Source organism: Schistocerca serialis, chromosome 3 (assembly GCF_023864345.2).
Source record: "Schistocerca serialis cubense isolate TAMUIC-IGC-003099 chromosome 3, iqSchSeri2.2, whole genome shotgun sequence".
Lineage (NCBI taxonomy): Eukaryota > Metazoa > Arthropoda > Insecta > Orthoptera > Acrididae > Schistocerca > Schistocerca serialis.
Window position 1 is genome coordinate 211,449,125 of NC_064640.1, and position 144,179 is coordinate 211,593,303.

A 144,179-nucleotide genomic window follows, 5' to 3' on the forward strand; every position below is an offset into this window, starting at 1 on the left:
CTGAAGCCCTACATTCCTCCCATGGTGTAGCGAGGGAGGAAACGATTTACAGTCATATGTGTCAGCATTGTACTCGATCTTACCCATCTTAGAGACTGCTGGTGCCATAAGGTCACCAGCAAGAAATGACATAGTCCGCTTCATGGCGGGTCATCTGCCCTGAATGCCACCCACTCCGATCAGGGGATCTCCCCACGGGTGCCAACCAGCCACAGCGAAGGCCACGTGGCATGATGACCGTTGCTGGGAGTCCTGATGCCCCAAGAAGACAGACATCTACTCCTTGGCTTATGTGGGGAGTTTACAGCTCAGCCGTCAGCAACGTGATCCATGTGTTGTCAGGGGGCTACCACCAAAGCGGTACATGACAGCCCCACCACAACAGACTGGCTACCGTGCTGGATACTGGATGCAGAGAAATCCAATATTGTCATGGGGGCCAAAGAGGACAGGAGACAATGGAAGATGACATACCCAGGGAAGTGTCCTCACCAAAACAGTTGAATTGCAGCTGAAGATGCAAAGCCATGACAAGAGGTTCAGGAGATCGAATCTAAGGGCACTCTGGATAACTAGTGCACCACGTAAGGCGTCCTTCCCCATATGACCTGCACTTCAGTAGAATTTATAAAGTGGCAGGTCAAACCATAAAATGTGACCTGAACTTACAGGGTCCAAAAGTGTGAGACTCCTTTTAGTCACCTCTTATGACAAGCAGGGATACCTCGGGACTATTCTAACCCCCGAACCCGCAGGGGGAAGCACCCTGTTGTAGTGGTCTTTCAGTAGGCTTTAATTAGACTCCTGTTGCTTGAATTAGTACTTTATTCTGTTGTTATATAGTGCTACATGATACGAGATGGATGAGAATTGTGCTTTTTGTGAGTGGTTAGAGCTAGAAGCTGTGTAGGCCATAGCTGACGGGCTTCAGTGTGCCGCCTTCAATTCCAGGGATATTGGTGAATCTGTGGCAAAGGCTCTGGCATCTTTGTTACTGACTAACAACCATGAGGTACCTGCACTTTCTGATGTGGATAGCCAGGCCAATTCATCCTCTCCAGTAGGTCAATGCAAGTAAGAGTGGATTTGCAAATCTCTGGGTGTAAGGCAAAACTGAGCACTGCGTACAAGATTGTCTCCTTCCTCCTTAGCAACAGACACAATGTACTGCCCATTGTTGAAAGGACATCTGAGCTAGTACAGGATGCATTGTTCACTGGGCATTTAGTCAATTTTCATGCACATAAAAGGTCCACAAAAGTACACAAAATGGATATGTCAAACATTGGGAGCCTGAGTGTTGTGTCAGGTAATAGAACTCCTCACAAAAATAGCAAGTGCATCTACTGCAGAGTCTTCTACAAGATGTGGAGTTGGCTATTTAATGCACCGAGTCGAACCAATTGAAAATTGTATATCATGCATGAATGATACTTGCCAATTATGTTCAGCGGCCATCCTAGTTCCTTCTGATGGCCAGCTGAATCATTGGAAACAGGTAGCGTCAAACACAAGGCACAAACAACTCAAAATTTGCAGCATTATACCCAAAAATGATCATGATCCTCTTGTTTAGAGCTGAGTGGAGGGCTTCAATAGAAGTTTATGATATTTTGTAATGATTTTGGCTGTGAATTTGTTAACCTCCACAATCAGGCAGATTATTGTAGGACCCCGTTAATAGGTCAAGCTTGTACTACATACAGGAAGTAGCTACTTAGGTATTTGAGTAATTATGGCCTGCGTATTTACATTTTTAGGTTAGTGTGCTATAACCACAAAAATTACTAATCAGCCACATTAATTATAGAGACGAACATTTGTCTTTACATATGAGAAAAGGAAAATAATATTGTGGTAGCAGTTAACTGCACAAACATTCATGCAAGGTCCTAAAATCGGTGTCCCTCTACGATGCCACCATAGTAAATAGAGCACAAAGCTTGCCGAAACCTGATGTGGAGAGCTGTGCAATCAAATTCCGATTGGATTATATATCACAAGGATATAGTGGATACCAATGGAGTTGGTTTATTTATTATGCAAAACGCTCAATAGTATCAAAGTTGTTACACATTCTCTAAATGCAAAATAGTATGCGTGAAAATGCAAGCATAAAAGGTAAGTCTAACATGGTAATTCAAGGCTATTATACTCTACTAGTCTTGGGACCCATAGTGTCAGAATGATCAAAGGAAAACCTGTAGACTGTCACACACATATTTCCTTAGCATTTTATGGTAATAAAGTGAGATTTGAACTTACACGTTATAGAGTTGCTCTTGTGGTCAGTCGCAAATGTGGGAGCCAATTTGGTAAAATGAAGAAATGGCACCACAGTTGCTGAACCAATCATATTGTTTACATGCCCAGTTTCAGAACACTACATTCCATCATCTGGCATAAACTGTAGTAATGGAAATATTGTGTTACAGAACAATCGGAGGGAACCCACAAGTTTTTTTAAGTGTCAGATAAGCAGCTATACAGTTAGAATTTCTAAAATAAAATAGAGAACAGGATGTTACATACAAATAAAATTACTTAATCATCTGTCATCTTCCCCCAATGCTGTCATAGGACAAAAGTTCCATGTCAATAGAGTGAAAAGTGGGACTTAAAAAACACTGAATGTCACCAGAATCATAAAACATGTAAGATTCAGTAAAGATGAGAGCAAAAAACACAGTGTGTAAAAGTGCTTACATAGATTCCATAAAAGCTTGTCTCCCATGCCACCTGCATGGGAAAACACTCAGAAGACAGAACCATCACAACATTAGGAGGTAAGATAACCTGTTCAACTAAAAACAAGGAAAAATATTAAGTCACATATACACCTCAATTTGCTCGAATAACGTCATAGTTACCGAAAATATTTGTGTGTACAGGTCAGTGCATTCATTAATGGCATCAAGATTTCAATTTGTTCCGGGACACTGAGGATTGTAACTCACTCTGCTGTGTGTAACACAGTTCTGTTATCATTACCCTCCTGAAGTTGAAGCGGGTTGTCAGTCAAATGCTTTGTCAAAGCTGTCTTGGAATTGGCCAGAACTAAAATACTAGTGAAGGGTGGGGAGGGCGTATACATATTGGAGAGGATGGGAAAGAAACTTGTCAGCCAACATAGTTCCAGCATTTTTTGCATACCAGAAGATTTGTGCAGTAGGTTAAAGAATGATATAGTTTTCAGAAAGGATACTTTCACCTATACTTGCACGTATTGTATTGAGTAAGCCAGATGTGAAAGAGCAAATATATTGACCAGACAGGTAGCAATTTTGATACTAGATTCAAACACCAAGATCTCCCCAATTCCATGACAGCTTTTACAAAGCATTTGATTAGCAATCAATATCACCTTTAGCAGGTTAGTGACAACTTAACTGTCTTACACACTGCAGAGACATGTTGGATACTTAGTGTCCTGGAAGAAATTGAAATCTTAAGAAAGTATGTATTCCTATCCTCTCAGTACTTTTAATGAACACACTGACCTGCATGAAACAAATATTTTAAGTGTTTACTAATCACATATCTGATTCATACTGTGCCTGTGTTATGTGTCGCATGCACTCTCAATACTCAGGCTAGCAAGTACCTACTATTACATAGTTTTTGTGGTGGTGTTCCCAGTTGGGCAGCACAAGGAACAGTTTTCATGGAATTTATGTGAACAATTCCACACAATTTGAGTTTTTCCATCTAGTCTTCATGTTTCCATCTAGTCATCATGTTTTATAATTCTGGTGAGTTCTGGTGTCTGCTTGTGATGTCTTTATTATTATTATTTTATGTCCCCTTCTTACTCTCCTGATACAGAACTTTTGTTCCATGACAACATTAGGAGGAGGATGACCTCAGATTGTTAAGTGATTTTATTTGTAAATGATGTCCTGTTCTCTCTTTTATTTTATTTTAGTAACTCTTAGTGCATAGTTCCTCATCTGACATTTTTATAAAAAAACCTTGAGAAGACCCTCCCTTTGTCTTTTAACCCAAAATTTCCATTATTACAGTTCACACCAGGTGATGGAACTTTTAGTGTCCTGAAATTAGTTGTGTATGCAATAAAAGATTTATTCAACTGTTATGCAATTTCTTGATGTTACAAAATTATATGCTTTAGATTGAGAGAATGTAGTGATTTAAAAAGGTTCCAGGGATAGGGATTCAAGTGAGACTGTTACGAATGTCTTTCCTGAAACTTACTATTAGACGCGGAACTGAATTTTGACGGCAAAGTCCTATTACTGTTTTGGAGAATGAATCTGTTCACTGTACGCTCTGTTTGACCTTGAGGTACAGAATTCTGTAAATAATTGGACTCCGCAGTTGATACTGTCTTCCTTGACTTCTGGAAGGGATTTGATACTCTCAGCTAGAATAAAAATGAGCTTATAAAATACTGGCTCAGCTTTGTGACTGGATTCCAGCAAAATGCATGATATCCCCAACAGACAAAAAAAGTAATTTTGGGCCCATCCCACAAAAGTGTTATAGTGCCATTACTATTCAAAACATACATACCGGAACTGGTGCACACCTCTAGCATTCTGAGGCTGTATGTGGCTGTCACTATATACAGGAAAGTTGGAATGCTAGAAACCTGTAGTGAATGCAGGAAGACCTTTGTGAGGGACTGACAGATAGGAGGAAGGATGATCAGAGGGGGGACTACAGATACAGGTATCTGTAACAGGAAGGGAGAAGGGTGAGGCTAGGTGTGAGTGTGCTTATCAGGAAGGCCAGTGCATGTGCATGTGCATGTTTGGCAGGTAAAGAGTGAATATGGACATACCCCACAATGAAAAAGACATTCCAAGGGATGAAGAGGCTTCAAAACAATGCTTGCACTTGGCAGAGGGTAGAAGGTCTGAGAGAAAACCTTTCATTAAAATGACTTTAAAGAAAGTAGTCACATAGGCTCTAGACCCACATTACCAGTAAACTGTGTGGTTTTCTCAGTTTCAGTTTTGGGTGCCATAAAAAATACGTATGAAAAACATGCAGATGCATACAATCAGATGTGTCATCTGACTCATGTTTTACAAAAATTAATAAACGATGAAATAAATTACACACTGGTATAAAGAGTTATATGCAGGGGCAGAAACAAAGTTTAAGAACAAAAATTGACAAACACTTTTATTTTAATATAAAACATGAAATTTTTCAACATAAGAAATCTTCAACAAACTTTAAATATCATATACAAATTAATGTCTGTCACATATCTGACAGCTGCTACCTGCCAGATTCATACTTTACTATTCTCTCAATTGAGCAGCACACAAATAGATCTGCAACTTTTTCTCCCCAAAATCAAAGTATTTACCTGTTTGCTAGTTATTCTACAAACATAGTAGTTCATAGTAAGGAAGCAATATGACATTACTATCGATGTTTAGTATTCATTCTGAACTGTCAAAAGTAGTAAATGATATGACATTGTCTTCATCAAGGCAACAACAAATTTCTTCCCCTATCACAGCTCACAAAAATTGATCTGAACTGATTACTAATACTGTCATTCAGAACATTATTTCTGCCTACACACTACAGATCATAATAGTTATTTTCATTTCTGTTTTCAAATTAGCAGCAGGTCTTCAAAGTACCTGACAATCTCCTTATTGCTCATCTGGATTTGCTATGCTTCAACTTTTGAGATGTTTGTTCATATCTAAAAATTTAACCTTGTCTTTTTTTACGAACTTTCCTTGTACTATCTCTTAGACTAAATTCATGTGTGTTTAATGGTAACAACTGACGTTGCCACAACTACTGACAGACACTAAATGTGGTGGATGTTTCTCAATATGCAGACTCCAAGGATGTAGCAAAATGAAAGACATAAATATGGCGATCAGTCAATCACTGGAGAAAACAAAACATCTTTTATGAACTTTTCTGTTATAGCTGCTTGTAATGATGTACAAATAAAATAGCTAAAATGAAGAAAGAACGTGCATTGTGATGTTGTAAACTTAGAATGATTGCTCAAGTTGTCTGAGCTGCAAAACTTCACTGTTGACTTTATTATGCTGGCATACTACGGAACTGCACTACATGGTGAGTGAACAATCATAGGTTTTTGACAAACTGAAGACTACCTGAGACTTGGAGTTTACATCCAAGAATACTGACTACATTGATTGGTTTAAATCCTGTTACCCACGGGATTGCACATCTTATGAAGGAATCTGCATTGACAGCAATACAGAGTATAATTCCTACATGCTGTGACATCGGACAACAGACCAACAAATACAGATTCAATCACAAGATGATACAGTCATCAAGTTATTGTCCAACAATACATCTTTCCACACCATGGCAAATTTTATCTCCAGAACATTTGGACTGCAAGCCACTTCTAAACAACTTTTACACCCATAAAAAGGAAATAGGCACTAATCACTGCCCAGACTAATAACTATTGTTCTTTCCCCCCATCCTTTTGTTATACTTACTGTGGCCATCTATTTCTACCTGTATTTGGTGGTTGAATTTTTATGTAACCTCAGGAGCTTGACTCTCTACATTCCTCAATGAATGGAAACCAATGAAGAGGTTAGTCAAACTCAAAGAAAAATCCAAATGTGTTTCTACGTGTAGTATGTCCACTAGAATTAAAACATTTAAAATTCTTTAGGAGATTGCACAAGAGTCTCAACAAATATGTACTCAGCCACATTATTTTGAATAAGCTGGAAGAAAAACAGACTTTAATCGCCCACCAATGACAATGTCATTACAGACAGAGCAAAAGCTCTGAATCAAAAAGGAAATCGAGTGGATTCTTTCAAACAAACCATTCTGGCATTCACTTTAAACAACTAATGGAAATAACTGGAAACCTAAATGTGGATGCCCACACAGGGATCTGAAATGCCACTCTCTCTAATACCAGTTCAGTGTCTTTACCACTGTGAAATGTCACTCAATCATAAGCTGCAATCACATCATCACAGAAACTGACATGGGACCTTATATGCGAAATCTTCAGTCCAACTTGGAATATATTCTTTAATACTTGAGGTATCCAAATTTTACTTGGGCATTACATATGGATTTTTATTCATAAATTTTATCTGGGCACTCATATTTGCTTTATCACTTCTCAACAATACTGTCCAATGAAACCATCCACAGCTCACTAACATAAATGGAGGCACAGATCCACTACTTAATTTTCTGTGTGAACAATGATGCAAACAGAATTATACTGAATTAAACAGCTCCAAAAAAGTTACATTTTCTACTTTTTCTCAACAGTACAATTATACAGACAACTCAGTTAGCCTTACAGTTAAATACCTGTTTTAAAACCACATCTGAATTTAGAAACTTTCATTACCCATTTTTAAGCACATTCACTAAATAAATTTACTATTTTCATCTCAAAAGACCTCAGATAGCACTCCATTAGATCAATTCTAACATAAAACTACAGAAGAAACACTCCCTGCACCATGTCTCAGCTGTATACAAATCGTTGTTTGCAGCTACTGAAGAAATGTTACTGTTCCCATCAGCTGTACTTCCAACAGAGTCTGAAGTTTTTGTACTTTCCACATGTGTTATTGTTTTTCAAATCCTTTTCCACTTTGTCAATCCTTTGCACTTTACTCCAAAACAGTTACATTTTCTACACTTTTTCTTAATTTTACAATTTTATGGGTAGCTCACTGCACATATTTGTTATATATGTTTTTGGTTAACAATTGGATTTCGTGACTATTATTAACTGGTTGTATGACTAAACACATCTTAAATATGCCAAAATTTGCTTTCACCAGTGATCTTTCCTGATACACATCCAAATTAACTTCAAACAATACCACTGAAATTATTGAAACATGAATTAACAATATAAGAATTTAAAAGCTTCAATTAAAACATTTTGGAGATTTCTTTTCCTCACAGGTCAGCCAGACAGCCCTTCAGGCATAGCTTGGCTTCTGCATGCCCTTTTCCCTGGCCACAAGCGAACAAACATGCACACATACACACTTTACATGTATATGATAACAAATTTTGAAATATCTGCACCATATAAAAATACATTTTCAGAGATAGTACTACTGTCTTTGGAAGTGGAAAGTGACTGAGTATTCTCTCAGATTTGGTGTTCACACAATTTCAGGTGTCACATGAACCATCACAAAAAATATGGTGTCGTCGTCCGAGGTGGTATAACTCGTTCAGAATCTGGAACAGCTTGGAAGAGTTTTGGTTCTTTGTTATCAATTGTGGTGAATTCAAGGATAGAAGCAATATTACCACATCGATAACAGTAATTTGGTGCTGACCAGACTGTGACCAACTTATCATCAAACATGTACTTGTAACCTGGAAGAACAACAAAAATCAAAATTAAGACTCATACAATATTAAGTTATAGCACTTTGCACTATTACTAGCAGTTTATTCTCACAAAGTCAATATAATGATAACCACCTAGAAAATTTGTCCTACATAAAGCTGGAAAGTAATGGTTTTGATTCAACCTGAATAAAAGATTTCACAACTTTCCTCCATCATGTGATGCCCTTATTCCATTCTAACTTTGAATTTCGTTTCCTTACAATTCTGTATAAATTGCCATAGCCTGTATGTCCACCTTTATTTACATTTTTACAGATCTTAAAAGAAAAATTTACAATGTCTGTTGAGTAAACTGAAAGTAGTATGAAAAGTTAATCCCTCGTAACATTTTTCACTCTTTTAGAAATGCTCTATATAGAGGAACTAATAACTTTGCTAAGATGCTTCCAATTACCTTAGAGATACTTTAAAAGATAAAAAGTAGACACTACCAAAACACTGTTAAAGTTGTTGCCACAGTTCCACTTCCTGCACACAAAATATAGCTTCTGCAAAAAGTTGGAACACACCACCACCTTAAAGCTAAACCATACTTCAGTGAGACATTTTTTTCTAACTATACAGAGATTTAGCAGACAGAAAAACTTTCTAATGACTGAAAATGTGCCCTTGTTCGCCAACCACACAAAAACGTGACAAAAAGGATTTAAATGGCTGTCAAGGAATCGCCCTTCTTCAAGTTATATACAAAATTTGATCAAAACGCCTCCTCCAAAACATCCAGGAACAAATCTTACAACAAAACTGGTGAATACCAAGCCAGCTTCTGCATTGGTCAAAATTGCATAGATCAAACATTCAAGTTAAAAACAATGCCTTCCGGAAAAAAACCAATCATATGCTTCTGTGCGACTTCAAGAATACATACTATTCAATCAAATGCTAATCCCTCTTTATTATCCCCCAGGAACAAGGACTTGATCTGAATCTAAATCTCATCAGACACATACATTTACCAGAATAACCTCTTAAGTAAAATTCATAGGTGAGGTGCAACTACAATTGATGATGAAAACTGGTATTCAGCAGGGTCATCTTCCTCCTAGCCTTTGTAATCTTGTTATGGATAAAGACATCAGAGATGGGAAAAAAATTACTGGAAACCAATCTAACATGGAAGACCTAAAACAAGCATCAATAATTTCTGCCTACCTTTTGCAGATCTGGCAATACTAATTGAGGAGAAGACAGCAATCAAAAGATAAAAACTCTCAACAAATGTGCTGAAAGAGCTGGTCTCCACATATCCTCCCAAAAAATCTAGTACACCTGCTGTGATGTTACCTTCTTGTCTACTTTCCAACAATCACTAGTGTATAGGACAGCCTTCACATTTGTATTAAAACTTCAAATTTCTGTTTCGCCATAAGGGATTCCATTGAATGAAGGTAGCATTTGCTTTCTTCACATGGTTCTTCATATAATCTCCAGCTACACCACCTTATGTCATCACACCACCCAGATACCACATAAATGGACAGTCTTGACTTTCTTCTTCACCATAAACAAAGGCATTTCCACATTCTCATAATTTACTCTAATTTTCTTTGCTTGGTTGGTTTTCATTAATCCGGAGGTAGTGACGTCCACCAAGAGGGGGAGAGGGGGGAGGGGGAGAGGGGGGAGGGGGAGAGGGGGGAGGGAGATGGGGAGTGGAGGGGGGAGAGATCATGGTAAGAAGACTGTGTAGTGGGAGCCACAAGGGGAGGAGAGTGTGAATTTGGTTTGGAAAAAAATGAGGTGGGGGAAAGATGGGGGGCGTTGGCTGTGACAGTCACGTAATTTGTAATCATATTAACAGGACATTGGCATTCTTATTTTTTCTGCATCTCATTTATATTCTTGTATCTTCTTTTCTTTCTCAAAGACTAGGTACATTGGTGAATGTGGAGGATGATGATCCACACAACTTACACACTAAGTCAGTTGTTCACAAGAACTAATTTTGTGGATTCACATATCTGAAGAGTTTTAGACTCTGCAGCAGAGGCAGCTTTAATCAGTGGCTATCCAGTGTTCATTTTTCTCAATGATTCAGCTTCTCCAAATTTATCTTCAATGAGTATCACAAAAAAATAATGATTTCATTGCAGTAAAAGTATCTTCACCTGTCCGAGAATGTACCAGGTGTTGGATATATTGTTTCATTCCCTATCGGCTTGTCTCTCTTCCCATAAGGTAGGCAGGGTAGGAAAAGCAGTAATGTTATAATTTCCTGCATTGAAATTTCTACTCTTGTCTGATGAGATGGCATGATCAGAATGGCCATTGTTCTGGCTCCATTTGACACGTTTCGTGTGTAATGTCTTCCCTGATGCCACCCACTCTGATCAAGGACTCTTTTCACAGGCGCCATCAGCCGTACTAAGGTCACCTGGGATGACAGTCATTGCCGGGAGACCTGATGTCCCAGGAAGGTGGGCATCTACTCCTTAGCACGCATGGGGACCTAGCAGCTCAGACATAAGCAATGTGATTCCTGTGTTGTCACGAGGATCTACCAAAAGAGTATGTAACGACCGAACCACAGCAGATTAGCTACTGTGTTGGCTTTTAAGCAGATATATGACTCTATGCAGTTATTGTGCAAAGAGTTTTAACACTGTATGCAAGAGGCACTATTTCAGGAGTTTTTCTCCAGTTGATCTATACTACACAAAAATTTTTGAGAATTAGGGTCAAACAGAAAACAGGGCAAAAAATTACTTCAGCCAAAAGGTGATGTAAAGTGAAGGAATGACAACAGTGAGCAAGGAAAGCAGACCCTAGGGGATAGCTGGCTCATCATCAAAAGTTGCCAACAAGAGAAAGTAAGAAAGAGAAGCAGGATAGTCTGAGCTAAGATTGCAGCACAAGTAGTAGTAGATGCTGCCCCATACTCACCGCGCATGTACTTGTGAAAGAGTTGTGAGGCCCTTGAGGGATCTCATTTCCTTTGTTTTATCTGTATTTACCTTGGGGTCAACAATCTCTGTGAGTTTAATTTAGCTCTCATAGCTGTCAGCTTTCGAGCTAATAAGACTATTAGATTTACCTTCTCAAGCCTGCTATGCCTCTTGTCATAAATGAGTCAAGGACAAGTAAAAAAGTGTCTGTGACACCTGCCAGACTCTGGTTATTATCTCTTTTTGCTCTGTGAAATTTCCCTTGTGGAGCACACATTTGTAGCCATCATACAGACCTTTAATGATGTTTAGAATCTTTTACAGTATAACGTACTTCTGCAACACCTGCCACAGCATTTGGCATCCAAGGGCTTTTCACAATCAATGAATGCCAGGTAGGTGGTCACAAGAAGTTCTTTATTCTGTTCAAAGATGATCCTTTGTGTATTAATAAGATAAACACAATTTTGCTGTTTCTGAAAACTGGCCCGTTCTTACGCAGTCAACTATCAAGTTAATCTTTAATCCTATTTAAAATAATTCTGGTGATGACATTAATGGGCACTAACAGCAATGTAATACCACACCAGTTGTTACAACTCAACAAATTTCCCTTTTTTAGGACCTTTACAACCATTCATTTTCCACTCCTTTGGAGATTTCTCTTCAAACCAAATATGTCTTAACAAGTGATAGTACATTTTAATAGTAATTCTGATATCACTTTTTAAGAGCTCTGGTGGTATGTTGTCTAGGCCTGGAGCCTTTGTATTGTTTAGGTTATCACACAATCCTAATTTTGTCCATTGTCGGGCACTGCACATTTATATCTTTATCTGTTTCTGCTTCTTCTGGAACATCTCCTACACATTCCTCATCATTATCTTCATGATTTAACAGCTACATGAAATGCTGCTCCCATCCTTTGCTCCCATCCTTATGGCTGTGCCTCCTGGGTCTTAACAACCCCATCCTTGCTCATAACTGGCCCTTCATGTCTTCAGTTCTTCATTGACAGCCATTTGGTAATATTTTACAGCTCCTGTCTTGCTGCCTCTTCTGCTAAGTGTGATTGCTCATCTATGTATTTTCTTTTATTTCTCCTCGTCCATATCTTCACTCTTCAGTTTGCCTCTGTATATTCTTTATGCACTTCAATCTTCTGCACTTTTGTTTTATGAAGATTTAATTTTTGTTTTAGTTCTGTCCTGCAGCTAATTTCATTCCATGTGTCACTGGAGATCCATTCATTCCTTTGATGTGTCTTACATCCTAAGACATTCTCTCCAACATCTAGGTAACTGTGCCTAAGTTTTTGTCAATCTGTTTGAATTACTTCAGGAATAAAGTTTTATTCAGAGAGGTTGAAAAATATGGAATTTGTTGTGGGACACAGTGGAATATTCCCACTTCAGCCTCTATGGTTTCATGAAGTTCCAATAGGTGGCAGCACTATATGTAGCCTTCAAAATGGCATCTGTAATGGAGGTGCATTCCAAGCAGAGAGCTGTCATAGTGTTTCTTTTGGCAGAGCATCACAGATATTCATAAGCACTTGCAGAATGTCTACGGAGATCTAACAGTGAAGAAAAGCACAGTGAGTCATTAGGCGGGGTGTTTGTCGTCATCGGAACGAGGTCAAGCAAACCTGTCCAATCTCCAGTGTGCTGGCCGGCTGCACTCAGCTGTGACTCCTTCAGTGCTGGAATGTGCAGACACACCCATTTGAGGTGATCAATGGACTGCAATCAAATGCCACACTGCTCAACTGGACATCTCTGTTGGTAATTTTGACACCCTAGTCCACCAGTTGGTGTACACAAAGGTGTGTGCCCACTGGGTTCCTCTCCACTGCCCAACAGAAGACCACAAATACCAACAAAGAATCATCTGTGCAGAATTGCTTGTGGGTTACGAGGCTGATCGTGACAATTTTTTGTCGAATGTTGTCAAAGGTGATGAAATATGGCTTTATCACAGAGGTGAAAACAAAATGGCAATCCAAGGAGAGGCACCACACCACCTGCCCCTGAACAAAATGTTCAACGCTGCACCCTCAGCTGCTTCTGGGACTTTGAAGGGGTTACTCTAATGTCCTCCCTCATGGTGCAGCAATCAACTCTGTAGTGTATTATGCTAGTCTCAGGAAATTGAAGAAATGACTTTAGCATGTTCATTGCCGCAAAACTGCGAAGGGGCTTCGCCTCCTCCACGACAATGCAAGGCCTCACAAGTCTGCGCACCTGAGAGGATCTCAAAAAACTTCACTGGACTGTCCTTCCTCATCCACCCTACAGCCTGGATCTTGTACCTTCCGATTTTGAGCTGTTTGGCCCAATTCAGGATGCAGTATGTAGATGATGGGGATTGATGGAACACAATGACAGCTCTCACATTGACCTGTAGAGGGGTACCTGATAAGGTGGCATAAAACCGTCACATTGAACAGAGTATTGTTTTGTAGCCACAAGATTGGGAAATAATATGCTGTTTTAGAGCCCTGAGTAAAACCAACCTGATTGTATATGGCTGTCTTCATCAAGCCAACTACATACTTCCTGCTCTATCACAGGTCACAAAAATGGCTCTGAACTGATTCAGAACACAATTTTTGCCTGCACATTGCAGATCACAAGAGTCCTTTTCATTGCTATCTTCATACTGGGTCTTCTAAATACCTGAAATCTTTTTATTGATCATCTGGATTCACTATTCTAAACATAAAATATGGGCAAATTGTGAGAATTCCATACTTTTTTAGGAATTTTAGCGAAATCCTGGAAAAAAATGATACCGAAAATTATCAGGTAAAACCTTAGAATAGCTTGCAGTCAAACATATACCATCATCTACAAAAAGTTTATGTACATACACATTGAAATCAGGCACTTTAACACAGTTATAAAGGCGTGAAGCCTCGTACACTAGCAAAACGCTTACACTCTACAGAAGTGGTGATCTGGAAGATAGCCTAGAAGAAGAACACAAAATTCTAAGAAAAGTACTTGGCCCCAAAAGAACAGAAGATAGACACAAAGTACAGTCCCAAAAAACAACTGAGGTAGTACCTTATCTTGCAGTAGCCATCAGAGAAAGAAGATTGAAATTTTATGGGCATATCTACTGACTCCCAGCAACAAGACTGACTCACAAAACTGAGATCCACATAGAACAACTCGAGATCATACCCTGGATCCAGAAGGTTAAAAATGATTTTGAAAAGCTCATTTAAGTCCATTAGACATTTTCAACACAAACTTGGAAACAAAAAATTAGCCAGAGAATAACGTCACCACTGGACCAGTACACAGTGGACTGAAGACTAGACTCCAAAGCTTTGTGGGATACAGCTGAACCTATTAATAATATGTGCATCTGATGATCATATGTTTTAGACTGCCAACACTAATGTCTATGTAAAAATTACATATGTACATAAGGAGTTGTGTGTCCTAGACATCCTCTCTCACAGTAAGCAAGCTAGGCATTGTGTGAAAAGAAGGCGTAATGGACTCCTTTGGAAACAATGCGCTGATGACCAATTCAGCATCCATTGTTTTTGGTGGCTAAAGTAGGTTACAATTTGATGTAAAATTATTTTTTTACAAGAGTTGCATGAAATAGTTCTTTGGCATGAAACAAGGGAACATTGTGCACCCAACTGTGTTCATATACACACACAATTTTTGGCAGAATACAACAAAGTTAATATATCTTTATCTGCATACATACTCTGTAACCCACCATACAGTGCATGATGGAGGGAACCTGTCGCACTGTTAGTCATTCCCTTTCCTTTTCCACTTGCAGACTGAGCAAAGGGACAGTGATTGTCTATATACTTCTGCACTAAATCTGATTTATCTTCATTTCATGATCCTTACAAGAGGTGTAAATTGGTGCAGTAAGATCATTTGGCAATGTATAATGAATGCTAGTTCTCTAAACTTTCTAAAGAGTGTTTCGCAGAAAGATCATCATCTTCCCTCCAAGGATTCCCCTCTGACTTCAAGGAGCATTTTTGTAATACTCAGTGTCACAATGTGCATACCTTCAGAGTAACAGTGACTGACAGTGGTTTATGCAAGATGACTGTAACTTGTGAACATACACTCTTATTTCTGAAATATGGCAGACTTCGATACGTCAGACAGAGTGCAAATCATCACGACCTGGAAGAGTGTCTCGCCTTTGGCCACCACCGTGCTCATGCACGTGCACACACTACATGCGGCCTTATTTAAATGAATATGCAGGCTGGTACAGCCAGTTCATCTTGCTTTGCTGTGTTATGTTGTTGCATATGCCATCGACAGAGTTACAACCACACTCTGAACTCTGGACTAGCATTTTGGTATATTCTACCATTAAATGTCTATGCTTTGTTAAACTAACTGGGCACTCTTTATCGGAATGGACTTTGGCTTGTGAATTGAACTTGTATTTTTGTGGTGCGGGTGTAAAATAAACATGTATCAATACTGAGTGTGTTCTTTCAGTCATAACAGTTAAAACCATTCTATATCTTTATTCGTCATGTCAACATATTTATTTCTCAACATAGTCACCACGCCGACAAATCCATTTATCCCAACAAGAGATCAGTTTGTTGTAATTGTCACGGTAGAATTTTGGACTTTGTTGACTGAGCCACAACCTCATCTCTGCTTGCACTCCTTAATCACTATCAACATGAAGTTCTCGAAGGTGTTCTTTACGTTTTGGAAACAGACGAAATCAGATGGGGCCAAGCCAGGAGTGCATGGAGGATAATCGAACCCAAGGCATCCGATCATTGATGATGTTGCAGTACTCGTGTATGGTCGGTCTGGCATTGTCAAGCTGAAGGAGATGGTGCTCCATGTGTGGACGAACTCTTTGAATTTAAAACTATTACAGCACACTTTCTCATGCACTAACATAGTTACATTACACTCCATCATGTTATACACTACAATTAGGAGCCCTTCAGCAGATAAGGGCTGCAAGTATGTGGACATGAAGAATAAAGATGTAGAATGTTAGTAACATTTGTTTTATTTAAAAAGCTTTAAGAGTTTTCACATAAAAAATCTGGAGTCATTATTTTTCAGTGTGCCTTCACATTTTATTTTTAGATGGACTGAGCAGCAAGAAATGTAGGTTTTATGAAGAATAGATGTGCTCTGAGAGGCATGATTTACAAAATCAGCATCATGAAGCAGTTGTACAAACATTTGTTGTAACAACTATAGGCACACAGAAGAAATGCTGCTGAGCCTGCTCTCACTGCAAATACATGGTGGTGGATGTGCATATTCCAAATTGTAACTCCTCCAATCCTTAACCAATGCAGTCATGGCAGTGTATATATGAGACTGTAGTTTGAATTTATTTGATGAGAGAATGGTGCGAAGTATAGCTGAATCAAATGGTTCAAATGGCTCTGAGCACTATGGGACTTAACTACTATGGTCATCAGTCCCCTAGAACTTAGAACTACTTAAACCTAACTAACCTAAGGACATCACACAACACCCAGTCACCACAAGGCAGAGAAAATGCCTGACCCCGCCGGGAATCGAACCCGGGAACCCGGGCGCGGGAAGCGAGAACGCTACCGCACGACCACGAGCTGCGGACATAGCTGAATCCTCTCTTTATAAATTTAATAGCAGCACTATTAGAATGGTCTCTCTAATGTAATAAATGACATCCAATTACCCTGCCACTTGCTCTTAAACTGCACTAAGCGCCTATACTGCAATACCGTTCACACTAATGACTATCTCAAATTCAATCACCACCAATACATAACAAAGATTGCTCATTATCTGTCAAGGTGAAACCTTTCACTAGTTCAAAACAATTCTTCCACTAATCTCTAAACACCTGATTTTTAACGTTTCTTCAAAATTAATCACCACAAATGTTTCCAGTTTGTTGTTCACATGTAATACCTATATATCAGTGTGTTCTCAAATTACCACCTGAGAAGCACTGCTCAAATCTATGGTGAATATCACCATTAAAATACTTTTTCAAAGATTTTTCTTTTTCTTTTATAGGACTGGTTTGTGTCTTTTGATTAATTCAAGTAATATTTTAAACTATAAGAAATATTTTAATCAAAGTGATTTTAAGAACAGAGGTTACTAACTTTTAAGACTTATTTCCTTCTACAGTGCTGATTCCACTTCCAAACCATTTTATACTTTGTAGCGCTTTCTCAGCCTGTGAATCATATATAGCATATTCAACACAAACTGTGGTTGTAAATGACTATTTTTATTGTTTTCAACCAAATGAAACTATTTTAAATGAAGTTTACTTACTCTGTAACGAATTGGTTTAGCACACTCAGATTTAAATACTCATGTAAAATAAGGCAACATTTTCTTGGTCCCAGAACGATAACTTGACTGTACACTTAAAAACCTATTGTACTACAGCTTATTTATTTTCCACACTGCACCTTTTTTTGTCTGTTTCACATCACCTCTGAATCTCACTTCTTAGAACACTATGCTGCCAGCGCAATGTGTCACATTGTAGATGTTTGAAGACAGAAGTTATGCAGATGAACATCATATATTTCCCCCTATCCCCATTTTCTCCAGTTAGTATGAAAGAGAGAGAGAGAGAGAGAGAGAGAGAGAGAGAGAGAGAGAGAGAGAGAGAGAGAGAGAGATGCAATGAATATGCTCTGCAATGCAGACATTGACCTTTCTTTGCCAATGTTTAAATAAATCTGATATCTTACATAATCATTTTTTCTAACGTGAAACTTCAGTATTTTCAGCCTTAAAAGTAGCTTTGGCTCAAATGGTCTCGTGGAATAATATGAATTGAACTAAAATTATTCACACCGAGCCACTGCATACTTCATTTGCATGCCTGAAGTATGAAATTTCTCCGTATTATTTCATCATTTATCCAAGCCTCACTTTCACATACAGCTTGTATTCCCATATATTTGTTGATTTCCTCTTTAACCTGCCTTGATTTGTGTCTGTGGAATCCCATGAGAGCTGCTTTTTGACTCCCTGAACAACTCCCCCCCCCCCCCCCTTTTTGCAACATCTCCCCTTCCCCTCTGACATTTTCTGTTAGATTAAAGACACATCTAGTAGTGGAATTTAATGTGGTTATTATGTTTTCTACGTCTGACTACATAAGATTTCACTAGCTTTTATCACCGAAATATATGAACTAACATAGCAATGAGTAAAACATTGTTTAAAACAATCATTAGTTATGACAATAAGGTATTTCATTATTTTTACCTTCATGAACGAGCTGATGTGCCCTGCATATCAATTTGAGGCTGTTTATAGACATGAACTCGTGTGTCACTTTTGCTCCAAATAACCATCCCGCTCCTCTTGGACTAGCAGCCCATGTCTCCACATCATCAGGATCAGACCACACCAAATCACAAAAGGCACCTAGAGAAAACACACAGCCTTTATTTAAAGCTTTGCACTACAGACTTATTAACTAAACAATATTAAAATGAATATTTTTGCAATACTTGCTTTTTAATGTACAATAAAGAAGAGCCATTTCGCTGAATAAATTACTTCTTCAGACACACGGTGGACTTATTTCTGTCAATTTTCAGTATCCAACATAATGCAATGAAATTCTGAGTACAAAATTCTGGTGGAACGTATTAGCATTGTGATTTCCAGATGGTTATATTGATTTCACCAATACTGCATATTTAATGGGCAGCAAATACTGAAATATTTTCACCTGGGTGGTGCAATGGTTCACTAGGGAAGCCAAAAGTAATGAAACGTTAGGTTGTACGTGACAACAACACTTTATGAGTCAAGCAATATGTCTTTAAAGAATTTTTTGTGCATGCTACACTTTAAGATACATCACACAAATGTGCCAGTAACATTTTTAACAGGCATCGGCATGCTTGCACAGCCACGATGACGCATGAATCCCGTACATTTGTACATGTAAAATATTATAAGATCTTACATTATGTCATAAAAGAAACAAGACATTAGAGGATACTCCAAGAGCATGGGAATTTTGTGAACCGTACTAAATGCATAATTTGGCTTAAAGTGCACATTTGTATGTCCAGATGCAGATGTAAATTTTCTTGGAGGATCAATACTGTATTGTCTCATGTTTGGTTCTTTATTATGGTATAATGCCATACGTACTAGAAGATGAAAACGTGAACTTGAAATGCAGCTAATAGTTGAAACTAGCCAATAGTCTGGAATTCAACAATAAGTTTCAAATAAATTGACTGCCTCAACAGAAAAGATTAATAAGAGTCAAATTTCTTTAACAAATCAACAAAAATAACTTCACTGTTCTGCAAGCCGATTACCGCTTGCAGTCATAAAGCTGGAAACGAAATAAAATTTGAAACTGATAACATATTTTAGCCTTCTGTAATTATGTGAGTGTATTTTAATTCACTCGATAGCGCCCGGCCACAGAAATCCATTTTGTTTTTATTTGACGTGAGAGCAATAAACGAAGAGGAAACAGCAAAATCACTTCACGTAAACACGGGTCACTTGGAGACTACCACCTCTCCACTATAACTCAGACTGCTCTGTGCATCAGGTCCAGATCTACAATATTTCTGAACTGGGGCAATATTAGATAGTGGTGCTCCACCTCTCTCGAGTGTTTGAGGTAGGACACCAAATATTTAAAAAAGTTGACTTTTCAAAAACATCATCTATTTTGTAGTGCACATCTTTCTGAAGAATCTGATATATAAAATATATATGTTTGATGGAACGTAAGATATGTTATTTGGTTTTAAGTGTGCCAAAGTGCAGTGCTAGGCCTCTTCACACAGCATTCTTCCATCGCATGTCTCTGTATTTCGCTCTGTGGAATTAAAAGGTGTAATATTTTGTAATGGGTTCCATCAAACTATATTCAGGACAATAGAAATTAAAATGTTCTGTGGTGCCTCTCCTGTTCCCAGTAGGCCAGTTTGACATCCTTCCCCTCTTTTTTTAAAAAAGAAAAAAAAAACCCTCACAATTAATACTGGATGGGATTACTTGTAATCGGCAGAACAAGAACTCTTCAGAAAATTTGCAGTCTTTACTGCCTATTAGCTAATAACTTGCTGTTTTGTGTGACATAAAATTAAATATGGGATACATAAAACGAGTAAAGACAAGAGACAAGCAAGACAGTACACATTTCTTCAATCCTTAAGCCCTAGGTTCTCTGTTAGGCTTTATTCCGCGCAAGTCGCATAGACCCATCCACTTTTGTCAGCAGGAAAGTTTATTTCTAGATGTGACGGGGATTCCCCTGGCGGAGACATCATGTACACTATGCATGCATTCAAAAATCAACTTATGATTCATTCAGAAATCAACTTAGAATTTGTTCAAAAATGATCAAAAACCAACAGGGATGCATTCAACATCATATGAGTAATTGATACACCAATGTGTGCTGGATGCTACGCACAAGGTCTTTTTCCTCAATAATACGAATTTGATGCCCCCGCCACCACCCTCCCCCCCCCCCCCCCCCCCCCCCTTTCCAGAAACTGCCGCCAGGGGCAGATACCCCAGTTTTCCCGCACCCCCTAGTTCCGGTCCTGTTGCGCATATGTGAATCTGGCAGCTTAGGCACACCAGTAAAATTTTTCTGGATAGCATCTGGCAGCTTGCTGCTATTGCTTACACAGCTAACTGCCGCACTTCTGTAGCCAGAAGCAGGAGAAGGTAGTACTTATATGCGACTCAACTGCACATGCGCATAAGCTTGCTCGCAACCGCTCAAACGAATCAAATGTAAACAGTTGGGACATCACGCTCATCGGAGGTAATTTGTTGTTATGAAATACTGCATAGTCTTTCTAAAGCCTTTGACTCATTTTGCTGTTGGCAGACACTTGTTAGAGCACTGTGTTTTGTTGTTTTATTTGGTGCATTTCCTTTGCAACATAAGTTTTATTTTCGTTTCTTTTCCTCTCGTTCATTTTTTATTTTCTCAAAATACATGAGAGACTGATTATGTAGGGTCGGTAGCTCTCTCAGCTTGCTCTTAACAATGTCATCTCCTGTGTGTGTGTGTGTGTGTGTGTGTGTGTGTGTGTGTGTGTGTGTGTGTGTGTGTGTGGGCACGCGCGCAGAGGGGGGGGGGGGGGATCTATTTTCCATTAACGCACATTTCCAAATCTCTCTGTCAAAAAATTATCCAAGAAATGTCACCTTATGTGATGTAAAAATTGAGGGCCAGAAATTAATTCTGAATACTCGCTTTAAATTCACCCAAGGGCCATAAGACGATGTTTCCGAACTCACGAAATCCGTATGTTCAGAGTCTTGCCTTGCCAGTCTCTGGCATTACTCATTTCAGTGAGAACTTTTTGCTTGATTCTGTTGTCAGGTACATGTGGACTGTACCAATGTAAAAAAGAGCAAATACACAAGTTCACAGGTATAACCAAGGACTCACTGGATTCCCATTACATACACAACTTTTGGGCATGATGACTTATCTACCAATACAATGATTGATCAGTTTGTGAGCTGAATACTGATGCAAAATTTATTAAAGCTTTTTACAGCCACCACTTTTCCTTTAATGCAGCATATTTGCAACTGTATACACTGAAACACCCAATTTTTTCCTTTCATACTCCGTAGACTCACAAAAAATACTTTCATCAAAAGCCATCATATCCCTAGAGACGGTGCTACAGTGCTACACTACAACAGGAACATTGTGCACCCAACTTCTGTGCTACATCATGGCTTTACACCCCTGCAAGCTTTATTAAGGGGGAACCACTGACCAAGTAGGAAACCACTGCAGCGCTATCATTCTCAGACTTCGTCGCAAAACTTCTGTGGGACTGGAGGAAGCAGTATAGCACTCACATAACAATGTCACGCTGACTTCTATGTATGCAACCCTCAGCATTGGACTCGTATTCACTCAATTTCTGATCTCTAGTACAAATTCAGTAACAGTGTCAACGTAAAAAGATGTTACAACTTAAGAACACTTTTTTTTTTTTTTTTTTTAAATTGCACGTACAAAAATCATATGTACCTTTATGAGGGATTTCTTGATTTCGTTCTATACTTCGAATCTGGTCCAATGTTACAATGTCAGGAGAGAGTCCACCATGAACACACAGAACCTGCTCATCTATGAGCTGCAGGAGAAAACAATAAAATTAAAATTACAGTACTTTCAAATGTGCAAACACATACACACAATTAGTATTAAGTTACATGTTTGTTTTACGCAATATCTCCCAGGAAGTTAGGTCAATATTCTGGGAGGTGATAATCATCTGAAGCATGAAGGTTGATGTAGTTAGTGAGTCAGACACGAAAATACTTATCATACTTAAGAAATAGATTTATTTTTATATGCCCATTCTTTCTTTGTTAGACTATAAATGTAAAGCAGCTTGTAGTACATTTTCAAACACAGACAAGATTTCTGCAGAAGTGTGAGGAACATTCGGATATGTAAATAATAGCTGCGTGCTACACAAAACACGACGTGCTACAGGCTCTTAGTGAGTTCCATACCAACATCAGACAGTTAACTTCAGTGCCTGCAGTTATCTCATACAGTGTTCTGAAGACTAACTTCTGATGCAGCAGTCACTATTTACAACTTCAATTATTAACAGTGTGTCTGCAAACATTACATCAGTGATACTTGCAGTACCATACAATACCGAAGTTAAGCACTATTTCATAACATACTCCTTCAAATGTTACTTCTTATTATGTTACCACATCTTTGTTACAGCGCTGCCCTATCAGACAAGTGTTCAAACATCATAGTGTGCGAACAACCACCAGTAAAGAACTGTTGCAGGGGAACATTTTTCTCGTACCGTGGATGTTTGGGCTGAATTAAGAGTAGCATTCCACCACTACATTCACAACGGGTGAATTTTTGAATACATATTATATGTATGTGTTTCATCATTCAATTTGAAGTTACAAGCAAACTACGTGTGTGAAAGGTCAGTATGAAGCCATAAACCCACTGAAGTATTTTCTCTTTAATAAAAAAGGACATCCACATTTTAGTGAGATATTGAAAACATGAACCACTGAACATTATGATAAATAACTTGTTTTATTTTTATTAATGGAAATGCACACAACATGTAAATGCAAAACTGAGTCACGTTACTCTAGTTTTAATTCTACGAGGGCAGTTCAGTAAGTAATGCAACACATTTTTTTTCTCGGCCAATTTTGGTTGAAAAACCGGAAATTTCTTGTGGAATATTTTTAAACATTCCCGCTTCGTCTCGTATAGTTTCATTGACTTCCGACAGGTGGCAGCGCTGTATGGAGCTGTTAAAATGGAGTCTGTAACGGATGTGCGTTGCAAACAACGGGCAGTGATCGAGTTTCTTTTGGCGGAAAACCAGGGCATCTCAGATATTCATAGGCGCTTGCAGAATGTCTACGGTGATCTGGCAGTGGACAAAAGCACGGTGAGTCGTTGGGCAAAGCGTGTGTCATCATCGCCGCAAGGTCAAGCAAGACTGTCTGATCTCCCGCGTGCGGGCCGGCCGTGCACAGCTGTGACTCCTGCAATGGCGGAGCGTGCGAACACACTCGTTCGAGATGATCGACGGATCACCATCAAACAACTCAGTGCTCAACTTGAAATCTCTGTTGGTAGTGCTGTCAGAATTGTTCGCCAGTTGGGATATTCAAAGATTTGTTCCCGCTGGGTCCCTCGTTGTCTAACCGAACACCATAAAGAGCAAAGGAGAACCATCTGTGCAGAATTGCTTGCTCATCATGTGGCTGAGGGTGAGAATTTCTTGTCAAAGATTGTTACAGGCGATGAAACATGGGTTCATCACTTCGAACCTGAAACAAAACGGCAATCAATGGAGTGGCGCCACACCCACTCCCCTACCAAGAAAAAGTTTAAAGCCATACCGTCAGCCGGTAAAGTCATGGTTACAGTCTTCTGGGACGCTGAAGGGGTTATTCTGTTCGATGTCCTTCCCCATGGTCAAACGATCAACTCTGAAGTGTATTGTGCTACTCTTCAGAAATTGAAGAAACGACTTCAGCGTGTTCGTAGGCACAAAAATCTGAACGAACTTCTCCTTCTTCATGACAACACAAGACCTCACACAAGTCTTCGCACCCGAGAGGAGCTCACAAAACTTCAGTGGACTGTTCTTCCTCGTGCACCCTACAGCCCCAATCTCGCACCGTCGGATTTCCATATGTTTGGCCCAATGAAGGACGCAATCCGTGGGAGGCACTACGCGGATGATGAAGTTACTGATGCAGTATGACGTTGGCTCCCACATCGGCCAGTGGAATGGTACCGTGCAGGCATACAGGCCCTCATTTCAAGGTGGCGTAAGGCCGTAGCATTGATTGGAGATTACGTTGAAAAATAGTGTTGTGTAGCTAAAAGATTGGGGAATAACCTGGTGTATTTCAATGCTGAATAAAACAACCCCTGTTTCAGAAAAAAAATGTGTTGCATTACTTATTGAACTGCCCTCGTATTATTTACATTCGTCTTTTCTGCAAAAACATAAGACTAACTAACTTGTGGGACTGGTTTACTGTCCATTCTCAATGCAGTGAGTGTATGGAAACAGTCACATTCCCTACATGAAGTCAGAAGAAACTTCAAATGTTTTTAAATAAATCCTTCTCTTAACTCCGTGAAGCCTCTGGCAATTATCTACAATAATTGGAGTTTCAAGCACTTTGAAATTATGTCTTAAAATTACAATTTGGAATCAGTGTATATTTTAGCCTAGTGTACTGAGTTACTGAATTTGGAATTCATCTAGTCCACATTTATTTGATAATGTTTATTACGTATCTCCACTGTGATATCATAGCCAATGTCTTACATGAAAATAATACAGGATAAATTTGTAATGTTATAAATCAGATATTGAATTAATTGCATTCTCTACATTTCATTTCACAAATGCTGGAAACTTTTCATACTTTTATTTTCCATTTTATGTAACAATTTAAAAAATTAGAATGGCTTCAAGATTTCTTCTTACTGATCTCTATGGCCTTAAATTCCAAGTTTCAGCTTTAATCATTATTACACTGCTTCTTAGTGGAGCTTCCTTCTGAAGTTCTTGAACATTCTTTAAGGTAAAATTTGGAGAGTGCTGATATGATGCTGTTTATTACTCTGTAGCTTCAAAAATGTTGAGCACAGTTATTTTTTCTTTCATGTATCTCTAAATGCAAATAACATTAATTCCAGGTGATGACATCAGGATTTCTCCTCTTTAAATATTTTAATAACTTTTCCTAACATGCTATCGTATTCATTACAGTGATATCAATGGTACACCTCTACTTGTCCTAACCACACAGTAAATTTCCCTTTCATTCCAACATATAATTTCAGAACTGTGTTGTGCGAGTGCCACATGTAATTGTTTCCTTCAGGAAAAGTGAGCTAAGTGAAAAACATATATCACATTTTTGGTGCACATCACTTGCTGCTACCTTCTTTTTACTTTTTAGTGTTTCCAGTTGTGAAATTGTTAACTGCTTTTAGTTTTTAAACTGATATTTCATTTGACGAACTGAGATATTAACATTATTATTTGATCAACTTGACAACAGAATTTTAACATTTGTTAAACTCGTTTAAAATGTTTTATTTTTCTGCTCAAACTCAGTATAGATGTGCCAAAAAATTAACAAGTAGTAATACTGTTTTGGCATACAAATACCTTTATTCTCTTCAAGATATTTTATTCAGAAAATACATACCAAAATTGCCAGAAATTAACATAAGTGGTGAACTGGGCAAAGTCCAGTTTTTTTTAATTATAAGAAAATTAACCAATTTGGATCTGTAGTACTACACTGTATCACTCCAAAGTTGTTATAGACAAAAAATGAGCAGTTTTGTTTAACTCTGATCCTGTAATTATTTTCCACATTAATTTGGTATAGCACAAAGCACCTATTAAAGTAACAACAAATGTCACTTGCAGATATTCTGAAGGTTACTGTCACCAAATAATGCATGAATTTTTTTAAGTCTTTTTGACTAAAAAGTCTTTTTAACAATTAAGTCTCTGTATAGAGCTAGCCAACCATACAGCATAATGACACAGAATTGATACACAGTGAATGTAAATATCTAAAAGTTCTCTTGTTAAGGTGTAAGCCAATGTTTCAAGGGGCCTACGGCCTCTAGTACCTTGCTGGAGATTATGAATTAGGCTGATGACCCCACAAAGAAAATGATTACCAATTGTCGCTGTCTCTATTTAGAAGCAGTTCAAAATTTCAGTAAATTGCACAAATGAGTATCACGAACTCTTTACGATCCTCTTCGGTGTCTACATGACTGTTGTAAATCTGCAGCTAATATGATCTTAGCAAGCAAACTAATGGTAATGTCCTAAATGAAACTCTTATTCCCCTAAACTTGTCAAAAGTGATTAAGTTGGACCTCTTAGGCAACCAAAGTGACCAGCCATCCTTGACCAAACTATATGTAAGTCCAGTCTCTAACTGTACCTAAAAATTACGTCACTGTTGCTGGTAGCCCATGCAGAACATGTAGGAGGGCATGTTCTAGGAATATTTTACAAGTAATTACTTCCCATTTATACATATGGTCAACTGACAGTAGCTATGATTAAGCCATACATTTTAAGACTATTTCAGCTAGAAATCTAGGTGTAGAAATGTGAACTGGATCACTGTACCACTGTACTAGATGTCGAGCTAGCTGGCACCTGAAGTTACTGATTTACCTTCTAATCCACTAATAGATTGCCATTACACATATAGCAAATAGTTGCAAATGTGCATATCTACCTCACCTTGATGACGGGAAGCACTTAGCCTTGTTGTACATGAATTACGACACTGATTATTTGGGACTTTTGCCATATTGGAGAGTTACATCAAAACATGAAAAGACTCTGTAAATAAAAGCAGTAAACAGAGCTGAATATACTCTCCCTGGCAACTTTCTAGATTGTGTACAATACAGAAGCTGAAATAGTTAGTTCTCCACTTGTCAAACACATTTGCTAATTGCATCCAATATGGAAACTTCCACAGCAGTAATATTTGAACCTCCTACTGATGATACAGTTGTAAACTGTGATTGTGTAGACAGAAAAACAGACTAGTAGTTGGCTTACATTTGCCTGTATGACTATTTGCAGGATTGTCGAAACTCAGACAGTAGCAATCTCTCTTCTTCATGACAATTCTACAGCTGCATTATGCACAGACATAAGCAGTACAGTCATTTTTATGGCCATAGTTCTGTATAATGTTATCTAACAGCTTACACATGAATTGATAAAAAGAAGAAAAATTATCACTAAAAATCATCAAAATACTCAAGCATTACCCTTGGCTACTTCCTCAAAAAATTTTAGCACATTTTTATATCTGCCTCAATTTTCAGAACATTTCGATATCTGCCTGTACAGTAGTACAACTAACTGTTTGCCATAACTACATCATCTCTAATCAGCTTGCTCACAGTTAAGTGAAACAGTCTCAATCCTGAGAACCTATGGATCCATTAGGGTTAAAAGTCAAAAGAAACTGAAGAACTAGTTTACAGCCATCTAAGGAAAATAACGTTATGCTGTGTCCCAGAAACAAATGTTTTAGTCTGAAGCATATGCTACAAGCCAGATACAAAGGGCAATCCCTACCTGAACTATTCATATTGCTTAGAAAACTACAGATACAGTGAAGTAAACTTAAGGGGAGTGCGTATGGCGGAATTGGTCAAAAAGTGACATTTTCAGATTATTATCTCTTATTAATATTTGATCTCTCCTGAATAATTTGATGCATTATTTGTCGAAAAATTCCAATTGGAAGTGTAGTTTTTATCATTTCAAAGTTAATAGTGCGTGTGTAAAATTATCCGGTCGTTCTGCACTGACTTTCCTAAGTATTTCTATCTCGAACTATTCAATCTAGAAGGCTGTGGTTTTCAGCTATTTATTCCTTGAAATCATGTTAATGTTCATGTTAAGAGGTTGGATGCACTGTGTAAACAGAAATGGCGGTATAGTACATGCATTTTGTTTATTTACTTTGTGGTTGTCGCGTTTCATAAGTTTTGAACTGAAAACATAGCGGTTTGGTGTGTTGTTATACGCTCTTATACCTCTTTTCAACATGACAAAAAGAAAGGGTTGTTTTAAGAAGCGACGTTTCCGTGGATATCAGCATATCACAAAATCTGAATCCAGTGTTGATCCTGAAATAGATTTTTCACAGACCTGTGATAAGGACACGCCTGCTAGTGCTTCGAAGAGGAAACTTTGAGACCATGAGGATTTATTTATTGGCAAAGATCAAAACAGTTTAGGTTATGTTCTTTTAGATTTGAGTATGTTAGGATAAGTTTTGCAAGATGTAAGGTTTGTGGTGGGCAGATTAGCATGTCTGAGGACTCGTCTGCAAGGACTGAACTGGCTAACAAACTTGATATTCAGTGCACAGTTTGCAGGCAATCGACATCATTTTGGACTTCTGAAAAGTGCAAAAATGACTTGTTTGAGAGCTATGTTAGATTCCTGTATGGAATGAGGTGCATTAGGAAAGGATTGACTGCAGCTGAAGTATTATGTGCAATGCTGAACTTGCCAAACCCACCAACCAGATCAAGTACGTACACAGAAGTAATTGGTGAATGTGTCAAATCTGTTGCTGTTGCTTCTATGAAAGCTGCTGCTAAAGAAGCAGTAGAATTAAATAACACAACAGACTTAACTGTGGCAGTTGATGGCACATGGCAGAAGAGAGGTCACACATCAAAAAATGCAGTTGCAACTGTCACTAGTGTTGACACAGGTAAAGTTTTAAACATTGAAGCGCTAACTAAATACTGTCGTCAGTGTAAATCAGTTGATGAAACAAGTGAAAGCCATAAAACAAATTGTGCTAAGAACTATGAGGGAACTAGTTGGGGTATGGAGGCTACTGCAGTTGTTTCTATGTTCAGACATTCACAACAGGAGAGAGGTGAGTGTTACACTGAGTACTTGGGGGATGGTGATTCAAAAGCTTACAGATCAGTAGTGGAAAGCCAACCTTATGGTAATAAGCAGATTGTTAAGATTGAATGTGGGCCACATTCAAAAACAGATGGGAACACGTCTCCAAAAATTAAAGCAGACAAAAGGAAAAGAGAAGTTATCAGATGGAAAGACTCTAAATGGTAAAGGAAGACTTGCAGACAAAACTATTGATGAACTCCAACATTATTATGGAACGGCAATAAGAAACAATACACATGACCTACAAGGGATGAAACGAGCAGTGTGGGCTACATTCTTCCACTGATGATACACCTATACATGGTCTTCGTCCAGCTGGTGCTGATTCATGGTGCAAGTACCACAAAGCTCAGGCAGCGGGTAGCGAGGAACAATTTAGGCACAAAAATAGCATACCATCTGCAGTGATGGAAGCTATTAAACCAATATACAGAGAATTAGCTCCTCCTGACCTCCTTTCCAAATGTCTCCATGGTCGAACACAAAACCCGAATGAGTCTTTCAATAATGTAATTTGGACCCGCATACCAAAAAATGTCTTTGTAGGAAGAAAAACTCTATGCTTGGGTGTTTGTGATGCTGTGATAACGTTTAATGATGGTATAAAGGGAAGAATTGGGGTACTAGAGGAACTTGGTATCACTCCAGGTGCCAACACACTGCAAACCTTTCAGCAAATGGATCGACTTAGGATCATGAAAGCCCAGCATGCAGCAGAGGAAATGACTAAAGAAGCAACAGGCAGGAAAAGAAGGAAGCTGCTAGGTTTGCAGGATAGTCAAGAACAGGATCCAGATAATGCTGATTATGGGCCAGGCTGTTTCTAGAAGCTGGCACACCTCCATGTGTAAGTTAATATCAAATAAAATGTTTGAACTTGATTTACCGGAAATGACATTTTTAAAATTATTTGACCCATTATCTCAGGAACTATTACAGATACATATCTCTAATTTTACACTATGTTACCACTTAGTATACTGCAGCTACTGAACCTCCCAAAACATCTCTACCTCTAACGGCTTCTTACTTATGGAAGAAAAAGTGGACTTTCAAAAGAAAATATTGAACAACATTTTTACAAAAATCATAACTAGCTAATTATTTCTCTGTACATTCTTATTCTAGTTCAGTAATCAGGAAAGGAGTGATACTATACATTCCAAAAATTTCAGATCTCTATCTGTCACAAGTTCTGAGATAATGGGTCATCAATATTGCAAATTTAACACTGTGGGTATAGGACGTACGTACTCCCTTAACCAAGTTAAAAAAAATTCCAAGTCCTTGGTAATACGACCTGAAAGGACAGCGAAAAAGAAAGCCGCATGTTAAATTATGGTTGAATGATTTTACACAAGAATGTAAACAAAATTTCAGTCAGTCATATGAATTTTTCCACACCCTACTGAATTCTTCACAGAACACTTTCTATTTGTGGAAGTATCTAAACTTCTGAACAGGCAGAAAAATTTAGTTTTGTCCGAACATGAGCACACACAAAACTTATGCAAATTAAAAGTAAAATCGGAGAAACTAACATCAAAATAACTATCAAAGCAGGTGCAAACTATACAAAAATTTCTTCTTTATTGACTAACAAAAACAGCAATAAGTTAGCAGAATGGCATTTTATGATTCAGCACCCTGTCGGCACGGAAGTCATTAGAGATGATGCACAACTTCAAACTGGGCAATGAATTTGGCCATCTTCTTTTCAGAAGAAAGATTCATCTTCTTTTCAGAAGAAAGATTCCAGCATTTGCCTCAAACAATTTTGAGAAACCATCCAAACTTACATATGAATAGTCAGGCAGGAATTTTAACACTTGGAAGATCAAAGCTTAGGCAGTGTTTTTCTCAATGGGCGAGCCATCTAGTGCTTGAAAACTGGACTCATTTTGTACAAGAACAATGTAAGGACATCTCGTTACCTGTCCCTTGACTGATCAATTTATAGGACTGAAAGAAACATTACATTTGCTAATGTCATGAATAGCTGAACAAATATGACCACACTGATATAATTCTGTGCATGTACTCACTGGGTTTCGCAGTTTGCTGAAATTCTGCTGCAAATAAATCACATTTGTTGTGAGAGCACGAAATTTTGGATGCTCAAGACAAAGAAATTGCTCAATAACTCATCTCCTACTTTTTTCTTGGGGGGGGGGGGGGGGGGGGGGGGGAGATAATTACATTTATTTATTTTAGCATTTGTAATCTATTATAGAACTAAAGTGAATACGAAAAATAAATCGCAGCACTAGGTCCTTTCTTAGTATGTGTTACTCTAAGAAACATCAACTACATATATGCCAATAATGTTTTAAATAACAGCATAAATGTTCAGTCTCCTACGCCCGATGTTCTTCTAAGTGATTGGTCTCCAAACTGTGAACCACCATCCTCCCAAACGTGAAACCTGTGTCTTAAGCAATGTGCCCCCTTGTCCAGCAGCTACTAGTTTAAGCACATTTACTTCTGTTCCTTTAGAAAACAGTCAGGGTGGTGTGAAAGCTCCACTCCACTGAATTTCAGATCGAATCTCACACTGGTATCAGTAACTTGCATTAAGCTCTCCTGCAAATCTTCCACTGATACTTCATTTGTTGACAGTGATTATGAGTCAAAAGTGTTACACAAAGTGGCACTTCAACACCAACCCTGACAAATCTCAAAGCGAAAGAAATGGATAACATTAAATAAAAACACATGTTCTCCCCACTCTCAATCTATTAACTGAAAACAAAGGAACCTTAAAATATAGTACAAAACTAAAACTTTAGTGATAATGTCACCCAAATTTCAAAGAAACTTTTTATGTATCTTATTTCACACATCATTGCAAAACTAACTGAATGGACAGTTAACTGTACTTTTATGTTCACATTTTATAAAGTGTGAACTTACATGTGTTTTCCTTCACAAGATTCACACAACAAGAACTTTTTTAATTGTTCAATAAAGAATGTAGAGTTAATCATAGTGAAACGTTTTGAGATACCACTCAAGTTACTTTTGGTTTGTTAAGATGCATTAATCTTAAGTAGTGATTGAGAAGTTTCACAAGCTTAGTTATCAAAAATATTCTAAAAGTGGTTGTGTAATCTGCATGTTTCACCACTTGGCTTCCTAAATTTAATCAGCTATGTGATTATTAGATTGAATTAGTATTATAAAGACTATTTTGATCCCTACTGTTACTCTAATTTGTGTGCAGCTTCTTGTCAATTTGCTGACCTTTGTATCTGACTGCATGTCAATAATCTGGAAACTGTCATAGGTCAGTACAAACTTGGGTAGGTCACAGTCCTCTCCTAGAACAGCAACTTTTGTAGTAGGAAAGATAATAGGATTTTACAGTGCAGTGCGAATGAAGAAACTAAGCACAAATATTTGAATCTGGAAACTGTCATAGGTCAGTACAAACTTGGGTAGGTCACAGTCCTCTCCTAGAACAGCAACTTTTGTAGTAGGAAAGATAATAGGATTTTACAGTGCAGTGCGAATGAAGAAACTAAGCACAAATATTTGAATTTAAATGCGTATTTCATAGCATCTGTGATTTCATATCAACGGATCACCTGAAGATAACATTCAAAAGAAATGACTACAATAATTGGCATAAACACAATGCACTATCGAGCAGACAGAACCTCCGTAAACCACTTCATGAGGAAGAGAATCCAAGAGCAACAATATCTCTCAGAATGGAAAGAGAGGGCGAAACAGAAGCCCCTGAAGATGAGAACCCAGGTATAATCTCTTAAGAAAACGAGTGTAGCGAAGCACTTGTGAGCTGAAGTCTCACATGTAAAACTCTATTTCTTTGCAATCTGTTAACAATGGGTGGCACTACTTTGTCAGCATAATGTTGAGATATCCACACTGATGCACCTTTAAGCTTTATGTCAGAAAGTAAGGGAAAGAGAAGAAATACTCATTACATATCTCGGTCTGAGTGATACTCTCAGAGTGAAATGATCCAACTGTGTAATCTGCAAAATCTTTAAGTCTGAGTACTGATTCTCAGTTAACAAGTGAAACTTTTAGTATACATGACAGTGGGTGTGGCCTAGACATAGACACTGGTGGTAACAAAGACCTGAGTAGTTGGAACAAAGCCCTAAAAAAAGTGAAGACGACATGACAGACAGTGATTAGGGCAAATATGTTGGGGCAGTGAAATGGCTGCGAAATGAAGTAGACTGGCAATGGGAAAAAGTAGACAGCTTGTACATGCCTTCAGAAACATGTATTTCCTGTAGTAGATGTGTGTAAGCCATTTTATTATTTTTTTTTTGCGCAGGGGGGGTTACACCCGAGAAGCAATTATGAGTAAAATAACTTGTTACAAATTTTAATTACATGAGGATTTATATAAAAGCACATTCCTGCCTTCATAATTAGAGGAATGTTTCTACAGATGAGTTGTGTGTCTTTTGCACTGCAGATATTGACAGGAATTTTTCGCAATCAGGCCATAAAATCCTATTTCAGCAAAAATCTACTTTTGACAGATTGAAATGGCTTTGCAGGCTTCTTCATTTTGGAAACCATGACAATATAATGCATTTCAGGGGAATAACAGATAGTTTAAACTGGGATCAGACATTCAACACCTTTAATATCTTTAAAAATTCAACCAACCCTTGAAAAAATACTTCTGTGGATGAATCACTTACATTATGAAAAGAATGGCTGGCGACAAAAACCTACCTACCTACCTACCTCTAGCAACAGTTAAATTTGGAATAAAGTCCTACAACATATGTGAATCACCAACAAGATAATGTGACACTGTGTGATTTATAAAGGAAGTTCCACAAGATAGAAACAAATTTATTTCTACTTATACTCTGAAAACCAGCTTGACTGTTGTAATGCTTGTTGAGCCTCTTTTCAATTTAGATCACATCCTCTGGATGGACAATTATAAAAGTGTACATTTGTCTCACTTTTTGAAGAAAAAAATTCTATGAATGCACCTAGGACACTTTGAACACAAACAAAAAATGTACCTGATGTCTTCAAAAATGCTACCGTGAAGAGAAGTGAACTTTTATCCTATTACACTGTGTTACAGTGCTAAAATGGATAGATAAGAGTGCCCTTAATATAAACATTCCATAATGATGCTGTTGCTACAGCAATCAAAAGGGAGCAACAAAATAAGAAAGCCTCAATGTATTAAGACATACAGTTCTAGTATGGGCAGTATAAATCTTCAGAGATCAGAAACTAAAACTTACTTTCATGCAAAGGAGGAAAGTGTTAAGTGCACCATCAGATTTTCAGAAAGACAAATATTTCAGTGTACAATGCATTTATTGTTTATCATGCTAGTGAGAAGGAAAAAGTACATGTAAATTCAGGCCACTTCTCTTAAAAGGACTGCTGGAACATGGTAAGAGGGTATCTCCACCTCAATGAGAATGACCTTAAAAAATAACAACACTAACTGCTTACAGCAATGTACATCATTGAGAAGGTACCACGTGCAAAGAAGAAGAGTACACTTACAAAGAGATGCTCACTGCAACACAATGGGGAAATGAAAAAGAGACATTGCTCTTACAGAAACTGTGTGTAGGATTCTGTTTTGAACGTTTCTTTAAGGTACACCACATTGAAAGTTCATTTTAAGTGGTCATTCATGTTTTAAATGTAATTAAGATCTACTGTTTACAATTTCTGAAAACTTTATTTGGAAATGATTCCTACACTAGTGTTATTTAAACAAGACACAGCATTGTTTTACCAGCTGGCTGTCTGAATAACCTACAGTGGATTAGGCAAGAACAAATAAACCAACTTAAAAGTTTTACTCTTAATTATTTCAGTTTATCAACAGTACTGCTTGGAAGTCTTAAGGAGTCTTTCATTGACACCAGTAGACCCAGGAGGAGGCCACTGCAACCATGGCCGAAACGTTGGTTTTTTTTCCTGCAGCAGTAGTTTTATAAATTATGACGCAGTACCATACCCAGAAAACTTTTACGTCGAGACTTTCATCATTGCTGACAGACTGCTTGTGACTCACCATCTGAATGCATTGCAATCATCATCTACAGGGTTAAAATCAAGAGACCTCACTGATCAGACCATGCAATTGGACACTAACAGCTGTTATGCCTGTCTCATATGGAGTCAGATTTGTTGGAATCTTACATGCCAGCTAATGCGATGGCTCCCTTGAGGGCTCTGTCATCTGCTACCTGACTGTCCTGCCGGGTGCTGTGGGTGTTTTCCGTAATAGGTCTGGTGCTATTTTACTTATGTGCCCTAGTTGGATTCCCTGCGTGCTACCGGCACAGGCCAATCAGGAGCCCCGTTTGGTGGCTGACATCACAGCCTACAGGGGTGGGAACTCTTGAGACAACACCAGTTAACTCTCGACACCAAACAGAATGTCACACGCTGTCAGCCGACCTGAAATCTTCCTCAAATGATTGTAAAAAAACTATCTGGTAAAAAAATTTGATTCATGCACATCTTATAACTTCATCAGCTTCATGATGAACTGCTTATGTTCTCATTAATGGTCATATTTATTATGGTACTTTACCATTAAGTAAACTGCGGCAAGAATTACAGAAAGTTTGCAGTGAAAACAGAAGTTGCTATGGATTCACATTTGGTGCATGTTAGGTCAATATTTTGCTGCATATGAAATGTAGTTAACACATTGAATTTTTCTCTAAACTTTGAAGGATATTGCTACCTATTATCAACTTAAAAAAAAAAAATGGTTCATATATAAAGCGCTTTGCCCCGAACTCGCGTGCCAGCAAAAAAGCCAGAATGAAATATTCACTAAACTTCTTGTATCTCTTAGACAGTGTATTTTACCATATGATTAAGATCAATATGTGAAACTTCCATATCAACTGTGATATTCCACCAACTACAGATTTTTTTCAGCGAAATGATATAATATCTAAGTAGTGTCGATAGCTGGTGAAACAAGAATTATTGTGGGTTTGAAACAATACATGTGAAGAAATAACATGTTTATTTGTATACTGAGACTGGGCATTTTCATGAACTATTGATATGGCTTTACATCAATTGTTATTTTATGCTTCTTTCACAATTTCAACTGCATTAGTATGTTAGTGAGATGAATATTTATAGGCTCAGCTGTATTTTGGTGATATAAACTAATTAATATGGCAACAAGGAGTCTTACGTATTGCTCAAAACTCACCACTGATAATGTTTCTCTGAACAAAAATGAAAGTGATGATAACTCAGGGGAAAATAATCACCACTTCTGTTGAAATTTCGGCAAAATCCCATACCACAGTTTATTTTTAACAATGAATGATATGGACTGAAACCAGGGAATGGATCTTATTTCTACATCTCAATAATTTAAGATATAGGTAAACAATTAACAGCACATATGGTCCCAGCTTTTCTTTCTGATCCATATACACAGTGAGGGATATTACTTTTTCACCACAAACATATTTGTCAGTCAAAGATATCGGTAACCTGTTTACACTTTGATAGTGTAGCTGACTGGATTTTTGCAAATTTAAACGTTTTCATAATTCTCAGCTTTCTACTTCGGGTTTCAGAAAGCTCTTAGTAGCAAGAATAATTTGAGTGCTACAAATTTCCTAGAGCACAGTAGATCTGGTAGTTTTGTTAAGGATTCTTCAATAATTTACTGATAAAATTTTGACAGTTGAAGTGTCTTTACTCTGAAAACAGCCCAATTTCGCTATCTGCATGTCAACTGGTGAGTGTTCATCAGTGTACCTCAAACTACTGCCTAGCCTAGAAAACCCTACATGTACATCACAAGCAGTCTGCTACCTGAGTAGCTGCTTCCTTTGTGTAGCACACCCACAACCTAGGAAGTGGAGTCCTACAATTCCCCACCCCACAACGCAGGTCCAGAAATCTGTAAGTGAATTTTATCCATAGTGGATGCTGTTGAACTCTGTGACTGTTCCTTTATAGGCTGTAGAAAAATTTCCGCTACCAGTCACAATAAAATATTATTTATTCGTCACATGACCGGTTTCAGTTTGTGCCCATCCTCAGGTGTTTATAATTCAAGTAGATGTTTATATTGCTGGAGATCACTGTATAGATACAAAGAACATTATTTGCTGGTGACTAAACAGATACAAGTGGAACAGTTTTAAGTGGCAAGGCAGCATTTGTCAAACATATATCTGTATTTACATAAAGATGAAGCATCACTCTTATAATTACACTGTGCTGACAGTTCTTGCACTTAGTTGAACATTTGTTATCATTTTCACATCCATGTTTGTTTTAGAAAATTTAGCTGCATTTTTCACTATTGTGATGTGCACTCGTGACATACCCTGCTTTTACAGAAAAACATGTAGACTACGGACAAAGAACTTAGACATAGGCAGTGCAAAGATGTTGCTCATACAGAAACATGTAGGTTATGGTCAAAGAACTTAGCCATAGGAAGTGCAGGGATGTTGCACACAGATACTTAAAAAGCTATTATAAATTTCGAAGTTTCTTGATCCACATTTTTTGCCAGAGAACTTAGATATATGATGTACAATGATGTTATACACATGAAATTTTTAAAGCTATTACAAATTACAAAAATGACAGTTAAAGTTTGTGTTTAGAATATGACTTTTACAAATTACGATAATGATACTTTAGCTATTGTGTGATTACTACATCAGATTTCTGTATCATGTAACTTTGTTATTATACACACATCAAAAAATGTTTTGCATCACCTCAGTTCCGAAACATGTACAGAAAATTGGAATAGAGATCAACAAACATCATTTTTGCTGTTTTTATTGCTCATGAAAACCACACATTTCATGTTGTACCACCATACAGCGAGACCTTCAGAGGTGGTGGTCCAGATTGCTGTACACTACAGTACCTCTAATACCCAGTAGCATGTCCTCTCGCATTGATGCATACCTGTATCTGTTGTGGTATACTATCCACAATTTCATCAAGGCACTGTTGGTCTAAATTGACCTACTCCTCAACAGCAATTCGGCGTATATCCTCAGAGTGGTCGGTGGGTCACTTCGTCCATAAGCAGCCCTTTTCAATCTATCCCAGGCATGTTCGATAGGGTTCATGTCTGGAGAACATGCTGGCCATTTTAGTTGAGTGATGTCATTATCCTGACTCCATGTAGTTCATGCTGACTGTCATATAGTGCATTGTTTGAATGTTAAGGAGGAGATGGCGTCGGACACGTCGGACCATGAGGCCGAAGCGGAAACTGTATGCATATCGTCGGATGAGGATGACGAATCGGTTTCGCCGTGCACGTCCAAGGCGATGGATTCGCCGACGGAACACTGTGACTAGGCCGTATTTTGGTAGGATGTGTAAATGGCGGACAGAGTACACACAGGCGGACGCTGTTAGGTTTGAATATGGAAAGATGGGAGCAGTTGAGAAATATGATGAGAATGCACATAACTTTACTACACTAAAACACTATGACATAACTGATGAATTTAAGTTCTTTTCTAACAAGTATGATGCTGTAATTATTAACAAAGTAGTCACGTATGTATATAGAATTAATGTAAGGGTTGAGCGACTGACATTGTCTGGTTGAAGGCATATGCGATACTCATTGGTGAAGAGAACGTGATGCAATATTGAGTGGTCCATTCGGCAAGTTTTTGGGCCCATCTGTAATGTGCTGCATGGTGTCATGGTTGCGAATATGGACCTCGCCAAGGATGTCGGGAGTGAAGTTGGGTATCAAGCAGCCTACTGTGCACAGTTTGAATCTTAACATGACGTCCTGTGGCTGCACGAAAAGCATTATTCAACATGGTGGCATTGCTGTCATGGTTCTTCAGAGCCGTAATCTGTAGGTAGCGGTCATCCACTGCAGTAGTAGCCGTTGGGCGGCCTGAACAAGGCATGTCATCGACAGTTCCTGTCTCTCTGTATCTCCTCCATGTCTGAACAACATCGCTTTGGTTCACTCCAAGACACCTGGACAGTTCCCTTGTTGAGAGCCCTTCTTGGCACAAAGTAACAATGCGGACACAATCAAACTGCGGTATTAACCATCTAGGCATGGTTGAACTACAGACAACACAAGCCGTGTACCTCCTTCCTGGTGGAATGACTGGAACTGATCGGCTGTCAGACCCCCTCCGTCTGATAGGCGCTGCTCATGCATGGTTGTTTACATCTTTGGGTGGGCTTAGTGAAATTTCTGAACAGTCAAAGGGATGTCTGTGATACAATATTCATAGTCAATGTCTATCTTCAGGAGTTCTAGGAACTGGAGTGATGCAAACCTTTTTTTGATGTGTGTATCAGAGGATAATGAGCTATTGTTTTCGAATATTTTATGAAATATGTGGAGACTAGATTTGTTTGCAAGCTCCACTTGTTCATTGAGAATAAGGTGCGGCGAGTTAGAGATGTGGATGTAAATTTCTAGCTCTTCGAGCAGATTCATTTTCTTTCCTTTGTCGACGGTGTGTAGTATTTGTAGGTTATCTGTAATGGCTGTGGCTGAGTGACCGTGGTCTTTTAAATGCATTGCAAAGGTGAATTTATCAAAGTTATTTAGCCGGAAGGCATCCATATGCTCACAGTACCTTGTAGTGAAACTCCTTCCAGTTTGGCCTATGTAGAACTGTGGGCAATTGTCACATAAGAGTTTGTAAGTACCTGATTTGTGGTGGCATTGGTTAGATGTCTTACTGGATGATGTGCTGTTGTAGCTTGTTGTTAGTGCTGAAAGAAATTTGAAAACCAGTTTTCTGAAAGAGGTTGGCAATTTGGTATGAAATTTTAAATTTTACCTATAAAGGGTATGCCGGCAAACAAATCTTATCTCCACATATTTCTTGAAATATTCAAAAAGAAAAGCTCATTATCCTCTGATATAATAACAAAGTTATATGATATGGAAATCTCATGTAGCAATCATACAACAGTTCAAGTGTCATTATCATAATTTGTAGAAGTCATATCGTAAACACAAGCTGTAACTGTCATTTTTTAAGTTCTCTGATGAAAATGCAGATAAAAAAACTTTGCAATTTATAACAACTTGTTAAGTTTCTGTGTGCAACATCCTTGCACTCCCTATGGCTAAGTTCTTTGTCCATAACCTATATGTTTCTGTATGAGCAACATCTTCAAATCTCCTACATCTAAGTTCTTTGAACAACATGTTTGTATGTAAACACAGTGTATATTGCGAGTGAATGATGCAACAGTGAAATATGCAGCTAATTTTTGTAAAATTGAAACATTGACGAGAAAATGGTAACAAATGTGCAACTAAGTGAAAGAACTGTCACTACAGCATAATTATAATAATTATGCTTCATCTTTATTTACGTACAGACATATTTTCAACAAATGCTGCATTGCAACTTACAACTGTTCCACTTGTATCCATTTAGTCACCAACAAATAATTTTCTTTGTATTTATACAGTGATCTCCAGCAATATGAACATGTACATGAATGTATGAACACCTGAGGATGGGCACAAGCCCAAAACTGGTAGTGTGGCGAATAAATAATATTTTATTGTGACTGATAGTGGAAATTTTTCTACAACCCAGAAATCTGCAACCAAAACTGTCACAGTGTTTGGCTGAGACTCTCCACTCGGCTGCAAACCCAAGGATCCCAATCAATTTTGCAATGAGGCTGAAATTGTGAGGAGCTCTGCTTGCAGCCTGCTTGTGCCGCCAGCAGTCTTCACCACTTCTGCCAGCCACCTGTATGAAGTAAAGATAGCATCACAACCCATGTGACAGGAGTCACTGGTGAGCCACAACTTGCAGACAACTGCACCCTGTATGCTCGACAGTTGCAAGTTGACTGACATACCATCATAAAGTGAATCATTTGAACTGTCACCCGGGCCTGTACATTTTCCTGATATGGAGAATCAGTCACATCAAAATGACCCTCTTTGAGTAGAAAAAAAATCATTTTTTTTTGGAATTTAGCTTCAATTCAATAAAGTTCTGCGTTGTCTCCACTTCTTTCAGCACTCTACTACCACAAGTCAACAATATATCACAAATATTACAGTTTTTTCCACTTGACATTGCACTTCAAATGCCAACATCACACATTATATTCATAAATGGAAAATTCAATATGTAACTTCAAGAACAATTCTAAAATTTCAAATGAAAAAATAAAAATTGACAAATGAACTTTTAAGTCAGAGTATCAAAATAAAAATGCTTTGAAGTAGTGCAGCAATCTAATTTTTCTCCATAATACACACTGGAATTTTCTTTGTGCCCCATGCTGGGAAAAAAAAGGGTCACGTTGCTACTGTTACTGTGTTTTGTTCACCCTTTTTACCACAGATACTTTGTATGGGAACTCAAACAGTGACAACTAATAATGTGCTTGCCAAAGTGAGAGCAGCAACATCTACATCTACATTCCACAAGCAACTGTATAGTGTACGGTACCTTGTACTACTGTTAGTCATTCCTTTTACTGTTGCACTCTCAAATAGAGTGAGGAGGGTGGAAATGACTGTCTATATGCCTCTGTATGAGCCCTAATCTCTCTTATCTTCATGGTCCTCACGTGAAATTCACATTGGCAGCAGTAGAATCATTCTGCAGTCATCTTCAAATGCTGGTTACCTAAATGTTCTCAACAGTGTTCCTCGAAAACAACATTGTCTTCCCTCCATGGACGCCCATTTGAGTTCACGAAGGATCTCCACAATAGTCGCACATTGATCAAACCTACCATTAATGAATCTAATAGCCTACCTCTGAATTGCTTCAACGTCTTCCATTAAACTGACGGTGGGGTTCACCTAAGTTTCAGAATTATTCTATAGCACAACACTTCAAACGCTTTGTTGTTGTTCTTGTTTTATGAAATTATTCACTCCCATACAAATGCTGTGCTCTAAACCAAAATTGGAGCTTATGTTTGATACTTTTAGACTTCTTTCAGCCAGGAATGCCCTCCAACTGTGCTACTCAGCTTTTCACGTCGTCCTTGCTTTGTCTGTCATGTGTTTCTTGCTTACAAGGCAGAAGAATTCCATCACTTTGCTTACTTCATGGTTTCCAATTTTGATGTCAACATTACTGCTACTCCTCATTACTCTCATCTTTCTTACATTTATATTAAGTATTTGGTGTGTACTTATTAGACTGCTTATTTAGTTCAACAGGTCCTGCAATCCTGCCTCACTTTCAATGAGGATAGCAATATCATCAAGAAAATCTTATCACTGATACCATTTCATCCTAAATTTAAATTGGTTGGTTGGGTGTTAATCTTGAATTAATGACATTAGCAAGAAATTTCATTGAATTATGAAAGCATGTAGGCATTTAATATCTAAGCATTGGAACCAACACTTATTATTTACTAAGAGGAGGCAGTAGATTACCCATTGTTCTATCTCTGAGGGGGGATAGGTCTTATTTGCAGCTGCAAATCTGCACCTTGGACGGTCAATGCTGATGTGCAAGTAGTCACTTTTCTAGCCAAATGGTCACCTTGTTCATTCCCCCTGATACCTATATGACTTAGGGACCAAAGACTGCTTCACACTTACTTGGCTGTGGTGATCAGTTATATAGTCTTATCGCCAGTTTCCTTTTCGACACTGACATTTTTGAACCAGTACTGAACAAACAAAACTTCTACAAATTTGAGAAATGCTCCTAGCAAATGTCTAGTTCGGCAAGTATTTGCTGCAAGATGCACGCAACTGTTCCCACTAAATTGCATAAGGTGTTAAAGAAGATTTGCTGGGGGTGCTTGTATGGAAAGAACTTGGAGAAGTAGCTTCTGCAAGTGCCTTGCCAAAGTCTACTTCCTAGTGGTCACACGCCTTGTGGCCAAACTGACTGTCATCTAACAGATCCTCAGTTTTCTTTTCTTAAGTGTATTACCTGTTCAAGCTAGTGGTGTGATAGTTCTGCATATATAGCAGGGGAAAAGCTCAAGTATAAGACAACACTTCCTCCAGATAATGTCCAGTCCCATAGTGTTATCAGTTTGTGCAAATAGCTAGACTTAAAATTATGAGGGTGGAGAAGTTTACTATTTCCTTAAGTAAACAGCTATGACTTAGTCAATATGGAGGACAGGTGGCAGCCAGGTGTTATGTCAAAGACTACTCATGGTCAGATTCAACAATTAATCTCTAACAAAGAAAATGTTAGCAAATTCACACGTTCGTTTACGAATTACCAAAACACACAATCCCATTGTAACATGAAACTAGGAACTTTAATAAAAGCAGAGTATTATTGAAGATAAATTGCCACGTGATTTAAAAAAAGATATTATTTACTAAAATGTTGACATACCGCTGCAACTGTAAGAAGATCAAACACCCGACAGCAGTAACGCCATGCATTTGGATTTCCATATTTGTTCTGGCACTCATCTGAAAAGTTAAAACAGACATGTATCTGTGTTTCGTAACACTAATTGCTTAACACAAACTGATGCACTGAATTGTTGCATCTGATGTACTGAAACTACATTACCAAGATTACTATGATGCAAGACTCATTTTGGAATTCTGGATCATTAGTTTCTTAACATAGTCATGTTAAAAGTAATCTTCACCATTACTACTACTACTACTACTACTACTACTACTACTACTACTACTACTTTCTGAAAGCAACATCCCTAATATGTTACCATGTTTTCTTCAATGTAACAATTTCGAAATTAATATGCAACAGTTGAGACCTGTTGCATCTGTATACAACTGAACTAAACCTGATTGAGTCAACACCCAAAAATTACATTAATGTAATTTCAATTACAGGCAAATGGAAGTGGAAGTTTAACACCACCAACAATAATAATCTGAATACATTTGTTTGTAGTCCCTTACAACATGGAACATCTGATATAGCCAGTATTAATTTTAAAAGACCTTTACTTATTGGCATTCAAATGTTCCAGAGACTGTAAACGAGGTTTCAAGCTATGTTTACCAGTTTTATTTTTGGCCATCCTGTGTAATTGCAAAATGATCCTTGGGCAAATAAATTACTGTACTGTTACAGAGCAAGGTATCTACAATATCAATTTTCAATGAAAACAAGAGTTTATCATTGGTATGGCAAATGTACCTCAAAAGTACAGGGAAGTGTACAAAATGAGAAACTCTTCAATTGTGCAACAGTTCTTTGTGATTATAGAATGGAGACTTACACGGCCATTACTTGCGTTACATCTACATGTAGAAGTAACACAAATAATGGCCATGAAAGCCTGAATTCTATAATTACAAAGACATTGTTGATATTTGTTTTGTGGGCATTAGGCCATGGTCCAAGGCATAGCACTCCGCCTAATCTTTCGTCTTCTAATGCTGGAGACACCATCAGAGGTTTTAATGACTCAGAAAGCAGTTGCAGTCTGAAACTTAGTAAACCAAACTGTTTCTGTGTATCCATGCAACGGTCAGTTCATGATGGCATCAGACCACTGTATAAGATCACGGAGTTGTGCCAATGTTATGGATCTAGTGGTGGAAAAGTTTTGTTTTATTTAGCACTAAGGCCCGCAACTTATCTAATTTCACACTGCATTAAAACCTGAGCTTTCTGTGGTCAAGGCATGTGACATGATGCAAGAGGTACCTAGTGCTGCTACAAGATGTCACACTCAATGCATAGTCTCGGTAAGAGTGGCCAGCACCATCACTGTACGGCAGCGTAAATGCAGAGGCACATAAAAATTGACAAAAGCAGAGCGCGAAATCTGGCACTGAGGCAAAACATAAGCAGAAATGGCAGAAAATATCTTAGTAAGCATGTTTTTAACTATTGTATGAATACGGGACCAAAAATAGATCACTCTAGCACTATATATGCTAACAATATATGGAGCTTAATACAGTGAAAGCAAAAGATACTTATGCAGTTACATATTTCTGCTTTGAAGCTTGTTCGGGAAACAAATCACTGAACTACCAAGAATACGGACAACAAATTTAGGTGTTTTAATACTTGTTTTCCATGACAAGTGGAAGTAGTTAAACATGAAACACATTACTCCAGATAAGATAAAACCATACAACATATATTAATGCCTTCATATAGACAGTAAATCCCTGTGTGTACTATTTATGGGACTACAAACTTTACAGATTTAAAGTGTTGTCAATCCTATTTTGTTCACCAAAATATCGTCAGGTGGACGTTCATTTACAGTAAACAGTGCTACAGCCACCAACTACAAAGGCAGAAAAAAGGCATCTAGTAGATTCAAGCATCTGGATATTCAAAAGGCTGGACTGTATCTACAGAATTGGCTGGTCAACTGCAAATGCATTTTCCCTGGGTGTTTTGTATCTCCTCCATTTACTGCTAATGCCCACTAATTTATTCTTTCTTTGTTCTGCAGAGAAACGAGTATACAAAATGCATCAGTATCATTGGTGTAAGTCATTTCACATGTCTGTATCAAATTTTAATTTGTTTCATGCAACCTTAACTGAAAATAAAATCATGTTACCTTCATTAGAAAATTATGATTCAATACTTGTTTGTTATTGTTTCTACCTGCCAAAAAATCCAGAATTTAAATAAAAATAAAACAAAATTATTGTATAGAGGTTTGAACCTGAAACGTGTTTTTGGTAAACGCACTGCGACGCTATTTATTAAGCTGTTGTAATGCACCACATTGCTTTCTACTTAAAAGCAGTTGGAAATCGTCTCATTTTTAGAGGTAACTCTTTTGACGTCTTCTTTTGTAAACTGTGTTGCAGTGTATTAGCAAACCGATACCTGGATACGGACTTCCATATCCCATAAATATAGATAAAAAATATCTGAAAGGGCCAGTCTATATGGTCCCCTTCCCAGACAAAAGTTCATGCACTGAAGTGCCAAAGAAACTGCTATAGGAATTTGTATTCAAATACAAAGATATGTAAACAGGCAGAATATGGCACTGCGGTCGGCAATGCCTATATAAAACAAGTGTCTGGCACAGTTGTTAGATAGGTTACTGCTGCTACAATGGTAGGTTATCAAGATTTAAATGAGTTTGAATGTGGTGTTATAGTCGGCACATGAGCAATGGGACACAGCATCTCTGAGGTAGCGATGAAGTGGAGATTTTCCCATACAAACATTTCACGAGTGTACTGTGAATATCAGGAATCCGGTAAAACATCAAATGACCAACATTGCTGCGGCCGGAAAAAGATCCTGTAAGAACGAAACCAAAAACGACTGAAGAAAATCGCTCAGCGAGAAGGATGTGCAACTCTTCTGCAAATTCCTGCAGATTTCAGTGTTGGGCCATCAACATATGTCAGCTTATAAAAACATTCAATGAATCATCATCGATATGGGCTTTTGGAGCAGAAAGGCCACTCATATACCTTTGATGACTGCATGACACACCGCTTTACGCCTTGCCTGGGCCCATCAATACTGACATTTTACTGTTCATGACTGGAAAAATGTTGCCTGCTCAGACAAGTCTCATTTCAAATTGTATCGAGCAGATGGACGTGTTCGGGTATGGAGACGACCTCATGAATCCATGGACCCTGCATGTCAGCAGGGGACTGTTTAAGTTGGTGGAAGCTCTAATGGTTGGTTGATTTAAAAGGGGGGAAAGGGACCAAACTGCTTGGTCATCCGTCCCTTGTTCCTGTTAAAACAGTCATACAGGGGAAAGAAGAAAACAAATGAGATGTAAAGCACAATACTGAAAGGAAGAAAATTCAACAAGAACGACAAAGGCAACAAACACTACAAAGAATAAAAGAGGACAATAAAATCACAGAGATGTAAGAAAGAGGTAGAAGAGATTAAAACTAGAAAGCAGATTACCATGGCTGGCTGACCATGAGAATAAAAAGGAGAAGCCAGCCACTCTGCAACACACAAAAAACTCCACCCTAAAAGCACTAGGGTGGAGAACACAGAGGGGCAAAGAACATTCGCTAACACTTACAAGGGGAGGCCGCCAATTGTGAAATTCAGATTCGATTCATATTGCGCATAATAAACGCTCATGGCCAAAGGTGTAATGTGGCAAAGCACCAAGATGCACTTCTCAGCCGTTGTCAAGAAAATCGACAGTTAAAAGAAACCGTTGTGGTGAAATGCTCTCTATGATTAATAATTTTCTACAGCGTCGTGGCGCAGCTGAAAGCGCTCGGGTTCGTAATCCGAAGGTCGCCAGATTGAATCTCGCGCCATGCAACTTTTTTTTTATTATTAATATATATCTCAATGAATTGCTTATGCATGTTGGTGAAGGCGGATCGCTCTCCAATTGTACCGCCTCCATTTTTCCCTTTTTTTTTTAACAGGGTGTACCAAAGCTCTCCCGTCCGCACTGATTTTCGACGATGTTATAAGTTACACTAGGGACCGCATCTACCTTCTTTCGAAGTTAGCACGCAACTACGCTGTTATGCGGCGGCTCGTTTCGGCCCATTCAACATCTGTCCTTCAAGTGTAACGAGCGAGTAACGGAGTTTATATTTCATACCTGCCACAGCAAATTTGTGTCCGTGGTGTCTCTATTCTAATTCGAATGTTTGAATTACGCTATACGTATTCGTTTTGGAATATCGTTTCTACGTCTTCTGTTAACTATACATGGATAACATTATGAAGATAATTTATAGCTGCGCCACGACACTGCAGAAAATTATTGATCGTAGAGGGTATTTCACTGCAACGGTTTCTTTTAACTGTCGATTTTCTCTACAACGGCTGAGAAGTGCATCTTGGTGCTTTGCCACATTACACCTCTGGCCATGAGCTTTTATTACGCGCAGTATGAATCGAATCTGAATTCCACAATTGGCGGCCTCACCTTGTTAGATAAAATGATAAAGCCCACCATCACGAATAAAATGTAAAACTAAAGCTGCTGTTGAGGCATTGTCACCCAACACCGAAGGTAGGGTCCTGGGAAAGTTAAAAGCCCGCCGCAGAGCGGCTAAAAGGGGGCAGTCCAGCAAGAGGTGGACAACAGTCATTTGTGAGCCACAGCGACACTGAGGTGGGTCCTTGCAATGGAGGAGGTAACCATGAGTTAACCATGTATGGCCAATGCGGAGCTGACAAAGGACAACTGATTCCCTGCAAGAAGCCCGCAGGGAAGACTTCCACACATTTGCAGTCTCCTTAATGACACACAGTTCGTTGTGTGTACTGTTATGCCATTCCGTCTCCCAAAGCCAATAAATCTTGCAGCATAAAACAGAACTCAATTCAGTTTCAGAAATGTCCATATCCAGAAGCGGTTTCCATGTAGCCTGTTTGGCCAGCCTGTCAGCAAGTTCCTTGAATGGGATTCCGACGTGTCCTGGGGACCACACAAACACCACTGAATGACTGGTCTGTTCCAGGGCAGAGATGGACTCCTGGATGGTTGCTACCAAAGGATGGGGAGGGTAGCACTGGTCGATAGCTTGTAAGCTGCTCAGGGAGTCAGAACGGAGAAGAAATAATGCACCAGAATAGGAATGGATGCACTGAAGTGCAAGAGATATGACCACAAGCTCTGCAGCGAATACACTGCAGCCAGCAGGCAAGCAATGCTGTTCAATACGGCCTCTGTGGACATAGGCGAAGCCAACATTACCATCAGCCATCGAGCCGTCTGTGTGAACTACTCAAGATCCCTGGAACACGTCAAGAAGCGAGAGGAAGTGGCAGTGGAGAGAAGCGGGGTTAACAGAGTCCTTAGGGCCTTGCAAAAGGTCCAGATGAACCTTTGGCTAAGGTGTACACCATGGAGGTGTACATGAATGGACAGCAAGTAGAGGTAATACAGAGAAGGGATCATACGCGAACCACAATCGTTAGCCCTGACCTGGGCTACTGATGCGGGAGATGAAGTGCCGCGGGTGGGAAAAGGAGACGATAATTCGGATCCTCAGGAGAACTACGAATGTGTGCAACATAACTGGTGAGCAGTTTTGCACATCACTACATCACTAACTGCAACAACTGGCGGGGCATTACCCTATTGTCAGTACTGAGCAAGGTACTTTCGAGGATCATTTTAAACCGTATTACGGATTCTATGGAAGCACAACTGAGAAGAGAGCAGGCAGGTTTTAGAAAACATAGAAGCAGCATGGACCTTATCAATACTCTCAGAATTATTCTGAAACGAAGCGCGGAGTGGCAACACTCCCTGTACCTTACCTTCATTGACTTTGAAAAGGCTTTCGACTCTCAATCTAAGAGACATGTCGGATACTTTTGCAAAACATGGCATTCCAACAACGATTATCATCATCATCAAGGAAATGTATGAAGACCATGAATGCCAAGTACTGCATAATGGAGAACTAACAGAGCCTTTCGAAGTTAATTCAGGAGTACAACAAGGGTGTATTCTTTCGTCAACACTATTTCTTTTGGTGTTGGACCACGTGATGAAGAGAGTTATTGGGGTGGGGGGTGGGGGGGGGGGGGCAGGAGAGAGGTGTACAATGAGGGATGTGGGATAGGCTCGAAGATTTAGACTTCACAGATGACATTTGCTTAATGGCACAATGATATCGAGACATCGAAGAGAGAGGTGGAAATTGCAGGCCTCAAGATAAATGTTCACAAAACTAAAGAAATGCGGATTAATTCGACCAACACAAATAGGCTGGCCGTTAATGAAGAGGATGTAGAACAGGTCCAATCTTTGCTTTATCTCAGAAGTATAGTCACAACTACAGGAGGCGCTGAGGAGGATATCCGTAGTCACATCCACGAAGCAAATGGTGCATTTCTACAACTGTACCCTGTCTGGAGAAATAGGAACATCTCAAATAAGACCAAACTCCAACTTTTCAATAGCAATGTGAAGGCCGTTCTGTTGTATGGTTGTGAAACTTGGAAGGCGACTAACCACATCGAAAACCAGCTCCAAGTTTTTATTAACCGTTGTCTCCGGCGTATTTTAAATGTGAGATGGCCAGATATAATGACAAATGAAGATCTTTGGAGGGAGACAAATCAGCAACCAATCAATACACAAGTCAAAGAAAGAAAATGGAACTGGATTGGGCACACGGCACACATTAAGGACACCTGATAAAGCTATTGAAAGGATGGCTTTGGATTGGAACCCTCAAGGAGTTAGAAAATGTGGTTGTCCCAAACAGACGTGGAAAAGGACGATCAAGTGAGAAGCTGCGAAGGGTGGGAAAACCTGGAGTGAAGTGAAGAAATCATACAAGGTGGAGGAATTTCGTCACAGTCCTATGTTCCAGAGGGAACAACAGGAACTAAGCAAGTAAGCAGTTTTGTACATCGGATCTGCAATGGAGAGACTCCGGCCTCCACCAAGACACTGGTCACTGGGCTCATTCTAACAGCTGCCGTCGCTGGGCAAATGCCACAAAGGTGGACTGGGTCGACTAAACGCAATGCTGAGGGTGCTGCTGAACCATAAACCAGACTCCCATAGTCAAGGCGGTATTGAACAAGGGCTCTGTAGTGCTGCAGCAGCGTAGAGCAATCTGCACCCCAGTTGTGTTGCTCAGGTAGCGGAGGGCATTGAGGTGCTGTCAGCACTTCCGCTTAAGCTGACGAAGGTGAGGTAGCCAAGACAATCGGGCATTGAAAACCAGTCCTAAGAATCAATGTGTCTCCACTACAGTGAGTGGATCGTCATTAAGGTAAAGTTCTGGTTCTGGATGAACGGTGCGACACCAACAGAAGTGCACGAAACACGACTTCGCGACTGAAAACTGGAAGCCGTGGGCTAGAGCCCATGACTGTGCCTTGTGAATGGCTCCATGTAGGTGCCGCTCAGCAAGAAAAGGAATTAAGAGGAAAGGAATTAAGAGGAGCAGTACAAAACGCAGAAGTCTCATCCGCATACAGAGAAGGTGAGACCGATGGCCCTACAGCTGCTGCTAGATCATTAATAGCCACTAAAAAGAGAGAGGCACTCAATACAGATACCTGCAGAACATCACTCTCCTGAATACGGGGTGAACTATGGGAGGCACTAACTTGTCCATGAAAGTACAGAGCAACAGGAAGTTTTCGATAAAAATTGGGAGCAGGCACTGGAGACCCCACACATACAATATGGCAAGGATATGATGTCGCCAGGTCGTGTCGTATGCTTTACGTAAGTCAAAAAAGATAGCAACCCGGTGTTGGCACATGGAAAAGCCTGTTTCGATGGCACACTTGGGGGAGACAAGATTATCAGAGGTAGAGCGACCCTGGTGAAAGCCGCCCTGACATGGAAATCACAAGGCCACGTGACTCCAGGACCCAACCCAGCCGCCGACACAACATACGTTCCAGCAGCTTACAAAGAATGTTGGCGAGGCTGATGGGCCGATAGCTATCCACATCAGCAGATTTTTACTGGGTTTGAGCAGCGGAATGATGGTGCTCTCCTACCATTGCGATGTAAATATGCCATCGCACCAGATCCGGTTGAAGATGACAAAAGAGATATTGCTTGTAGTCAAGATAAGAGATGTTTAATCATCTGACTGTGGAACCAATCTGGCCCAAGAGCTTTGTCGGGGCAATATGCAAGGGCACTGAGGAGCTCCCACTCTGTGAATGGGGCGCTATAGGGTCCATTGTGGCATGTAGTGACCGAGAAGACTTTCCTTTCCATGCGCCGTTTGAGGGTGCAGATGGCTGGGGGTAGTTCTCCGGCGCAGATGCTCAAGCATAGTGCTCAGCAAAGCTCTTGGCAATCGCATTTGCGTCGGTAGATAACATGCCATTGATGTTAATGTCACGGACACCAGTTGGGGTCTGGTACCCAAAAAGACGTCTGACCTTCACCCATACTTGGGAAGGTGATGTATGGAACCCAATGGTCGACACACACATCTCCCAACACTCCTGCTTCCATCATTTTATAAGCTGGTGAATGCGGGCACAGAGACGCTTAACGGCTATTAGGTGCTCTAGGTAAGGGTACCAGGGTACCATTTATGTTGCTGGAAAGCTCGCCTATGCCCTTTAATTGCCTCAGCGACTTCTGGCGACCACCAAGGGATTCTTTTGCCAGGGGCACCCTGAAGAATGAGGGATTGTGTTTTCCACCACAGAAACTATTGTTGTAGTGACGTGCTCAATAACAACATTAATGGCACCATGTGGGGGAGATTCAACGGTGACAGCAGAGGTGAAGGCTACCCAGTCTGCCCTGTTTAAACCCCATCTCGGTAGGCGTCCATGGGCATGACGCTGGAGGAGTGACAGGAAGATGTGGAAGCGGTCACTACCACACAGGTCGTCATGAGCTCTCCAGTGGATAGAGAGGAGAAGGCCAGGACTGCAGACAGAGAGATCAATGGCCAAATATGTGCCATGTGCCACACTGAAATGTGTGGGGGCACCTGTATTTAAGAGGCAGAGGTCAAACAGAGACAGTAAAATTTCAACATCGCTGCCTTGGCCAGTAAGCACAGTGCATCCCACAAGGGGTTATGAGCGTTAAAATCTCCCAAAAGTAGGAAAGGTTTAGGGAGTTGATCAATCAGTGCAGCCAATGCCTTCAGGGGTACTGCACCATCTGGAGGAAGATATACATTGCAGACAGTTATTTCCTGTGTCGTCCTTATCCTGACAGCCACAGCTTCAAGAGGTGTTTGAAGGGGCATAGGTTCACTGCATACCGAGTTCAGGACATAGACACCAACTCCATCTGACACACTATTATAGTTGCGACGGTTCTTGTTGTATCCCCTATAGCCGCGGAGGGCAGGTGTCCGCACCACCGGGAACCACGTTTCCTGGAGGGCAATGCAGAAAGCAGGTGTAAAGCTTAACAGTTGCCGTAGCTCAGCCAGGTGGTGGAAAAAACCGCAGCAATTCCACTGGAGAATGACATTCTCATGAGGCTGGGAAGACATGAAGAGTGCAAGGAGGCAGGTTATGCCTCAGGGTCACCTACTGCCACCGATTTAGTATTTGTATCCAGTCCCATGGTGGATAAGGCATCTGTGAAATCCAGGTACTCAGGGAGTGCAGGAATCTCCACCTCACCTGCAGGTGCAGAATTGGTAGGGAGTGGTGGTGTTGGGGCCATCAGAGGGTCCTGTTTCTTAGCAGACTACTACTTTGTTTACTTGATCTCTCGCTTTTCTTTAGAGGCTTGCTGGGAAGACTTCTCCGAAGCAGCTTCAGGCATGGAGGAAGACCATGAGGCTCTTAGGCCAGCAGCTTTGGGCTTCTTTAGCCACTGGCGAGTGTCTGCTATGGCATTAGTGGAGACCTTGGGAGGGAAAATCCCCTTCCGCACGAGAGGGGCCGGAGGAGGTTGTTGCTTCTTCGGCAGGAGGGAGGGGTCTGATATACAATGCATTTGGGGGGGCCTAGTTCCTGAAGTAGGTGCTTTGGGAGCTATGGAGGAAGATTTGCCCCCTACCACCAAGTAGGCGGATCTATTCTGGCAGCCCAGAGGGCCCACCGTTCATGGCACCAAGTGAGGAACCACTGGCACTTGGGACGGGGATGGTGAAGTAGCTGCAGCATATGTCGATGTCAACCGAATGGGGTGTAATGTTTCAAATTTACGTTTAGCCTCTTGGTAAGTCAACCAGTCCAGAGTCTTGCACTCCATGATTTTCCACTCCTTTTGGAGTACTGGGCAGTCTGGTGAGTAGTGGGAGAGGATCTCCATAGGTGATGAAAGTGGGAGGAGGCACACATGGAGTACCTGGGTGCAGTGGACGTCCTCAACCTTGACATGTGGCACTTGAAGTGCAGCGGGAAGATGTGCTCTAATTTCCAGCATTTGAAGCACCACGTACTGGGAGGGACATATGGTTTAACATCACAGCAGTAAACCATCACCTTGATTTTTTTAGGGAATGAATCCTCCACAAAGGCCAAGATGAAGGCAATGGTAGCAACCCTGTTTTCTTTGGGTCCCCCATGAACGTGCCGGATGAAATGAACACCCTGTTGTTCTACATTGGTGCGGAGCTCGTCAACAGACTGCAAGAGGAGGTTGCAATGGAAAATAATCCCCTGGACCATGTTGAGGCTTTTATGGAGAGTGATGGAAACAGGAATATCACCCAGTTTGGCACAATCGATTAACGCCCAGGATTGGGCTGGGGATGCTGTCTGAATCAAGACTGCGCCGTTTTGCATCTTTGACAGAGCTGTCACTTCTCCAAAGTTATCCTCAAGATGTTCAATGAAAAATTAAGGCTTCGTAGGTAGAAAGGAGTCCCCATCAGTTCTGCTACAATCTAAAAACTGAGGTGAATATGGCTCTCTTTGTTCTTCAGCCCTACATTCCTCCCATGGGGTAGCAATGGAGGGAAACGATTTAGGGTCATAACTGTCAGCATTGTATTCTATCTTTCCCTTCTTAGAGACTCCTGGCATTGTACAGTCACCAGTAAGTGATGACGTAGTCCACTTCATTGTGGGTCATCTGCCCTGAAGCCACCCACTCAGATCAAGGGCTCTCCCCACGCGCCACCCAGCCACAGCAAAGGCAACGTGGCATGATGGCTGTTGCCAGGAGTTCTGATGCCCCAAAGAAGACAGGCATCAACTCCTTGGCATACATGGTGAGTTTACAGCTCAGGCATCAGCAGTGTGATCCCTGTGTTGTCAGGGGGCTCCCACCAAATGGGTACACGACAGCCCCACCACAATGGACTGGCTCCCACCAAATGGGTACACGACAGCCCCACCACAATGGACTGGCTACCATGCTATATATTGGGCGCAGAGAAACCCAATATTGTCATGGGGGCGAAAAAGGACAGGAGACAATGGAAGAAAATGGCACCCTGAAAGTGTCCTCGCCCAAATAGTTGAATCGCAGGTGGAGATGCAAAGCCATAACAAGAGATTCCTGAGATCGAATCTAAGGGCACTATGGATAACTTGTGCACCACGTAAGGCAGCCTTCCCCATGTGACCCGCACTTCTGTAGAATTTAGAAAGTGCCAGGTCAAATCATAGAATGGGACCTGAACTCATAGAGCCGAAAAGTGAGATACTCCTTTTAGTCGCCTCTTACAACAGCCAGGAATACCTCGGGTCAATTCTAACCCCTGGACCCGCAGGGGGGGCTGTGTAATGGTGTGGGGCATGTGCAGTTGGAGTGATATGGGATCCCATGATACATCTAGATATGACTGACAGGTGACATGTACATAAGCATCCTGCCTGATCACCTGCAGCCATTCATGTCCACTGTGCATTCCAATGGACTTCAGCAATTTCAGCAGAACTATGCGACACCCCGTATGTCCAGAATTGCTACAGACTGGCTCCAGGAACACTGTGAGTTTAAACACTTCCTCTAGCCACCAAAATCTCTAGAAATGAACATTAATAAGCATATCTGGGATGCCTTGCAACATGCTGTTCAGAAGAGATCTCCACCCCCTCGTTATCTTACGGATTTATAGACAGCCCTGCAGGATTAATGGTGTCAATTCCATCTAGCACTACTTCAGACATTAGTCGAGTCCATGCAACGACCTGTTGTGGCACTTCTGTGCACTTGTGGGGGGTCCTACACAATATCAGGCAAGTGTACCAGTTTCTTCGGCTCCTCACATTGTATATACCCTCACAGGCACAAAATCTAAACAAGCTTTTGTCTAACCACAATGCAAATACAAACAGAGTGCGTAACAAACCCAACAATAACACAAATACAATGCAATCATTATCAGAAGTTAAGAAAATAACATCTCGCTGAGCATGACATTTGCTGGCAGCTCTAGTTGCTAGGTGGAGTGACGTCTCGAGCCACGACCTAAGGAAGATCAGCATTTAACTTCAAGTAATTTCAGTTCTCTTATTTTGAAATAGTTTTTGTGCTTTTTTTTTATTTTTATGGCCTCTGCACATCCTTATGACTCCATCTTGCTGAAACCACAGTGCCAGAGAAACTCAATTTTTGTGTTTTACTGGTTCCAGTGCATTATCTGCTACTGCTGATTTACCGTCTTGCCCAGGTGACAACAGCTCCGATGTTCCTTAAGGTGCATGTTTATGCTTCTTTCTGTTGTTCCTTTATACAGCTGACCCTAAGTGCAAGGGGATTTTATATACTTCTGCTGTAGCAAGTGGCAGTTATAGGTCCTTTGTAGTTTTCTAATATTCATGCATCTTTCCTGTTAGTTTAACACTATATCAATACCATGTTCCCTGAGTACTCTGCTGATGCCACCTGTGGAAGGAGGACTTTCCATTTGGTTGGCACTTTTCTTTAGAAGTTCTAGACCTTTTCGGGTGTAGTGCCCTATGTATTTCTGCCAGAGTAGCTGTTTCTGCTGAAAGCAGTTCTTAAATGATCAAGCATGTTCTCCATGTTCTGTCATCCACAGATTCTTTTAGAACAGTCCACCAATGTTTTTATAACTCACCACATTTGTGTGGGACGTCGATTGGAATTTTCGTACAGGTATCTATCCTATGCCCACCACTTACCAGATCAGGAGTATGTAAAATGCCGTGTACTTGTGGTCAAGTGTTCATTGGAACTACAAAAAGAAACATTAACACATGCCTTAAAGGAAACAAGAACAATTGTCATCTGGGCAAGACTGGTAAATCACCAAATTCTTTTCTCTGACACCGTGGTTTCAGCAAAATCTAGTGATTACAGATGTACTGGATGTACAGAGGCCATAAAAATACAAAAGCACAAGAACAATTTCAACAGAAAAGGAGGAGGACTGAAATTAGACAACTTGTGGGCCTTAGTGTTAAATATAACAAACAGCACCAATCGTTCTCCACTACAAGTTCCTTAACATATATTGGTATGACTCCGTGATCTTAGTCAACTGTCTGATGACATCACAAACTGACAGCTGCATGGATACATATGAGGCTAACTCCAAAAGAAATGCACACTATTTTTGTAAAAATACAGTTTTCATTCTGCATGTGAGAAAGTTTTACAGTGTGTAGATACATCCTTCCCACTTGTTTTCAAACTTAGTTCAACCTGTTCCCGTAAGTGGTGCTGTCACAGCATGTCTTCAAGATGGCTGCTACACTTGACATTCCTCAGAAGCAACATGCTGTCATAGAATTCCTGTGCTGTGAAAATGAGACACTGGGAAACATCAACAAGAGGTTGAAAAAGGTGTATGGAGATGCTGCTGTCGATCGCAGTACAGTTAGTCAGTGGGCAAGCAGGTTACGTGATGAAAGTGGGAAAGCGGGCACGGCAATATTGAGGATTGTCCTCGCAGTGGCAGGCCTCGTACTGTACACACTCCAGACAATGTACAGAGAGTTAACGAATTGGTGACTGCTGACAGACGCATCACAGTGAGCGAATTGTCACGCTACGTTGGGATAGGGGAAGGAAGAGTTTGCAGAATACTGAAAGTGTTGGCATTGAAAAACGTTTGTGCCAGGTGGGTTCCCAGGATGTTGACAGTGGCTCACAAAGAAACAAGAAGAACGGTATGCAGCGAACTTTCGGAACAGTAGAAGAATGGTGGAGATGAATTTCTTGGAAGAATTGTGACACGTGATGAACCACGGCTCCATCACTTTTCACCAGAGACGAAGAGGCAATCAATTGAGTGGCATCATGCAAATTCACCCAAGGAAAAAAAATCAAAACCACACCTTCAGCTGGAAAAGTTATGGCTATGGTGTTTTTCGATTAGGAAGGACTCTTGCTTGTGGACATCATGCCAAGTGGAACCACCATAAATTCTGATGCATATGTGATGACACTGAAGGAACTTCAAGCTCGACTGAGTGGTGTTCGACCACATTGACAAAAGCAGGATGTTTTGCTGTTGCATGGCAATGCACGGCCACATGTCAGTCAAAAAACCATGGAAGCGACCACAGAACTCAGATGGACAACACTGAAACATCCGCCTTACAGTCTTGACGTGGCTCCATGTGACTATCATCTCTCTGGGAAACTGAGACACTCTTCGTGGCACAAGGTTTGAAGATGATGACTCGCTTGTGCACACTGTCAAACAGTGGCTCCAAAAGGTTGGTCCAGAATTTTACCGTGCGGGTATACAGGCGCTGGTTCCAGGATGGCATAAGACAGTTGAGAGAGATGGAGATTATGTGGAGAAATGAAAATATTGTTCCTAAAGGATGTATCTACACACTGTAAAACTTTCAGACATGTAGAATAAAAGGTGGATTTTTTTAAAAAAATTGTGTGCATTTCTTTTGGAGTGACCCTCGTATAAACAGTCCAGCTTACTGAGCTTGTTTGAGACTGTAACTGGTTTCTGAGTTGTTAAAGCCTTTGGTAATGTGTGTAGCATTGGAAGATTAAATGTTAGAGAATTATGCCTTGGACCATGGCCTAAAACGAACAAAACAAATATCAGCAATTATTTGTGAGATTTTAACTGATGTCCTACAGACCTGCTTGCTTTTTATTATTTACATCCTACTCCAGGTGGTGGTGAGGGCGAAACTTCATGAAGTATCGCTGTACAAAATCATTAACTGGGTAATGAAGAAGCAGTTGTGTATTAAGAGTAAAGACCACATTTTGAGGAACTCATTTCTAGTTTGTTAATAGTGATCTTAAAATATGGATACATCATATCAGAGAGAGAGAGAGAGAGAGAGAGAGAGAGAGAGAGAGAGAGAGAGAGAGAGAGAGAGGGGGGGGGGGCAGATAGTGAGCAATTATACACCCAATAACTGTAAAATTCCTGCAAGAAGTACATGTGAGATAGATGTTTATTCTGATAACCAAGGGTGAAGAATGGTCTTTTAATTGTGAAGTACATGTATACATGATTAACAGAAATGTAAAACCAGGAGCAAATTTCACGGCTGTAGCTGCAGTCATTCATGAAAAAAATTTCAGGGTTAAGCTGTAATGCTTTTTGTGTACCACATTGAGACAACTGAATTACCTTATTCTGTGTATGTAAAGTAAGCAGAAAAGACAATGTGCAAAATGCATGTATTTAATTTTAAAATGCAATGCACATTGATATAACCACACTACGGATATGATTTCTTCTTCAACCAAAGGGGGAAGAGGTCTGTTAGCTACAGGATTCTATATATAGTACGTATGAAATCAAATGTCCAGTATCATATTAAGCAAGTCATTTCTCTGACAGACAAAAGTGACATGTCCTCAGAATTAAGCACGCAACACAATGAAGCAGTAGAGATTTCTCACAAGGCAAAGTAAACATTCCACCTATTTCAACTCTGATAGTTTGTAATTCCGATATGCCACATACGAATGTGTGCTCACAGGACAATGAAACTAGAGATAAATACTCTGTTTTGCTGGAAGTCAGTATCTGTTGTATAAGAAACAAACTGTTAGAGTATGTTTGTAGAATTAAGGATGTAGATGTGATATGTGGCAGAACACTGGCTAACAGAAAACTGAGCAGACAGTTTTGTTCCTCAACGACAAGTTGTGGACATAATGTGTAGGAAACAGAGCAGTAATGGTGGTGCTGAAATTTACATAAAGCATGATTTGATATTTCCAAAAGTGGATATGACACAACACTGTTCAGAAATAAATGTAAAGTTTGGTCATGTAAGATTAGTTGAAGAAAATATATCTGAGGGGATTTTAACGCTAAAATGGCAGAGTCAGAGAAACAAAATTCCAAACACTTTAAAATCCTTTACTTTGCATTGCATGGACAAGTTTCCTGCACTTAATGGTGCAAGTCTACACAATACTATTGTTAATTTACACAGAAATGAAAATGGTGGATATTTCGCAGGCCACAATTAATTGCTTTCAACATATCATAAACAATGAACTTATGCCAATGAATTCAGTGTGGTACACGTAAGAGGTCAGAGAGAGGAGCTTATTATGTAATTTATATACAAGTTAAATGTGTCAGGGGGAAAGCTGGAGCTGGTGATTTTGACAACTTAAACAAAACAAAAGAGAGAGGGAGATTTGTGGTATTCTTGTTCTCCATTAATAAAAGTAGTCCTCAGATAAACACAAAAATAAAAAAATTAATTGGTATACAAGCAAACTGATACAAATTATAGAATACGTGCTGAGTAGCATCCAGAGAATTTGAGATAAAATTAAAACCATAGACACATCTGCATGTGATCTGCTCGGCTTCCTGCTGTCTGAAGGGTCTGTCTTTCATTGGGATGTTACAACATCCAATGAAGTCTGTAGAACAGTAAATACTCTGATTGTAGAAGTATGGACAGCTACTGCGTAATTGTATTACTAAAGAAATAGTTCACTTGATACATAGGCCACTAAGTATTATTTTTAATAAATGTTTGGGGTGTGGAGATTTTCCAGATTCATTCAAAATATCAAAAGTTATCCCTGAATTCAAAAAGGATGATAAACAACTGCTCCAGAGCTACTGACGAGTTTATGTTGTGCCATTAATCTAAAAAAAACCAGCATGTTCTCATATACATTCAGTTAAGTAATTATCATGAAAAAAGGCAACCTCCTTTGCAACAATAAATATGGGCTTCTGCCAGGTACAGATACAAATACAAACACCTTATTCACTTTTGAGCATATTCACACACAATTGGTATCATCAAATGCAATACCACTGCAACTGTTTTGGAAATTTCTGACAAATTAACAAATTTTGAAAATACAGTTGTTCAGGAGCACCCTCAGATGAGGCCACACTAGAATCCTGTGTTTAGGACAGCCCAGGTTCAGCCTGAGATCATTTTAATGTGATCATTGCAGTGTGAATTGATCGGTCTATCTGTTTCATTTACAGTGTTTATGTTTCATTGGTGGAACTCTTTATGGTGTGAACCAGACTTGAACTGGAATGCTTGCACTGGTACAAGGAGCATTTGGTCATCTCTTTTAGTCTTGCATGTAGGTTGTCTTTACGAAAGGGATGATGACTCGGGACCCGAGATACTTGCAGATAAGACTTCGAACCTTTTCTGGTTAGATGAATGAGAGTGCGAGTTTTCAACCACAGAGATACTACTAACAGAAACCATACAGTGTTATCAGAGCTAATGACAGCTGTTTAATAAGTAGTTTGAGTGTTAAGTGATTGAAATAGGACCACCTTCCATGCCAGCCATTTTTATGGCTTTTCCACCATTTAAGGTATTTTCCTTGTTGCTGGAACATTTTTTTTTTCTTGAATGAATACATATTATTGCAGCTAGGTTAGAATATTTGCGGCAAAAAAGGGCCCCATCAATCTTATTCAGATTGCGTCACTGACCTACAGAGATGAAGTAGAAATTTCAATTTTAATATCTGTGTGCACAAATGTGCTGATTCTCTGATCAGGGACATTTTAATGCATCAGTTCTGAGTGAGGAACCACATAATGAGGAAGTCTGATCCTTCTCTGACAGAAGTAAAGCGAATAGCTCCAGCCTATGGGAATGTCCATGCAGCCCCAAGTTTGTTTATGAAGGAGGCAGACATGCTAAATTTGTCAAGCTTTTAGAAATTATACTGATGCCTGATTTAATTGGGAAGAACATATCCACACTATTTGCGAAAAGGTATCGTGAGGTTCCTAGCCAGACAGGAAGTAATATGTGTACCAAGTTTGGTTGAAATTGGTCCAGGGGCTTACAGGGAGATGTTGAACATATGTGACTGCCTGTTTTACACCACATAACATTAGACAAGATGTTAAATTTATCGGTTGTATTCAGCCTTGTTGTTTGATCGTAGGTCCCAAAACAAGATGACAAAATTTTTTGAACATGGTTGACACACTGCACAGTACAAATAAGAGAAATTGTTCTTCATAATTTTAACACTGTTCCAAGTCAACTAAATACATAAAATAAATACTAACAGATCAGTTTTGAACTTTTTTTTTTTTTTTTTTTTTTTTTTTTTTACATCACCCACTCTCATCCTCATCCCTAATGTTGGGGTTCATATATTTTTATACCAACAGTAAGTGGGGGACAGGATAATTTTGCAAAAACGATAATGGGAAACTGGCACTTTTAACAGGATAACACAAAATTGGACATTTTTTATGAAATATCATGAAATTTGTCATTTTCCCCATACAGAAAAAAAATTATAAATCCACAGGCAACAGATTACCAATATTTGTAACTGATTGTTTTTTCATGCTGAAATTACATTTGGCCTTCTTTTTCCACAAGACTGAGGTTTGTGCATAATCTTCACGTGATAGTTTATTTCCAATGTGGCAAACTATGATGTGATGTAAGAAAATAACACCTACATAAAAAACTGTCAAAATTTATGAAAAATAATATGCCACAGTTGGCCATAAAATATAACAATTTTTTCCTGTCCCTAATAAGTCATCTAACTAACAAATTTGTCTGACATTTCTCCAGGCGTTTCTGGGTTTTGCTTCACTGTGACACTCTTCATCCCCACCTCTATGAGATTTAAGTGGTTCTTAAATCCACAGTGATTCTTTCTCGATAGTAAGTAACCTTTATACCCTCGATTCTTGGAACTGAGCTCTCCTGTACGAAACAGCTTCTAACTTCTTATTTCTTTACAAATGAGTTAATGTGTTAAATATCTGGCATTAAGCATATAAGTGAGAAAAAGTTTAGAACAGGTTTGAAATTATGTTCCAAGTTCTTTGGAAGTTCCTACGTGCTCTCATTATCAAATACTATATGAGTAGTGTCTGGGTAACTCTCACTCCATTTTAAGAAAATCTAGTTTTTCACACATCTCAATTTTTATGATGTCAAATCTCCTGAACTGTGTCATACACTGATATAATTTTTCAGGTGCATTAAATGGTACATATACTGCCTGCCATGCCTGACAGCAGTTTTAATGCATTAAGAGCGAAAATGTAGTAAATAATAAACTTTTTTCTTTTTATCATTTTGTGGGAAGTGTCAGCAAGGAAAAGTTTTGTAAAGGTTTGAAATTATGTGTGAAGTTTACTGCAAGTCACTAAGTGCACTCATTCTCTAATATTGGGTGAATATAGTCTGGGTGCATGCAGTGCATTATGCTTCCTCTATAAAAACCCAGATCTTTGATAGGTAGGTGGTTCTTACTCTCCCACAGTGCTTCTTACCACATAGAAACTGAGGGTGCTTTTTTTTTTGGGCGCAAAACTGCTACGGTCATTAGCGCCCGGTCCATGACTTAGGAAACAGTAAAAAACCGAAATTGAAAACCAGCAGCAACGGGAACGAAAGTCATAAAATTGGAGAAACTAAAAGCAGAAGGAAGGCTTAAAAATCCACTACAGAAAGGGGTTAGCTGTCCCCAAAAAAAGCTTCAAATGACTGACGTCATTTCACTGGCACTAATAAACTTGAGAACGCGGTCGGCTGAGCGCGTGTCATCTGCTAAAATCGTCGATATATCAGGTGATAGCTGTAGACGGGAGCGTAACGGATTAAAATAGGGGCACTCAATTAAAAGGTGTCTTACTGTCCACAGCTGAGAGCAGTGGGGACAGAGTTGGGGAGGATCGCCGCTTAAAAGATGTCGATGGTTAAAAAGACAGTGCCCTATCTGGAGTCTAGTTAAAATTACCTCCTCCCGACGACGCGTTCGGGAGGAAGAGATCCAAGCACAAGGAAGAGCTTTCACGTCCCGCAATTTATTATGGGTAAGTGTTGACCAATGCGTGTGCCATAAATGAACAACACGACGACATAAAACGCTCCGTAGATCGGCGAAGGGAATCGACTGAATAGCTGACCGAAGAAGAGAGACTGCAGCCTTGGCTGCAATATCGGCCGCCTCATTTCCACAGATACCAACGTGTCCCGGGAGCCAGAGGAACGCCACCGAGACGCCCCCCAGGTGGAGCAAGCGCAGACAGTCCTGAATCCGGTGGACCAGAGGGTGCACAGGATAAAGAGCTTGGAGACTGAGGAGAGAGCTGAGAGAATCTGAGCAGATAACGTACTGTATCTGCTGATGGCGGCGGACGTAGTGGACAGCCTGGAGAACAGCGTAAAGCTCCGCAGTATAAACCGAACACTGGTCGGGAAGCCGAAAGTGATTTAGGGTGTCGCCAACAATATAGGCACTCCCTACACCTAACGATGTTTTCGAGCCGTCGGTGTAAATAAATGTGGCGTCCGTCATTTGTGCACATAGAGCAGCAAATGCCCGACGATAAACAAGTGAAGGGGTACCATCCTTGGGATATCGACAAAGGTCACGGAGCAGGCAGATCCTGAGACGGAGCCAAGGCGGTGCTGTACCCCAAGTTGTCAAGAAGGTTTTAGGAAAGCGGAAGGAAAGAGAATGGAGCAGTTGACGGAAGCGGACTCCCAGTGGTAGTAGGGAGGAGGGGCGGCCTGCAAACCCTACATCAAAGGAGGCGTCGAAAAAAAGGTCATGGGCTGGATTAGCAGGCATGGAAGACAGATGGCTAGCATAACAACTCAGAAGGACTGCTCGCCGATTGGACAGCGGAGGTTCAGCAGTCTCAGCATAAAGACTTTCCACAGGGCTGGTGTAAAAAGCTCCAGACACTAAACGTAATCCACGGTGGTGGATAGAGTCGAGACGCCGAAGAATAGACGGCCGAGCAGAGGAGTAGACTATGCTTCCGTAGTCCAATTTCGAGCGCACTAAGGCGCGATAGAGGCGGATAAGGACCACTCGGTCCGCTCCCCAGGAGATACCATTTAGGACACGGAGGGTGTTAAGGGATCGCAGACAGCGAGCCGAAAGATAGGAAACGTGGGAGGACCAGCACAGTTTTCTGTCAAACATAAGACCCAAGAATTTAGCGACGTTTGAAAACGGAAGGTTGACAGGACCTAGTTGTAAGGAGGGCGGAAGAAACTCCTTACGTCGCCAAAAATTAACACAAACGGTCTTACTGGGAGAAAAACGGAAGCCGGTTTCGATGCTCCAAGAATGGAGGCGATCGAGACATCCTTGAAGACGTCGTTCAAGAAGGCTGGTCCGTTGAGAGCTGTAGTAGATCGCAAAATCGTCCACAAAGAGGGAGCCCGAGACATCAGGAAGGAGACAATCCATAATTGGATTGATGGCAATGGCAAACAGGACAACACTCAGCACGGAGCCCTGGGGTACCCCGTTTTCTTGGGAGAAAGTACGGGAGAGAGTAGTGTTCACCCGCACCCTAAATGTGCACTCTGCCATAAATTCGTGAGGAAAAAGGGCAGCCGACCTCGAAAGCCCCAAGAGAACAGTGTGCAGAGGATGCCTGTCCTCCAACAGGTATCGTATGCTCTCTCCAGATCAAAAAATATTGCTACTGTTTGGCGTTTCCGGAGAAAATTGTTCATGATATAAGTGGAGAGAGCAACAAGATGGTCAACTGCAGAACGATGCTCTCGGAATCCGCATTGGGCAGGTGTTAAAAACCTGCGGGATTCCAGCCACCACGCTAAACGGTAATTCACCATACGCTCCAAAAGCTTACAGACACTACTCGTGAGAGAAATGGGGCGATAGCTAGAGGGGAGATGTTTGTCCTTTCCAGGTTTTGGAACAGGAACGACGATAGCTTCCCGCCATCGTCTGGGAAAAGTACTGTCGGTCCAAATTCGATTATAAAGGCGAAGGAGGTAACGCAGACTATGGGTTGATAAATGCAGCAACATTTGGACGTGGATACCATCCGGTCCTGAGGCGGAGGAGCGAGAAGAAGAGAGTGCATGTTGGAGTTCCTGCATGGAGAAAACAGTATTGTAGCTTTCGCGATTTTGAGAGGAGAAAGCAAGAGGTCGCACTTCCGCTGCATGTTTCTTCGGGAGAAACGCTGGCGGGTAATTTGAAGAGCTCGAAATCTCAGCAAAGTGCTGACCCAACGAGTTAGAAATTGCGACGGGGTCCACTAATGTGTCATGCGCGACAGTGAGCCCAGAGACCGGGGAGGAACGAGGCGCGCCTGAGAACCGTCGAAGCCGACTCCAAACTTCCGAGGAGGGAGTGAAGGTGTTAAATGAGCTAATAAAGAATTTCCAGCTGGCCTTCTTGCTATCGCATATGACATGACGGCATCGCGCTCGGAACTGCTTATAGCGGATACAGTTGGCCAAAGTAGGATGGTGGTGGAAAACATGGAGAGCACGTCGCCGCTCACGTATTGCATCACGGCATGCCTCGTTCCACCAAGGAACTGGGGGGCGCCGGGGCAATTCGGAGGTGCGTGGTATTGAATGTTCCGCAGCTGTAAGAATAATGTCGGTAATATGTGTGACCTCATCGTCGACGCTGGGAAAGTGATGGTCATTGAATGTTGCTAGAGACGAAAAAAGTGTCCAATCAGCTTGGGCAAACTTCCAGCGTCGCGGGCGCATGTAGGGCAGTCGAGGCTGCAGTCTAAGGACACATGGAAAGTGGTCACTCGAGTGTGTATCATCAAGGGCGAACCATTCGAAGCGCCAAGCTAGCGGAACAGTACCGACTGCAAGGTCCAAATGAGATAAATTTGTCGTGGAGGCAGACAAAAATGTAGGGACCCCAGTGTTGAGGCAAACTAGATCTGCTTGGTGGAAGACGTCTAGCAATAGTGAGCCACGTGGACAAGGATGTGGAGATCCCCAAAGTGGGTGGTGGGCATTGAAGTCCCCAACCAGCAAATATGAGGGTGGAAGCTGACCAAGAAGATGAAAGAGATCAGCTCGTGCCATTGGTGTGGACGATGGAATGTATACAGTACAAAAAGAGAACGTGTATCCGGAAAGGGAAAGACGGACGGCGACAGCTTGGAAGGAAGTGTTTAAATGGATTGGGTGATAATGGAGAGTTTCATGGAGAAGAATCATGAGTCCTCCATGTGCTGGAGTGCCTTCAACAGAGGGGAGATCATATCGGACGGACTGAAAATGAGGGAGAACAAAGCGGTCATGGGGACGCAGCTTTGTTTCCTGAAGACAGAAGATGACCGGCGAGTAGGATCGTAAGAGGAGCGACAATTCATCCCGATTGGCTCGAATACCGCGGATATTCCAGTGGATAATGGACATAGGGTGAACAGAAAATGGAGGAATGTGACCAAGGTCGCTGTCAACTCAACGACTGCTTAGAGCTTGCGACCGACAGCATGGAATGGCATTCAGTCGAAGGCAGAAGATCCTGATCCATAGGTTGGTCAGGAGCAGCTCCTGCCACCAGAGATCGGCCGGTTGATCGGCCACCAGCAGTACGCCTCAGCGACACAGAAGACGGCCTAGGGCGATTTCCGCCAGGTGGTGCTGTAGATGGGACACGCCTTGGCGGAGAAGGAGAGGAACTGGGTTTCTTTGTACCCTTCTTGGAAGTATGATGTTTAGAGGAATGAGGAACCGATGGTTGGGAAGTTGCGGTACGTAAAAACTCTTCACAAGTATGCTCTTTTTTCGAAGTCTTCGTGTCTGACTTTTGGGCTCGAGATTTAGCAGAACTCGACGAAGGGTGAGCCAGAGAGTGGGCAGGTGAAAGTGGTGAGGTTGAACGGGCGATCTTTGCGCTGGCCGATCTGACGACCGTGGCACTAAAGGTGAGGTCGGAAGTCTGCGTGGCCGCCTCCTTTGTTGGCCGAGGAGAAGCAAGGACAGTGCTGTATTTTCCTGTCTGAGGCACGGTGGGCTGTCGACTGGCGAATAATTTTCGAGCAGCAAAGGTCGACAACTTTTCCTTCACTCTAATTTCCTGGATGAGCTTTTCATCCTTAAAAACGGGGCAATCTCAAGAGGAAGCAGCGTGGTCACCCATACAGTTTATGCAGCGAGGGGATGGAGGTGGACAAGCACCCTCATGGGCATCCTTGCCACACGTAACACATTTGGCCGGATTGGAACAGGACTGGCTGGTGTGATTGAACCGCTGACACCGATAGCAACGCGTAGGGTTTGGGACGTAAGGGCGAACGGAAATTATCTCATAGCCTGCTTTGATTTTCGATGGGAGTTGAACTTTGTCAAATGTCAAGAAGACACTGCGGGTTGGAATGATGTTCGTGTCAACCCTTTTCATAACCCTATGAACAGCCGTTATGCCCTGGTCAGACAGGTAGCGCTGAATTTCTTTGTCAGACAATCCATCGAGGGAGCGTGTATAAACGACTCCAAGCGAGGAATTTAAAGTACGGTGCGGTTCCATCCGGACAGAGAAGGTATGTAGTAGTGAGGTACGCAGTAATTTTTGTGCCTGGAGGGCACTGACTGTTTCTAACAACAGGGTGCCATTCCGTAATCTGGAACAAGACTTTACAGGACCTGCAATTGCGTCGACACCTTTCTGAATAATGAAAGGGTTGACCGTGGAGAAGTCGTGACCTTCGTCAGACCGAGAAACAACAAGGAACTGTGGCAACAATGGAAGAACTGTCTGTGGCCGAGACTCAGTGAACTTACGCTTGTGAGCAGACATAGTGGAAGGTGAGGAAACCATTGCGGAAGAATCCCCCATGATTACCGGCGTCTCCGATGGCGCGCTCCTCCCTTGTGGGGGCCCTCTCCGAGGGCAATCCCGCCTTAGGTGATTGTTCACACCTCAGGTCACACCTCCCGACAAACGGACGGAGGGACCAATCGGCACTTTCGGAAGGTATCAGCTCGAGTAATCACCCCTCCCTGGGCCTGGCCGTTACCAGGGGGTACGTACGTGTCCTACCTGTCTACCCGGGGTGGGGAATTACGCGTTACCCCGTCACCGGCTACGCATGGAAGTGCGTGGGTCGGCCTTCAGACACGCACAGGGAGGAAAAAAGAGAAAGGGAAAGGAAAGAAGAGGGGTCTCAAACGCCGCAGCGGAGAAAAGGGCAAAGAGAAGAGGGAAGGAAAAGAGAAGGACAGAGGAAGGACGAAGACTTGCAAGTGTAGACAGCAAGGAATTTGTAACAGTTTCGAGCGTCCGTCTCCGGACGTAGGCAAAACCATACTCCCGGAGGGGGAGAAAGGGAAGGAAAGAGCCAGGGGTGAGGGGGGGCAAAGATGGGGGACGGGGAGGGATGGGGAAGGATGCGGAAAGGGAGGGTAGCCCGGAAAAGAAGGAGGGCCACATTAGCTCGGGGTCCCGTGCTCGCTACGCACGTATCCACAAAAGAGTTGTGGACCCCCTGGGGGGGGGAGAGAGAAACTGAGGTGTGTACCAATGGTATTGATTCAGTAGTTTAGGGCAATCTGTTCTTCATTATCAATTAGTGAAAACATTCTAGATCATATAGCTTAATAAAGGAGACATTCTATGATCTTGACTGTTTTACTAATTAATAGTTATGAATCTATAAATGTATGTTTCTGCACTTTGTCTAATAAAAGGAATATGGCACACATCGAAATTCCTACACACAGGCTAGCAAGAACACGAAACTACCTCAAAGTGAATGCCTAAAAATTCTAATAGTGTCTTTTTCTGCTCGATTCACACCATTTAAAAATAAAATTAGCCGACAGGAAACTCTTATTATAAATAAAAAGAGTTCTTCTTTATGTAAAACACTGATTTTGATATTTAAGACTGTGGGTGCATGCACTACAGTCATGTACATATGATGAAGCCTATTTCGTGTAAAATGAGCAAATGTGAATATGCAAAGCGGCAGTGTCCCCAAATGCAACAGTACAGAAACTGAGCAAAGAGGTCCATCCTTCAGAACAGTTCACTGCAGTTTATCAAGAACATAATAAGTCATATACAGCCAGAACGGCTCACTGTTTGGCTAAGAAAAATAGCTAAGCAAACCACAAATTCCACCATCATACCTAAGCAAAAATCTTGCCGAGAACCCAAGAAAATTCTGGTCCTATGGAAAATCAATAAGTGTGTTGGAGGCTTATATCATGAAACTCATGTGGCAATAGAAGACAGCATAAAGAAAGATGAAGTTGTAAATTTCATCTACAAAAAATCATTAATGTAGGACAATCATTCAGACATATTGTTATTTGACTGCTACAGAGACAGCCACATTGAGGACATAGAAGCAGACATTCCTGACTCGCAAAACAGCTGAAAAACACAAAAACAAGTAAGTTGCTATGTCTTGATGGTATCGCAATGCGGATTGACAGAGTGTACACCTCAGCATTGACCCTTTAATTAGCTTGCATTTATCGCAAATATATTGCCCAGCTGTAAAAAAAAAAAGTGACTGCATATAACAGCCATTTATAAGAAGGCTAAAAGAATCGACCCCCAAAATTACAGACTGATATTGTTTGCTGAAGAATTCCTGAGTATATTCCAAGTTTGAATACAATAAACTTCCTAGATTTCCACAAAGCGTTTGACACATTGCCCCTCGACAGACTTAATTAAGATCAGAAAATGCAGAATAGGTTTAAGATATGTGAGTGGCTCAAAGACATTTTAAGTAATAGAATTGTTGTGCTTGACAGTGTGTGTTCATCAAAGACAAAGGTGTCTTCAAGGAGTTCCCTGGGGAAGTGTGATGGAACTGCTCTGGCTCACTGTATACATACACAATCTGACATGTAGGGTGAGCAGCAATCAGTGATGATGCTGTAGGGTACGGGATAGTGTTGCCACGGTGTGACTGTAGGAGAATGCAATACAACTTAGAATTTATATTTGGTGTGATGAATGTAGGAAAATGTAAATGAATGCTCAAGTACAGTACACTAAGGGTGTACTGCTTGACAAGTCATGTTGATTAAATATCTAGGCATAATGCTGCAAAGCAACATGAAGTGGAAGAAGCACACAGAGTCGATGGTAGGAGAGTATATGTCATCTGGAATGTATACTGTGTATAGACCATTAATGTGACCCATTATTAATTACTGTTTAGGTGTGACATTCCTATCAGGTCAGATTAAAGGAAGACACTAATTAAATTCAGATGCATGCAGCTAGATTTGTTACTGGTAGGTTCAATTATATTACAGAAATGTTATTGCACACTCAAATGGGAATCCCCAGAGAGAAGAAGCTGTTCTTTTTGTGAAACAATGTTGAGGAAATTTAGAGAACTGCCATTTGAGACAAACTGCACAAACGAGTCAACTGTCACCAATACACAAGTTGCATGACAATGAGGAGGAGACAATATGGGCTCGTACAGAACCATATAGACAGTCATTTTTCCGCTTTGCTGAATTTGCAAGTGACACAGGAAAGGGAATGAGTAGCAGAAGCTGCAGATACCATCTGCCACACATTGTATGGCAACTGCAGTATTCATTTGAGATCTCTCACTATGATGTGCATATGCCACTTGGTTTCAGAATATACTACATTTTATCAGTGGTTAAATTCAAGTCATTCACATGATTGTGCTCTGTCTCTTAATATTGTCAACTCACAAATGAAAAAAAGATTATACTGATTCATACTTTGCCCTCTACCGTGTTTCTGAAATGTGTATAAATCCAGTATACCATATCTGTTCTGATTGATTAAAATTTGAGTTATAACATGAATATACTTACACCTACACTCTGAAAGCCACTTCCACCTCACGGTGTGTGGGGAAGAGTAATTGATTACCACTGCCAATTCCATACCCATATTCCAGTAGCAAAAGGTGTGCCGCTAGAATGACTGCTGATAGGAATTCATCTGAGTTCAAATCCATTAATTTTACTTTCGTGGTCTTTTCCACAATATATACGTAGCAGGAAGAAAAATATTGCTCGATTCTTGCATGGAAGTATGCGCACATAATTTTTGACAGGAAACAACACTGTGATGCACAGTGCTTTCCTTTTTTAAGTCTACCACTCAAGTTGGACAAGTATCTCTGGGACAATTTTGCACATATTACACAAGCCTTCTCTATTTCTTCTGCATTTGTTACTGTAAAATAAAAGATGAAAACACTGACAAATACCTTATCCTAGCAGCTCTACTGGTGTTGGTATCAATTGACTCTTAATCAAATAAGTAAATAATCAAAATGACAGAAGTTTTTAGAGTTGGTCTGGCTTATACAGGAAAACGACTCAGTATAAAATGCATCAACTTCCTCATAATACCAAACAGCGTCTATTAACATGTCATAAAATGTCCATGTCTTATGTATAATGCTTCACGTAGTTTCATGGATGGACAAACCTCTCTTGTTCAGCCAAAACTGGCACTAGGCCTGTTACATCCTGACTTCACTCTTAATGTCTTCAGTGAATTTTATTAAGCACTGAACTGGCTGTAATCGAAACTTTCTAGTTCTCAGTAAGTGCTTTACTCACCCTCTTGATTTTCCAGGTTTGACATACAATGTAAACAAAATCTACTGAAATCCTAACTATTAAATACTATTACTGCAATCTTGCTGGCAAGGTAATATTAGTACAATATTCACAATAGTATCCACAAAGAGAAGAAATTCAAGATTTTTCTAATATACTGCATTTAAATGTATCCTACATGAAAGGTATCTTAAAAAATTAGATGAAAAGTAAAATATTTTTGATAAAAGCTCTTCTTTTCCAATGTGTTAGTTAATTTAAGTGTTAAGAAGCCCACTGGCATATTCAATAAAATTATATTCCTTGTAGAATTTAGAGAGAGATCACGTACCATAAAAACCATATACTTGGGTGATCTGCCTCGACTCATGATTACCTCTCAGCAAAGTAATACGGTCTGGCCATTTTGCTTTTAAAGTGAGAAGTCTTGTGAAAGTTTCTAAACTGTAGTAGCCTCGATCCACGAAGTCTCCCATGAAAATATAATTAGTCTCTGGAACAGGTCCTCCATTTCGGAAAAGTTCTTCTAAGTCATAAAACTGAAATAGAAAAAAAATGGGTAATACCAGTTCCAAGACAGTGGTCTACAGAAAGTCAGACGTAATTACCAATGACTCAGCAGCAGCAAGCATAAGACACAAATTGATGAATTTAACAATAGGTCTTCTGTTGTAACCAAGCAAAATACTGATAGCTAAAATAACAGCTCATAATATATTATCTCTACCTCTCATAAAAGTCAGTATATAATTTTTTTTTCCTTTTTGAACTAAGAAAGTACAGATATTCCATGAACTGGATGTATAATATATCAAGGTAACAACTAAAGAATGTCAAAGGAAAAATTATCATTTGTTTGTATGTTCAAAGTACAGGAAAGAACTGCACTTAATAGATTTCACAATAGAGACACAATGCTACTTAAATTACTGATTTGTGTAAACTATGAAGATTTAAAACAAAGTAAATTTGGTTTTTGTGAAAGCAATTTATTTAAAAATGTAACAGCTCACTTTTGCACTCTAGGAAATACAGAGATTAAATCTGATACATCAGAGAGAGAGAGAGAGAGAGAGAGAGAGAGAGAGAGAGAGAGAGAGAGAGAGAGAGAGAGCTTCTGGGCTACAAGTCATTAACTTGACGCACTTTGCACATTTTTGTTCTATGTTCTGAGGTGCAACATTCCAGATTTTTCTTGTACAGTTCAAGAAACATTACTTAATAAAAATTAGAATTCTTTGAGCACTTCAAATTTATATGGCCATACAATACAATTCACTTTTTGATAAAATGTGTTAACAGCCCAAGTTTGAAGTGACAGAGAGAAATATAATACTGGAAGGAAAGTTGTCACTTAGTATTGTTCCAGTACACCCCATATTCTTTAAAGAATCTAACTCCCACATAAACACCTTCAAACTTCCGATTACTTCACAAATAAGTTAATGTGTTAAATGTTTGACATTACTCGTGTGTGTGTGTGTGTGTGTGTGTGTGTGTGTGTGTGTGTGGCGGGGGGTGTGGGGGGGGGGGTGTGGGGGGGGGGGGGGAAAGAAGGTTTGATGATTTGTGTGAATGTTGTTGGAAGTCACTAAGTGTGCTCTTAATTTCACATACTGGATGTATATAGTTTGGGTATTTGCACATGGTGATTTACGTTGTCTCAAGACATATGCACAGTTTTAACAGTAATACTATCATTACTGTCTTTAACCATTCATATAACATTATACCTCTTAATGAGTAGGTAATGTCAGGATGTTATGTTTTTGAATTCGATCACTTTTTATATTAAATGTAGAAACACAAATTTTTGTTGCCCCTGGAATCCATTAGATAGGCAACATGCAACTGGGTCTTGGTTTTGTGCCCCAGAATAGTCACTTAGTAATACAGTTACTGTGTAGTGTCACCGGTATTTTTTCAGTATGGCTGCATAAAAGCCACAGCCGCAGCTCATGCAAGAGACTGTAGAAGCCAATAAGAGCAGATCTGCCTCCAAACACAATTACAGCAGTGGCTACCAGCTGATATGGCAAGTACTGGGTCCAAGGCACTGGGACGATTACCCTATGTTGTAGTCGAGCAGAGGCACCGCAGGCGTAATAGCATTGACGCAGAAGAAAGGCAGAGCCATTGCTGCATGGGCAACCTAGTTGCTTCAAGCCAAACAGATTGTTTTTTGTAGCTTGTTAGGACATTAACCAATGGTGTAGCAGAACAAGGACAGACCAAGCCCATATAAATATGGATCATTTTTAGTCACAGGGATCGCAGTCTGGCAGCCACCAGTCTACTGTAAGTATGGGGCTGTGCAACCATTCGGCCACAACTGCTTCCCACCTGGGCTCATGTGAGCAGACACTGAAGCTGCTATGAGCCATCTTGTCAATGCCAGATCCATGGTGTGATTAGATGCACCTCAATGTGCCTTGTCCGATGCATCCAGACAACCATTAGTCTGCAATGTGGGCAAAATCTTTGTCGCTCAGTGTTGGGGTTAGCGTCCTTTCAGAACTGCTGCTGTCATTACCTGCCGCTACATGCTATCAGGCCACTAGCTGATGGTTGTGGCTACCCACAGGCCATGCACATCTGACACCCTGAGGATGACTTCTCAGAGCACCATAATGACTGATATAGTTTACCGAGTAATAAATGAATGTTCTAACAATGATGTTTCCATGCTGATACACTGGACAACTTCTAGGCACCCATGCACCACGGTGCTTCTACCCCACGCAGGGTGGTGACTACTGGTTTCCTTACACTTACAATTTAGTTCCACCAACCACCGTAGTGACCATCCACCCTGGCCATTACAACTCAATCTAAATTTATCTCAAAAAGAAGTGAAACAACTCAATCAATATAAAGGGAAGTAAATTGTAAATGTCAGTGCAAGTATGTTAACAAGTACATGAAAGGTTTCTTTCCACAATTTCTTCCATATCATATGAAATTCTTAAAGAAAAATAAGTAATCTAATGTCTAAAGGTAGGTATGCAGCAGTCTATAACTTTCAGAAATGTTGCCAATTGTAGAAGTTATCTATTTAAACTACCATCTACACGAAGTGCATAAATTTTATATTGTGTTGCAACTTAACATGTAATACAGAAATTTGGGTTTTATACCTATGTCAAAATCATAACAGTGTATTTATATGAAATTATCAGAAAGATATATTGCATACTTTCAGTTTCCCACAACACCAAAGATTTAGGTGTGCTAAAACTATACAATCACAGGTCTGTAAGGCAGGAGACACTGACAATAGTAACGAAGAATATGTAACACTGACAACATTTGTCAACAATCCACAAATAAGTATAGCTTAACTTAAATGATAAGACACAAAAAATAAGGAGTTAAGATGTCTGCAGGATGTAACATATTGCCGAAATTATAATCGGAGTGAACAGAATTGAACAAAGTAATATATGGACTACTTAACGTTCGGCCAGGTTACAGTTTTCATTTTTTGACACTAACACTTCCGGAGGTCAATAACAGTGGGGGGAGCGGGGGGAGGGGGGGGGGGCGGGGGGGGGGGGGGAGGAAGTGTGTGAAAAATGAAATCAGTACTGCCACCCAGAAAGTTTTATATTAATAAAAATCCTAAGAAATCACACAAAAAACCCATAAATTATTAAAAATGGAAAAGATTTCTACAAGAAAGTTCTAGATCTGAAATTTTAAATTACTGTGGAAAATCATTAAAAAAGTGATGTTTCAGACTACTTTCTGAAGAATTACTAAATACTGAACCTCTGATCTACATGGATTTCTGTCTCACTTACTCAATAAATGTATTTTTCTTAAAAGTTAATTTCAGCAGAGAGTGAATCTTTTCTGCAGTGTCAGAGGAGGGTCATTTGTGTGCTAAAAAATTTCCTTGTGTTTGAAATGAGTGGCTTCTCAATGCCACAATAAAGTCACACTAACTGAAATACGCAAAGTAAACCAGTTCATTTAGGTAACTGCATTTCATGTGTACTATGCTTCCAATAGAGCAGTTCTATTAACTCAATATGGTTAGGGTCCAAGACTGAAGAGCAATGCTCAAGATTGGTTTAAATGACTGTTTTGTAAGAAACTTCTTTCATGGATGAGTTGCATTTCATTTAGGTTCTCCTTATGAATCTGTCTGGCACCGGCTTTTCCTATTATTTATTTTACGTGGTCATTCCACTGAAGGTCGCTCTTGATGGTTACTCCTCTATATTTTACAGTAGTTACTGTTTTGAGCAATTCATTATTAATAGCATAATTGTACAGTAGTAGATTTCTTCTCCTATGCATGTGCAATACGTTACATTTATTTATGTCCAGGGTCAACTGCCCTTGCACCATTTATCAACCCTCTGTAGGTCTTCTGAAAACTGCTAGTGTCTACTGGACCTGCTACCTTCTTATAGAAAATTGCATCCTCTGTAAGGTCTTATAGTGCTTCTGATGTTACCTACTCCTTCCCAGGGGACACTGCCATATCGAAGGTACCTACAGTGCCAGGTGGGAGGGTTTGTGTGCTTCGATGAAGTCAAGAGCTGTGTCGGCGGTAGTGTAGCTACTGGCAAGGTCACCCAAGCCGAAGTGGTCTTGACAAAGGAGCCAGACAAAGTGTGACCCACAGCGTAGGGCAGGGAGGGCTCCACAGGCATAGTGAAGCCAGATTCCCTAAAGGAGTAAACCTCATACCAATCCTGGTCCTCCAAGTTGGGGGTTGGTAAGGCAGCTAACAACCCCTTCCTGCAAAAAAATTCTTGTTCAGAAATCTCAGAGTAAGTCAGATGGATTTATGGACGATGACATGGCACTGTTAAAGGCAAACGAAAATGAAAAAATGATGTGTTTATTGGAAACTGGAACGTACAATCGCTGTACAGGATGGGGGCCCTGAGGTCACTGCTAGATCAACTCGATAAAACCAAAGCAGGTACAATTGCCCTACAGGAAATATGATGGCTGGACATCGAGTGCTTGATATGGGAAGCTGGATAATTTTCTACCATGGTTCAGAGAGCCACCATGAATTTGGTGCAGGGTTTGTGGTAAGACAAAAATTTAAACATCTACTGAGTGGATTCACTGGTATAACATCTAGGATCTCACATATATGAGATTGAAGGCCCGATTCTCAAACTACTCATTGATCAATGTATATGCACCTACAAGCGTATCAGATGACCAGGATAAAGACACCCTCCTTTGAGAACCTCGAGAGAACTTGTGACAGATGCCCTGTGTATGACACTAAAATAATTATTGGAGACCTTAATGCACAGACTGGTAAAGAACAACATTACCTCCCTGCAAACAGAAAAGCACAGCTTCCGTGAGTGCACAAATGACAATGGCCACAGAGTCATTTAGTTTGCACTGTCACGTAACATGGCTGTAAGTAGCACTATGTTCCCACACAAAAGGGTTCATAAAGGAACATGGTTTAGCCCTGATCAGCTTACCTTCAACCAAACTGATCATGTAATTATTGATGGCAGGCACTCCTCAAATTTACTAGATGTAAAAACTTACAGAGAAGTTAAAGTAGATTCAGACACTACCTTGTAATTGCAAAACTAAGAGCTTGAATATCCTATGCAGAAAAGTCAAAGGAACACCTCAAAGTAAGTATATGGTATCAAAGTTAAAAAATGAAGACATCTCTAAAGCATACACTGAGAAGGTTGCTGAGAATCTTGCACTATACACCCCTAGTGTAAGTGATAACCTGGATCAGAAATGGAATGCTTGCAGGGATGCAGTCATTAAGGCAGCAGAAGTAGTGCTAGGGAAAGAAGGAAAACAACTGAGGAATTCCTGGTTTGATGAAGAATATAAGAGAATAAGTCAGGAGAAAATCTGGCATACAGGAAAATGCTTGAGAAATCATATACTCATTTAGCAGTAAGAAATTAGCACGATAAAAGGAAAGAAGAGAAGAAACTGCATCAGAGAAAGAAAAGGGAATGAGAAAGAAAACAGATTGAAGAACTGGAGACAAGTGAAAAAACAAATGATGTTAGAAGATTTTATCAGAAAATTAATAGTGAAAGAAGAGAATTGAAGCCATGCATCAACCTATGCAAAAAGTAAAAATGGGACACTACTAACTGATGACAAGGGGTATTTGAGCATTGGGTAGAGTATTTCAGTGAACTACTGGATGCTTCAGAGTCCCCTATTGAAGATATCAGTCGCTCCATAAGATGATGCCATAGTACCTCCCCCTTCCCAAGGAGAAGTGAACAAAGCAATTGCCTGATTGAAGAACAATAAAGCACCAGGGACTGACAATATAACATCTGAAACATCAAAAGCTGGAGGAATTTAGCTAAATTGTAGGATCTGCAAGATTGAGTGCCTCATCTGAGGAAAGGAAGAGTTACCAGCCAGAAGACTGGAATGTAGGGATAGTGTGTCTGGTGCATAAGAAAGGAGATCTATTTGAATGCAGCAACTACAGAGGCATAACACTTTTAAATATTATAGATAAAGTACTATCAAATATCCTGTTTAGTAGACTTTCACCTATAGCAGAAGATATTTTTGGAAGCTATCAACGTGGGTTCAAACCAGGAAAGTCAACTGGAAACCAGGTATTTACTCTCTGACAAATAGCAGAAAGATCAATGAATTCAATGTTGGTGTGCACCATCTTTTCATTAACTTTAAATCTGCATATGACACAATAAACTGAACCAAACTTTATGAGGTAATGTGGGAATTTTGAGTGCCTGGAAAATTTGTGCATTTAACAGAGTTGCCCTAAAGTATCCCCAGTGTACCGCGTGAATTCAGTGAAGGCTATCACCTTGGTTTCCCACTGGAACTGGGCTAAGACAAGGAGATGGGCTTTCCTGCCTACTTTTCAACCTGGCACTTGAAAAAGTGGTATGCGAATCGGGTATTTAGACAAGAGAAACTATCTACTATAAGTCTGCACAATTGCTGGGATATGCAGATGACTTGGATTTAATAAACAGAACACTTAGGGATCTACAAAGTGCATTTTCAGCTCTAAAACTGAGTGCAGAGAAGATGGGCCTGAGAATTAATGAAGGAAAGATGAAGTATATGTATAATGGTACTAACCAACCCTTAAAACGCACAATAACCTTTGATGGAATGACATTTGAGCAAGTGGAATGTTTCACCTACCTGGGCTCATAGATAGAAGCAAATTATGGCTCACATAAGTGCTTCTAACTGATGCTGCTTTGGAATGTCGCAACATTTTAGCTTATTTCATGATGGACTAAGTGCCGACTTTACAAAATGCTGATACACCCAGTACTTACTTATGGCTCAGAAACATGGACAATTACGAAGCAGGGTGAAAAACTGAGATCACATCAAAAAAGTATACTGAGGAGGATTTTTGGACCCGTATATGAAAATGGGACCTAGAGAAGATGAAGACATGACGAACTTTATGAGTGCTATAAGGAGGATGATGTGGTAAAGTTCATAAATCTGTGTAGACTGAGATGGGCTGGACATATAATGCGACTTGATGAGACAGATCCTGCAAGGAAAGCCTGCTGCTGTGAACCTGGAGGAAGAAGAGCAAGAGGATGACCTACGTTGAGATGGAGCGATGAGGTTGGAGAGGATGCTACCCGAATGGTTGCCGTAACTGGAGGTCCATGGTGAAGTCCAGAGAGGAATGGCACAAAATTATTGAGGTGGTCAAGTCTCATCCCGGGATGTAGTGCCAATGGTGGTGTGGTGGTGGTGGTGGTGGTGGTGGTGGTGGTGGTAGTAGTAGTAGTAGTAGTAGTAGTAGTAGTAGCAGTAGAAGAAGAAGAAGATGATGTTACCTACTAGATCATTTAAAAATGGAATACATTAAATGTATTCTCATTTGTGAATGTGAACAACCATCAGCTGTAGAATAGAAAGACAATGAAAAATTTATGCCGGACTGGCACTCGAACCTGGATTTCTCACTTACCACGAGTGGTCATCTTACCATTAGCCTATCCCAGCATGACTCGTGGCCAGACAAACTTCAATGTCATCAACCACATGTCTACAGGAACATACATAATGAATGTATGACTGCTGGGTGTAGACACATGGTTGACAACATTAAAGTTTGGGTCCTGGCTATGAGTCATGCTCAGATAGCCTAATGGTAAGGCCACCACTTGCAATAAGCAGGAAATCTGGGTTCGAGTCCCAGCCTGACACAAATTTTTACTGTTGTCAATCTATTATACAGCTGACAGTCGTTAATACTCACAAATGTGAATACATTTCATGTATTTCATAACAGCTGTAATCACCACAGTGACTATTCCCTTGGGCAGGCGCACATGTTCTGAAGGCACATTGCATTGTACTACTGACTAACATAGACAATGCAATATCATATTTATAAATGCTGTGAATGATAATGGTCCCATCACACTTCCTTAGGGTACCCCTGCAATGACCTTTAAGTCTCCCAGTTTTGTTCCATTAAGAACAACTTGTCAAGTTCTATCTCTTCAAACCAAACTTCAAATGACAGACCCCCTCCCCCCCACCCCCCTCCCCTCTTACATGAAAGGCAGCAAGGATCATTACTCTTTCAGAACAAATGCCACATGATGGTGTTATGGGCATGTGACATTCTAAGGGAGGTATATAAGCAAAGCAGAGACGAATGGGAATCATTATAGTTGAGCACTTGGAAACTAGCATTTTGAAAATGGCAAAGCTGGTCAACTGTTTGCACAATACAATTGTGATCACTGATGGGAAGAGGTTTAAGAACACTTGAAACCATGAATAGGCAACAAGGTGTGGGACATTCACGCCTCATCACACAACATGGAGGTCAGAGGCTTGCCTGTTCTGTAAAGGAGAATAAGCAATGATCCTTAGGAGATCTGATAAAGTACAATGTTGATGTGGGCACATGTATTTCACTGTTCAGCACTCATTGCTGAACATTGGGCTCCGCAGCAAATATCCTCCTTTTCCCATGTCGACCCAACGAGATCATCAATTAAAATTGCAGCGGCCGTGAGGATCATCGAGACTGAACCATAAATGACTGGAAACATGTTGCTTGGCCGTATGACTGACATTTCTTGTTACACAAAGTCATAGGTCATGTCCAGATATGCTGGCTTCCAGCTGAATGGCTGCTTGAAACGTGCACCGTGTCACAGGGCAAGCCAGTGGGACAGTACAAGACTAGAATCACACCACAATGGTTTGAGGAGCATGATAGTGCACTGACATTGATTTATTGGTCACCACATTTGCTTTATCTGAACTTGATGGAACAGATCTGGGATGCTAGCTCCCCACCCACTAAATGCCATACCATAATGTACGAGAACTGCATGGTCTGTGCATAGACAACTGGTGCCACATACCTCCTGGAACCTATGAAGGAGTTGTTGAATCCATGGCAAACACAGTTGCTGCTCCACTGCATTGCCACGGCAAACCAACACACCATTAAGAAAGTGATAGGATAATGGCTCATCAGTTTGTGTGTGTGTGTGTGTGTGTGTGTGTGTGTGTGTGTGTGTGTGTGTGTGTGTGTGTGTGTGTGAGAGAGAGATGGAAGATCTGCTGTTCTGCAAAGCTAGCAAGTTTATGTTAGCCAGAGTCCACACAATAAGGATATTGACCATGAGTCTGGTGCAGATAAATGGTGCCATTTTCCCCTTTTGTCAACAATGGACAAAAATGCAACATTATTTTCCTGAATATGCACAGAAACCATCAAAAACATAAATCAAGTAAACTGGTGTGGGGATTTGTACCTTGATTCTAACAAATACAATAATTTTTCCTGTGTTACTAATATTAGCTTTCAATAAATTTGCACCCAATAATTTCCTTTTTTTGAAGCTCTCACATTTGATGTACTGATCACTGACATCTCATCACTGTTTTTTATATTTGGTTTTTATCTGAACTTCAGCTGTCGGTACACTAACTTCAAATTCCTCTACTGTGCCTCTTGTGTTTGCCAAGCCTGAATGTGGAATGACTTCCCTCTTCCCAATACCTGTGACACTTCCCCTTTGTTTCTTTCTTATTTACTGTCAATTCTTTTGCTGATGAAGGAACTGTAACACTGGCACAATACCAATAGTGTCCATTTAACCTGATTGGCTAGCTCTAGTCATTCCAGTTTCAGCAACTGGTAAGAATGTGTTTCTCTTTTCTCTCTGTGTATGCATCAACAACAAAAGCAAAACAAGAAAATTTAACTGAATTAAATTATAATTAAATGATGTACAGGGGATTAAATTAGGAAATGAGAAACCAAAAGTAGTCAATGAGTTCTGGTAGCAAAATAACTGATTATGGCTGAAGTACATGGAAATAAATGTAGGCTGACAACAGCAAGAAATGCATTTCTGAGAAAGAAAATTTTTTAACACTGAATATAAGTTTAAGTGATAATAAATCTTTTCTGGTGGTATTTATGAAGAGTGGAACCAGGTACAAAAGTGTAACTTGGAAGAGACAGTTTGCATGAGAGAATAACAGCTTTTGAGATATGGCAGTACACAAGAACAGTGATAATTATATGTATAGATTGTGTAATTAATGAGGAGCTACTAAATCACAATTTGAGGAAAGACCAAATTTACGGAGCAACTTCACTAAAAGAAGAAGTCAGTTGACAGGGTACAGACTGATGCATTTGAAATTGTCAGTTTGGTAATGAACTCAAGTGCAGAGGGTAAATATTGTAGAGGGAGACCAAGGCTTCAATACATAAGCAAGTTCAAATGGATCTTGTTTGCCATAGTTATGCAGAAATGGATAGACTTACATAGGCTAGACCAGTGTGGACAGCACCTCAAATTGGTCTTTGGGCTGAAGAAAACACCACACACAGCCACACTGTTAAATATAACACCACCTTGCCATGCAGAGAAGCAATGTCGGAGGTGTAGACTGCACATAGAGGTATCCCCCTCCTGTCCATCAAAGTAGCCCAAACAGATGTAGACTTATCTGTCTCACCACAGCACCAAGTGAAGCTGGACTTCCGTTTGTAAAGAATGAAATGATCATATTGGATTACTGACTGGGAGACCCTGCCTTGGACTGTGTGATTGCCAGGAGAAAGTGTTCACTTGACACCATTTCAGTGACTTGCACACTGATGGAGACGATACGAGATGAAACATTTAGGACAACACAAACATCTAGTCCTCAAGCAAAGAAAATCTGCAGGGATTGCACCTGGAAGCTCTCTGCCTAGAGCCAGTAGTACTAACAATTAGAACATGAACTGCAAACTACTACTATCTAAACAACCTCCATCACTGTCACTGATATTTATTTCCCATCATAAACTGCAGGCAGAAAATCAGTATTAATGAGAAAACATTTTTGATAACAAAATCTTTAATAATCACTTCCTGTAAACAACTGAGAATTTAGATCAATATTGTATTGATACAGGCAAATGGGCAAATATGCAGTACTTTTTCAAGCTGATGTTCAATGACAATTATTACACATGGAGCTGAAGGAGAAAGGCAAAGATGAATCAATTATTAAATGGCTGAAGAAAAACTTTTAGGGCTTAAAATAGATAAGCCTTCTCAGAAGAAACACATTCAGGATCTTGTACAGCAACTTAGTGGGGCTATATTCACTAAAAAATCTCCATCACTAATAGACTGAAATGAAGAAAGTTTGTTTCCTTCATCATCTTTCTCTATTATATCCTGTGGTGTATTCTGGAACCACTCAGTGAACAGTATTCTTCACCCAGAAAAAGACATTCAGAATAATTTGTGATGCCAGTTCCAGATCTCATGCTGACATTTTTCCTAGCATTTCAGAACTCTGATTCTGCCAACCACAAACATATACATACTCAGCACTTTTGAGGATTAATACCATGGATTTATCCAGAACAGATGAAAGCATTCACTCTGTTAATACTAGATGGAGAAACAATCCGCTCATACTCACAATATGGCAATATCAGGAAAAGAAACACAATAAATGAATTTAAAAGAAAATAAATAACCGAAACTGTTGAGATTGTTGTTTACTGTTTAGAAATATTTTCAAGATTGACAACAGTCTATTCTTATCTACGTAATGTGTACTCATTCTTGTATTATGGTTTCACCTTTCCATTGTTATACTGTGATGTCACCACTATACTGTGTATAATATTACATGTATGAACTCACTCTCTTCAATTGTTATTCACTTTTAATTGCTTTCTGTAACTACACCTCTCATAGCTTATTTTAAGAGCCACCTCACAAATTCTGATTCTGGAAGGCCACAGCTGATAAATACTCAAGAAACCTTTTTATTTCTCTGAAGCATCATTTATGTCATCAAATTAATATTCTAATGACCATTTGTGGTCTTTTCAAATGCTTCCCACAGTGTTTTCATACTAAACTTTCCTATGACTGAGTTTGACAAGTTGTGTCAATGTGAAACACACATTTACTCAATACACTATACCTTCAAGACTACTATTTTGCTAGTAGTTTTCTTTGACAGATAAAATTAAGTTGCAGTGCTATCTTTTACAATGTTCCCATGCCTTCTTTATGTCAGAATTAGAACTGTCTACTTGATATGTTCAATAGCCTCTGCTTTGAGAAACTAAAATGCATATCTGATATTTAAGCTGCCTACAATATGTTCTTCCAAGTATCTGCAATTTTTAAAAAGAAGGCGAAGATTAAGGTTTAAAATCCCATCAATGTGGCCTTTGCAGATGGACAACTAATTCTGATATGATAAAGACAGGAGAGGATATCAGTTATGTGTCTTTCACTGTGACTAGCACAGTATTTGCCTTAATTTAGGGAAACCATGAACAACTTAAAACTTAATGGCTGGCTGAAAAACTAGAAATAATGAACCTATTGGTCTCACCTGTCTGCTTTGACCCATGAGCTGATTACAGTGGCAGACAAAAACTACCCACCAAAATCAAATTTCTGTAAAACATGTGCCTTACCAAAGAATAACAGCTATTTTCATGACATCACATTCATTGGATTTGCCAATCACAAACTGTCATCTTGCAACCTAACCTAGACCTCATGTTACACTACAGATCAGTCTGTCACAACAGCCTGCTTTCCAAAAATTAATATATGAACAAAATGAATACTGTCTGTGCTCTATCTCTGTTTGCATACACATGCCACATCTTCACTAGTTCATGGGTCTAAGACAATATTCGGTACTGGGTTTTTCAAATAAGATGGAGATTTTAATGTTCAGCTTTCCTGAATGTGACTTCAGTGCCTTAACCACTGTACCACGTTGATCAGTACAATCTTAGAAGAATGCCACAAGTGAGTAAGTAATTACTTTTATTTGCACATGTACCTGGCCTCCTTTCAGTTTTAATATCAGCCAGTACTAAGACCTGGTACTTGTGGCCTGCAGAAGTCAATTAATGCTACTTTTTGAAGCATGTTGTAAATGGTGAGGTGCTTATGAGACTAATATTTACCTGAAAACTGCTACTTGCTGAATTCTGCTGGAAAGCTCGCAATTTTATAGCATCTCAAATTGTGATGTATGCGCAGGAGAGGAGGAGCATGGATGAAAGAATCAATCTCCTTCCCCCCTTCTGCATTATCTTAAGAAACTTATATTGACATTCACAAACAGTACTAAAGTTAACCTCATCTAACAAAATGAGACTGATATGCTTTCACATATGCTGTGATAACATCTGCAGAAATGGTAGGGAACTGTTTCTCCCTGTTGTTATATTTAATCATTAAGCACTTTCAAACATTGATTCATTGAATGAATGTTTTACTCTGCAGCTAAGTGCAATGATATAAAACTTCCTGGCAGATTAAAAGTGTGCAGTGTGTGCCAGACCAGGACTCCAAGCTGGAGCTTTAGCCATTCACAGACAAGTGCTCCACCAACCAAGCTACCCAAGCACAATTCACAACTCTGCCAGGAAGTGTTACATCAATGCACACTCCACTGAACAGTGAAAAATTCATTCTGGAAACATTCCCCAGGCTGTGGCTAACCCATGTTTCCACAATATTTTTTGTTACAGCAGTACTATTGCAAGAGGATTTCAGTTAAGTTTTGAAAGTAGAAGATGAAGTACTTGTGGACGTAAAACTGTGTGCTTTGGTAGCTCAGTCAACAGAAGACTTGGCGGTGAAAGGCAGAGGACCTGGTTCTGAGTCCCAGTCTGGCACACAGTTTTAATCTGCCAGGAAGTTTCATCGATTCACTGTTTCAGCACGTCGCTTTTCCATTAAAAATGGTTGGAAATAAGAGATTATGTTCTTCTACACATTTGTACTAAACAACAAATACTGCTTTCCAAAGAGCCATTTCCAATACTTGAGTAACTTAATCAAGAGATCATGAATCTGGCCAACATCCAAACTCCCATAACGCTGAAAATTTCTAGGTAACACACATTCTAAAAGATGTTGTAATGTTTGCAGCTAATTACATTTTCCATTGTGCATGTTCAAAATACATTTTTATAAATTATCAGCTGGGATGCATATTTAAATGTTACTGCGTTTAATATACCTTACACCTACAAAATCATTAGTTAACAATTACACCTAATACAGGAGAGTTGATACTGCAACTTGTTGGCCATTTACTAACATGCAAATGACTACTTATTTCGACTAAAGAACTCATTTACATTGAAAAAAAGAGGTTCAAGGAGATACTACTTTAATGAGATTTTCAAAATACTGCTGCTGTCATCAAGATCTTGAATAGATTACAAGTGTTTACTTCACTGTTGCCAAGGTGCACTTTGTAGAGGACAGGTAGCACCATCATTATATACGTTCCAAAATCGGACAGGTTTAACAATTACCTGAAGAAATAAATGTTCTGAGAACAATTTGTTAGCATTTCTATTAACTGCTTAAATAGGCTCCTCCACCAGGTTTAACAGGAATAGATCCCACACATCATTCTACAGCATTTACTTTTTCACATGAGTACTTTTTTCTGAAATGGTTAGCCATAACAAAAGACATCAGAGTCCATAAATACAATATAGGAACTACTGCAACACTTTCAGTGTCACTAACTGTGAAACCATAGTTGTACATTATGACAGCTACCTTACAAGAGTGATGAAAATGTCAAACTTTCTACCCACTTTATTAATTTTAGTCAGTGTACTTCTAACAGATTCTGGATTCAGTATTAGCTGCACTAAGTGAAAAACTCCAAATAATATTATTAACCCAACAGTTGTGTTACAGTCAGTGCAGTACAATATTAATACCACAAAAAAAAAAAAATAATAATAATAATAATAATTTACCCTAGTATTACCTACTGATGCATTAGTCTCCCCTGAGCATGGAAGCTTAATGAAGTCATGTCAAATGCTTCCAATACTAAGAGTCTTCTACAACATTATGTATATTAATATAACAGCAGGTTATAGAGAAAAGCAAACTGATGCCTCATAAAGTAAGAAGAGTAATTATTCTGGCAGATGAACTCACTGAATCAACATACACATTAGTAATTGTCAGATGAACTCACTGAATCAACACACATATTAGTAATTATCAGATGAACTCACTGAATCAACACACATATTAGTAATTATCACTATAGTAATGCGCTATGCTTGTGCAGTACCAAAACACATCACACTGGAGCTGTCAATAATAAGGCATGAAGGAAGGAAGGGATTTGAATTTAATGTAAACAAACCCAAATTTCGGCTAAAGTGTGCTATTGGACTCTGAACCCCTCCCTGAAATCTAAGTAGTGAAGACAAACTAATCTGTAGCGTAACTGCCTAGCTCAGACTGGAAGATGATAATTTGGTACAGAGTTGGCAAAACCAACAAATGTGGGTACATCAAATAATTTGCGGTGAGGCCTCTGGCGTGGCCTAATGTTTACGTTAGTGCCACATACACACACACTTTCCTATATTTAACCCATTTTTCCATCACCATAACTAAAACTGCAAGAGAAATGCAGAAAAAAACTAATGTACAAGGCTTGGATGAGTATTTTCACGCGTATTATTTAAGTATATCGAACATCAACTATGAAAAATGTAATCTGGTGTCCGCTACGTAGCTTAAATTTCAATACAGGCGCAAAACAAGTCAAACTATTATGTGCGGTAAGCTATACGACACAGATTGTACCATTCGAATTTGTACTGTCATTGGAACTTACCTGCCCATGTATATCCCCGCATACCGTAACTGGCGTTGATACTGGTTGAATATTTGACTCTTCTAACAGAATATCGCAGACCATATCACATAGTTTCTGCAGAAAACATTAAATTAATTTTACAGTAACTGCTACTTGCATAGCTTCATCAGAATCTGTTTAACAAGAACTGCTACCTTCAGATCATTCTCGGGAAGATACTTGCACTCCTTGGCGATTTCAATCCACATATCTACATCAGTCATATTGCTAAGAGAGAATCACAATCATTAAACGCAAATATCTGTTTTATGTGGTCAATAAGTAACTAAATCCCCGTTATCTCTGTAACGCTGCAACTGTTTTAAGATGTTTTAAACCCAAGGATGTTCCCGGACTGTATTGTTTACTCCGTGTTACGATAAGGCCGTGATCTACTACAGTCTAACTTTGTAATAGACATTAAGAAATCTGGGCGGCATGGCATATCATATCAACTTATTCTTGAATTTCATACGTCATACACACACACTCGAATAGTAAATAGTAAGACAAGACTGGTTATTTACGACTGTGGAAATGTTCGAGCTGCAGAACTGTCAGTTTGCTTAAGTCACGAAAATTACGTCTATCAATTTCCATATTTAGGGAGAGATATTTTTTCCATTAATCTAACACGAACGTGAAACATCAATCTCACATAACCACAGCAAACGTCGTTCCTAAAACCTCGACTAGAAGACGTCTCGCGCAACAGCGATATGAAGGTACAATCGACGTAAACTTTACGCGAATGCCAGCAGACGCAAATATTAATTTAATTGTCAACAATAAAAACACAGTAAATGTTTATTTCAATATTACTGGAAATTATATAAATCAGTTCTTTGGGTGAGATATTAATAATTGGAGGAGCATTTCACAATGACATAGGATTTCCCGTCTTAATGCAATGATAACAGATATCTTGAAATATACATGTACAGAACATAGAAGTAAATTTTTACAAATATAAGACAGGTGCTCGGCTGTGGCCTTGCTGAACGAACTATCCCGACATTTGCTTGAAGTAATTTAGGAAAGCCACGGAAAACGTGAACCACGATGGCAAGACAGAGCAAACTGCTTCCTCCATGGTATGAGATCATTGTCGCAACAACTACACTGTCACATTCGGCCGGTAGGGCCGGCCCCAGTTTGCACCAGTAAACTTATAAAACATAGTTTATCACTCCACGCACTATGGACGCTGCTGACTCCTGGACCACGAGCTGCTCTGCCCCTTGCCCTCCCTTTAGTCTGTTAGGAAAACTTACTTCAGGCCCATAAACACGCAATATGACCAATGTTCTCGCCTTCAGTTCGTCTTAAAAAACTGTGTCAGCAGCTTCCCATAATGAATGAGTTGGTAAGTTCAGGAGAATGACAAGACATTGCTATAATGCACTATATGTACTGGCACGTAATTTTCTTTAAAAGTGTTACATTGTGATAATGTATTGTAATGTGAATGGAAGATGCAGTTGTTCGCTTTCATGGTTATCCACAACTCTGAGTCTTCTAAGTAATCTTTAATTGTATAGCATGTATTAAGGCTAATTCACAATCGCCTTCATACCACGTCACGACACGTCAAAACATTCCAAAATTGCATTTCAAATGGCGGCATTCACACAGGCCATCAACGGACAGTCATCCTAACAACAAGATTTCTCGGGAAGGAAGTTTTGCCAGTGTCGTCGTCTGCCAGTAGAGGAAGTTAACCTATTTTCGCCGCGCTCACTCACGAAAGCGAAAAATTATTTGGGTTTTACAATAACAGAACAGAGCTGACGCCCACGTTGTATATAAATAAGAACATAAATTGATGAAGCAGTTGTCACTGAAGAACATTTCAACTGAAAAAGACATCTCTAACGAAGGAGAAAAAATAAAGTTACGTATGACATATTAGTATCAGGTGCACAAGGAGGAAAACCAAATGGATAAGCTAAACAGGCTCTATTTATTCCCATATACATATGGCTTGTTGTGTTTGTATGTATAGAACTTCCCTAATAAATAATTGTCGATGTTTTGAAACATTGTTTCACTTCGCAGTAGTTTACGACATAAAACTAATACACAACATATGGTACATTGTGTAGTTTTCTTCGGCCATTAGGCTCTGGCTTTTTGTATCACTGATGCTATAGCCTACATTCACTGTTCAGTACTTTGCTAAGTTACAGTGTGAAATGGTAAAACCATTAGTAAATACTTAGAAATATTTTCCCTGTATGCACAACAGACTGATACATGTACTCACCTGCTGCAGTATGGGTACCCAGCCTTTTAAACAGTTCTTTATAATGACCCCCACTACTTGGAAAGTAGTTATAGCAAAGTAAGTGAATTTGTGCAGGAAAACATTGGTACTGCAAATGGTAAACAAACGGATTTGGCGGCAGATAAACATAAACACCATATTGTGGTTAATGTGCTGTGCAACCCGACTCACACATCCAAAACAACTGTTGGTGATCGAGAAAACGGCGCATGAATGCTGTAATAATGTAAGTAGTGACAGAAACTGTTCAAATCCCTTTCTACAACAAGGAAAACAGATAATTCCAGACGAAAAATCTCCAACCGTAAATTGTAATCAAACTGATATCATGGAATCAAATGAGTGTTTTGATGTAAACAATGTATCGGTCAACAAAACAAGATCTGGCGTTAATAAAAACGAAAATAGTCTCTACAACTCTGCAGATTCCTCAGAAAATAAACTCTCACCCAATACAGAGTGGCGTGTACTAAGTTCTAGGAAAAGAAGTTTTCGCCATAGGCACAAGAAAACCCCAACAACTTCTGCAGAACAACAAACAAATAATACAACGCTAAATACAGATATACCATGCAAACTGCCACAGACAGTGACTATCAGATCAACTCTTCCAACCAATGCCATCTCAGTAGTTGGAAATTCAAGTGTTAGTGACAGGAAAAATAAAATAATAGGCACTGGTGATGACCAAGGCATGCTGTATGGGGAAAAGAGAGCATGGTTTCATTTAGGAAAGGTGAAAAGTGGAACGACAGCAGAAAACGTAATTAACTTTTTGAAGAAAATCCTACCAGGTCATAGCAACTTTCGCGTAGAAAAATTGGAATCTAAGGGTGTAAACAGTAGTTTTAAGATTGGTGTAGACTTTCATTTAAAAGACAAGCTAATGGACACTACTGTATGGCCCAAAAATGTTGTAATTAAGCGTTTTTTGTTCCGGAGACCATCCGTTATGCCAATAAAATAGATTATGAAGTTAAAAACAAGGATCAAGGATCACTGCACAAGAATGTTTCTAGTACTGAAAACAATATGCCTATAATCGTTGCAAGTGTAAATGTGCGGTGCATAAGAACCAAAATGGATCTCCTATCATTTTTTATAGAAGAAATTAAACCAGATGTTTTATGTATTTGTGAACACTGGCTAGCTAAAGCAGAAGGTGATTTATATAAATCTGTTGAATACTTAGACATGGCCAGTGCTTGGTTTCGAAGAACTGCAACCCACGGTGGGGTCTCTGTGTATGCCAACAGAGATCATAGCATCAAGGAAATTGATTTAAGCAGTTTTTGTGTGGATTTTGATCTTGAATTAGCTGCACTGTTATTAACAAATATTGATTTAGTTGTTGTTTCTGTGTACCATTCACCAGATGGTGACTTTGAGAATTTTATTGGACATATGGAGAACTGTTTGTGTTACCTAACACGCCTAAAGTCAAAAATCGCACTGTGTGGAGATTTTAACATACACATAGGTGATGGAGATGCCAGAGAGATGGTCTTTATGAGATTAATTGCCAGTTATGGGTTGTTTATTGCAAATAAGCTCCCAACAAGGGGTGGTGCATGTCTGGACACCATAATCACCAACTTCAACATCTGGGATTATAAATTCAGTGTAGTTAAACCTATGATAGTAGATCACTGTGCACTAGTAATGGAAACCAGTATGAGGAGCAAACCGCAGATAAGCACATGGCATTCAAATTACACATTCAAAAGAAGATTTGTTAAAGAAGAGAGACTAAATGATCTCAAAGCAGCTCTATCTTGTGTAAACTGGCAGCAGAAATTTGCAGAGTTAGTAGGCAGTGATTCTTTCTTATGTCTGTTCCAAACCTTAAAAGCAATATTTGATGACATGTTTCTAGTAAGACCAGTGAAGAATCCTCTGGACAAATCACAAGGCAGGCAGAAAGTTATCAATGTGAAACAATGGTACACCGCCGAGCTCAATAAATTGAAGTGTATTGTAACAATGTGCAAGGACCGAATAAAATCAGCTTTAGACATTCTAGCTAAAAAATTACATCACCACAACTACCTAAAAGCCAAAAAAGCTTATACGAAGGCAGTAGAGGAAGCAAAAAAGAAATATAATGATACATACATTAAAGAGGCCCAAAATCCTTGTAAAGCTGCCTGGAATCTTGTAAATGAGAACAGAAAGAAGACTACCTCCTGCTTAAATTCGTGTAGCCCTGATGACTTCAATGAATATTTTGTCAGAATAGTGGAAAAGACAGTGAGTGAAATTCCACACTCTGACCTAGATCCAACTGCAAACATAAGAAATGCAGACAGTTGCAGTATTCAAAACTGGAAGGAAGTACACCCTGAAGACATGATAAAAATTGTGAACTCCTACAAACACTCAGAAAGTGTAGACATCTATGGCATGTCCTGCACACTGCTAAAGAAAATTATTGCAGAATTAGCTCAGCCACTAGCCATAGCAATAAACAAATGTCTATCTTCTGGTGTCTTCCCAGACTTCCTTAAACTGGTGCGCACAGTACCAATATATAAGAAGGGGGATCCTTGTGAGGTGTCCAGCTTCAGACCAATCTCAGTGGTACCAGTACTAGCCAAAGTTACTGAGTCTGTGATGCACCGCCAGGTACTGAATTACTTTGAGGAAAACAACTTATTCCAAAACACACAGCACAGATTCCGCAAAGGGAGATCAACAGTGGCAGCCACACTGGATGTATTAAAAACAATTCGACAGAGTTTTGAAGAGAGAGAGAGTGTGGCACTGACACTCTGTGACCTCAGCAAAGCCTTTGACTGCATCTCACGCACAACACTAACAGCCAAGTTAAGATGCTATGGTGTAGGAGGTGTTGTTCTATCAACACTCCAATCTTATTTGGAAAACCGAAAGCAGGTAGTATCAGTGCATGGAGCAACTTCTCTTGAACAAAAACTGGAACATGGAGTGCCCCAAGGATCAGTCTTAGGACCTCTCCTATTCCTCATATATGTCAATGATATGAGCTGTAATAGTCAAATGTTGCAATTTGCAGATGACACTACCCTTATTGCCAAAGGACATACAGCCGCAGAAGCTCGTGGTATATCAAATTTGATGTTTGAAGAAATAAAAGAATGGTTCGTAATAAACAAAATGAAGATCAATGAAGAAAACACCCAACATTTGATATGCAGTCTAACCAACATTGAAGACCAAGAAAACATGGAGACTGTCAGTCTACTGGGCTTCAAGATTGACAGCAAACTCTCCATGAATGATCGCACTGCATATGTATGCACCAAACTTTCTCGTGTGATATACCTCCTGAGGAAGCTGAAGAGGGTAATAACTGACCAGTTTCTCACAATAGTCTACCATGCACTCTTCCACAGCCACATTAGCTATGGACTGGTGCTGTGGGGACACTCCTCAGGCAGCAAAGATGTGTTGCTATTACAAAAAAAAAGCCATCAGGATCATATCCTCTAGCAAAACACTGGACCACTGTAAGCCTATTTCCACCAGGCTAGGCATAATGACTGTCTTTAGCCAGTATGTGTATTTCTGCCTCATGTATATAAAAGAAAATCAAGGAAATTTTAGCATAAGGCAAGAAATACATAATCATGACACTCGCTGTAAGAGGAACATTGAAGTGCCAAGGTGTTGCCTATCAAGTACACAAGACAGCTTTCCAACAGTCGCCCTAAAAATGGGCAATCAGATGCCTCCAGAAGTGAAATCCCTGCCACCTGAATTATTTCGGAAAAAAATTGCTCAGGACTTGAAACAACATCCACTTTATTCATTGGAAGAGTTTTTCAACAGCAGTTCTACTGAATGGACAAAATAATAAATATTGTTATGTTTTATGTATAATTTTGCCTAAATTTAATCTTCTTCTTATGTTAACTACACATTTAATTTTGTGTTTTACTTAAAGTACATATTTTGCCAAAATGAAACTTTGTGTGTGTGACATTTTGCTTTATGGTATTTTCATTTGCTGCTATGAAGTCTTACTTTCCTGTTTAGTTATATTTCATTCCCGCTATGTTCTATGTGTTTTTGTGCACTGCATAAATATTTTCTTTTATTTGTAATATAAATTTTGTATATGGTGTTGTATAAATGTTAGTTGATAAACATTGTATTTGTGACGCAGTCTGTCCAGCCATGGCTGGTAAATGACGAAGATATAGTAAAGTAAAGTAAAGTACTTCTAGTTATTACTCTGGGTCTTTACTGTAGTTCGAAAACTGTGTTCATGCTTTGTACTATTGATCCACAGAAGAGTCAAAGTATAAATGAAAGAAATAATTTTTCTAGATAAACGTGTTTATTCTTCATTAGTTTAGCACTAGTGTAATGTAACAACAAATGATAGATTTGAAAACATCTGTGGACTTGATTATAGTATGCTTTTCTTATAGTTGATTGCTCTAATATCAGAACCTTCAATTTATTCTGAATGTATTATCCATTTCACAATGTTTGATACTTAGCTTCGAGCTCCTCTTTTTGCTACATTGCATAATGATCATCAGTGTGTAGCACCTTGCCAAAATCGTTGAAATGTCTACTTTTATTTCATATGTGAACTTTATTTTTGGTTGAAAAGGAGCCGACATAGGCGGAAATATTTACGAGAAAGCATAAGTTTTCAAACATATGTAACAGTCGTGTGCAGATGCCAAAAATCTACCTTTCAAGAAGCAGTAAAACTGTAAATTGAATACAAATAGTCGATAATTTACAGGATGCTCAAAATAAAAGTTCGCAGCTCGTGGTCATGCGGTAGCGTTCTCGCTTCCCGCGCCCGGGTTCCCGGGTTCGATTCCCGGCGGGGTCAGGGATTTTCTCTGCCTTGTGATGACTGGGTGTTGTGTGCTGTCCTTAGGTTAGTTAGGTTTAAATAGTTCTAAGTTCTAGGTGACTCATGGCTATAGATGTTAAGTCCCATAGTGCTTAGAGCTATTTGAACCATTTGAATTTGAACCATCAAAATAAAACTGGCTCGCAAAATATTTATGATAAGACTGATGTGGATGTGACCCTTGCTAATGAACATCACAGAAAATGCTGAAAATGGACACCGTTGACGTCGATGCTGCAATGTGCTTCCTTTACCTAACTGTGAGACATGTGTCTGCTCTGCCTGAGGGATAGCAGCAATAACGATTTCACTGTTTTGCTGTAGCTTTTCCACTGTGTGAGGGTTGTTTGAGTACACATGAAGCTTCAGTTCTCCCCACAGGGAAAAATAGCAGGGAGAGAGGTCAGACGAACGAGGTGGCTGGGAGATGACATTAACCCTGCTGTCTGTGCTCTCCTCATCAGACACCTGATATGTTCATGGCAAGGTTGTCAAGGTGGTGTGTTCTGTTGCTCCGTTTTGCTGAAAATAACTGTACAGTAGTTTATCTTCGGTGAATTGGTACACATTATATTTAATAAATAGTGTCTGGACATATCGGTTTACAGTCTGATGAAGGAAACATGTTACAATGTGGACACCAGATATTGCACACCAAATACATATCTTGCTGCTATGCAACGACTCTTCAAAGTACTGCTGAGAATTTTCTGATGCATAATGGCGCATGTTCTGTGAGTTCACGTACTCTGACAGTCTGAAGCAGTCTTCGTGTGGTTAAATGAAAAAGTGGTTATCCAAAAGTCCTGATTCCTCTTCAGTTAGAAACAATCGACAGAACTCAACAGGCGAAAGTTCGTCTGGACGCTTAAGCTCATGTGCAAGAGTATATTTGTAAAGGCACAGATGCAGGTCGATAGAATTATAATGTGCAACAATGAGCAATAATAAATTTGGATGACATGATGAATTTTTTTAAAAAATGCACCTTAATCGCTTTCACTTTTGCCTGAAGTCTGGATGCTATCTCAGTCGTTTGTTTGAAGCAGCAATGGTTCATTGACATGTGCCGACAGTGTGCTCTTTGGGCATGTCTTTTATTGTCATGTATGGGCAATGAGCTCTTTGTGCATACCTATCTTTGAGTTAGTACACATGAGTCACTTAATTCTTCCAGACACTTTGGAGAATGCTTAGCTGAGTGGAGTGTCAGTACTACAGGGCACCATTTCTCTTGAAAATCTTGTTGTCTCTCAATGTCATGTCCTTGATAAGGACCGAGATAAGTTCAGTGACGTTGAATTCACCCACGTAACCACAGAAATGTAATTTATTTGTCCAGTGTGTATAATACAGTCTCCAAAAGCGATTTTTATAATCTAAAGTGCAGTTATGGGAGTTTCAGTAGGGCTGCTTTGTTAAATTCCTCATAAGAAAATGCTATTGTTTGCACGTTCTAAAATAACACAATCTTTTCTCCATTTCATTGACAGGTTTCATGATACTGGATGTATCATTGTGCGATAGTGAGTTTGATCTATCACAATTGCCAGTCTGTTGGGATACTTTTAGAGAATGCTTCTGAACCATGGTTCATTGTGACTGACATTCATCTCAGAATGTCACTGCACCACCCTTTTTCACAGTAAAATCTTTCCATCACACTTGCTAAAGCTGGAAACTGTTTTCCACAGTTAAAAAGTAGTGGATTTTCCTTTTTATGAACTCCTGTCCACACAAGGCCAAAATAAATTTCTGGTGCACACTAAAACTTTTGTTTTCTTTTTTGGTCATACAAACATCGAAAGTTTCTGATTTTTCTTGAAATTAGTTTCATCATTATTCACTAATACAAAGAGATTCAGCAGTTCTCTCTACTATCTTGGATAACGTCTTTACATAGCATTTATGGTACATCCACCTTTTATTTTTTTTTGTAACTCATATAATAAACTAAACCAGCTGCATCTGGCTGTGGTATAATCCTTACACCATGTACTTTTTGTGTCTTACTTTTTTCCGTTTCAGCATGTTTCCAGTAGATGGCAGCATCTGCTTGAAGAAATCTGTTTGGAGCAATGTCAGTATGTCTTTAAGAAATAAATGTAATTTCTGTTTGTCTTTAGTAGTAATTCTGGACTAGAATGTATTTAGAATATGCTAATAAGCTAATAACCTTACACTATTGAATAATTGATTGTTTATTTCATCACAACAGTAAAGCAATATATTTTTGCTAAGTAACACTGGATCCACATTTGGCAATGACCTATATTTCCACATTCTAGTGTTATAATTTTTAGATGTTTGTTTTTGAGTTTTCTGAGGGCTGCATATATTTCTGTTGATTTCTATAAAAAATAGTGATCACATTGAACATGTCCTAAAATGTTGATGAATCACATCAGTTTTCTTGTAAATTTAGTATTTTAGTCTTTTTTGCCTCAGAGCAATGCACTGATCACCGATATAAACTTTTCATTCATAAAATCTAAGCTCAGGACTGTGACATTTTCTTTTTGGGCCTCAGCATAAACACACGGACTAATTACCATAAACTCCTCACAATTCCATACAGAATGTGTTGTCTCACACAAGAACAAGGCAAGAAACTGTATCACAGAAGCTATCTCACATGGGTACACAACAACAGATGACAGCAAGTTTATTACTTAGCTGCCAACAAATCCGACATAAGGAAGGCAACTATCAGAGGCGAAATACTGCAGAGATATCTGGCAACATAGTGTCAACGGGCATACAGCACTTGATGACACAAAAACAAATAAGTTAAACATCTGATAATAGTACATTATCCAGCTCTATGTGTAATATGTACACAGGAGATTATTCATAAAACTACAGTCCAGGCATAGCAGCTTTTCAAATTTGCCAGTTGACAAAAAAACCAAAACAACAGGCTTTCACGTAGATATTTCCATGTATATCGTCCTTATTTCAACCAAATTATAATGTTCACATATCAAATGACAGAAGACACTTACACGATTCTGGAATGCTGGAACATGCCATTGCTTGTCATGCTGTAAACACACAAGTGTAACGTTGATCAATGGGTGAGTCATTATGAAATTGATAGCAGTTACAAGTAGTGAATAAAAGGGGTTTCTGGTGGAATCTGCATTGTTGCCAGTTTCCCTTCCCCCCTCCTCTATGACATCTTCAGGATTTGGAAATTTCTCCCCACTCTTCCCATACCGCTCTGATGTCATAAACAGCTCACTTGCGCTAAATTTAAAATGGTGAAAAATTCAAAATAGCAGCCTTGTGCTACATTTAAAATGGCGGAAAATGTAAAGTAGCCCATTTGTGCTAAGTTTAAAATGCCGAGAAATTCAAAATAAACCTTTTATGTTTGTGTCGTTAAACACTATGTTCGAACAATTGCCACCATTGTCGCCACAATTTGTGGTACAATGGAGGTTTGGTGATGGAACTAGAACATTAAATGTTGTGATTCTGAAGCAGAGACATTTTATTTCTACATCTGGGGCTGTATGCAGCTGGTGCACTAAGTGTTGCACCTTCTAAGATGCTCAGAGCAAATCGCTGGTGTGGCTCCCTGGGCTGAGCAGTGTGCTGAAGCGAGAGGTACCACACTAGTAGCAGATCTCACCACGCTATCTTACGCATGTCTGCCTACCTCAGTGGTCACTTTCTATCTAAAGCTGTTGGGCTGCTGCCACAGAACCCCCTGTTCAACACTGCCACCCATCCCGACATGAGACTGAGTGATATCGAGTGATGTGAGCAGTCAGTGGCTGCCATGTCGCAACGAATACTAACTGGCGCTCCCATACCTTGCTGTCACATGCATGCAGTAATTGTGCTGCAATGAGGCTGTTTCTAGCACTACACGTGTCAAGACACTCAGTGACCTATTTCTGGAATCTGCGCTGGTTGTTCTGATATCTCACATCGATATGAGGCTCTTTCTAGCATATACATATGAAGGCATCCAGCAAGCTATTTCTGACGAGGCACAAACAACTTCCTGTCTGTTTCTGGCCATTTTGGGGTTAATCAGTATGTTAGTTCCAAGGGTTTATGGTACTGAAAAAATGCTAGATACTAAGAAAAAACGTACGGTCTGAGAGTATATAGAGATTGCATACTATCTCAAAGCCTGTTAATTTCTAACAACATGTCAGCAAAACACGAAGTATTCGTAACAAGAAGACTATTCGAGAGAAATTACGATTGCTAAGGTTACAACATCTGGAAAGAGACCAGACTCTCAGAGAAAATTTTCAGCTGGTTACTAAAATTCTTGAACAACTCTAGGCGCAAATACACTCCTGGAAATGGAAAAAAGAACACATTGACACCTGTGTGTCAGACCCACCATACTTGCTCCGGACACTGCGAGAGGGCTGTACAAGCAATGATCACACCCACGGCACAGCGGACACACCAGGAACCGCGGTGTTGGCCGTCGAATGGCGCTAGCTGCGCAGCATTTGTGCACCGCCGCCGTCAGTGTCAGCCAGTTTGCCGTGGCATACGGAGCTCCATCGCAGTCTTTAACACTGGTAGCATGCCGCGACAGCGTGGATGTGAACCGTATGTGCAGTTGACGGACTTTGAGCGAGGGCGTATAGTGGGCATGTGGGAGGCCGGGTGGACGTACCGCCGAATTGCTCAACACGTGGGGCGTGAGGTCTCCACAGTACATCGATGTTGTCGCCAGTGGTCGGCGGAAGGTGCACGTGCCCGTCGACCTGGGACCGGACCGCAGCGACGCACGGATGCACGCCAAGACCGTAGGATCCTACGCAGTGCCGTAGGGGACCGCACCGCCACTTCCCAGCAAATTAGGGACACTGTTGCTCCTGGGGTATCGGCGAGGACCATTCGCAACCGTCTCCATGAAGCTGGGCTACGGTCCCGCACACCGTTAGGCCGTCTTCCGCTCACGCCCCAACGTCGTGCAGCCCGCCTCCAGTGGTGTCGCGACAGGCGTGAATGGAGGGACGAATGGAGACGTGTCGTCTTCAGCGATGAGAGTCGCTTCTGCCTTGGTGCCAATGATGGTCGTTTGCGTGTTTGCCGCCGTGCAGGTGAGCGCCACAATCAGGACTGCATACGACCGAGGCACACAGGGCCAACACCCGGCATCATGGTGTGGGGAGCGATCTCCTACACTGGCTGTACACCACTGGTGATCGTCGAGCATCGTTCTACCATTCCTAGACCGGCAAGGGAACTTGCTGTTCCAACAGGACAATGCACGTCCGCATGTATCCCGTGCCACCCAACGTGCTCTAGAAGGTGTAAGTCAACTACCCTGGCCAGCAAGATCTCCGGATCTGTCCCCCATTGAGCACGTTTGGGACTGGATGAAGCGTCGTCTCACGCGGTCTGCACGTCCAGCACGAACGCTGGTCCAACTGAGGCGCCAGGTGGAAATGGCATGGCAAGCCGTTCCACAGGACTACATCCAGCATCTCTACGATCGTCTCCATGGGAGAATAGCAGCCTGCATTGCTGCGAAAGGTGGATATACACTGTACTAGTGCCGACATTGTGCATGCTCTGTTGCCTGTGTCTATGTGCCTGTGGTTCTGTCAGTGTGATCATGTGATGTATCTGACCCCAGGAATGTGTCAATAAAGTTTCCCCTTCCTGGGACAATGAATTCACGGTGTCCTTATTTCAATTTCCAGGAGTGTATATACAAACAAGAAGAAGAAGAAGATACTATTGGTGATTTCATTAACTATCTCAGTGGTACTAAGACAGATAGAATACACGGAGTCAGCAGCAAAAAACTCTAGATATGTGGTAGGTATACAACCTACAACTTTGACCAAACATAAAATGGAGGCTGGGGATAGAGAAATTACTGAATCTGATTTTCTTAAAAACTTCAAACCACGACAGACATTTACCAAAAGAAGTGGAAATTTATGCTGAACTATGCTAAGTATGACTGATACATACAAGAAAGTCAGTGGGGCAACAAAATCGGAAACAATATGGAAAACAGGAGCATTATTAGACAGGTGTTAGAGGGTAGACATGATGGTACCATTATTGATATTCAGTTAGAAAATAAAGAGTTGATCTTTTCGATGTGAACATTTTGTTGATCCCAATGAAATAGTAGAATTATTAAGATTGTTCACAGCATCAGTCACTGCAGTTAAAACAGCTCATACATGCATTATTGAATAATGGGGACAAAAATGCAGAACTCGACAAAGCAGCACTCAAAATGTTAACATGTGGGAGTGTCATAATTTGAGGCTTGGATGACTTATGGAAGGCTGATCTTGTAGATATGAGGTAATACTCATGGGAGAGTAAAGATTTAAAACACATTTTAATGGTCATTGATACGCATTCCAAATTTACTGGAGAATTACCTGAGATAACAAACACAGGGAATGCAACTGCACAGGTGATGTATTTGTATTTGTATTTCTTTATTGGTCCTGTAAATCGTGTTTAGGTACATATTTTGCTCAAACGATGTAGGACAAGTCAGGTTGGTGTAGTATATATAACATTATACACATTGTTATGTTGAAAAGATAAATAATTAAAAATTATTCAATACATGTTGAATACTGATGAAAAAATTTATATATTGAAATAAAATGATAGATTGGTTAAGAATATTTGAGCAGATACACTATACTTTTCTGGTACTCTAAAAACTTGGAAACAGAATAGAAGCAGTGGTCAAGCAAGTACTCTTTCAGTTTCACTTTAAACTTTTGTAAATTTTGCATCTGTTTCAAATAGTGGTTCATGGTGTGGGTTCCTGTAGTCATGTCCTAGTTCATGAATCACGGGCAACGTATGAGTGGCCAAGTAAGTGGTCCTGACAGTCAGGATACCAGTTACTTTGGAATAAGGCTGGGCATCTCGGACATATTCTGAGTCGTGGTCACCTTCGTGCTCGTACGGCAAAGACTACCAAATCCACCGGTTAGTCCCTCAACCGTTAGGGGTAAAACCCATTGGGACTCGGGGCAAGTAAGGCTAGCAACCTGCTTCCCTGGTACTTTAAATATGATGCTGGCAACAATCAGAGCAAAATGCCTCGGACCTTTGGAGGTGACGGAGTCCCACCTCTAACTGACAAACCAGGGACTCCTAAGATACGACTTGGCAAACAAATGGTAATGAGATGGGGAACTATTAATATCAATGGGGGCTACTCTAGGAAGAAGGTAGAGCTGGCAGAGGCTGCAAGTAAGATGCGGCTGGACGTTTTAGCTGTTAGTGACATTCGGGTAAGGGGTGAGAAAGAAGAGGAAGTGGGAGAATACAAGGTCTACCTGTCAGGAGTCAAAGCAGGAATAGCACAATGGGGTGTAGGGCTTTACATCAGGAAAGAAATGGAACCCAGCGTAGTTGCAATAAGGTATCTAAACGAACGACTGATGTGGATAGATTTGACAGTGTCTAGCAAGAAAATTAGGATTGTGTCAGTATATTCGCATTGTGAAGGGACAGATCAAGAGAAGATGGATAGTTTCTATGAGGCACTCAGTGATGTAGTTGTTAGAGTAAAGGACAAGGACAGTGTTCTGCTCATGGGTGATTTTAACGCCAGGATTGGAAATCGAACAGAAGGGTATGAAAAGGTTATGGGTAAATTTGGAGAGGATATGGAGGCCAACAGGAACGGGAAACAACTCTTGGATTTCTGTGCCAGTATGGGCTTAGTAATCACAAACTCCTTTTTTAAACATAAGAACATTCACCGATATACTTGGGAAGGCAGGGGAACCAGATCTGTCATTGACTATATAATAACAGATCAGGAATTCAGGAAGGCTGTGAGGGACACACGTGTATTCAGGGGATTCTTTGATGACACTGATCATTATTTAATCTGCAGGGAAATTGGGATTGTGAAGCCGAAAGTGCAGGAGGTCAGGTCCATATGTAGGAGGATAAGAGTGGAGAAACTTCAGGATAAGGAAATCAGACACAAGTACATAACAGCGATCTCAGAAAGGTACCAGTTAGTTGAATTCAATTACAGTCATTGGAAAAGGAATGGACAAGGTACAGGGACGCAGTACTAGAAGTGGCTAAAGAATGTCTTGGAACAGTAGTGTGTAAAAGTAGGATGAAGCAAACAGCTTGGTGGAATGACACAGTCAAGGCAGCCTGTAAAAGGAAAAAGAAGGTGTATCAGAAATGACTCCATACTAGAACTCAGGTAGACAGAGAAAGTTATGTTGAAGAAAGAAACAAAGCCAAACAGATAATTACAGCATCCAAGAAGAAATCTTGGGAAGACTTTGGAAACAGGTTGGAGACTATGGGTCAAGCTGCTGGAAAACCATTCTGGAGTGTAATTAGCAGTCTTCGAAAGGGAGGTAAGAAGGAAATGACAAGTATTTTGGACAGGTCAGGAAAACTGCTGGTGAATCCTGTGGATGCCTTGGGCAGATGGAGGGAATATTTTGAAGAGTTGCTCAATGTAGGTGAAAATGCGATCAGTAATGTTTCAGATTTCGAGGTAGAATGGGATAGGAATGATGATGGAAATAGGATCACATTTGAGGAAGTGGAAAAAATGGTCAATAGATTGCAGTGCAATAAAGCGGCTGGGGTGGATGAAATTAAGTCGGAACTCATCAAATACAGTGGAATGTCAGGTGTTAAATGGCTACACAGGATAATTGAAATGGCCTGGGAGTTGGGACAGGTTCGATCAGACTGGACAAAAGCAGTAATCACACCAATCTTTAAACATGGAAACAGAAAAGATTGTAACAACTACAGAGGTATCTCTTTAATCAGCATTGTGGGTAAAATCTTCTCAGGTATCGTTGAAAGGAAAGTGCGAGTATTAGTTGAGGACCAATTGGATGAAAATCAGTGTGGGTTTAGGCCTCTTAGAGGTTGTCAGGACCAGATCTTTAGCTTACGGCAAATAATGGAGAAGTGTTATGAGTGGAACAGGGAATTGTATCTATGCTTTATAGATCTAGAAAAGGCATATGACCGGGTTCCTAGGAGGAAGTTATTGTCTGTTCTACAAGATTATGGAATAGGAGGCAAACTTTTGCAAGCAATTAAAGGTCTTTACATGGATAGTCAGGCAGCAGTTAGAGTTGATGGTAAATTGAGTTCATGGTTCTGAGTAGTTTCAGGGTTAAGACAAGGCTGCAACCTGTCTCCACTGTTGTTCATATTATTTATGGATCATATGTTGAAAACAATAGACTGGCTGGGTGAGATTAAGATATGTGAACACAAAATAAGCAGTCTTGCATATGCGGATGACTTAGTTGTGATGGCAGATTCGATTGAAAGTTTGCAAAGTAATATTTCAGAGCTAGATCAGAAATGTAAGGACTATGGTATGAAGATTAGCATCTCCAAAACGAAAGTAATGTCAGTGGGAAAGAAATATAAACGGATTGAGTGCCAAATAGGAGGAACAAAATTAGAACAGGTGGACGGTTTCAAGTACTTAGGATGCATATTCTCACAGGATGGCAACATAGTGAAAGAACTGGAAGCGAGGTGTAGCAAAGCTAATGCAGTGAGCGCTCAGCTACGATCTACTCTCTTCTGCAAGAAGGAAGTCAGTACCAAGACTAAGTTATCTGTGCACCGTTCAATATTTCGACCAACTTTGTTGTATGGGAGCGAAAGCTGGGTGGATTCAGGTTACCTTATCAACAAGGTTGAGGTTACGGATATGAAAGTAGCTAGGATGATTGCAGGTACTAGTAGATGGGAACAATGGCAGGAGGGTGTCCACAATGAGGAAATCAAAGAAAAACTGGGAATGAACTCTGTAGATGTAGCATTCAGGGCGAACAGGCTTAGATGGTGGGGTCATGTTACACGCATGGGAGAAGCAAGGTTACCCAAGAGACTCATGGATTCAGCAGTAGAGGGTAGAAGGAGTCGGGGCAGACCGAGGAGAAGGTACCTGGATTCGGTTAAGAATGATTTTGAAGTAATAGGTTTAACATCAGAAGAGGCACCAATGTTAGCACTGAATAGGGGATCATGGAGGAACTGTATAAGGGGGGCTATGCTCCAGACTGAACGCTGAAAGGCATAATCAGTCTTAAATGATGACGATGATGTTTCAAATAGGATGGCATGTGATTGTACAGAATTATGCCAGTATGGTACACTCCTCTCTAACAAATGTTTGTACTTACTGTATTGACATGTAAGTAATGCTTCTGCCTAGTATCATGAGTGTGGAAATCTCATTTATACTTGAAGATATTTTCATCTTTTAAAATACTTTCTTTTGTGAAATTCAATATTTCATACATATATAACCAAGGAAGAGGCAGTATATTGAGATTTTTAAATATTGGTCTACAGGAGTCTGTACTTATCATGGTTTATTATTCTAACAATCTTTTTCTGTAACCTAAATGTTTTGTTTGTACCTGTGGAGTTCCCACAAAAGACAATGCCATATATCAGCAGTGACTGAATACTGCCATGGTACATTGTGATCACTGACACACAGTATGTATTTTGTGAGAGGATTCTAGCTGCATACCTAAGTTTAACTTTTTATTTACATGATTAAGATGTGTGTCCCATTTTAGGTTTTGCTAAATATGTATACCTAAAAATTTTGTGTCGCTCAAAGGTGAGACAGTTTTTCCATCAATTTTAAAAATCAGTCTTGCAGGATGTAGTTTGTGTGAACTGTGGAAATTGACTGTCATTGTTTTTTCATTATTTATTATTAGCTTGTTTGTTCTGAATCATTGTGTTAAATTTTGTATTATACCTCTAGCTGTTTTTGTAGGCTTTCCTCATCACATGCTTCGATTCAGATATTTGTGTCATTTGCAAAAAGTAATGTTGTCCCTTTAGTTATTTTTTCTGAGAAATCATTAATATAAAGAATGAAAAGAATTGGCCCAAGGACTGACCCTTGAGGAACTCTATATGTAATATTTTGTGCATTACTAAAAAAATTAAAAATTTGTTGTGTTTTTATGTCTTTGTATTTTATTTGAGTGATCTGTTGACGGTCATGAAGGGAGGAATGTATCCACTTGTTTGGCAGGCTTCATGTTCCATAATTACCTAGCTTCTGCAACAGAGTATTATGACCAGTTACTAAGGCCAAGAAATATCACAGACACATGTTTCTTATTATCTGCTGCAGTTAGAATTGCACTTAAGAAGGTATAAGTAACTGACTATGTTGATCTGCCAGTTCTGCATCCAAGTTGCGCATCACTTATTACGTTTTCTTTATTTCGAAACGCTGTCATGCTTCTAAGAAGTAGTTTTTCAAGAATTTTGCCAAGGCCTGACAATACTGATACTGGTCTATAGTTTGCGGCTCCATGTTTGTCCCCTTTCTTGTACAATGGTGTCACGTTTGTCATTTCAGATTTTTTGTGGATATGCCACTCATGAATGGTGGATTGAAAATATTTGTTAATGCTTCTGCGATAGATGTTGCATTTACTTTGATGATAATATCTGGTATTTCATCAGTACCTGCTGAATACTTATTGGGTAACCGTTTTATAATGACAGATAATTCCAAATAGGGTTCTTGTCAGAATTTTTGTATCTGACTGGAGTGTATTGCTGTCTGGTTGTGAGTTGTAATGTTTGGTAATCAGGTGGTGTGCTACGTTAGAAAAGTAGTTGTTAAATTTATTAGCCACAACTGTGGGGTTGATTATTTTATTGTTGTTTTCACGAAGTTCTATATTTTTGTGGGCTAATGATGAAGTATCTATTTCTCTTTTTATGATACTCCAGGTTGCTTTAGTCTTATTCCTGGAGTTTTTTATTTGTTTGTCATTTTCAATTTTCTTTCGTTTTGTTAAAACTTGTCTAAGTATTTGTTTATATTGTTTAAAGTAGTTGATAAATAAAGGATTTGTGGTTTGCTTTGAACATTCGTATAAGTTCCTTTTATTCTGGCATGATATTTTTACTCCTGTTGTGATCCATTTATTTAATTTGTGTACAGAATTTATAAGTGATGTTTGTTTATGAAAGGCTATTTCAAAAGAATGTTTGTACACGGCCATAAATTTATCAAACTTGTTATCTGTGTTGTTTGAGATGTAAACATCAGTCCAGATTTCTCTTCTCAATAGAGAACAAAAGTAATCTATGTTTTCATTGTTAAACTTCCTGACAATAGCTCTAGTTTTCTGGGCTTTTGTGTTTCCTGGAATAGCGATTGTTAGTATTTGGGCATTGTGATCACTAAAACCAGTGTTTGCAGTCTGTGTGTTGCAGGTATATTTATCTGTATTTACAAACACCTGACCTATGGTTGTTGCAGAAGTAGTGGTTATATGAGTTGGGTTAGTTGTAGTTGGTTTTAGGTTAAAGGACTTCAGTAAATCTTTGATTTCATCTTTAAATTGACTGGGTTTGGAGAAATCAACATAGAAATTTCCACATATAATATTTTTTTTTGATGGTGTTGAAATCCTCTAACAGTTCTTCCATATGATTATAAAAACATATGATTATAAAAACCATCTGGTAACCTATATACACAGATGATTATAGAATTTGCAGTTGGCAGTTCTTCTATTGAGAGTTCTATGTCTCTTTCTTTAGATAAGTTGTCAAATTTGTCTCTGTTAGTGAAGTCTATATCTTCTCGAACATATATGCAGCTACCAACATGCTTGAATACTTCTCTACAAAATGTGCCAGCTAATTTAAACTGAGGTAGGTGTGCTAACTCTGTCGTGTCTTTATTTAGCCAGTGCTCAGTAAAGCATAAAACAGAAATATCAGTCATATCATTTAACAAGATTTGTATTTCATTCAGCTTATTGGAAAGAGAAGATGAATAATTTGCTGCAGATAGAGACGAGCTACAGCCCAACACAACTTCCAATTGACAATGATGGTGAGTTTTATAATAGATATTTCGTGGTGGCACAGGAGCACTATAGTATACACCACTATTCGACATTCTCCCAGATGAAAGCCTGTATTGTGGACATTTGAACAGAATGCTAAATACACACATGTGGATATATTTTAATCTTCGTGGATGATACAAATGCACTGATATTCTCCCACAAATAATTGAACGGTATAGCAGTACTGCACATTGAACAATAGAGATGAAATCATCTAGCATTCATGGTCGCCTGTGAATACTGTCTATAAGCGTATTAAAAGGTTGAATCCATCCAGGCAAAAATTTAACGTACTTGATTTAATGTATATTTCAAAATATAAGACTGCACTGAAGAAATCATACCTATCAAAGTGGTCAACAGAGATATTTATAATATACAATATTCGGCAGATGAATCCAAGAACATTTATTATAAAGCACAGGTGAGCAACCAGTGGCCCATGGCCTGGATCTGGCCTGCAGCTGGTTTCACTTCAGCCCACAGAAGAAATTCGTGGGTGAGAAAGCGAGGCGCTGCAAAATCTTGCAACGGAAGCAGTTAAGACATCTATTGTAAAATGTCGTAAGTAAAGAAATGATGTTCATATTGCACAAATAAATGAAAACATCTGAAGATGGTGTGAACATGAAATGAACGTACGCTCAGAAACATGTGTTTTGAGGCATAATTTGCTGGCGTCATGTGTCAGGAAAGGATTGCCTTTCATGTAGAAGTGTTATGCCATAAACACTGACATCACAGTCTCTATAGTTTTGACTTCATGCACTAAGAGCGGTATTGTGATGTTACTTCATGAAGTGGTTTGCGGGCTTGAGTAAATATATGAATCAGACCCATGGGTCACCAAAGGTTTCCCATGTCTGTTATAAAGGAGAGCAGAGCTAATGAAATAGCTGGACGTCTTTACACTGAAGAATTACATAGAAGCATTGAACTGGACATGTTCCTCAGGAGTAGGTCATAAGACATCAAGGGAACAAGGCCATAGTTCAATAGCTTGGCTTTCCTTTGTTGCACAGCAACTGGATGGATTTCAGAGACTTGATATATTGCAGATGTTATATTAATGTTTATGTACATGGTGTAAGCTGCTTTTTGAAGGTAGTTTATTTTATCAGACTAGTTTCAGGTGTCCATCCATTATCAGCGGTATATGTAATACAGAAGACAAACATTTCCTATAATATGTATTTTAGTCTATAGTGTTTTATGAGTATGCATTTTTCTATATTACTGTAATGCGATGTGCATCATGTGTACTGCTTTTTAGCATATGCCAAAGATGATGGTTTAAAATTATCGTAAAGTTATTTTTATGAGAATATGTACTTGTCAGTGACAATTGCTGAATGGGCAAAGATTGTTATTTATTGCAAACCATGAACAACAGATAACATTTCTTATATCTTGTATTATCTCTGTTAACAGAACAAGGAAATGTGTTAAAGGATACTAGTGAAATTTTCGACAAAAGTTTTTTTTTTTTTTTAAATTGCTTCTTCATTTAAAATATGTCAGAGTGTTTCATTATAAATGTGAAAATTTCTATTTGCTCAAAATATTTAGTAAGCTGCCTGTTTCAGTAATATGTATGACTGATAGACATTCTATCATATCACTGACCATGCGGTTTTATTCTTTTAAGGTTGAAATAAATGAAGATATGTTCATACCAGCCAGATTCAGCTCGTCTTTAAAACTTGTTTTAAAATTTCTTCGTTTTTTCCTATGTAAATTTGCTCGTGGTTACAGAACTTTAACTTATAAACAGGTGAACAGGCAAACTTATAGGGCTGTTCTACGTTACAACTAATTTTCGACTGTCGGCTGTTGTGTATTCTGAAGCTTATTTTTAGGTTTCGTTTGTTGAAGCCAGATTTTATCCAATAATTTCCCCGAATATGAAATAATGTTCAAATGTGAGGGAATTCCTAAGGGACCAAACTGCTAAGGTCATCGGTCCCTAGATTTACACACTGCTTAAACTAACTAAAATTAACTAACGCTAAGAACAACACACACACCCATGCCTGAGGGAGGACTCGAACCTCCGGCGGGAGACGCCGGTCAATCCGTGACATGGCGCCTCAAACCACGCGGCCACTAAGCGCGGCTGTGGAATAATAGTGAATTGTGTAGATTGTCTATTTTTGCTATAATTTATCTGTCATAGGGCAATGCTGTCTTTTATTTTGTTTCTATTTGCATGTAATTTGCTGGTATAAACTTTGTCGACTAAGGTGGGATTGTAACCATTATGTTTTGCTACTTTTCTTAGTGTCTCTAATTCAAATATTGTTTTCTTTAGCCAACACATAGCTCTGTACAGGTTAAAAAATATACCTCTTTATGTGCTTTCAGATGACAATGCCCATTTCGGTTTTACAAAGAGTAAATTTACTCTACTAAGTAAAGTTTGTATTTACTGCGAATCTCTTGCCCAGCGCAACGTCCCAAGGGACTGGAAAAAAACTCAGGTTACTCCTGGGTATAAGAAGGGTAAAGGAACGGACCCACAAATTTACAGACTAATACCCTTAACATTGGTTTGCTGCAAAATTCTTGAACGTATTCTCAGTTCGAATATTATAAATTTCCTAGAGACCGAGAAGCTTATGGACATCAGTCAACACTGTTTCAGAAAACATCCCACATGCGAAGTTCAGTTTGCCCTTTTCTCACACGATATACAGTGAACTATGGATGAAGGACAACAGGCAGATTCCATATTTCTAGATTTTTGCGAAAAGCATTTGACGTGATGCCCCACTGCCGACGTTAACAAAGGTACAAGTATACATGGTGGTCAACTGATACTGACCGGGCCAAATATCTCACGAAATAAGCATCAAACGAGAAAACTACAAAGAACGAAACTAGTCTTGCTTGAAGGGGGAAACCAGATGGCGCTATGGTTGGCCCGCTAGATGGCGCTGCCATAGGTCAAACGGATATCAACTGCGTATTTTTAAAAATGGGAACCCTAATTTTTTATTACATATTCGTGTAGTACGTAAAGAAATCTGAATGTTTTAGTTGGACCAGTTTTTTCGCTTTGTCATAGACGGCGCTGTAATAGTCTCAAACGTATAAGTACGTGGTATCACGTAACATTCCGTCAGTGCGGACGGTATTTGCTTCGTGATACATTACCCGTGTTAAAATGGACCGTTTACCAATTGCGGAAAAGGTCGATATCGTGTTGATGTTTGGCTATTGTGATCAAAATGCCCAAGGGGCGTGTGCTATTAATGCTGCTCGGTATCCTGGACGACATCATCCAAGTGTCCTAACCGTTCGTCGGATAGTTGCGTTATTTAAGGAAACAGGAAGTGTTCAGCCACATGTGAAACGTCAACCACGACCTGCAACAAATGATGATGCCCAAGTTGGTGATTTAGCTGCTGTCGCGGCTAATCCGCACATCAGTAGCAAACAAATTGCGCGAGAGCCGGGAATCTCAAAAACGTCGGTGTTGAAAACGCTACATCAACATCGATTGCACCCGTACCATATTTCTATGCACCAGGAATTGCATGGCGACTTCTTTGAACGTCGTGTTCAGTTCTGCCACTGGGCACAAAAGAAATTACGGGACGATGACAGATTTTTTGCACGCGTTCTATTTAGCGACGAAGCGTCATTCACCAACAGCGGTAACGTAAGCCGGCGTAATATGCACTATTGGGCAACGGAAAATCCACGATGGCTGCGACAAGTGGAACATCAGCGACCTTGGCGTGTTAATTTATGGTGCGGCATTATGGGAGGAAGGATAATTGGCCCCCATTTTATTGATGGCAATCTAAATGGTTCAATGTATGCTGATTTCGTACGTACTGTTCTACCGATGTTACTACAAGATGTTTCACTGCATGACAGAATGGCGATGTACTTCCAACATGATGAATGTCCCGCACATAGCTCGCGTGCGGTTGAAGCGGTGCTGAATAGCATATTTCATGGTGGATTGGTCGTCGAAGCACCATACCATGGCCGGCACGTTCACCGGATCTGACGTCCCCGGGTTTCTTTCTGTGCGTCAGCGCATTGTCACTGCATGTGCGAACATTACGGAATGCGAACTACTCGCTGTTGAGAGGAATGCCGTTACACGTATTGCCAAATGCATTGAGGTTGACGGACATCATTTTGAGCATTAATTGCATTAATGTGGTATTTACAGGTAGTCACGCTGTAACAGCATGCGTTCTCAGAAATGATAAGTTCACAAAGGTACATGTATCACATTGGAACAACCGAAATAAAATGTTCAAACGTACCTTCGTTTTGTATTTTAATTTAAAAAAACCTACCTGTTACGAACTGTTCGTCTAAAATTGTGAGCCATATGTTCGTGAATATTACAGCGCCATCTATCACAAAGCGAAAAAAGTGGCCCAACTAAAACATTCATATTTCTTTACGTACTAAACGAAAATGTAGTAAAAAATTGGGGTTCCTAATTAAAAAAAACGCAGTTTATATCCGTTTGACCTACGGCAACGCCATTTAGCGGGCCAACCATAGCGCCATCTGGTTTCCACCTTCAAGCTAGACAAGTTTCTTTCTTTGTAGTTTTTTCGTTTGACGCTTATTTCGTGAGATATTTGGCACGGTCACGATCAATGGACCACTCTGTATGGAATAGGCTCTCAGATAGATGAGTTGCTCAAAGATCAAGTTTAATGTCACATAAATCCATGCAGGGATCTGAAAACTGTATCTAAAGGAATTTATTAGATCCTGAGACATCCAATTTAACATCCCGTATTTAACACAAATTACTCTTGCTCCTAACTACTTTTAATACTGCATCTGACTTACATGAATTGAATTTGGTCCTTGTCAATAAATCATCTGACTCAAATGTGTTTAAATTTAGTATTTTTTTAAAAATCTGCAATCATAACACTCAAATTTCAAGGATGAATGTTGCTACTGCTTTAAACAAACATACACATTTACTAAGATGGTATCTGTTCTTTCGGACATGTCCCTGCAGTCGCGCTATTCTCTGTGTCCTCGGTGGCTCAGACTGCCGGCACAGTAGCTCAGCGTGTTCGGTCAGAGAGTTACGTGCCCTCTGTAATAAAAAAAAAAACTGAGTTAATCGATCAACAACGAACTTCAGTGGATGTCTTACGACGTCCGCTCCGAGCAGATGCAACGAACTAAAGCGAACAAAATAAGATTTAAAAATAAAATAAAAAAGGAATAGAGCGTCTGTCATGTAACCAGGAGATCCCAGGTTCAAGTCCCGGTCGGGGCACACATTTTCATCTGTCCCCGTTGACGTGTGTCAACGCCTGTAAGCAGCTAAGGGTGTTCATTTCATTGTAATTACAAACATATACGTTCAATGAATAGAATAGCATTTATTTTCACTACATAAAAAATGGGCATTGAAAATGATTTCAACAGCTGTTGATCACATTAAATATCAACCATAACCTCCAACAGAAGAACAACAAAGAGTTTAATTGAATTAGTTGATGTGTGTTTGGATACGGAAAAATGGAAATAGAAACCAACACATTTCTACTTCTCATTTAAAAGACAAATTGTCCTTCCCGAATAACAATGAATGTGCATTGCACATGTTAACGAAAATCAGTGCGTGCATTAAAGAGCAAAGCAAAATCTTGAACCGAAAGAAACTGAGTTTTGCCACCTGACTTCTCTAGCATGCCGGGGCTGAGCGGTATAGAGAGTGACTGGCGTCTGGTCGTAACAACTGGCGCTGGTTGGCGCGCGTTCTGCACGTTGGGTCTGTTCTTACAGGCTCGTCTGGCCTGATTGAATCACGATTAAATCTGCCCTATGCTGAAAGAATTTTCCGAAAAATCATATCTAAATTTAATTTAAGAAGGATGACGGTATGCATCCAAAGGAACAGAAAAACCTATCTTTGGACTTGGGCAAAATTCAAAACAAAGCGAAGAAAAAAACTCTAATGGAAGGGTTAATCATATGACCCTGAGTGAAGCTCCTGAATAAACCCGCACTTAGAGCGTAAACTGCCCTAACACGGATCAGAAAACGATCCTTTCCACTTTGCGTAACCATATCCAGAAGTCTGTCAGATCTTGCAGTTATGAATATAGTTTAGTCTGTTACAACTGAAGGCTAAATGGGAAACCGTCTACTTGGCTGTGTGCTAAGGCAGATGGCCGGTCTGCACTTGGTACACCTCTGGCCTTTAAAATTGCTACACCACGAAGATGACGCGCTGCAGACGCGAAATTTAACCGACAGGAAGAAGATGCTGTGATATGCAAATGATTAGCTTTTCAGAGCATTCACACATGGTTGGCGCCGGTGGCGACACCTACAAGTGCTGACATGAGGAAAGTTTCCAACCGATTTCTCATACACAAACAGCAGTTGACCGGCGTTGCCTGGTGAAACGTTGTTGTGATGCCTCGTGTAAGGAGGAGAAATGCGTACCATCACGTTTCCGACTTTGATAAAGGTGGTATTGTAGCCTATCGCGATTGCGGTTTATCGTATCGCGAAATTGCTGCTCGCGTTGCTCAAGATCCAATGACTGTTAGCAGAATATGGAATTGGTGGGTTCAGGAGGGTAATACGGAACGTCGTGATGGATCCCAACGGCCTCGTATCACTGGCAATCGAGATGACAGCATCTTATCCGCATAACTGTAACGGATCGTGCAGCCACGTCTCGATCCCTGAGTCAACAGATGGGGACGTCATTTTTTCGGACGAATCCAGGTTCTGTTTACAGAGTCATGATGGTTGCATCCGTGTTTGGCGACATCGCGGTGAACGCACATTGGAAGCGTGTATTCGTCATCGCCATACTGGCGTATCACCCGGCGTGATGGTATGGGGTGCCATTGGTTACACGTCTCGGTCACCTCGTGTTCCCATAGACGGCACTTTGAACAGTGGACCTTACATTTCAGATGTGTTACGACCCGTGGCTCTACCCTTCATTCGATCCCTGCGAAACCCTACATTTCAGCAGGATAATGGACAACCGCATGTTGCAGGTCCTGTACGGGCCTTTCTGGATACAGAAAATGTTAGACTGCTGCCCTGGCCAGCACATTCTCCAGATTTCTCACCAACTGAAAACGCCTGGTCAATGGTGGCCGAGCAACTGGCTCGTCACAATACGCCAGTCACTACTCTTGATGAACTGTGGTATGGTGTTGAAGCTGCATGGGCAACTGTAACTGTACACGCCATCCTAGCTCTGTTTGACTCAATGCTCAGGCGTATCAAGACCGTTATTACGGTCAGAGGTGGTCGTTCTGGGTACTAATTGCTCAGGATCTATGCACCCAAATTGCGTGAAAATGTTATCACATGTCAGTTCTAGTATAATATATTTGTCCAATGAATACCCGTTTATCATCTGCATTTCTTCTTGGTGTAGCAATTTTAATGGCCAATAGTGTAATTACCAAGCTGGAGTACCTCCTGTCCGTTGCCATGGCAACCAGACACAGAGATGCCTGTTAATCTTGTAAACCGGTGAGCCTGACTCAGAAAATAGAAGTGATGTCAGACTTTCAGGTTGGACCTTATGAAGCTCCACGTTCCACTCTTAATGTCATTTTTTGAATGCCTCGGCCAATCACAGGCCAGACCACAATGCAGAGAGTATTACAAATTTAAAAAAAACTGTTCAGTCGCTCATGTTGTTACATTTTACGCTTGTCAGAGAAGCGTCTCCTATGGACCCTCTGATGTCATGGCATTTAAGTCAATCAGCAATTTTCTTTTTACACATTGCTGAAGTCACAGCATTCTCACATACGGTCCAGAGTTCCTCTAGAAAGAACAAAACTAATCAGTAGTGGTCGGGGGAGGAATTCCACTGTCCCTCGGACTAAATTCTCAGATTTTGACTTCCAAGAGAGCCGCCTCCCCAGTGTGTGGTGAGGAACGATCTTTCCAACTTAGGTGTAGGATAATGGTGACGAGAAAACTTGTTTCGAGTTTTCACTGGGCCTGAAGCCTGTTGTCTACTTCGGAGGCAAAAACGACTTTATATGTCCCGCCGTACATGGACGATGGCTCTCTGTGAAGCCATAATGTCTGTCTCAGTAGAAGGTGCCGCCTTTCCGGCCATCTCTTCTCGTCAGCCATTGTCAAGATACACACCTGGCCATTAAAATTGCTACACCACGAAGAGACGTGCTACAGACGCGAAATTTAACCGACAGGGAGAAGATGCTGTGACATGCAAATGATTAGTTTTTCAGAGCATTCACACAAGGTTGGCGCCGGTCGCGACACCTTGAACATGCTGACATGAGGAAAGGTTCCAGCCGATTTCTTATACACAAACAGCAGTTGACCGGCGTTGCCTGGTGAAACGTTGTTGTGTTGCCTCGTGTAAGGAGGAGAAATGCGTACCATCATGTTTCCGACTTTGATAAAGGTGGTATTGTAGCCTATCGCGATTGCGGTTTATCGTATCGCGATACTGCTGCTCGCGTTGGTCGAGCTCCAATGACTGTTAGCAGAATATGGAATCAGTGGGTTTAGGAGGGTAATACGGAGGGCCGTGCTGGATCCCAACGGCCTCGTATCACTAGCAGTCGAGATGACAGGCATCTTATCTGCATGGCTGTAACGGATCGTGCAGCCACGTCTCGATCCCTGAGTCAACAGATGGGGATGTTTGCAAGACAACAACTATCTGCACCAACAGTTCGACGACGTTTGCAGCAGCATGGACTATCAGCTCGGAGACCATGGCTACTGTTACCCTTGACGCTGCATCACAGACAGGAGCGCCTGCGATGGTGTACTCAAAGACGAACCTGGGTGCACGAATGGCAAAACCTCGTTTTTTCGGATGAATCCAGGTTCTGTTTACAGCATCGTGATGGTCGCATTCGTGTTTGGCGACATCGCCGTGAACGCACATTGGAAGCGTGTATTCGTCAATGCCATACTGGCGTATCACCCGGCGTAATGGTATGGGGTGCCACTGGTTACACGTCTCGGTCGCCTCTTGTTCACATTGGCGGCACTTTGAACAGTGGACGTTACATTTCAGACTTGTTACGAGGCCGGCCGCTGGTGGGCGAGCGGTTCTGGCACTACAGTCTGGAACCGCGCGACCGCTACGGTCGCAGGTTCGAATCCTGCCTCGGGCATGGATGTGTGTGTTGTCCTTAGGTTAGTTAGGTTTAAGTAGTTCTATGTTCTAGGGGACTTATGACCTCAGCAGTTGAGTCCCATAGTGCTCAGAGCCATTTGAACCATTTTGAACTTGTTACGACCCGTGGCTCTAACCTTCATTCGATCCCTGCGAAACCCTACATTTCAGTAGGGTAATGCACAACCGCATGTTGCAGGGCCTGTACGGGCCGTCCTAGATACGTTAAATGTTCGACTGCTGCTCTGGCCACCAGATTCTCCACATCTCTCAACAATTGAAAATATCTGGTCAATGGTGGCCGAGCAACTGGCTCGTCACAATACGCCAGTCACTACTCTTGATGAACAGTGGTATCGCGTTGAAGCTGCATGGGCAGCTGTACCTGTACACGCCATACAAGGTCTGTTTGACTCAATGCTGAGGCGTATCAAGGCCGTTATTATGGCCAGAGGTGGTTGTTCTGGATACTGATTTCTCAGGATCTATGCACCCAAATTTCGTTAAAATGTAATTACGTCAGTTCTAGTATAATATAAATGTCCAATGAATACCCGTTTATCATCTGCATTTCTTCTTGGTGCAGCAGTTTTAATGGCCAGTAGTGCATTTATTTGGAAGCCGAGGGCTTGCCGCTAGTGGTCACTCCATGTGAAACCCACCTGTTACTCAACTCTGACATAGCCTGCTCTGCTGCGAGGAAAAGTCATTGCAGCTAAAAGCTGAACTACAATTGTCATAAGAAGTGGCAAGAAGGTTATCGAATTAAAGAATGAAGAGAATAGGAAGGAGAAAACTGCATGCACAATCACTGACTACTCATACTAGTAACACAGCGAAATTTGCATATTTCTCGAGTTAATGTTCTATTAGGCATTTAAAAAGGAAGTTTTACATGTATAAAAACTATGAAAAACGGTGCTACATCAGGGATATTGTTCAGAACTAGACAAAATTTCTAGTTGGTGTGATGAATGGCAGGTAGCTCTAAATGCAGAAAAATGTAAGTTAATGCAGATGAGTGGGAAAAACAATCCCGTAATATTTGAATACATTATTAGCAATGTGCTACTTGACACCGTAAAGACGTAACTTTACAATGTGATATGAAATGGAATTAGCATGTAAGGATTGTGGTGGGGAATGCGAGTGGTCGACTTCGATTTATTGGGAGAATTATGGGAATGTGGCGTTCATCTGTAAAGAGTAAAGCGTATAGCACACTAATGTGACTCATTCTACAGTACGGCTCGAGAGTTTAGGATCCCGACCAGGTTGGACTGAAGGAAGGCATCGAAGGAATTCACAGGTGGCCTGCTAGATTTATTACCGGTAGGTTCGAACAATACGCAGCTATTGCAGAGATGTTGTAGGAATTCAAATGGGAATCCATGGACGGAAGGTAATGTTCTTTTCGAGGAACACTATTGAGAAAATTTAGGATACCGGCTTCTGAAAATGACTACAGAACGATTCTACTGCCGCCAACCTACATTTCGCGCGAGTACCAGGAAGATAAGATCCTAGAAATTAGGGCACATATACAGGCATATAGTAGTCGATTTTCTCTCGCTATATTTGCGAGTGAACTGGGAAGGAAATTACTGATGTGGTACAAGGTACCCTCCTCCACGTGCCGTATGGTGGCTCGTGGAGTGACGTAGATGTAAAAACAGAAGAGCTATTGCGGATTATGCAATCTGTGTCTGTCTGGTTTTGATAGATGGTAAACTTGAGTATTGGTGCATGTTTTGTGATTTCAAGATCTAGGAAGTTTACTATTGTTCTTTTCGTGTTCTGTTGTGAATGGAATATATTTACATAAACTATTTCACTGTAAATTGAAGATGTCTGTTTCGTTTTCTGTTCCTTCAAGCAAAATTAGTGTGTCATCTACATACCTGTGATAGTGCTGAAATTTATTAGTCGATTCTGGATGGTTTAAAAAATTGTGCTTGATATGATGAACAAATATATTAGCTAGTGTATCAGCAAGGCGATTTCTCTTTGCCAAAGCGTGCTCCTGTACATATAGTTGGCTGTTCGCCCTGAAACACTTACGGGAGAGTGCCAGTTTTAGTAAAGTGTAAAGTAATGATTTGTTCCATTGCAATTGCTCACATTTTACCACGTGTTTCTAAATTATGCTCAATTTCAATAGTTTCACAAACTGGTACGTTGGTTTACACATTGTTTACATCTAAGGTAATAAATTTTGAATAGGTTGCAATCTGATCCTCTTTAATTCGCTGTATCAGGTCATTTGAGTTCTTTACTACATACCCATTGTCATATATGTAGCTTTGAGTCAAAATATAAGCGTTTTTTTTTTTTTAGCTTTGAGTCAAAATATAAGTTTCTTTCTTTTCTTTTACTAAGTATGCATGCTGAACTGCTCATGTATTTAACTATTTGTCCGATAGGGGTTTGTCGGGCAAATGATTTGAAAAATTCTAAATGTAGAAGCCCAAGGTGGATTACCTCTACAGTGACAGGATTGAGTTGAAGCAGTGGGTTGTTGTCACGGTGATGACTGATTCAAGGAATCTTCATTATTAGTCACACATTTTATTGGAGAACAAACAACAACACTCATAGTGACACCGTACAGTGCGAACTCTCCCCTGGGAATGTGATGAAGACAGTGAGTGTGGAGGCACTGAGGCAAGCAGATGGCCAGCGTCCTGCTGTGCTTCCAGTACCTGGACAGGAATGATGGAGTGTATAGTCTGCAACAACACATGTACCCCCTGGGCACTGCTCTAGAGCTTAAGCTAGAATGTGCTGGAAGGCCTGGGGCCCTGCCCTAATTTTTGAAGAGGAAGGCAATCCTTAGCAGTGGCGTCCACACTTGCAAGCAGAGGCATACAGCACCACTATACTTACCCAGGCATAAATTGTTGAGTGGCTGCACTGCCCCAATCTCGAATGGCTGCTCCACAGCGCAGAAGGCTGGCCACAGTTTAAGTGAGCCCAGAACTGGGAGGCTCTAAGTCCTCAGTGGTGGAGTCAGAGCCAATGGTAGGCCTTCTGTGCATGGAGACCAAGTCTCACGGTGGCTCCTTGGAGAACTTCCCTCACATATGATGGTGCCAGACTGCAATCTCTTGGGCTAAAAATGATGGGTTTTACACTGGTAGAGTGACTACTTATTTTTCCAATGCACTGCTTCCAGCCACATATGCTAAAACAAGTGAGTAGCTAGGATGTGTAGTAACTGGTCAGCTGATGTCTTAGTTGCCCTACCTTTCTGCTGCATTATTGTAGTGCTGGCCACTGGCTCATACCTCAAGGTGGAAACCTGCTGATGGGGTTTCCGTAGCTGACATAACGGTGCTTTGGTCAAATCTGTGCTCATCTGCTCGTATCACGTTTTGGAACAGCCATGGCAGCATCACTATTTTACTAAGTACTGCCGAAAAATAGTGGGGCCCTACAGAAGATTTTATTTATGTGGTCTAGTCTTCTTTCTTCTTTCGTTTCGCCCTCTTTGGGGTACACTGGATCAATCATTTCTTTGTGCGTTGTTCTTTTCTTAGGGCCCAGTATTTCTTCATTCTTTCTGATCTTCTTTTCCTCTCTTCTTCCGAGATGCAGGGTTTGGACTTTTGTGTAGATTTGTCTTGGAACCTTATGTTTTCATCTTTAGTAATTAATTTAGCTGTTCGATCAATAAGTTAATCTTCTGAAATCTTTAATTCTACTAGGTCTTTCTCAGTTTCTTTAAACCAGTTGGGTTTCGTTTTGCGGTTACGGAAAAAGTCTAAGATTTGTTTAGTTAATCTGTTGGAATTCATTCTGAGAAGGCCATAAAAATGTATCCTCCTTTTTCGCATAGTATCTGAAAGCTTTTCAGTTTTGTTGTAGAGAGTTTCGTTTTTGATGTATATAATCTTATTGTCCTGAAATTTTTGTCCTATTATTTTTCTTAAAATTTTTCTTTCCTTTAGCTCAGGTTTCTCCATTTGGCCTTTGAAATTCATGTTTAGCGTTTCTGCCGCATACAGTGCTTCTGGCTTAATCGCTGTCTTGTAATGTGTAATTTTGGACCCCCATGAAAGGGATTTTTTGTTGTACGTATTTTTTGTTATTTGGAAGGCCAATTCAAGTTTATTTTTGCTGGATTCTATTGCTTTGCTTTCCCAAGCATTCCAACTAATACATTCTCCGATATTTGAATTCTTTTACTACTTCAATCTTTTGTTCTTGAACTTTGAAATATTTACATGAGTGCTTGATGTTTGTCAATATCTTAGTTTTTTCAAAGGAGATGTGAAGACCTATTTTAGCTGCTTGTTTCTTTAGTTCAACTATTTACTCCCGTGCTTCTTCCATTGTTTCAGCAAACAGGGCCATATCATCTGCAAAAGCAATGCAATTTACTTTAAGGTTCTTCTTTTTGCAACCCTGTCTTATACCACTCTTAATATTTGTGTTCCATTCTCTGGCTACTTTCTTATACCACTCTTAATACTCGTATTTGTGTTCCATTCTCTGGCTTCTTTCTCAAGCGCACAATTGAACAGCAACGGTATGAGCCCATCCCCCTGTCGTACTCCCGTTTTTATTTCAAAGGGTACCGATAATTCGCCCATAAATTTAACTTTCGAAAATGTATTTGTAAGGGTCGCTTTTATAATATTAGTTGTTTTCTTATCAAACCCCATTTCTTCCAGGACTAATAATAGAGATTCTCTAACAATCGAATCATGTGCTTTTTTGAAATCAATGAAGGAGTTTACGTGTGTCTTTGTCCTTGATTTTTGGTATGCCATGATGTTTTTGAGGTTTAGTATTTGTTCCGAACATGATCTTCCCTTTCTAAAACCTCTCTAGTATTCCCCGATTTGTGGTCCAATTGCGGCTCTGCCCTGTTCAAAATGACTTTAGAAAGTATCTTGTATGTTATATCCAGCAGTGATATTCCTCTGTAATTGTTGGGGTCTGTCTTTGAACCTTTTTTGTGGATAGGGTGGATGAGAGCTGTTCTCATTTCTGTGGGGATCTCTTCTTCTTTCCAGATTTTATCGAAAACACACTGAAGGGATGTAATTGCATTTTTGTCAGTCTTTTCCCATAGTGCGGCCACTATTTAGTTTTCTCCGAACGCTTTGTTGTTTTCAAGTGGCCTTCTGCAGTTCTTTAGTCGTCGGTGGTTCTGAATCCGGCTTCTCACTGTTATTTGGGACGGATTCAAGTTTTTTAAGGATGGGTTCACAATTCAAGAGTTTCTCAAAGTAGCGTGCTAGTATTTTGCAATTTTCCGTGTTATTGTGAGCGATGGTCCCATTTACATCTCGAAATAGGAGGGTGGGTGCTTTGTATCTTGATAACCTTTGTTTGAAAGTTCTGTAAAAGCTTCTTGTGTTGTTTTTAGCAAATTCTTCATCAATTTGGAGGAGAGTTTTGTTTTCATGTGACTTCTTAATCCTTTTTATATTTTTATCTACCAGTTTTATAGCTGTAATAAAATTCAATCTGCTTTCTTCTGTTTTCTGTGATTGCCAGTTTTGCCATGCCTGTTTTCTTGTTTCAATGAGGGCATCACGTTCCAGCGACCACCAGGCATGTTTTTTTCTTTTTATGTTAGGTGCTATCCGTTCGGCTATAGTAATGAGGTTTTCTTTGATATCCTCCTAGCTTTGTGTCTGAATGGTTTCTGTTGCTTTTATGAATTCATGTGATTTTAATATCTTGTCCGTGCTGTACTTCCGACCCTTAATTTGTTTCATGCTGCGTTTCCTGTTTGGGATGACTTTGAACTTAATTTTAGAAAGGTAGTGGTATGAATCCAAGTTTGCACCCCCGAGTACCCTAGTCTGTTTGTTACATAGTTACTATTGTATTCCCCTTGTCAGCTTTGAGTACTACGCTGTTGTTTGTGTCTATTTTTCACAAAGGTTTCTGTTTTTTGTGGATTTTATTATATTTACTGTATTGACTAATCTTTTGGAGATATTATCAGTAATGAAGATTTTCTTTACAATAGAAAGCTTGACTGTATCAGCTGCTGTTTTTACATGATTAGTAATGTTTGCCATATTAGTATAAGTGTTTTATTTGGTAAACTAGAAATAGGGCATTCACATTTGCATATCAGTTTCATTGAAAGCAAGATTCTATCTTTAATTAGAGGACGCTATCAGACTAGGTTCGTAGGAATGTCTTTATTTAAATGTAAAGAATCACAGTGACAGTGCCGAGCGAGGTAGCCCACATTTGGGGAGGGGGGGAGGGGGGGGACGGTTCAGACCCGTGCCCGGCCACCCTGATTTAGGTTTTCCGTGATTTCCCTAAATCGTTTAAGGCAAATGCCGGGATGGCCGATTTCCTTTTCCGTCCTTCCCTAATCCGAGCTTGGGCACCATCTCTAATGACCTCGTTATCAATGGGGTGTTAAACACTTATCTCCTCCTCCTCCTCCAGAGTGACTGTAAAATCTGAGCTCTATGTAGCCTTGTGTAGTCTCGTTTCCTTTCATTTAACGTGGTTTTCACTTGATTTTTCATGATTTTGTGTGCATGGGAAGGTACAACACGTTGGATTAGAGACAGGGTAGATAACGAATATAACGAAATTACGGGTCTTTGGCGCGAGAGCAGGCCAGTGCCTCAGGTTTTTCGCTTTTTGTGTTGGACTAACAAGCTTTGCGATTGATTGTCTGATCGACTTTAGCTTCAGCAGGGCATACTTTCTCACCCAGTCTAGTAACACTGCTCAGAACTTAAAGCCACTAGTTAGAATTTCTAGAATTTGTGTTTGTAAACCATTCCACATTTTCTTATGATTTATGGTTGTGATTGGTGTTTTTAATGAATAACTTAATGTGTTTAACTGAAACATTGTTTCTGTTAGACACCTTCCCTTCAAATTAAATATTTTATGTGTAAATCCCCTCCTTAGAATCTATAGCTAGGGCTAATAAAATCATTCGTATCCAATTAAGTTGTTCACATTAAATTCATAGCATAGGTCTTAAAGGTGTGGCCTGCTCAAATATAGTTTTCTGCGTTGAGATAACTTTCCGTGGGTGAGGGTTTCGCATCAATTGGTAACCTGTACTTAGGATCCGAGTCCTTTTTGAATATCCTGGAGCGCAATCGGAGTCATTAATGTTAGTTTTTTGTGTTCATTCATTTCGCTTTGTTGGTGTGACTGGACAAGAGGCAAAATACTGTACCACCGAAGTTCCTAGTACTGAGTGATGCGATTTAATAATTCATGTATTTTATCAAAGTTTTGTTGATTCTGCTCCACGTCTGATGGTATATCTTGTTGAATACTAGTATTCTAGCGTTGCAAAACGTCTGGATGCGAATGTGTTATGTTGCGGGAAGCTATGATACGATATGATGAGTAAAAATATCAGTGGTATTATAGGTATGTCAATTTTTCTATCACATATAAGTATATAGCCAAATGTGAATGTTAACACGAAGCAAAGAATGACACATATTAAGTCAGGATGGTTAGGAAACATAACATGACGGATCGAGGTAAAAGTACAGATTTTTGCAAGTCAGGAGATGATCTTGTGACTTATCTCACGGAACAGTCAAGCCAGTACGTGGTGATCATGAGAATAATGTAACGGAGAACATCCAGTTATAGAATGTAAACAGTACAGCGAACGGTAGTACTTGCGACGAAATAGAAGAGGTCGGACCACAACTTGTGGAAGCGGTGGTGGTGATTTGTAAGGTGGAAGAAGATGAAGGCAGGGAATCGAAGCAGGAAGTGATCGATATTACTCTGGCAAGATCACAAGCAGCTTCACCAGACAGAACTAGCGAAACAGGAGATGATGAGTTCACTCTCCTAAATTTTTTGAAACTTACGAGGAATAAAATAAAGAATGGGAGAAAAAATACAAAAAAGTCAAGCAAGAGAATAAAGACACGGGAAACACGAAAAGACAAGAAAATAAGGACATGGGAGCAAAAGACGTGAAAGAAAAAAGGAAATGGGAGAGAGGAAGCAGAAAGAAATTCGGGGGGTTGGGTGACGGGAGAAACAAAAAAATTGCTACATTGGCAGAGGAAAACGAAGAAAACAGCAGACGGGTGGGGGGCGAAGCACAAGAAGCGAAAGAGCTAATGAAGCGAAAGAAGGAGTCAGAAAACAGATAAGAAAACTCGGGAGGCAATCTTAAAAATTGGAGGAAGAGTTGAAAATGTGGAGTCGTGACAAGAATGTTTGAGAGAAGTGGCAAAGCATTCTGAGAACAAGAATCGAGAGAAAACAGAGAAAAAATTTAAAAACTCAGTACAGCATCTGTTCTAACAAGCCCAGTACTGCTTGCGGAAATTCAAGAAGTACAGGCGCTAATCACTTTCAAAAGTCAGCAAGAAGTTATCAGTTCGTGGATGAAGAAGAAGATGAAGGAGGAGTTAAAGAAGAACGTGAAACAGTAACGAAAGGACAAGTCAGTGTCGTGTGAGAACGGTGGATTGAGCAAATCACACAACTGTGTACCAGTGCGGTCGAGTCACGATCATGGTACAGCGAATTCAACTTCTCAATTATCAATAGTGGGAGCTCATAAGGTACAGAGGCAGGAACATGTAAGACCGGTCGAAATCAATGTCATGGTGAACATGGCAAGCGAGGTACCTGATGACTACAGGCACTTCCTGCAGGTCAAGAGATTCCAGGAACTTGGATTTCGCAGTTCAGTTCATCGTTACCTCCGTATTCGCCACTACAGTGTGAACTTGAATTTATTTGCAGACAACTGGAAAGAACAATGGCGGAGAAAATGAGAGGTATAGCACCTATATGTCGCTCATATGAAGAATTTAGAGACAGGTTTCTGCAGAATTGCTGGTTGAAGGCAACTCAGGAGAGAACAGAGTACGAGATAATTATTGCAAAAGACTACATGGGGTCTTGATACAAAAGCTGGCTGAAATTTCTAGAAGTAATGATTAAGGTAAACCAGTTCTAGACTACCATGCATGCCAGGAGAAATGATTAGACAGTGCTACAGGAAGCTACCGTCACTCTACCAGCAAGTGTTAGCAGGAAGATGAAACATGGGTAAAAACACAGTCGAGGGGGAAAGCACGATAACGAGGGCGCTTTGGAAGACCGTCGCATCACCAGAACCAAAATAATAATCACCAGAGCAGTGGTTCCCAACTTTGTTAAGGTAATTACCCCTGAACGAGATCATATAGAAATCGATATATCCAACAGAGTTTAGTGTCTAACTTAAAGTTGAGAGTGGAAAAAGGTACAAGACGCATTTATTCACGAACGAGCGGGAGAAAATGGCATTCCAAAGACATAAAAACTACAAAAAACACGTTTGGTACAAAAACAATCCAGCCACAGCACAGGACAATCCAGATTCAGCAAGGATGACATGGTTTACTAATCTAGACCTGTGGACGATTCGATTTCCATTGGCATCCACAGGACTTACCTAGTGTAAATTGCAGAAAAAATAAAAGAAAAAGCCCACTATTGATGAAGCAATTGTGAATTGTGATGCATGCTTGCAAAAAAAGCGGACCCATCCTTAATTTATTATTACTGGGGAAAAAAGGGTTTGAACGTCCCTAGACGGCCGATGTGGCAGAGCGGTTCTAGGCGCTTCAGTTTGGAACCGCGCGACCGCTACGGTCGCAGGTTCGAATCCTACCTCGGGCATAGTTGTGTGTGATGTCTTTAGGTTGGTTAGGTTTAAGTAGTTCTAAGTTCTAGGGGACTGATGACTTCAGATGCTAAGTCCCATAGTGCTCAGAGCCATTTGAACCATTCTGAACGTTCGTGTTTTTAAAATTACAGGAAGATAAACAACATTTTATTAACGTCCAACAAATAGAACTCACATGTTTTGAAAGCGTTGTATTAAACTAAGAAGTAATGAATGTCAATGAGATGGTTGGTACTGCTTATTTTTAACAATCTTTTTTATATTAGATCTGGTCTCGGCTAGTGCACATAGTAGATCGTGTTCCAAATTTAGTTGATTCCTTGCTTTTGATGGTTCAGATGGGTCTGAGCCCTATGGGACTTAACGGCTGAGGTCATAAGTCCCCTAGAACTTAGAACTACTTAAACCTAACTAACCTAAGGACATCACAAACATCCATGCCCGAGGCAGGATTCGAACCTGCGACTGTAGTAGCGGTCGCGTGGTTCCAGACTGTAGCGCCGAGAACCGCTCGGCCACTGCGTCCGGCCCTTGCTTTTGTTTTCATTGCCACCATAGTTGCAAATCCACTTTCACACCTGCAAGTTGTAGCGAATGGATTCAATACTGTTAATGCTTTTTCTGGTAATAATGGATACTCGCCACCCAGCTTTCTGCAAAATGATGCCGGTTCTGTTTTGAAGACATCTGTTTTCAGCGTGTTGTCTTCACGTACCCCAAGAAATTCTGCTTTGGCTTGAATTTCACTATCTGAAAATATTCCTTCATCCACTGAAAACGCTTTTAAAACCGAGGCACTGACTTGTCAATTCTTCAGTTCAGGAAAATAGTTACTAATTGAATTTATTACTGATGGTAAGTGCTGACTTATTTAATTTGTGAATGAGCATTTTTCACTGTCGATATTGAACCTTACTGTCAAGTTTGGGAACACCGAAATGTCTTGAACTTCAGCTCTGCGTTGGCAAAGCTCCAATCTTAACTTAATCTTGTGCCGTCAAAATATTCACCGTATTTCCTTGCAAGCTGAGGTTAAGTGTTTTAATTCTCGCAAAAAAATCAGCAAGATATGCCGCTTTCGAAATAAATACATTATCTGTTATTTTGGCATGTGAGTCTTTCTTCTTTTGGGTCCTCACTTTTTCCAGAAACAAAGCAATTTGGGATCAAGTACTCTTGCAACACCTAGCCACGTGACAGCAATTGGACTTTAGAGTGGAACAAGAGCACTTCGAATTTCGCTCCAACCTCTTTTCACAACTCTTTGAGAACTCTTGTGTTTTTGCACTACCTCGGACGTGGTTTACTATCTTCACTACCTGGGTTAGTACTTCCCATAAATCAGGTGGAAGTGTTTTTACTGCCAAATCATAGCGACGTATAATGCAATGGCTGACTGTTGCATTTGGAAAAACCTCTTTAATCGGTCTGTGGAATACAGAGCGAATGTCAAACATGGAAGGCGCTCCGTCTGTACATACACGGACGAACCTCGACCGTTGCAACTTACTTCCTTCAACAAAAATTCTTTTCTGATCGGGAAGCATCTTCATGCGTGTAGTAGTGTCCAATGATTGTAAGTACAAGCATTCTTCTTTCAAGCCATCGTCTTTTATGCATCATACACAGAAAAGCATCTGGAAACAAGATGCAACGTCAATCGATTCATCTAACTGCAGTACAAAAAAATTACTTGATCTTATTTCGTCGAGCATTGTGTTTAAAATATCCAAACTCATCTCCTCGACACGACTTCTGGTCGTGTTGTTAGAAAGAGATGCTAGTTTATCTTTTCTACATGTTGCTCTCCTAGAACTGACTTCACTGCATCTAGTAAGCAGTGCTTCACGATATCCTGTCCTGTTGTTTTACGTTTCCTGTTTTCAGCGATTCGAAGAGCAATTCGGTATGAAGCTTCAATACCAGCTTCTATTGACTAAAAAAAAGTAGCCTGATGAATCCATGCGTGAACTTCTCAGTGTAGTTTCTTTGCGTTTGAAGAATTCAATGTCTTATCGAGCGAACTCTTCATGACTTCTTTCAGAGTTAGCACTTTACTGCACAGAACACACTGGGGCTTTACATTACGTTTATCAACTATCATGGTAAAACCCAACTGTAGAAAAGCTTCTTTGAACGATCCTTTTTTACCAGGTAGTATCGATCAAAATGGTTCAAATGGCTCTGAGCACTATGGGACTTAACTACTGTGGTCATCAGTCCCCTAGAACTTAGAACTACTTAAACCTAACTAACCTAAGGACATCACACACATCCATGCCCGAGGCAGGATTCGAACCTGCGACCGTAGCAGTCGCGCGGTTCCGGACTGCGCGCCTAGAACCGCTAGACCACCGCAGCCGGCTAGTATCGATCCTGGAAGAAGGAAAAGTTATCTAAAATGCGAGCAGTTAAGAGAAATTAGCACGCCATAACGCACTTTTGGAAAGAAAAGGTCACGCAAACGTAGTATTAATAGTAAAAAACACAGTGCAGCTGATGCCGACGAGTTCCGGTTACGTCTATTTGCAATTGAATTAATTTAATTTATATTTTGCCACAAACGTTTTACATCAATTTTTTATGGAACAATTTTAGTACCCCGAAGTGTATACATATTTACGGTAGTGCTCCTGCCATTTATTCAGCTGAACTTGGACATAATCTCAGAGTCATCAGTACAGTGTTCCTATACTTTGTTCATTGTAAGTTTAACAAGGGTGTCAGCATTACTTTTGCTGTACTTTGTTCTCTGTCAGCTTAACACGAATGTTAACATTGCTCTAGGTAAGTAAAATAAAGTTTCATGAATCCGAAGACTGTGTTTTATTATGCGTGATTTTGGACTGAATTACCCAGTCTGTTATAGAGGGAACTACTGTCCAACGTGGATTCCGAATCACGGTGTAACTTGGCGTTTTTCATATTAACAAACATTGTCAGAGGGGAAAGAATTAATAAGCTACAGATAAAAATCCTAAGATTGACCAACGATCGAACCCGAGAGTTTTAGTAGAATTGCAGTGTTCCACTAAACTCTCTAGATAGCTTGTAAAGGAAAAAGAAGATTTGGGCAGAGTAGCGGCACCAAGTTTAAAGCGTACGCTGCACTGGTCTTAAGCTTAGTACGGTCTGAGAGGCGAAGTTGCAACTCACTGCCGCAAGGCTGCTTCTGGACGGCAACTCACATGAGTTCGTGGCATTGCATCTCGAATCTGGTGCTTTCACGACAGTATTTCCTAGGCGTTTTGAATTCTGCCCGAAATGGTATTCTCAGACTCAGCACTGCGGAAAATTGCTAGTGCGTACGTGATCAGAGACAAGCGGCAAGAGAATACACACTGAGCAGCCATCCAATGTACAGTCTGACAAGTTACACACATATTGCACAAACGGCTTAATGTTCGCAGGTGCAGTGACCGAATGAGTGTTTATATTCACATTGCGGGAGTGTGTTCTCACTAAGTATGGAGTGTAACCACAAAGAAAGTGAACAACTTGTAGCTCTTTGTAGATAAAAGCGGGAACTGCAGGATTCTAAGGACAATAAATATAACATAAAAATAAAACTAAATGATGACTGGCAGTGAGTCGTCAGTGACGTCGCATGCGAAACCGACGGAGCGAAGGACAATACTCACACTTCGATGCCAATAGCTGATATATTTGGAATATCTTGAATAGATACATGAAACTCATAATGGAATCTGCCACTGCCAAAAAGTTTGCTTGATATTGCAGGTTTTCAGTCTGCGTTCATTATTCGTGGTTCTGATGTTAAGTCCTTGAACGACATTCGAGGAAAAAAAAAATTCAAACTATTCAGCTTTGCCAACAAGAACTTCAATGAAAAGATTATTTCCTCCGTACATTGCCCTACTCGTAACACTGGTGTTAACCACTGACAACAGTTCTGTTTCAGATGACGCTACATCACAATAAATGCGGCACTTGTAACTTGCTCCAGCTGCGAGACTGCGGTACCCCACCTTAAACCGCTATGCTCGGCGCGGCGCAGCTCCGCCCAAACTGAGTGAGCGTGAACCCTCATATTCCTTTGACGTGCCGACAACATGCGCAACGTGTTCAATGCGGAGAGTTCAGTGTGGACGCGTCTTAACGTATTCAGAGTATTTTATTAATACACTCTGATATTATACATAAGACTGGTAAACGAATCTCCACTGACGAGAAATAGATATTGGTGCATTATGAACATAAAAATATTTAGATATGTTTGTTACTTTAGTTTGCAGAAATATATGACCTACAGTGCAACAACGGAAAAGTAGAAGCATTGCTTAAAACGTTGGTGGATGCATGAGATTCTTAAAGTAAGAAAAACTACCTTCTAGGTACCTAAAGAATGGAGGATGAAATGGGACTCAAAAATTACTACAAAAGTTTCCGAAAGGCATGTAGAGATGAGTGAGCGACGCACTTTTGCACTCATAATTCACTGAATATTCTTCGGATAACAGGAAGGAGTTACTTAAGTTCGAAGAAGCCCGCCCGGTTGGGCGTGCCGTCTAACGCACGGCTTTCCGGGCGGGAAGGAGCGCCTGGTCACTGGCACTGAATCCGCCCGGCGGATTTGTGCCGAGGTCCGGTGAACCGGCCAGTCTGTGGATGGTTTTTAGGCGGTTTTCCATCTGCCGCGGCGAATGCGGGTTGGTTCCCCTTTTTCCGCCTCAGTTACACAATGTCGGCGATTGCTGCGCAAACAAGTTCTCCACGTACGCGTACACCACCATTACTCTACCACGCAAACATAGGTGTTACACTCGTCTGGTGTGAGACGTTCCCTGGGGGGTCCACCGACGGCCGAACCGCACAATAACCCTGGGTTCGGTGTGGGGCGGCGGAGGGGTGAAGTGGACTACGGTAGTCGTCGTGGGGTTGTGGACCACTGTGGCTGCAACGGGGGCGGAACCTCTCCGTCGTTTCTAGGTCCCCGGTTAACATACAATACAATACAATAACTTCGAAGAATCCTATTAAATATGACCAATAATGAAAACACAGCCACTTCGTCATCAGACTGCGATATGAGATTAAGATGCAAAAGAATCAAAAATTTTTACCGAATAGTTTCCCTGCAATAGCTTGACAACCACTGCATAGCGAAAAAACATGCGAATCCAAAATCTGTCGTTTTGAATTTCTTATGCAAAAAGTGTCCGAAGCTCGTGGTCTCGCGGTAGAGTTCTCGCTTCCCCAGCCTGGGGTCCTGGGTTCTATTCCCGGCGGGGTCAGTTATTTTCAACTGTCCCGAGATGACTGGGTGTTGTGTCGTCTTCATCATCATCATTCATCCCCATTACGGTCGGAGGAAGGCAACGGCAAACCACCTCCATTAGGACCTTTTCTAGTACGGCGGTGCGGGTCTCCTGCATCGTTCCCAAACGCTCTGTCAAGAAGCATAGAACTTTATTTCCATGCAAAAAGTAAATCATTTTCCGTGAGAAAGCTACTGCACCGAGTAATGACGCTATTGTTCTTTTACACAAAGAATTCTTTTTTAGCGGTGCAGTAGATGACTCAACTTTCAATTTTATGCTTTCCTTGAATCAAATTTAGTTGCATACACGATTCTTCGCGTAGCAGGGGGAAAACGTCTGACACAAAGAACTGTGACAATGAGATTGAAAAATGAATAACTGCGTACTGCGATTTACAGGAGCAGTGCTGGCACCTGTTTTTTTACATACGTAGGTCAGGCGTTTTCAGGAGGCAGCTTGTCGAGTACAAGCGTTGTGATAAAATGGGGAGAGCAGACAACGGTATGTAGCGCAAAGTGTGCGCTTTCTTTCGAAGCGTGACCAGATATTAAAGCTGTTGTTACCTTTTGATCACAAGTGAAGCCATTCACTACACTATGATGAGAGTGAATACTCACTCTTTTATTGTTTATGAGAATACTGTAACAAAATAGACTTCTTTAAAGATTTTTCTCGCCCGATATTTCCTCGACTCACGAGCTTGCTATCACGATTATCTCCACGTCTGGAACCACACAGCTGTTTCTCCAACGTTAATTTCACTGTGAAAAAGTCGGCTTGAGGCACATGCTGAGGCCATCTCTGTGCTTAATGTGAAGTAATTTTTAGATTGTAGCTGTGTACGTCATTTATAGCGATATTTTTAGGATTTCTGTTCAGTGACAACAGAACTACAGATAAAAAAGAAATTTACACACCTACTTATATCTTATCGACTCAGATATTTATGTCCAGTAGTAAACGAAAGGCAGTTCTGTTAACTAGGAATTTCTTATCCAACAGTTAGCGCTTGAATAGGAAAAACCTCACTTACCTGTTTATCTTTCTCGTTTCAATCCGAAACACCTTGAGAAGGTAGTGAAATCGGAGGCATTCACTTCGTGTCCGTCAACTTGGTTGGCGAGCTAACAACTGACTCACGAAAGAACAATGAACGAGCCGGTAACTCGGTGGTCTGCGCTCGAAGTTCCAATAATCTCTGTCGTTAATACATACGCTGTAACGTTCGCCTCGTACCGTCATGCGTTAATGCTCATTTTTGACATTTTTAGAATTAGCAACCTATCTTAAAGTTATTAGTCTAATGAGGTAGTTTCACTGGTTTTTTGAAGCAATTTAGTTACATGACTGTAAAGAATCTAACCTTTCGTGTTTTTACCCCCCCCCCCCCCCCCGCCACCCTCCCCGCCCCCCACCCCCCACCTTCCCAGAGCTCCAGGAAATGGGTACCATTCTGCAGGTACATCAGGTGTAGGAGATTTAGGATGCAATCAATTACAAAATAACAGCGGATGGAATAACGAGAGGAGAAATAATTGTGGGCTACAAAACAGAAGGTGGAATAGTCAGAGAAATGATAATGGACCACTGAAAGGCAGATGGAACAATCCGGGAAACAAACATAATGAATAGCAATTTGGTTAGAATAACGGAGGAGGAGATATGGAGGAAAGACGTGCAGAAATTAGTGAAATCTCTGAGCCAAACCTACATCTCAGACACAGCCGACCGCAACACTGACTGCAAGAAAATTTGAGAGAGGCTATTTCTACAGTCACTACAAAAAACGGAACCACCCTTATCAACGGAATAAAAGACGACGATATTTCTAACGTATTTTTAGAAGAGAAATAGACAAGAACTATATATTGTGATAAAGGTTACTATAGAAAATTCAGAATTGACATTTGACGGATGCAGGGTAGACTGTAAGCGGCCAGAAATTCCGTTGAGAAAGGTAAGGATAAAGGGCGCCATCTTAGGGTAGACTACCAAAGTACACAGGCAGGTGATACTTGAACTAGTGTGCTAAGGAAACGGTAACAGGTAATTTTCTGGTGGTCCCCAAGCTGCGACATAGATGATCACTGGGATGGACTTCCTCAGTCACTACGGAGCTTTATTAGGACTGGGACGAGGTAAAGTCATTGTGCAAAAAGGGGAGAAGATGCTCTTTGATCTGACGAACAAACCATTCATGCACATGCACTGGTGGGCCGTTTGAGACTGTGTGGGCAGAGGAGATTGCGAGAATAGGAATACGAACTGCGAAGGAGAAGATGACGAGGACTAAGGAGACGATGAAGAGTTGATAAAGAGGGAAATCAGCCGTGCAATCAGTGAGCGTGTCCAACATCTTACCAACATAGTTGCAGAAAATAAAGAAGAGGTGAAGGAAATGTTAATTGAGAACCGCGGTAAATTTTTACCGAAAACTGGGACGATCAACAATTTTCAGTATACTTTTGTACCTCCTTACGCCATCCTGCTTGCTTATCAATAGGACGCATGTTGAAAGATAATGTGATTGAAAATGCAATTTCCATGTACGTGGGGGAGTTGGAAAATAAGTTTCCCCTGTCGACTGTGTGAAAGGAAAGAAAAAGAGATTGAGACGTTAAAGATAAGACATGTTGAAAGGTAATGTGATTGAAAATGCAATTTCCATGTACGTGGGGGAGTTGGAAAATAAGTTTCCCCGTCGACTGTGTGAAAGGAAAGAAAAAGAGAATGAGACGTTAAAGATAAGACATATCTTTATTTTTCTACATAATTTCCAAGTACATTGAGACATTTGTCATACCGCTTTATAAGCTTCAAAAAGCCTTCCAGGAAAAAATCAGGGCGTTGCATACGGAAGAAGCGTTGAATGGCTTGTTTGACGTCAGCATTGTTGCCAAAACGCCTTCCGCCGAGAGTCTTCTTCAAAGCAGGAAGCAGATGTAAGTCACTTGGTGCGAGATCCGGACTGTAAGGCGGATGGTGTAGGCGCTCCCAACCAAGAGTTGGAATATGGTTTTGCTTTGCCGTCGCCGTGTGGTTTCGCATTGTCATCCAACAGCAGAACGTCAGATCTGAGAAGGCCAGGCCGCTTTTTCCGAACAACCTCTTTCAATTTCGATAGAGTGGTACAGTACCGCGCAGCATTGATGGTCCAAGCAGAAAGTCCAGCAGCAAAAATCCTTTGGTGTCTCAGAAAACGGTGAGTAACACTTTACCTGCAGACGGAGTGCTTTTGAACAGGACAGGTGATGATGGATTTTTCCACTCCATGGATGCGGCCTTCGATTCGGGCGTGTAATGGTGGATCCACGTTTCATCCCCCGTCACAATCCGAAACAGAAGGTCATTGCCAGATTCATAGTAACGCACGAATTGTTCCAGGCTGAACGCCATGCGTATTTCCATGTGTGTCGGGGTCAGTTGGCGGGGAACCCATCGTGCTGATACCTACCTGTGTCGAAGAACGTCGTGGATGATCTTGTGAGTTCGCTCATGTCCGATTCCAAGTTCTGCCGCTACACCGTCGATGGTGATACGTCGGTTCGCTTTAATCACGTCATCCACCTTCCTGACATTTGCATCTGCAGTGGCCATGCGCGTCCGTCCAGGTCTCGGAATGTCCTACACTTGCTGACGTCCATCGCTGAATTGCTGGCACCATCTCCGCATCATTTGCCTCGACATCACACCTGACCCGTACACCTCAACAAGGCGGTTATGAATTTCAGTGTCCGATACTCCACGTGCCCATTCATATCGAATAACAGCTCTCACTTCCGCCTTTGACCACGACTCCAAAACGCACCTTCTCTCCATAGCTCCGGGAAAAGACTGAGCGGTTGGCCTCCGCTTTACGCAGGCACTGCGACAGCGCCATCTGCTTGATCGCGGCCGACCTCTACCCAATGATGTATCGGTGTCTTGCACGTGCGCGTTCACCTGCCGTGTCGTCTTTCGCCCATATCACACAACTCTGGCCACAGTCGACAGGGGAAACTTATTTTCCAGCTCCCCCTCGTATAACAGCCCTGCAGCATCATTCAAAGGAAGGACGGTCAATACACCTCGTGTTAGATTCTAGACAGATCAATACAATTATCACGTCGGAGATGGCAGGCCAGAGGAACTAGAAGAACTATTACAAAGATTTCACTGGGTGAAAGTTGTAACGCCGGAAATGCATATCCTCCTATTTCCATCTATTGCACTATTATTTTTTTCCTTGTTTTGTTACTTCAAGATATGACATTTCTGTCTCTTTATATATTGTAATTGCTTTACTGTTTGGATATATATATATTTATGCATTTATGTCGATGTATAACTGGTTTGTTTCGTAAATAGTATTTGTATTTTTACGCTGGGTCTTGCCTAGGGAAAACTGCTATCGAACGATTACATCGATGGGTCGTGTGAAGAATCAAAGTGTGTAGGATCTTTGGTAGTGTTAACTCTGCCGCGTGGAGCGCGGGCAGGGCAGTGAGAGTCTGGCGGGAGTAGCGAGTGGAGCAGGTGTTGTGTGACGCTCCCGCGAGTTGCCGCGCTTTCGGGGTTTGGCAGCATGTAATTGCGCTCGACTCGCGATGATAGTTTCTGACATGGTGTCGCGGACGGGAAGCATTAGCTGGCGCACATCAAGAGCCCGTTTCGCCTGGTGACCGTGTCGAGAAGAAGACGCGCCAACATCCAGCTTCTGCAACAGCGACGGCCGACAATGAGTGACTGTCGCCACCTCCTCGATCGACGGCTTCAAACCTTCAATCAACCAACAAGGAAGACTAAAAGCACGTAAAGTTTCAGAACTGTATGGCAGACCTCAGCTTTTCAAATTGTTCCATTTGCCTCGCAAAATTACAGCAACTTAGCATGAACCTTTGTTGCTCATTGTCCCAATTGCATTGCCATGCAGGGTCCCTTCCTTTTCCGAAATGAACCCGAGTGTCGTTGAAATTCGAACGCCAGCATTAAAATAATATAATTAGATTTCACTGCTTTAATTTCAAAGTTCAGTAGCTGGCTACAATATTTAGGTTACACGAGCACAAATTTAGAGTGCGAGTTTTGTTAGCATATTTTAGCTTACCTGTGACTGCAGCTCAGCTTGGTACGTACTAAATTTTACTATTGTTAATAGTTCAGAATCATTTAATTCAAGTTCAAAGTTAAATCTCTTGTTTCTAAATTGCGTAGAGTCAAGTTGCTTTTGAAATGATTGTTGAGGTAGTCCAAGACTAACCGTATTTTACTGGATTTCGATGTGCTTCAGAAAGAAAGCTCACTATTAACTTCAGTCACTAAATTAACTTTCGATTTTCCGGTTTTATTATTTCTTTTGCTAAATTAAGTCAGAGTGTAGCGAAATTTATTACTTCTGACAAACTTTCAGTTTTCACACTACACGTGTCAACCTTCAGTTGCCACGCTTCTAGTGTTAATTATATGTGTAATAACCTTTCTTTTTCAGTTACTATAGTAATTGTCCTTAGGACTGGCGACCGTGATTTCCCCCAAATCTCAAATATCTAATTACCGCTAGTTAATTGTTAACGTAACGGCCGCACATTTACTTTCTTTATTAACTTTACCCCTTTTCAAAATTAATTTCCACCAGTTTCATTTGCATTTTTCCTTTCATTTAGATGTAACCCTTTCCTCCCTCTTTACCGATAGATTAACTTCGGTGACGATTGCTTTTCCCAAATTTCCATTAGGTACACGCGGTTTAATTTTTCACTGTCATTAAGGTCGATAAGTGAGGGGGGAGGTTACACGTGGCGACCTGGTGACAGGACAATCTTCAAATTTGAGGTTGTTCTGGACACGAATTTTGCATTGTGGAAATCTCGTAACAAAGTACTGGTTACGAAATGGTCGATACGTCAGCGAGAATATTCGTATGAGGAATCCTAATTAGAGTTAAGATTTTGCATTTATATTGAAAATTATTGAAATGAGTGAAGGCAACAATTACCAAAATTTGGTAGACTTGGATACGGAACAATCGGTCGAACAGTGGGAAACGCGCACAGCGGTACCCATTGTTCCGGGGCAGGCGGCTAGCATGAAAGATGCGACCGCCGAAACGCAACAAAGAGCAGAAATGGAATTCCAGACTTTAGAAAATGTTTCGGAATCGGAAGTGAAAATCAAATCTGAATCCCTTGATGACGAATACGGGGGGACAATGAAAGAGGAAGCCGCTACGGAAGTAAAACCGGTGGTTTCCGGGAATTTAACTGATTTATTGAATGTTTTGATTAACGAAATCAAGAGTCAATCGGCAGAAATTAAAGCTCAGGCTGCCAAGCAAGAAGCTCAGGCTGCCGAGCAAGCAGCTCAGGCTGCCAAGCAAGTAGCTCAGTCTGAAAAAATTGAACGAATGCTAGACAATCAGAACAAAGCTATTAATGTTGTTAACAACAATGTTGAAGTTGTTAACACAAAAGTTGATAAAATCAAAGACGATATTGTCGTGATTAATACCGAAATCGGTAACCTTAAACAGGAAATGATAGGCGTTCAGGCGGAAATTGCGAGCATAAATACTCGTTTTGATTCCGAAATTAGCAGAATCGAGAAAAGTGTAGGAGACGCAGTTGCTCCGATCATCGAGAATAAGGTGACGGAACAAATTCAATTAGTGAGAAAAGAGGATCAACAGAAGGTGGAAACTTTAAAGGCTTTAGTATCCGAAGTAGATACCAAAGTGACGAAGCAGGCTAACACCTGCGAAGAGAAAAAGAGGGAAGTGGAAACGCTTGCGACAACCACTTGCCAAGTGATTACGAGGGTGTCGGAATTAGAAAGGAAACTTGACGAAAAACAGAGCTATGTGCCAATCTGTGCACATAGTTCGGAGTTGTTGACGAAAGAGGAGCGGTTCGACCCCTTGAAAAAAGGCGGTATACACCCGACGGATTTCATTAAAAATTGTGAAAGAGTTTTACCCAGATCATGGACTAATGAGAGAAAAATTAATGCGGTTATTGATGTGTTGGCTGGTGATGCCAAGCGTTGGGGCCTAAACCTCAACATTACGAACCTGACTTTTGACGAGTTTAAAAATTTGTTTCTGGCTGAATACTGGTCAGGGCAAAAACAGCAAAGTGTCTGGCGCGAATTTGTCGTATCGAGGCCTTTCGATGCGAATTCGCGCGGTTCAATGAAGGAGTTTTGTGAGGGCTGGATCCGCAAGTTGGAATATTTGCGTGACCGCCGCTCGGAATCCGAAATAGTCTGGGAACTCTACAAGAAGCTTCCAGATGATACAAAACGCTACGTAGGGAGCAATCACAGGACAATCAATGATTTCCTGGGAAGAGTTGAGGACGAGGACTATTGGCGCAATAATCGCGACAGTGGTAGAGGCCGTGGTAACAACAACGGGTACCACAGCAACGATAACCACGGGAATAATGCATACCGCAACCATGGCAGCAATAACAATAATGGTTCGGACCGTAATAACAATCGGTACAATGCAAATAATAACAGGAATGACGGAAACCAGTATCATACTAACGTGATACGGGCTTCACAGAATAGTAATAACGCCAGAGGGTGTGATCAGCCGCCTCAGCAGCATCCGGGGAGCGTATCTGCTGGGACGAGACAGGGAAACCATTAGCCGCGCCGGTGAGGGGCCGACCGGGCGTGGAGAACTTTTGGCGGCCCAATAACAGGAGAAAACCCAGGTATCGTCATTATGAAAATTCCGTATGGAATAATCAACGGCGGGAGAGTGTGCCAGTGTTAAAAGAAAAGAGTGCGCCCACAAGTAGTAGATCAGCTGTATACACGGCAATAGAAAATACATTCGCTGTCAGTGAGAACAATTTAAGTAGTGTTCCGGAAATCGATCATAAAGTGGCAGCTGTAATACCCACAGCGGAACTGGAGATTGAGTTTAAGAATGATTCGCAATTGTTGAGAGAAGATCAGATGTCGGATAAAACGTCCGTCATTGAGCGAGGGGATGCAGAGAGGGATGAGGTCTGGTTAAGGCAGTTCGGTCGCTTATACGACGAACTAAGAGATTATAGGGGCCTGTACGGGAGGAGTGTTTATAGGGAGCGCGGGCAGGATTTGCCGCGTCTCGTCCCACAGGAAGATAGTATTTGTGAAGTGATGGAAAGTTCTGGCCCTAACCGGCAGACTTTACCAGAAATAGTTGATGTTAATGGGGAGCACGAGCAAGATTCGTCGTGTTTCGTCCCGCAGGAGTTAGATGTTGAAGTAGTAACGGAAAGTTCTGGCCCTAACCGGCAGACTTTACCGAAAGTTATAGTGGTAGAAGTAGCCGACCCATCCGACGCAAACCTCCAGTTTAAACATTGCGAGAGTATTAAGGAGAAAGATTACGAAAATTTTAGTGATAGCCGGACACGATTGGTAGAAAAGCACATAGATTACAGCGTGTATGAGGTTAGAGCTGACATTATACAGTCAGACGATAGCAGTGTGGGTTGCGCAGATCCAGAGGAAGTAATTTCAGATGCTACTGGGCACATTCCTCCAGGTAGATTGGCAGATGAGATCAATCTGACCAAAGTGGAATCAACGAAGGTGACAATTAGTGAATTGATAGTAAAGCAACACTCACTAGTTGACGAGTTACAGGAAAAGGTTTCGGTATTGGAGGCGAAGCTAGAGACTAAGCCTCAGGACAAACGTGTTGAAATTAAAACTGTATGTGAACAGAGGCTGAAGAAGCCGCCAGATAAACCGGATTTGGGATCAAAGCCGGATGGTTTTTTCTGGAATGACCTGGATATAGACGAGGATTTACTGTGGGAAAATAAAGAAACCGTCGAGGGCAAGTGTAGACAGATAGTAGTGTCTGTTAATATGCACGACCTACAACTAAACGTGTTGATTGACACCGGTGCAGAATTGAGTGCTGTATCTGGGAAAATATTTGAGTTACTGAAAGACAGACCTGGTATCGTAGTTATGCCAGTAACAGGAGTGAAAATTATCGGTGCTACTGGGAAGGCCAGTAAACCGGTCACAAAACAGATTTTTGTCAACTTCGAGATATGTGGGGCACGATTTGAACAAGAGTTTGTCGTCGTGCCAGACTTAACTACGGAAGTAATTATCGGGTTAGATTGGCTATTAAAGTACCGTGCAGTGATTAACTGCGAAAGCAAAACTTTGACATGTATGTCACTAGATAAAACAATGGTAGTTGGTTTTGACGAGGCAGGAGGCGGTATGCATAGGCAATACCAGCCTGTACACATTGTTAACTGGCCGGATGACATTGACGTAGGAATGAGTTTGAACTGCCGTAACATGAGGTATTTCGGCATTGACAATAATGTAGAAAGTGAATTGGAAAGTATTGTAGACGGTGTGTCAAACGTAACACACGAACAAAGACGAGGCCGACTTTCCCGTACCTATTGCCATCACAACCATAGGGCATGGGGCAAATATGTAGCAGTATTTGAGAGAATTATGAACACCTTGAGGCATGAATCTACGGGATTTTCTCCAGAGGAAATCCTGTTGGATGACAGAAGTAAAAGTTTAGTGGAAGAGATAATCAAATTCCCTCCACGGATTGACATTAGTATTGGTGTGAAAAAAGATCGTTTGCGAGAAGTAATGAAGCTTAAAGCCGATGCTCGCATACGTCGTCATGACTCTAAAGCGCGTTTTGCTAAGTTTGCGATCGGAGACTTAGTACTTGTAAAAGCTCATGAGAAATCGAGCGAGATAGACAATGAAATCTCTAAATTTAAGTTTGTTTATAATGGACCATATAAAGTCATTGGTATACCTCACACAAATGCTTATTGCTTAGAGTATCCAAGCTCTGGAAAGCTATTAGGTATACGAAATATAATAGATTTGAAATTGTACCAACCTAGGATCGATTAATACCACACAATGGGTAATTTGTACAATATGTAAATATAGAGTGTAAGATTTAAGGTTTGCTAGATTGCCATGCTTTTGACTGACCAAGAGGACATTAAAGAAGTTGTAATTAATAAGTAATTAATTTTGACTAAATGATTTAAGAGAGAGTGATTATTTATCAATTGAAGAATCCAAGCTGCTAATTTAAGTTTTCAGCTGAGTCACAGTAGATTAAGCAATGTAAATATGATTTTGTAACTAGCTTTAAGATTCCATGAATATGTGTTTTACTAGTCATTGCCGATGTACTTAGACGCTGTTTTAAGTTTCAGGCTAGTACATGCGTGTGATGATGGACAGTGTTGAGTTATCCACTGTGATAGTATTAAGGGACTCCTTGAGATTACTCGGGAGTGAGTTTTTCCTAAAGAATTCAGTGAAACGGACGTTCTGGAAACGCCGTCACAAGGGCGAGTGAGATCAAGCGTGCCGCACACGCGGGCGCAACAATACTGGCGAGGCGAGCCGCTGTCGGCTCTTGTGCCGCTGTTGGCTCTTGTGCCGCTGTCGGCATTCTTTGTACTTGCGAGTACGAAAGGCGGGATTGTTTTTCTTCCTGGACAGCTGAAAGAATTCTACTGTCAATATTTATGTTTTTTTCGATCTGATGTGTGTTATTTTCTTGTTTAGCGTTTAATGGACTCCCATGACGAGAATATTAATTATGAAAGGGTTATGTAAAAATGTGTATTCTATGTAATTAATTATTAATTTGCGTATTTTGATCTACCTGTTTTTATGACCATGTACTCTGATTAATTTTGTAAATAGTATTCCATTTCTTGATACTGTTGGGAATTTTGACAATTTTAGAATAGCTAAACCATTTTCTATGTTTTCTATGAATTTTAATATGTTGTCAACCTGTTTTATTTTGTTCAAGATGACAGAGTGGAATAAGATTAGGAGTTTCTCCACTCAATTATTATTGTCTACAAATTGGTTTATGGTTAATTAGACGAATGCAAAATTTTTTTGATGTTTTGAGCATATGCATTTCCGCTGTTTCTTTTTTGGGACATTTTCTGAGTCTGTTTACGTTACACGAACATCCTCAGACAATGTGGGGCACGTGTAACGCCGGAAATGCATATCCTCCTATTTCCATCTATTGCACTATTATTTTTTTCCTTGTTTTGTTACTTCAAGATATGACATTTCTGTCTCTTTATATATTGTAATTGCTTTACTGTTTGGATATATATATATTTATGCATTTATGTCGATGTATAATTGGTTTGTTTCGTAAATAGTATTTGTATTTTTACGCTGGGTCTTGCCTAGGGAAAACTGCTATCGAACGATTACATCGATGGGTCGTGTGAAGAATCAAAGTGTGTAGGATCTTTGGTAGTGTTAACTCTGCCGCGTGGAGCGCGGGCAGGGCAGTGAGAGTCTGGCGGGAGTAGCGAGTGGAGCAGGTGTTGTGTGACGCTCCCGCGAGTTGCCGCGCTTTCGGGGTTTGGCAGCATGTAATTGCGCTCGACTCGCGATGATAGTTTCTGACATGGTGTCGCGGACG

At 40.4% G+C, this 144,179-nt stretch overlaps 1 protein-coding gene across 1 annotated transcript; it reads right to left on the reverse strand.

The window, feature by feature from the left end:
* Nucleotides 1-5,124: 5,124 nt before the first annotated feature.
* On the reverse strand, nucleotides 5,125-89,308 carry LOC126469932 (serine/threonine-protein phosphatase 6 catalytic subunit). The gene is made up of 7 exons (XM_050097330.1): nucleotides 88,751-89,308; nucleotides 88,575-88,670; nucleotides 72,724-72,931; nucleotides 43,671-43,750; nucleotides 22,335-22,440; nucleotides 18,548-18,709; nucleotides 5,125-8,361 (listed from the first exon to the last, which is right to left on the reverse strand). Exons 1-7 carry the CDS (start codon nucleotides 88,817-88,819, stop codon nucleotides 8,171-8,173), a joined length of 912 nt encoding a protein of 303 aa, XP_049953287.1. The 5' UTR covers nucleotides 88,820-89,308; the 3' UTR covers nucleotides 5,125-8,170.
* Between the last annotated feature and the right edge of the window lie 54,871 nt (nucleotides 89,309-144,179).

Bases quoted from the DNA above. Each gene is read 5' to 3' on its own strand.
- LOC126469932 (XM_050097330.1), bottom strand. From the start codon at position 88,819: ATGACTGATGTAGATATGTGGATTGAAATCGCCAAGGAGTGCAAGTAT. The intron at 18,710-22,334 runs GTACATATGATT...TGTTTTCTCTAG, and splicing joins TCAAGAAATCCCTCATAAAG to GTGCCTTTTGTGATTTGGTG. The intron at 8,362-18,547 runs GTAAAAATAATG...TTGTTCTTCCAG, and splicing joins ACATCAGCTCGTTCATGAAG to GTTACAAGTACATGTTTGAT.